The sequence below is a fragment of the Panthera tigris genome, chromosome A2 (assembly GCF_018350195.1).
Source record: "Panthera tigris isolate Pti1 chromosome A2, P.tigris_Pti1_mat1.1, whole genome shotgun sequence".
NCBI classification, from domain to species: Eukaryota; Metazoa; Chordata; class Mammalia; order Carnivora; family Felidae; genus Panthera; species Panthera tigris.
The window spans coordinates 116,858,681-117,002,859 of NC_056661.1; the positions used below are offsets into that span (position 1 = coordinate 116,858,681).

The window sequence follows — 144,179 nt, forward strand, 5'->3', positions numbered from 1 at the left end:
TCTTCATTTGGGCCCTGGCTAAAGTCCCAAAGGATCTAGAATAGTTTGGACTGTTAATAGAGATTTTTCATTCTCCCACACCTGGTCCTGTTTTCAACGATCTAAAATAAGAGTTGGTATGGGGCACCTGGGTGGTTCAGTCGGTTGAGCATTCGACTTCGGTTCAGGTCATGACCTTGCGATTTGTGAGTTCAAGCCCTGCATTGGGCTCTGTGCTGACAGCTCAGAGTCTGGAGCCTGCTTCAGATTCTGTGTCTCCCTCTCTCTCTGCCCCTCCCCCACTCACACTCTATCTCTCTAAAAAATAAATAAACATTAAAAAAAATTTTTTTTATATAAGAGTTGGTAAACCAGGACCCACAGGCCAAATTCAGCCCACCCCCTATTCTGCACCTATGAGCGAAAAATGGTTTTTACATTTTTTTTTAATTTTTTTTTTTAACGTTTATTTATTTTTGAGACAGAGAGAGACAGAGCATGAACGGGGGAGGGTCAGAGAGAGAGGGAGACACAGAATCCGAAACAGGCTCCAGGCTCTGAGCAGTCAGCACAGAGCCCGACGCGGGGCTCGAACTCACATACCACGAGATCGTGACCTGAGCTGAAGTCCGACGCTTAACCGACTGAGCCACCCAGGCGCCCCAGGTTTTTACATTTTTTAATGGTGGGGGATAAAATCAAAAGAAGAATACTTCCTGACATATGTAAATTATATGAAACTCAGATTTCACTACTCATAAATAAAATTGTATTGAAACACGGCCACCACACTCATTTGTTTACATATTATCTATGACTGCTTTCCACTCTCAAAGCCTAAAATATTTATCATGTAGCTCTTCATAGAAAAGGTTTTTGAATCCCTGATCTAGATAGTGGTTAAGAGCATGTGCTCTGTGGCCAGTGGTCAGGGTAGATGTCCTGGCACTTCTTAACTTCTCAGGCAAGTCACTTAATTTCCTTATCTGTAAAATGGGGACAAATTCTTATAGATTGAGGGTACGAACTGAACTAAGGGCACAGCCCACAATCTGCTGCCTCATAAGCGTTCAATAAGTGTTAGCCATAATTGTATTTTAATGTGATGAGGTACCAGCACATTTTGTTATTCTTCCACATCTCCCTGTCCTCCATTCCAAGTTAGAATTCATCTTGTGCTAGAATAAGACGTACTTGACTTTGGAAGACTTTGGAAAGCAATTTGCTTCAGGGGCTCCTGGGTGGCTTGGTTGGTTGAGCGTCTGACTTCGGCTCAGGTCACGATCTCGTGGTTTGTGAGTTCGAGCCCCGCTTCGGGCCCTGTGCTGACAGCTCAGAGCCTGGAGCTGGCTTCGGATTCCGTGTCTCCCTCTCTCTCTGCCCCTTCCCTACTCATGCTCGCTCTCTCTCTCTCTCTCTCTCTCTCTCTCTCTCAAAAATAAATAAACATTAAAAAAAGTTAAAAAAAAAAAAAGTAATCTGCTTCAGTATAGCCACCACAACCCAAAGCTTTCAGGGGAAATAATTGCACAACAGGAGAGGACAATCGTTTTGCACCAACCTCTAATCCCTTGAAACCCAAACTTCTATTTATTTCCCATGACTTATGGTAAAGCAAATAAATCATCTTATAACCACTTTAACAAAAATAAGATTTAATTAAAGCAGAGAGGTGATTTGACTCACAAATACCTCTGACGGAAGCTACACGGAGTTGGGGCAACATGAGGTGAAATGAATCACTGCTTGAAGCACTCTCTCACCAGTTGGGGGGAAAAAAAGCAACCAGTTAGAAGTTAGGTACCTTGGGGTAGAATCTCTTTGCTTTAACTCAAGAATTTCCAGGTTGGTTGGTTTTTGTTTTGTTTTGTTTCGTTTTGGTTGTTGTTGTTGTTGTTGTTGTTGTTGTTGTTGTTATAATGCTCATTAGTCATCTGAGGCATCTATGAGGGATTAAGTTAGAGAGCAAACATTGGAAGAATAAATAAAGCCCCAAGTAGCTTGAGGGTAAAAAGAGAAGGGAAGAATTCTTGAGGGTGTGAAATGAAGCGAGTCAGCCTCTCAGGCAGGCACTGACCTTCTAGGAGCCAGCAACTGCTACAATAGAGGTAGGAAAGGCAGGCAGATGGCCGTTATTTCCATCCTTCTAGACTTTGAGTTAAAATAAGGGAGCAAGGGACAGATTCTAAGTCCCTGGGTCGGGTAACAAGAATAGCTACCATTTTGTGAAGTCTCACAACAGATGTGCCAAACAGTCTGCTGAGTGTTTTGTACGCATTATCACATTTAAGCCACTCAATCCAGTTAGATAGGCTTGCTTGGCTCCATTTTACAGATGAGGAAACTGAAGATTCGGAAAAGCAAACAACTTGCTGGAAAACCGTGCAGCTAGTAAGCAGCAGAACTGGAATTTTTTTGAATTTTTGGACTTGTTGACTTAGCAATATGTGCATATGTAACTCATGTATTCAAAAGGTGTGTAGTAAAAAACAAGCTAGTAAGTTTCCTTTCTTCTCTCCCTCCATAGAGGAAGGTGCTAATGCTGGTTTCTTTTGGACTCACTCTAAGAAATTCCATGCATTAGCGAACATGTGTGCACATGTTCCTTCACTCACAAGTGTAGCGAAGTAAACACACTGCCCTATGGCTTGTTTCCACCCCTCAACCCTTAGTAATACCTTTTAAGAACTTTCTGTATTGGAATATGTAACTCTGGAACTTGAACCAGACCACCCAGCCCCCAAATCTGTGCTGATGACCATTTTGCCACATTGCCTCTTGTGTACCGGTGAGGAGGGAAGCAGGAGGCGAGAGTGCTACCCTCAGAGTCTGGCTTGTGGGGAGAAATTCTCATTGAGCATTTGCTGTTTCTAGGACATGGCAGTAAATCCAAAGAACAGCAAGACCTAGTTTTTCCCTCTGTTCATTTGGAGTTAAATTGCATACGCCTACGACCAAGCATGTAAGCAGGGATTACCCAGCACAGACAGAAAATGCCAGTGGGTTTCAGTGGAAGGTGAGAAGCATTCAGGAAGGAAGAGAGAAAGCTCAGAGGGGAAAGGAAATGGCATGAGGAGGGGGAGGCTGGTGGCTGGGGGACAGGCGTGGAGGGCCCACAGGGAAGTCAAGCGGGTCAAGTGGAGCCTGCTTTTCACCGTGGTGTGATCACATGCTGTTGACTGTGATATGTACTGCAAGTACTTTGCTGTTAATAGTGGAAAGCTTCTCAGCTTCTCAGTGTTTACTTTGAAAATACGAAGGTGGCTCACAGCTACGGTGATTTTCAGCAGGTTTCTGCCCTGCCCAGGTAAGGAGGGTGGAAGTAATTTGAGAAGCTTTTCAACTACTCTTCCCAAGACTTGCCACCAGATATTCTAAAGGTGTGTTGAGAAGGAGCAGTATACTTTTTTTTTCAATGTTTATTTATTTCTGAGAGAGAGACGGAGAGCGAGACGCAGAATCCGAAGCAGGCTCCAGGCTCTGAGCGGTCAGCACAGAGCCCAACACGGGGCTCAAACTCATGAACTGTGAGATCATGACCTGAGCCAAAGTCTGGCACCCAACCTGAGCCCAACCTGAGCCACCCAGGTGCCCTGGAGCAGTAAACTTTAAAAGCAATTCCACGTCTAACCCCCAGAAGTCTATCCTGATGTCACCCTGCCTCTCTAGTGGTGTGGTGGGCTTTCTTGAGTGCAAGTGAGAACCTGCATCATCTGGATGGTGTAGGGAGATTGTAGACTCTGAAATCATTTGGAAATGATGAAGGGTAGAACTCCCACTTCTATCGGATTCTTGATGAAGACTCTAGACCTTCCTGGATTTTGTATCTAAAGACTATCTTTCCAATGAAATAGAATAGAAAATATTAAAAGGCATATAGATATATTTGTTCACTGGGCATATTTATATGTGTGTGTGTGTGTTTGTATGGACTCTGAGTCTCAGCATCAAATGGATTTCTTACACTAAGTCATGGTCCAAAACATTTGAAATCTGTAATCTGCTCTAGAATATTCTACCTCCCAGAATTCAGCAACATATTCCTGAGGAATCCAAGCAACTGGACCATGCCTAGGTGTGCAGATCTCATATCCGAAGGAAGTTCAACCTCATTAGGAGAGCCACACATTACAAAGGCCAAGAACAGAGGGTGAAGACACCATTGGTGACTAAAACCACTGAGAGTGTTTGGGAACACCATGCTTCAGGATTGAGTCACAAGAAGCTGGCATATAATAAGTCAGCATTGGTAATTCAGGCCATCCGACAAGCCAGAACTGAATGACAACTATTGCCCCTTCCGGTGACGCTGTGGTTCTGAACTAACAGTGAATGGGTCTTACCTAGCCCGTGTGCATCGATTGAAATGGACACAGGTGGGCCAGACTCAGCAGGCCTCCAATATTAGTGGGCAGGAGCATTACCAGGATGTCAAACATCCAGGTTCCCAACCCCTATCACCAGAAATTCTGACTCAGAGGGGGAGATCATGGAGTTCACAGCCAACCCACACTTGGAAACCACTGGAGAAGCAAAGCATTCCATTCCCATGATGGCAGTTAGGTCAATATCCACCTGTTGGCAAGCAGAATTAAGCAAGTGTACAGGACTAGGAGGCTGCTAGGCACTGATGGTTCTTAAAAGTATCTCTTAGGCTCTTGTATTAAGAAGTATATAAATGAAGAAGTATATAAATGAACTGTGTGTAGATGTGTGTGCATGTGCACATGTGTAATTTAATTAAGGAAGGGCAGGAAAATAGGGGACTAGGAAGAAGAAGACGACAAATGGAAAAGGTATGCCCTTCCCTTCTCTTCCTCTAACATTTGGGAAACAAGATCCAAGCTCCTGTATTTCCCTAAAATTTGAAAAGGGTAGTGATATGAATGAGGTCAGGGAGTTCCTTGGAGGCCCTTTCTAAATAGCAGGAGGTGGAATAATGACAGTCACAGAACGAGCCAGTGGAGTGTCAGATCAGGAGAGGGAGATCACACATCCAGGTCTGATGTGAACACGAGAAAAGAGAGGGCCAGTATCTGCCTGATGGGACATTTTGTTTGTTTGTTTTGTTTTCCTTGTTGCCTGATGTGTGATTTAAACTACAGTTGGTTCTTTTGACAGATTATGAAATAGAGAAACGTACTTTAGAGTTCATTATATGATAGAGGGACTAAAGATCGGATACAGCCAATTATTTGCTCAAGGCTGTATGTTCGGAACCAAGAATTTAACTCAGAGCTTCTTTGGTGAATATATTTCATCTGGTTGTTCTGGATGTGAATGGCTGGCTGGCCACACAGGTAAAAACAAAGCCAAGGACGGAACTGACAGTGTCATGTATACCTGGCAGGCACTCAACAAACATTTGTCAAATGAGTTAATGTCTTGTTTAAAAGATACACAATGTTGGGTCAGATGGCTGTGAAGAGCTGAAGCCTAGCACCTGACAGCTTCTCTATAAAACATGGCTGGGTGCTCCTGGGCGGCTCAGTCGGTTAAGCGTCCGACTTCAGCTCAGGTCATGATCTCACAGTCCATGAGTTTGAGCCCTGCGTCAGGCTCTGTGCTGACAGCTCAGAGCCTGGAGCCTGCTTCGGATTCTGTGTCTCCCTCTCTCTCTCTGGCCCTCCCTCACTCACTCTCTGTCTCTCTCTCAAAAATAGATAAACATTTAAAAAAATGAATTAATTAAAAAAAAATAAAACATGGCTGATAATCAAACAAGTTGTTATTGATCCCTTACTCATGTTCCCAGAACAATAATAATAGCTAACACTCACTGAATACTTTCTAGGTGCTAGGCACTTGCTTTCCGTCCCTTGGCTTATTTAATCTTTACAACTATCCTACCAAGAAGGAACTGCCATGATCACCATTTTACAGAGCAGGAAACTGAGGCACAGAAAGGTGAATTAACACAGGCCCTTACTGCACAGAACTTATAAGCAAAATTTGAGAACAAGAAAATTCTAACTAATGGCTGCTGGATGGGATTTATCCATGCAACAGGAGTGGAGAATCGTTAGGGCATTAGGAGTTAGTCCTATAGGAAAAACCATCATAGGCCGTAGGACTGGAGAAAAGTTTATGGCACAAGTGGGATTTTAGCTGCATCTTAAAATCCAGGCAAGACTGAGATGTGGGAGAGTGAGGCATCAGGAATAAAGGAAACAGTGTAAACCAGGGCGCGGGGACCAGAATAAAGAAGGTATGCACAGGGGGCCTTCCTGCCTGGGACAGAGACCTGTGTTGGGGATTGATGAGAAGTCCATTTGGATAATGTGGAGTCAGGTTATAAGGGACTTACACCCAGAAGAGGGAGTTTGGCTGCTTACTTAAGAAGCCTGTCTCTGTTCTTGACTAGGAAATAGCCCCAAAGAACTAAACATAAAGGGCATTAGCTTAGTAACATCCTGTGAGAAGAACAGGAGGAGGCATCAGCTTGAAGGCCCAGAGACCAATATGGCCGTGGCTGCGTTAATCCAGGCCTGGAGGCAATAGGCATGAGGGAAAAAAGACTTACCTGCCAGACCATGTAATTAAAAAATAAGTACCCATGCTGAGTCCTCCAATGGCCAGGCCCTGTGCTAGGACCCGGGGAACTCATCCTCTTGCATCATCACAGCAACCCTGGGAGGGTTGTGTGGTCCCCATTCTAAAGAAGAGACGACTGAGCTCCAGAGCTTAGGGTCTCAGTGACATGAACAGGCTCTGGCAATGAACGGGATGCCTCCATTTCTTCTCCAGAATGGATCCTTTGAATGGCTTCTAAGCCACTTGAGGGCACAGAGGCAGTTGGGGGCGATGAGTTCTGTTTGGAGTTCGTTGAGTCTGAGTTGACCATGTGTTTGTACAGGGAGATGAAGATACTAGATGAAGAACAGAGCTTATCTCTAAGTTTGGGGGCTCCTGTCCCGCTCAAAGACGGTGACTGTGGTTACCAGGAAGCCTTTCTCAACTGTGCTTGACCTTTGCATCCAAAAATCTTGTTTAATCCATATAACAGTCCTACAAGTGGGTATTGCCCCTGAAAGATAACACACTGAAGGTTAAGGAACTAGCCAGTGGACATTGGTTAGACCCCAAACACTTCCTATTCCAGAAGCAGCATACATCAAAATATCCATTGGCTGGATGAGGAATGAGTGACCCTTCTCACAAACCTACTCCTTTAGGGCTGTTCACTGAAGGCTTCGGACTAAAAGGGTCAGAACACAGAACACAACCTTTTCTGAAAGCATTCTGGCCTTCTGATCCAGGTGTAGTCAAGAGAAAGTCGTACCAAAGCAGCATAACTCAGTAAAGTGTATTTTTAAGGGTTTTTTTTAATTGAACATTCCTATTCCATGATTATACAACAGCTCTTTTAAAAAGGACAGCATAAATTGTAACAGATTTGTCCCTGTCTTGCAAATATTACCCGTTCAGGGGCCTTTGGAGCATCTGGAAAAGAAAGTCTGCCAATCCACCAGCAGATGTCTCTGTTTTTCCTAAATGAATAACGCGCTCCCTGTTCTCAGCCACTTTGTTTCAGATCCAATTAAAGAACGCCTTTCTCAACTTGTCCCCAGAGATCCCAAAACACATTTGTCTAAAATCAAAAAATTCCCTTCCTCCTTGATTTCTAAATGGAGAAATAGAATGAGATCATTTCTATATCTCCTAAAAAAAATCAGTGTTCAAGTTTCATGTACCCACTTCTAGTAAATCTTCTAAAACCAAGCTTATACTAAAGAATATACTACCCTCATCTTTAACCCTTACCATAAATCCTACTCATTGAAAAATTTTGCTACAACTGGCAGAAGTAGCTTGAGGAAAGGAGACTCATCTCAAGGATAAAATTTTAAATTCTTGGTGCTTAAAGTAAGTTTCTGAATGGACCATCTAAGGTTAATAATTCAGCAAGCCCATACTGAGCAGACAGGGAACACCCTGGTTTGGAAGTTTCTATGATAGAAAAGATGCTGAAAAAGAATTTAACCTTATGGTGAAAGTAACTCTTCATTTAAAACATTTGCAAAAAATCAGAAGCCAGCCAGCCATGCTGGCTCTGTTGGAAGAGCATGTGACTCTTGATCTCAGGGTTATGAGTTCAAGCCCCATGCTGGGTGTAGAGATAACTTAAAACTAAAATATTTTTCTTAGAAAAGTTCTATTATTTTCTTCCTGTTATGCCTTTTGCCCTCAAGACATTTGAATTTTAAAATTACATAAAAAATAATAACTAACATTTCCTTATTTTTTTCTCCTGAACAAATTAGAGTTCCGCCTTCAATATACCCATTGTCAGCCTTGAGAAGTGGCTTTCCCCATGTCCAAGGTGAGTCCTGTTGGAACACTTCTCAGTAAACATGACCCTGGGAAGGCAGGAAAACCTTCTCATCCAGAACCTCTCAAGGTCAAATGCTAGAAACTCAAAACCTGCCCCAGCAAACTGTTCAAGTCAAGATTCAGGTTTCTATGGTGACATCTTTTTATTTCCTGACCACTAAGCCAAGTTTGGATTCTTATTTCACCCCTTAACAACACACATCTACATAAAAAGGAACGTGTTAGGAATAGACTTGACCTTAATGGAAATAAAGCCTCAAGAACTTCCCAGTAATTATTCAGAAGATTTCAAATGAAAGGTACATCAGGAGTCTCAGCCCAGACATTCTGTGTTTTCCCAGCAGAATCTTGGCCTGAACCTTTCATTACCTACCTCTCCTGTGTGCGGAAGAGAAAGTCATCCGTGGACATGGCTTTGATCCAACGAGCCTATGCTAAGCATCTGTAGATCTCACTTTTGCACTAAGTATCATTGTCTTTTGTGTTCAAAGGAGATGCCACATACCCCCTGTTCTGGCTCACACTGTATTAACGTGTGACCTGAATTTACTGCCAGGTTGGATGATATGTCAGCTGTGCTTTAGATATTTCCTTGCACTAGAAATCACACTGAGAATGTGTCAATCTGCTGGCATTATGCCACCAATGGCAAATCACTATCACCTCCCTTTATTTTTAGCTGTTAAGGGACAGGTGAATACCATCCATCTATTTCGAGTGCTACTCCCCTTATTGAAGCTTTTGGGGGAATTAGAGCTGGTAAAAGGTGCAGGCAATAGAGAAGGCCACAGCTCCCATAGTGGAGCGGTCACAGCGTTAGGACAGGTCTCAAAGGACTAGTCACTGCAGACCCTCCCTGTCTATACTCTTAGGGAAGGGGAGGGAAATGGAAGGTCTTGTAGCTCTGTAGCTGTTGTATAAAAGGAACAAGTTTCTCCACAGAAAACTCTACTCATGGCCTAAGGGAAAAGGGCTTGGGCCTAAAGGCCTGGCAGGGAGGAGTCCAGGGGAAGGCTGTGAAGCTGTGGTCTGGATGGCCCGGCAGGCTTACTCACAGCCTGGCTCTGTCCCATGTAGCAATATGGTCTTCCACAAGTCACTGAAACCCTCAGACCTCAGTTTGCAAAATGGGAATCCCAAAATCCACCTTACAGGTATAATGGGATACTTTTCTGCAAAAAGTAAACATACTTTTTTAGCAAACATTTTAATGAAATATATGTATAGAAAAGTTGCACAGTGATAAACTCAATGAATGTTCACAAAGCAAACACACCCAGACCAAGAAACAACAGATAAGGGGAGCCTGGCTCAGTCAGTTGAGCGTCTGACTTCAGCTCAGGTCATGATCTCGCAGTTCATGAGTTCGAGCCTGGCATCAGGGCTTGCTGCTGTCAGTGTGGAGCCTGCTTGGGATCTCTCGTGCCCCTCTCTTTGCTCCTCCCCAACTTGTGCTCTCAAAAACAAATAAGCTTTTTTTTTTTAAAAAAAGTTACAAAGAAACAACAGCCAAAAGGTAGAAACAACCCAAACATCCATCAGTATATGATAGGGTAAACAAAACAGGATATATACATGTAACAGCAAATTTTTCAGCCATAGAAAGAATGAAGTACTGATATGTGTGAAAATGAGGATGAACCTAGAAAACATTTTGTTAAGTGGAAAAAAAGACGCAAAACATCACATGTCATATGGTTCATTTTATTTTAAATATTCAGAGTAGATAAGTCTATAGAGACAGAAAGCACAGGGGGCAGGGCAGGCGACAAAGAGTAGTGACTCCCCAATGAATATGGGGTTTCCTTCTGGGATGGAGAATATGTTTCAGAGTTTGATAGAGGTAGTGATTGCACAATATTGTAAGTCTACTAAATGCCACTGAATTGTACCTTTTTAAATGGCTAGCTTTATGTTATGTGAATTCCACCTCGATTTAAAAAAATGAGAAGAAAAAAAAAGAAACCACATAATCAGCACCTCACTCCCTCCCCAAAATGGCCACGACCTTGACATCTAACACCATAGACCAGCTCTGCCTGATTCTGAACTTTACATGAATGGGATCATCCAGGATGTACTCTTTATATCTGGCATTTTTCACTGAGTGTGATATTTCTCTGAGAAATAATGCATGTTGTTGTGAAAAGCAGATCCCTCCTCGCTGTTGTATAATATTCCATTGTATGAACATACCATAGTTTTTTAAACCCACTTAAATCTATTCCTTTGCAGCCTGCTTCCTCCAAGGCCAAGCCATGTGGCTTCTTTTTTAGTAACAGTTTTATGAAGATATAATTCCCATACCATATAATTAATCCCTTTAAAGTGTACAATTCAGTGGCTTTAGGCATATTCATTGAGTGGTGTAACAATCACCCCATCTTGAGACCATTTTCATCACCCCCAAAAGAAAGATGTGTCCTATAAGCAGTCTGCCCAGCCACCTGCCCCCTAACCATCAATGCACAGTCTATCTCTGTTTCTATAGGTCTGCCTTTTCTGGGCATTTCACCATGGATTTTTTACTGCAGAAAACATGGCAGGAACTACCTACAACACAAAGGCCAATAAGCAACTTTGAATTTAAAATCTCTTATTTTTATGTTTATAAAATAAGACAATGTTCATGAAAGCCAGATACAGTTGAGATATGGTTGATTTCTAAATTCCATTAGCCCCCATCTATATATCCCCTCTAATAAATCAAGATTAAAGGGAGGAAAGGGGTGACAGAGGAAGGAAGACAAGTAGTTCAGTTCTGTCCTGACTTCCCCCCCTCTCTGGGCTCAAGCTGCAAAGGGGAGAGGGAATTCTGTGAGAGGGGAATTGAAGAGAAGTCCCAGGTGCCATGATATCCTCCTGTCTCCATATTGATGGAAAGTCTCCTCAGGCTGCCTTCCCAGGGCATGTGCGCACATCAAAATAAGCTTACAATGCAGCATGACTAACCCGACACTTGCTTCCCCAGCCACCCTGTTACCCTGATTCTTAACACATCTTAAAACATCAGCAAGTAGGAAAAAAGTGATGATTAAGTTACTTTTGAGCGTTGATGACACCTGAAACCCAGAAAATTTTTTATTATCCACAGCTAAATGGAGCTTAATATACATATTTGCTTAAATAAATCATTGCATACATAACCTGGATTATCACACCTCCTCCCCTCTTCAGTTGTTGAGCATCATGAATTTTTAATCAAACTCCTTCTCTTTTGCCTGAACTTTGAAGGTCGCCACACTTCTATTCCCCACCCCACCTCACCGCCAACTTTGGCTGGGATGTGATATTATTCATTCTGGCAGATGCAAAATTTTATCTGTATTTATAACCCCCTTAAAGGCATTCACATTTCCTGTGCCTAGAGTTGCCATATGCTCAGGATTTTTCAGTATAACCCCAATGTTGAATCTTTCTTCCATCATTTCTGTAAACTCACTCATATTTTCACACTATGTACCCCAACTTTGTGTTCTGAAAAGATGGCCTATATTTCTATTCCCATTCCAAAAAAGAACTCATATGCTGCACCCAAAGAAAAGGGGACTGTTTAAGGATGGACTTCCAGAACCACATCACGGTCCCCCCACCACCCCCCTGGGTGGATGTTAAAAAGACCACTTTGGGAACCCAGCTGGTCATAAAATCAAACCAAGGAGCCAGAGTATTCCATTTACTGAGCTGTTACACAAGAGTAGCATGAGCTACCTGGGGTTTGTCTATTACCCACAGACGGAGCCAGACTCCCTGGTGGCTCCTCTGTAAGCAATGAGAGATTGCCCCACCTCACTTTACTTCTCCATCAAATGGGGCCAACAAGGGTGTTATGAGACATAATTGCTGTTTATAGAGAACGTCAGCATCTTAGATGAAAGGTGCCAGAGTTTGTCCAAGACGAGCTAATGCTTTGATCAGTGGAGTCTAAGGAAGAAAAATATATCCCATGTCATCTGAGAAGTATCCTGCCTGCTCAGAGAAGCAAGATTTCACTTTTCAGAAGACTTATGGGGGGACTTTTTGTTCTTGTTTGAATAGGGTTTAGAATCCTTGGACTTCACTTCAAGTCTGAGGTTAGAGGAAGTCCTCAAACACAAAGGGAAATAACAACTCATTAGAACCATAGATAGGGCATCCAAATCATTCCTTCCACGTAGCCACACACTGAGTACATGGTCCAATAAATTACTTTATTTGCTCAAATCTGTCCTAATGTCCACGAGACAGTCCCCAAGAACGATGTTAGCATAACAATTTCAAATCACAAAAAGATGAAAAATCTCAGAAAATTATATGACACAATTATTTTGAGTTACAGGAAATGTTTACACTCCATTAAGAATAATTCAGAAAGCCACACGTATGTTCCTTCAAGCTGAAGTTTGAGCATGCAAACAACAGCAAAGTGAGACATGGCTCAAATTATTATTTGAGTCTAGAGAGAAAGAGAGAAACTCCAGAGTAATGCGGCAGATTTTGACACGAATATTTAAAACTTACACATGTCTCTCTGAGTGCAAACCTGAAGAGGCTTACCGTCTTGTTCTAACAACGATGCCACTGCTCACGACATCTTAAATTCCTCTTTAGAAACTTTAGACAGGCCTGAGGCCCATTCTTTTTTAAATCTGTTACAGTGGCACGTCTTCATATTTGGAGGGTAAATTTGATCCTTTTAGACGGCTAAAAGGCACTAGGAACAGATGGGTGATTGAGTACTCTACATGATAAACCAAAAAGGGAATGTGATTATGATGTAGTGAGAATTAATTTTCTCACATAGCTGATAAACAGGTCCTAAAAGCAAATCCAAAGGAGCAGTTCCAGAAATGGTTCTCAAGGGCTGATGTGGTAAATCTACTCACTCCCAGACAGGGGACAAACCCAGCATGAAGAATGCTTCGCGGCTGTCATTATACGGAATGCTGGCGTGTTAGGATTTGCCATTTACAACGTGCTTCAGCATAATAGGCCCACCTTTGCCCTTCACAACCGCCCTGTCCCGAGTCTGAGTACAGACCCATGATGTATGTAGCCTCAAAAAACATCTGCAAAGGGGCGCCTGGGTGGCTCAGTTGGTTAAGCGTCTGACTCTTGATTTCAGCTTAGGTCATGATCGCACCGTTTGTGAGTTCGAGCCCCACATCAGTGTCTGTGCTGACAGTGCAGAGCCTGCCTGGGGTTCTCTCTCTCCCTATGTCTCCCCTCCTCTTCCCCCTCTCAAAATAAATAAATAGACTTTAAAAAATTATTTTTAAAAATCTACAAAATACAACATTGAGACTTTTTTCATAGTGTTCTACAATTAATAAGATATATTTTCAAATAATAATGCAAATTTACCCAATGGTCCTCAAGTCTCTCTAGTAGTCAAGTGAGTCTGCCCAGATCCACAAGGGTCTCAAAATAAAGTAGAGATTTAGAAGGAAAGGTGCCAACTCAGTATCAGGAACAGGAAAGTGATCTTTCAACTAGGTGATGGGTGAAACTTCCTCATCCTATACAAAGGCTAAACCAACATAACAAAGGGGGAAAACGGGAAGTTAAAAGACCACAAGAAATGTAAAAGCCTAATTCCAAACAAAGTATCTTTATTATTACCTTTATAGTCAACATTTCTTAATATTTCTTACCTCCAATCCTTTTCACCCAGATATAATCATTGCGTCAGAATATCCACAACCTTGAATACACTTGGAAGCAGCCAGAAGATTTTCCAGGCCACCAAATGCTCCCCTAGGCCAATTTTGGAAAATGTGGAGGTGAGGATTTGAGCTGTGTTTTCTGGCAGCATAGGGTGCAGTGGTGCACGTGGAAGAGTCTGTGTCACTGGGTTTGCGCTGTCTCGCAAAGATAAGTCATTCCTCCGTGGTTGTCAGAATGCATATCAAAGATCAAAATAATGGCTCTCTGTGCCTGTAGCTGTTTGCACATGGAGTTTAAATGGCACTTATTCAAGGCGCCCGGGTGGCTCAGTTGGTTAAGCGTCCGACTTCAGCTCAGGTCATGATCTCATGGCTCCTGAGTTCGGGCCCCGTGTCAGGCTCTGTGCTGACAGCTCAGAGCCTGGAGCCTGTTTCAGATTCTGTGTCTCCCTCTCTCTCTGCCTCTCCCCCATTCACACTCTGTCTCTCTCTCTCCCTCAAGAATAAATAAACATTAATTTTTTTTAAATGGCATTTATTCATTTCCCATGAGCAGTAGAATATAAATGTTTCCTAGGGTGACTAACTGTCCCAGTTTGCCCAAAACTGTCCTGGTTTTAGCACTGCAAGTCCCACATCCCAAGAAACCCCTCGGTTCCAGGCAAACTAGTACAAATCATTGATCACAGGAACAGGTGCCCAAGTGAGGCTCTCAGATATATTAGAGCTGCCCGAGGGGAGTAGAAGTCAGCTCTCCTGACATCATCCATCAGGTCATTTTGTCTGTTTGGCTGGTGCTCACCTCCAAGAACTGACTTTCCCAACCTTGTGACCTAGCAAGAGAAGAGTATGAAGGCGAGATCTGGGCCCCAACTTCAGAACGATACGTGGGCCATCCTGTATCAGTAAGGGGCTTACACGTCAGTATTTTCAAACTTCAGACAATAGTCTGACATTCATGGGTCATGAAATTAATTTACCGAATTACAAACAGCATTTGTAACTGATGAAATAAAATAGAACAATACAAGTAGAGAACACTGAGGACAACACTCATGGTAAGGAAGTATTGTTTGTAAAGCATACTTCAATTACATATTCATATCTGCATGTACTGGGTCTCAGTGTCAAACTCACTGCTTAGTGTGGGTTTCAGTCAAACATTGAAAGCCAACAGATTAGATAATCTGGCTCTGAAATTTTACAGTCCTACAGAAGTCATTTTTGTAAATGTTTTTCTCTTCTGTTGTAAAAGTTCCTGGAATAAAAGTTACTGTTGTCTTATTTGCGGCACCCAGCACAGGGCCTTACAGTTAGTTCACTCTCAATAAACGTTTCTTATATTCCAACGCCCCCACGAGAACATACTCCAGCATGATCACTGGCGCCATCTTTCAGCTCCAGCAAAAGCAGAAGTCCTAGGGCCGGGTGGTGGTCCCAGTCAGTGGGAAAATGGCCTCTTGACCATCGTTGTCTTTCAGCCTGAGAGAACTCAGAAGCCTGGTAAAAGCCACAACCAGGTGGGCAGCAGCCTCTGCAGATACAAACTTTGACACTGAGGTGAGATGCTGGGTCCGGGAACAATCTGGTTCACTTGCTGGAGAGATGAACCCTCTAGCAAGGGAAAAGCAGAAGGGAGAGAAAAGGGAACAGATACATCCCAGGATTGAAAAACAGATACCAGCTACACATCACCAATGACTTCTAGAAGCTTGAAACATGACAGGTACTGCTGGCAAATGGCTAAAGAAAAGAACAAGAAGTATAATTTTATGGATTGCCACTTTTCAATAGCAGGATAAAGAAAACACCATAAATAAAGGTTGGCAATTTTTACATCAGGACCCACAATTAGGGAAGCCATTTGTTCTCAAAGCGCCACCACCCCCCCGAAAGAAGTGGTGTAAGTCTTTCCAGAGAAACAGGTCTTCAAGCAAAAATATCAGCTTCCCGAAAGAAAAATGTCATTTCCTTTTGTTTTTTTCTTTATGTCACTTCCTTTTAAATCACATTCGGTCACTCCAATGTTAGTTAAAAAGATGGAAATGGAGAAGGCCCAGTCTTTTAAAAATTAGGAAGTGCTATTTCTTTTCCAAAATACAAAAACAGAGCAGAAATAAAAACTTAACATTTGGGGGCACCTGGGTGGCTCAGTCGGTTAAACGCCTCCCTTCGGCTCAGGTCACGACCTCACGGTTAGTGAGCTTGAGCCCCATATCAGGCTCTCTGCTGTCAGTACAGAGCCCCATTCAGACCCTCCGTCCCCACGGCCCCCCCTCTGCCCCTCCCCTGCTCGCGTTCACTCTCTCTTTCTCTTTTTCAAAAATAAGTAAGTTAATTAATTAATTTTTTTTTTTTAATCCTACATCAAAGCCTAAACATTAGGCCACATCAGAAGCGCGGCTGGTCATGGGATGGGCTCACCCCCAAAGGAGGGCGCCTGAGACCCTGGGCCCACATCACATGCTGCTGAGGGAAGTCCATCCCTGTTAGAGAAATAATGTTTCAGGGAGTGAGTTGACAGGGGTTACGGGCTGTCCAGGCAGGTGAGGAAGGACATGGAGTGTAGACACAGTAGAGCTGCACGGGTTCCCGGAAGCCGGCAGGCGGACTGCTCTAGTCAGGACTTGCGGCCCTGGCAAAACAAGGGTCACAGAAAGGACAACCATGCCTGGAAGGTCCGGAGGAGCAAGGCGGCCAGATCTCAGCAAGGGTGAACCGGGCACACTAACTGGCCACTTTCTCCTCTGCCGTCAGTTTACTAAGTTCCTTAAAAGCGGGTTACAAGTGAAACTTCAAAAGGAATCCAACAAAGCTACTAAATGGGCACCTAAGTGCTTCACGGCCTTTCCGGTCTCCTCACTTGACTCCAGATCCCCAAATTCCCAGGAGAGGGGCCAGCTCGTCACTCCCAGCAACGGCCGCCTGCAGGCCTGCGTCCATCTAGGGGGGCTGGATGGTCGCCTCTGGGCCACTCATGCGGTCAGCTGTGGCTGGGGAGCAGAAGGGAGCCCCGCGAGAGCAGCCTGGCTCCCCGGACAGCAGGGCTCAGGGCAGGCAGTTTCCCCAAACCCAAGCGACCCCTGCGGCTGCAGGAAGTCCAATCCTGGATGAACGAAGAGACAAACACCCACGCGGATGCTGGTCCAGGAGAACAATACAGGTACCCAGAGAGGAAAACTAGGGCACAACAGGGGACCCTCATTACAGGGAAAAGAGAGTGGTGGCTGACCATGGGGCGCACGGTGAGGAAAGGACGGGAGACCCGTTGGAACAATTGCTTCTCTTGTGGGGACCCAGCCATGGAGTCGTGCACGTGGTAGGGAATCAACAAAGATCATCTCGCTGTTTAAGCAAGAAACTCAGCACCTTACTTAGCAAACCAGGGCGACTTTGCCTTTGAGGAAAACCCGGATGAGCAAGTTAAGTCGGGGCTGCGGCCTCTGCTGCTTCAGAATCCCGTGGGGAGCCTGCTCCAAATGCAGATACCAGGTTCCAAAAGAGCCACAAAAACTCCTGAGCTGGAGGGGTGGGGCCCAGGAATCTGTACCTCACTGTGGGCTACACCGCCGTAGATGTGGGCCATCTTGCTCTCTTGGGGAAACTGTGGTTGTATTTGATTGCTTGCCCTGCACTTCAGGTTAAAATGAATCTTTCTCCAGTTGAACAAAATGGAGGCACTGGCAGTATTCACACCAACATAGCTGGTGTGACCAGTCCCCACTGTGCGGTGAGATGTGGTTCCTGGGTGGAGGTTTTCTCGCACCCTCCTGCACACTGTTCCGGTTTTCCCACACTGTTTTATTCACAGGCACCAGCTCCAGGGCCAGGCAGTTCCAGTTTCTGTGGCAATCCCAGGGGCAGGATCTCAGCTCCACCCTCCACCCACTTGGCTGATAATGAGGTCATCCTTTCCCGACCTGACACCCTGGGACCAACCAACCCTGCTCCTAATTGTTCCCTAAAGGTACACGGAGCCAGAGCATGGAAGGTGAGCCCTATGGGCCCACAGATCTTCAAGTACCAGCATCTTCCCTGCCCTTACCCTATCTCCCCAGAACACAGAAATGCTATCGCCTTCATTTCCCTTACTTGCTTCTTGTCTCCCTCAGGCACAAATATCTATTGAGCACCCACTGTACCCCGGACCCTGAGTAAGCAAAGCGAGAGTTCTCCAACTCACAGGGTCTTCAGTTCTCCAAAAGAGTGTTGGGGGTTCTTGTCCTTTAATGTTACGTTTTCATTTTAATGATAATCCTTTTTAAAAATCTCACCGCCATACAATCTAGAGTTTGTATTTATATTCATGAATACATTCTCACAAAGTGAAGGCCATGTGATATCATGTTATGATGAACAGTCAAGGTCCAAAATAATCTGAGTGAACTAAGCATTTAGAATGCCAAGCATACTGGGATCCAAACGCAGAGGAACCTTGTAGTACCCAGAACCACATTTTCATTCTCTTCGAAAAGCCTATTTTGTACCTACCAGCTTGTAAAAGTTCACGTATGGTGAACGTTGCAATAAGTGAACAATAAAGAACCTTTCTGTGTGTCATTCTAGTCATCATGCAATTAGACAGTCACTTAATGCAGATTTCCAGGATGTGGTGATGCTAACCTTACTTTTGAATGAACAAGACAACTCCATAGAGTTATCAGCTGGCATTTCATTAAAACAGGCAATTCTGGAATGCTCCAGGGTGGAGTTTTAATTAACTATAAGGTCTGATTATTCGGAACTAGAAAATAGGGCCAGACTAACGGGCATTCTCTCCATTAACATTGAACCCAAAGGCCAAAGTAAATACAGAAGGAGACCTGAGACCACCATGTCAAACTCAACATGACCTGTTAGTTTCAGAACAAAAGCAGCATCTATCACATTAAATTAACGTGGCTTGCTTGAACAATACTGGTTTTGCAGATGTGTTTGGGTTTCATTCATGCACTGGCTTTGTTATGATGATGATATAATAGCTTAGTACTTATTGAGAGCTTCTTACGTGCCGGGAACTATGCTAAGCACTTTACATGGATTAGCTCATCAAATCCTCACACCTCTGTGAAATAGGTACTATTACCTGCACTTTGCCAGTAAGTGAATTGAAGCACAAAGAGATTAACTTGCCTAAGGTTCCATACCACGGGGATGGCAGTTCTAGTGTTTGAACCCAAACAGATTGGGTTCCAGAACACGGATTCTTGACCACAACACTGTACTGTTTTATACTTACATCATTTTATATACACACATATATACATCCTTATATCATTATATATATATATATATATATATATATATATATATATATACACACACACACACATATGTGCGTACGTGTGTGTGTGTGTAGGGACTGGCATGGCATGGAATATATATATATATTCCATATATAAAAATGAAATATGGAATTACATAAATACTATGTGCCAAAATTTATATAGCTTTGATTTATACATTCTTAAGTAGCTATAATAAATTTTATTTAATCCAGGGGCACCTGGGTGGCTCAGTCAGTTAAGTGTCTGACTCCGGCTCAGGACATGATCTCATGGTTCGTGAGTTTGAGCCCCGTATCATGCTCTGTGCTGACAGCTCGGAGCCTGGAGCCTGCTTCAGATTCTGTGTCTCCCTCTCTCTGCCTCTCCCTTACTCACACTCTGTCTCTCTTTCTCTCCCCAAAATAAATAAACATGAAAACAATTAGCACTATATGCTAATTTGGACTTAAATAAAAAAATAAAATTAAAAAAAATTTTTTTAATTTAAAAAAACATTTAATTCAATATTCAGCTATAAGAATTTCTTTTTTAATGAGGTATAACTGACAGGTAACATTATTTTGGTTTTTGGTATACAAAATAATGATTCTATATTTGTATATAGGTTGAAATAATCACCACAATAAGTCTAGTTAACATAGAATTTCTTTCCTGATTAAGCAAACAAATAGAAAGGTTTGTAGTCTATTCCAGTGAATGAAATGCAGGTGTAGTGGTTTCTGCTCAGGATAACTGGGGCCCAGGCTGAAGCCCTGGGTTCCCGTGAAAGGTTCTGCTGAACATTAACCTAAACTGCTGTTAGGTTAGATCCAGTATGCATGGAAGCCTGAATCACAACTGACTCTGAGTTACAGCACTCAACCCAATGTATTGCTCAGCCCTCCCCTCCCACATCTGCACACACTGCAGGGCAGGTAAGTTCCCCCCTGCCACCTCCCAGAGCTGGCACCTGACTGTGGGGTCTCTATCAAGATCAGCTTCCTCACCCTCCTCCCTGCCAGTCTCTTGTCACTGCATGCAGCCCAGATGCTTCCCCTTTGGCTCAGCTGAAGCCTCAGTAGCATATCTGACTGCACCGCTGAAGTCTGCAGCTCTCCAGGCCAGTATTACAAAAGTGAAATTACGCTATTAAAACTGCATTTCAAGGGAGCCAGGAAAATGCAAGCAATAAGGCTTCTGTTCTGCTGGAGGGCCCATGAATTACCATCCTCCCCCTTTGCAATCACGGAAGATGTGAAGCATAATTACAAGTTAATGAAACATTTTTGCATGTGACGTGGGGATTAGAAATTAGAGCGCTGAGAGCATACTTGGAGTTAGATGGTTCAGTTACAAGTCACATTGCTTGTTTACTAATGCAAGCACTTTGCCTAGCAGCAGTGATTTCTGCCTTAACAGTTGAACCTCGGTGATCTCGCCGCCCTTGGGTTGCATCTTGTCCACTGTTCCGTCCCAGCTCCATGAGTGATGAAAGGTGGTCGCAGAAGCAGCCAAGTGCCTTCCTGGTCCCTGGGTCATAGCTGTGGCCTTGTGTTCTTGAAGTCAGTTGTCTCTGTGATGGTCTCCTAGTGGTCTACCTTCCTGCTGGCCGCAAAAGAGGCAACTCCCCTGGCAGACAAGTTTGGAAGCGTGTTCCAGAAGGCATTCTGGCAGCCTGGAGCCTGCTTTTCTAGCCTTTCATTGGTTGTCATGTTCCTAATTCCATGCATCAAATTCCTTTTCTTCTTTCTTTCTTTCTTTCTTTCTTTCTTTCTTTCTTTCTTTCTTTCTTTCTTTATATTTTTAGAGAGAGAATGTAAGCAAGGAAGAGGTGTGGAGAGAGAGAGAGAGAGAGAGACAGAGAGAGAGAGAATCTTAAGCAGGCTCCATGCTCAGCACAGAGTCCAACATTGGGCTCGATCCCACGACCCTGGGATCATGACCTGAGCCAAAATGAAGTGTCAGACACTCAACCGAGTTACCCTGGCACCCCTCCTTTTCTGCTTTAACTACTCACAGTGGTTCCTTTTTCTTGACCAGAGCTCAGCCTGATACACTTGTATTGATTCATGTAATGCCAACAACAACCCTACAAGGGAAATTTTATTATCCCCTATTTACAATCTGAGGAAACTGAGGCATAAGGAGGTTAATTAGCGTGTCCAACGTCCTATTAGGGAGTGGCAGAGCTGGGTTTCTAACTCAAGCAATCGGGCCCCACAGCCCATACTCCGAAGGCTACACTGCACCCTCAGTATGCTACGTTAAGTACGAGGAATTCATGGCGCCCCACTGGACTTGAATTATTTTTGCGACTGGATGTTATTCCACTGGGGATTCAAATTCCCAGAAGAGTCTGACTGGCCCAATTCAGGTCTCAGGTCCCCCCATCTGTCCCACACTGAGAGTGCCATCAACAACTGCGTGCAGTGAAATACAGTATTTCCACCAAAAGAGAGTCTGGCTGCCATTTCCCAAGGACAGGAAAAGGGATGCTGGCCGGACCAAAACAACAGATGTCCACCACAAGTACCAAAACGGATCTGACTCTGGTCATTGCTCAAAAGTGGCGTGGAAAAAATAGACCAAAAAATGCCCAGATGTTAGGTGGGAACTTGGCCTTTGTTCAGTTGTTAAATAGTCCCATATGGACCTTGCAAACCACTCATAAAATGTAAAGACTTTTGTGAATCACGTAGGCATGGCCTCAAAGCTGCCATGGAACGAAGACAGATATTCTGGAAAGAAAGATTGAAGAGAGATGACTGTGGGAGTGTGATGACTGGGGGCCACGCTCAGCCCGCCTCGCGCCCACCCCCACCCCCACCTCAGACAGGACTTCTGGGACGCTCTGGCCAAAGCTCTGCAGAGCTCAGTGGTGGCCCTTCGCACACTATCAGGGAGACCAGCTGGACGATATCCTTGTGCTATGACTGAAAAGGCCTTAGAGGTGCCCTGAAACAGTCTGTTTGCCGAATGAGAACCTGATGCCCCAGTTCCCAATTCAGAATGTTTTTCTGGGCAATTGGTGGCTCCCTCCATTTCCTGGAGATTTGTAATTTGATTTCAGAGATATACGTCATGGTACACTTGAGTGTCTCCGGCACCTCTGATTCAGTATTTTTGAGTCATTGTTCAGAGATTTTTTTTTCCGGAACTTCCAAAATAAAAAGCCCCTTTTTCTTTTTCTCTCTCTTTCCCTGCCTCCTTCCCTCTCTCCTCTCTGTCTCTTGTATAGATATATACTACTATCTCAGGTAAATCCCTAACTGGTAGATTTTATAATCCCTTGCTCCCAAGATAAAAAGGAAAACCCCGGGCAGGCATCCTTTGCTGCTTTTCCCTTGTCCATCATTCCCTGGGATTTCTCCACTGATTGCTTCCCATCGTTAGCTACTCCCTGCTTTTTGCTGAAGGTTGATTATGTAGCTGAGAGATGGTTACAAAAACATATCCCTGAATATAACCTTTTCCCAAAGCTCTACCCTTCTCCTAGCCCAAACTTCGTGTTTTTACTTTTCCCTACAATATAAGCCATCTCCCAGTTATAAATTCCTAAACCTCAGTGGTGGAGACTTCCCTCCCCATCTGGTCATTCCCTGAACTGACCATAGTAAGAAGGTCTCAGGCATCATTTTATGAAGACCACCTTTCCCAATGATCCAGACCACAGGTCTAGAAAGAGGAAGTGGATTTGCTCTCATTGAGGCCAGCCTCCTGCAGCCTTCAGCAGAGCCACACTTTGTCACCAGCCAAAAGGATGCTGAGCTGACGTTTTCGCTTACCTGTGTGGATAAAGTCATACCCAGGGAAGAAGCAGAAACATATGAACCCCTGGGCATTCTTTCTTCTTTTAGAATAGACAGAATTTCAGGAAGGTTGGGTCTCGCCTGATATGCCTGGTATTCAATGGGCAGAAATCAGCACTGTTCACCATATCAGCTGAGACAGAAAATGTGTAGGGGAACGAAAGGAAGCAAAAACCATCTCCGACAAGTGTGAACAATCAGGTCACCAAGAGTCAAAGCTCTCTGAACATTCAAGGAGGATTTTCTCAAGCTTTCCGTGAACTGCTGAACAGTCATCTCCGTGGAGCAAATAATTTACATCAACCGAGAGGACAGTAGGGACCTGCATCAAGACGTGGTGAGACAGATGACTTACAAATGACAGATGAGCAGCAGAAACGGTCACACTGATGTAAACCATAACCATGGTGGCGGTCATGGCTAGCGCAGCTCTCAAGTCGAACACCTTCTTAATGGGATTTCATCCTCAGAGTCATACCCAGCTCCACCACGGCAGAAGCTCAGATCTTTTGCTTGAAAGTGCCAAAAAGAAGTCTTACCTGAACGCAGGTGCCGGGTGAATTTCGTAACTGTGGGTGACCTTGAGCCTGGTCACTTTCCTTCTCCATATCAGATATTCAAAGGAAACGGGAAGATATTACTTCCTCTTTTCATATCAGGAGCCACAAAACAATTTATCCTACCACCTCTTTTTTATTTTTTAATGAATGACACTGATGTAATGCTAATTTAAGAAGATATTGGGGACGGGGCGCCTGGGTGGCTCAGTCAGTTAAGCATCTGACTTTGGCTTATGTCATGATCTCACGGTTTACAAGTTCGAGCCCCATGTAGCGTTCTGTGCTGACAGGTCAGAGCCTGGAGCCTGCTTCAGATTCTGTGTCTCCCTCTCTCTCTGCTCCTCCCCCACTTTCTGTCTCTCTCTCTCTCTCTCTCTCAAAAATAAATAAAAACATTTTTAAAAATTTTTATTTATTTTTTTTTAATTTTTTTTTTCAACGTTTTTTATTTATTTTTGGGACAGAGAGAGACAGAGCATGAATGGGGGAGGGGCAGAGAGAGAGGGAGACACAGAATCGGAAACAGGCTCCAGGCTCCGAGCCATCAGCCCAGAGCCTGATGCGGGGCTCGAACTCACAGACCGCGAGATCGTGACCTGGCTGAAGTCGGACGCTTAACCGACTGCGCCACCCAGGCGCCCCATTTAAAAAAATTTTTAAAGAAGATATTGGGGGAAAACTCATCACATTACCAAATCACTCTACTAAAGCTACCTTATCAATTTATATCCCCTCCTTTTATTTCTGCAAAGTTAAAACCATTGTGTATATGTGATCTGTTCATCTACTTTTTTCATTTATTATTATGGCAAGCATTTCCCGCTATTTCAAGTTGCAGAAGCATTATTTTTAACAAAAGGATAGGCCATCATATTGTTGACTTTAATTTACTAACTCATTCCCCTATTGTTCATCCAGGTGGAAAGAGTCCCTACCAGGACAAAACCAAAGAAGTTTCCATTCACCATTAAGAATGGAGTTGTAAACTCTATTTGGAGAATAGTTACTGTACGAGCTGTATATGACTCCCCAGATGTAAGAGTGGGCCAACTCAGCTGGATTAAACTCCCACTGCAGAGGAGAATAGGGACTTGTGGAAAATTCCAGAACCTGAAGCTTTATCGTAAAACTGAGATTAGGGTGTGAGGAGTAAGGTATCCAGCTCAGGTGCAAAACCAAAGCAAAACAACAGCACCAAAAACCCAAAAAACAAAAACCTCTATGACAAATGTGACCCATAATTAGTTGTGGTTAATGCTGCCGGTCTTTCGCCCTTTCACATTTAAACCTTTAACATGAACACAAGTTCTTCTTTTAAAATAACTTTAATCATTACTTTTTTGTTATTCTTTTTTTTTCACTGAAAAAGGAATATATGTATGTATTTTTTTTAATCCAAAACAGAGTAGAGTATCTCATATCACCAGACAGCTATCCTTCATCAAGAAGCAAGCACTCCTGGGGCGCCTGGGTGGCTCAGTTGGTTAAGCGTCTGACTTCAGTTCAGGTCATGATCTCACAATTTGTGCCTCCCTATCCCTCTGCCCCTCCCCCGCTTGTGTTCTGTCTCTCTCTCTCTATCTCTCTCTCAAAAATAAACATGAAAATTAAAAAAAAAAAGAAGCAAACATTACCAATAGTCTCTCCTGTGTCCTTCCAGAATTTTTCTTTGTATTTACTTGTGCATGTCCCTGTTTATTATTTACACAAATGAGGACACATACTATATTGCTCTTGCTAGTTTTACTTGACCTTGGATCTCAGACTGATGTATCTGGGCATATATAATCTACTTCATTACTTTTTAAAGAGCTGAATAGCTTCCCATTATATGAAAGTGCTATAATTTATTTAACCATTTCCCTGTTGAAAAACATTTTCATAGTTTCTAGATTTTTGTTTCTGCTTTCTATTACAAATAACGTTGTAACCATAATGCTTTTTGATAGTTTTGGGGCACCCAGAAGTCTTTGATATCCTGAGCAATCTTAATTGAATATAATAAATTATTTTCATATAAAGATTTTCATATAAATTAAAATAATTTGTATAGATTCCAGAAAAGTATTTGATAAAATGTAACATTTTATTTCTGATTTTTTTTTAATTCTCAGAAAAGAAAAACAAAGTATTTTCCTATTTAATAAGGAGATAATAGAAGCATTCCCACTAGAGTCAGGAAAAAGACAAAGATCCCCACTCTCCCCACTGTTCTTTAGCATTACTTTAGAATTACTAGTCAATGTAAAAGAAATATAGAAGTACTAAAATTGGAAAGAAGGAAGTAAAATTATCTTTATCTGCAATGATGTATTATAAAACTAGAAAAGCACACAGAAAATCAACAGAAGAACTATTAGAAATAATAAGAGTATTCAGTAAGATGACTCTCATACACTCTTGGTGACTGGTAAATGGTTCAACCCCTGGTGGGGGAATGGGGGGGAGGGGAGCGGGGATCTGGACCTTCTATAAAAACTAAGTGTGCACCTAATCACGGAGTCTGCTAATTTCACTTCCAGAAATGCACCCTTCAAATACACTACCCCCAAGGACTGAGAGACTGATGGCACAGGTATGTATAAAATTGGATATTTTATTAGTGTATTTTTCACAATAGCAAAAAGGCCAGAAACAACTTGCTTTTCAAGAAGCTGCCTATACATGTAGGAGGTGGTATATGATATAAGCATAAAATACTCTTCAAAGAATAGCCAAGAAATTGGTCTCAGTGAATATCTCTAAGGAGCAAAACCTAGAAAGGATAAGACAGCTTTATTTTTCATCACATGCCTTTTGTATGGTTGGAATTTGCCATGTGCCCCCCAAATGTACACCTTTAAATGATTTACTTTTTGTACTATGTGTAAGGCTTTTCTAGTAGATACGTTTATTTTCATGAAATCCTTGATCAAAACCCAGAGACTGATTTCTAGTTCAAATGGATGGCTTTTGTTCAATTAAGAACATGTACTCGTGGGGCGCCTGGGTGGCTCAGTCGGTTAAGCATCTGACTTCAGCTCAGGTCACGAACTGGCGGTCTGTGAGTTCGAGCCCCGTGTCGGGCTCTGGGCTGATGGCTCAGAGCCTGGAGCCTGCTTCCGATTCTGTGTCTCCCTCTCTCTCTGCCCCTCCCCCATTCATGCTCTGTCTCTCTCTGTCTCAAAAATAAATAAACGTTAAAAAAAAAAAATTAAAAAAAAGAAAGAACATGTACTTGTTGACATGAGGGGAAGGGAAACACACTTTAGTTTTTTAGTGTTTTGTTGTTTTGTTGTCATTGTTGGGGTTGCACTTGTCATGTTTAAATTTTTTTGTGGATATATAATTGAGGGTTTTTTTTAATTTTTTTTTAACATTTATTTATTTTTGAGAGAGACAGAGTGCGAGCAGGGGAGGAGCAGAGAGAGAGGGAGACACAGAATCCGAAGCAGGCTCCAGGCTCTGAGCTGTCAGCACAGAGCCTGATGCGGGGCTCGAACTCACAAACCGGGAGATCACGACCTGAGCTGAAGTCGGATGCTCAACCAATTGAACCATCCAGGAGCCCCCATAATTGAGGGTTTTAGTGTTGATAGCTTTCAAATGGTAGGATTGTGTCCCTACTCGAGGGACCTTACAGGTCAGTATTCCTCAAGCCCCGTGTCCAGGTACCAATTCACATCACTGAACATGCTGATTCTGCTGGCACATGACCCAGGACCGACCCAGTTTTCCTGAAGGTCTTCAGGGACCCAGCCAAATGGAGTGACGTGACCCAAAGAACTTAGTCCAGACCAGGCCAGCGGGGGTAGGCGGGGGGAGCTCATCAGGTGGCTGTTCGCTTGCTCTAGCTGGCTCCTTAATTCACAGTGATGACATGGTTCCACTGGGACCTCCATCACTTCATTTGTCCTTCTCCTCTGAAGTTCACTTCTAATGTAGGGAGAGGAGGCAAAGATTTAAGGACATGTGGTGTTTGCAACAGAAAATTGTACCTTCAATGGCAATAACATTTTAACCTTAAAATTACCCAAGACTAAACTATATTGATCAGTTCTCAAACCCCAGTCCGCGGCGAGAAGATGGGTCACACCTTTCAATGGGAAAATTCCCAGGCCACACCCTCAGGAATTCTGCTTCACCGGGTCTGGGGTGAGACCTGGGAATCTGTATTTTTAAGATACTCCCCATGTCATTCTGATGGGCAGCCAGGCTTGGCAAACACAGATATAAATTATTCAGTTACACCCAGATTACTGTGAATCGTATAACAGTCTAATAAATTTTGATGTGACCCTTTCGGGGAAAAAAGTCCCAAGACAAATTGTTTTCGTAAAAGAATTAAAGTAATCCTCAGGAGTAAGTAAATTAACCCCAGTAAACACATTGTAGTTACTGCATTCAGTAAAAATTTTGTCTGCCTAATCAATAATGAAATAAGCAGAGAGAGGACATTTTAAAGCCTGCAGGAGATATAATTCAAACACTAGCCTAGATCTGATAAATATTTTATAGACAATCAATTTTATTTCATTCTACTTGAGAAATGAGTAAGGGCCTATGATGCTGTTTGGCAACATCAGGTTTTTAAAATTGAATTGGAAGCATACAGGGTTAGTTAAACTAATGTGAATTTCTCCCTCAAGCTGAGTATTAGCAACCTCATAACTGAAAAACACCTGGTCACTTTCTGTCACTTCACGCGGTCTTTTCGGCTCTGGGTCTGAACTGCTGATCTGTGAGCCATCTTTTGCTGGGTAGTGGTGGGGAGAAACCTCCCTGCTCTCCAGCGGTTTTCTGGTGCCTGCAAGACCGGGTCCTGGTCCTCCTTGACTTCCTCCTGCTGAGAACCTTGCAAAACCTCAGGTTCTTTTCATTCATCAACGGACTGAACCACAACAAACGTGCCTGCTAACAGTGAGTGAGCTTGTGGGTTCGCATGCACGGAGGGTGAAAGTTGGTCTGGGTTTTGTTTTTGTTTTTGTTTTTTTCTCACCCTACATTTCCCCTCCTAATGAGTAAGGTGTTTTGTAAAGGATAAAATCAAGCCAGCCTAGAAGGCCTTCAGGGTTTGACAAACATATGGAGAGATTCTCTCGATTACAAACAAGGAATGGAGTCTGTGAAACTTAGGTGTTTCCGGGTCTCAGAGAGTTGCAGGACAGGGCAGTCCAACTCCACGTGAAAATGTACTAGGGAAACTGGTCATCAGAGTTAAAGCTGAGATTTGTCTTCTAAGGGAAAGCATAACTTGAACGTTTCCCCCATTGCCTGGCCCCACGTCACTGCGGGCTGCTCGCATTGGCTGATGGGTTTGGTGTCCAGACTAACGAGAACCTCCGCGGGATTTAACTGGGATGCCACAGCCGGCCTCTAGAGGTCGCATTTCCTAAAAGAACTTGGGCTTTCCCCGGAGGCAAGGGGAAGAGAGTTGGTGATCGAAGCTCCAGACCCCCAGGTTAAGCCCCCTGAAAACCACCCTTTTGGAGAGAGTGTCCCCAAAAGAGAGGAAACTAAGGTACAAAAGATTGGAGAGCCGTGTGCTTTATTTCAAGACAAAACTGGAAGGTGAAGGCAACTGCGCAGGGGTGTGTCCCGCCACGGCCACGGCCCCCAGCCCACCCTCACTCTGCCACCCCCAACCCCCACCCAGGGCAGACTGTCCCCTGCTGGCTAGAGCGCTGTGGCTTAAAGAGCGTGTCTTTCGTTTGGGGGGTGAAAAGAGAAGGGTCTCTAAGCACTCTAAGAACAGGGTGAGGAAGCTGGGTCTCTGAGTGGAGCCAGAGGAGGGCCGTGACGTGAAAAGTCAAGCGGCCTTCAGACCCACCCGCCACCAACCAGGAACGGGTTGGGACAGAGGGCTACGACGCCCTGCTCAGCACATTTGCACCTAAAAGAAAGGAAACCAGCCAGGGGTGGGAACTGCTGAATCAGCGCCTCGGTACCAGTGTCTTTATTATGATGATCTTGGTCCTCAATTGTCTCTCCTTTGTCCCCTCCTCAGGGGGTATCGAGGAGAAGGGGTAGATATAGGTTGCTAATGCATTTCTCATATTTCTGTATTTATAACACACAGGAATACATGGCTGAATAAATTGGATACAAAGAATGCATGATTCTTTGAGAATTATATGAGAATTCTTGCGTGCAAATTATGTGAAAACCATATGAAAATTTACAGCCTTGGTTGGCTCTTTATTCAGCAAAAAACATTACTTCAAGTTGGTCAATGCAACGTATACCTCCCTTTCACATAGACAGGTTTTCAGTGCAGTTATTGGAAGTAAAATATTTACACTGACCTCCAAGCGTTTTATTTTAGACGAGACGATAAAACACACCCATCTAATAATTTAAGATCAATATGAGGCAGAACAGAATTAGAACCTAACTAGCGCAGAGGTGGATGAAAATCAGGACAGTGATCTAGAGAAGGAAAGCGTCAGTGGGAGCGGGGGTTTCTGCTCCAGTAAAAGGTTTCGTAAAGAAGCAGGACTCCAGCTGAACTCTGAAAATAATTTGGTTAAGTGTATATGGGAGTGGAGATGAAGGAAGGTTGTTGGAGAAGCAACCACAAAAGTACAGAGCGCACAGTATGGAGGTTCCTTAAAAATTTTTAAATAAAACCACCCTATGATCCAGCAATTCCATTCCTGAGTATTTATCTGGAGAAAACAAAGGCACTAATTCTAAAACACATATGCACCCTCACGTTCATAGGAGCATTCTTTACAATTGCCAAGATAGGGAAATAACCTACGTGTCCGTCAGTGGATGAATGGATAAAGAAAATGTGGTATACATATATATAAAGCAATGTTACTCAACCATTAAAAAAAAAAAGTGAAATCTTGCCATTTGCAACATCACAGACCTCAAGGGCATTGTGCTAAGTGAAAGCAGTCAAACAGAGGAAGACAAATCTTGAATGATCTCATTTATATGTGGAATCTTTTTTTTTTTCATGTTTATTTATTTATTTTGAGAGAGGAAAGCAGAGCATGAGCAGGGGAGGCACAGAAAGAGAAGGAGACAGAGAATCCCAAGCAGGCCCTGAGCTATTAGCACAAAGCCCAAGGCAGGGCTCTATCTCGTAAACCATGAAATCATGACGTCAGCCGAAATCAAGAGTCAGCCACTTAACCACCGACTGAGCCACCCACACAACCCTTATATGTGGAATCTTAAAAAAAAAAAAACAAAACGAGCACACAGATTTGTGGTTGTCAGAATGGGCGGTTGTGGGTGAGCCAAATGGGTGAAGGGAATCAAAATGCACAAACTTTAATTTATAAAATAAATGTACAACATGGTGACTATAGTTGATAATACTGCATTGCATAATTGAAAATTGCTAAAAGAATAGATTTAAAAGTTCTCATCACAAGAAAAAAAGTTCTGTAACTATGTATGATGACAGATGTTGACTCGACTTCTTATGGCAATTGTGTTGCAATATATACAAATATAAAATCATTATGTTGCACATCTGAAATTACCATAATATCGTGTGTCAGAAATTACCGTAATATCATATGTCAATTATACCTCAATTTAAAGAGAAAGTACAGAAGCAGGATGAGAGGGGCTGTGCATGGGACAATGAGATAGATGTCTGTTGCTCTCCATAATCTGTGACAATGACAAGAATATCCCCCAAGTTACCTGCTCCCTCTACTTCATCATTTAAATTAATCTCCCTTGCTTAATCTTAATCCCCCAAATTGCCAGCCCCTTAATCGCTTAACTTAATCCCCCAAATTGCCTCAACATATCCATGTATTACCCTTTTACACCCCCAAAAAAGCCCCACGAACCAAAAATAGAATGGCTCAAAGGGTATCCATAACTTGTCCAAAGTCATAGGACCCCAATTGACATTGGCTGAGTCCAGAGCCTGTACCACTAACTTCTACGCAATTGTATACACCAGGGGTCGGGTGATGGGCAGCACCGAGTCTCATAAAGCTCTCAGGTATGTGTTCTTGACCTGCACAGGGTTTAGAAAAGCAAAGTGACCAGACAGCCTAGCTGCCCAACCAGCCTAATTTCTATTCTCCTCCTCTCCTTGCTTCACACATTTATGAGACCTCGCCAGGCAACTGTGCTTGGGATCTTGGGCTGACACTGAGGCAGGGGAAGGGGCAATGGAAAAAAAGCCTGTTCTTGAGACTCTTCTAAAAGAAGACTTCGCAAACAAAAGACAAAGAAAGGAAAGAGATAGGACAAGTCAACAAGGTTTTTCGAAGACTGTCCTCTACCATCAGAATCCCCTGGGGAACTTGTTAGAAATACAGAGCCTTGGGCCCGGGGAACACGTACTGAGTCTTGGAGATGGCCAAGGAGTCTAAATTTTTAACAAGCTCCCAGGGGTTTCTGATATGCCTTTGTAATTTGAGAACCATTGAATTATACTTGTTCCAGAAAAATTTCTCACAATCATCTACTTTTCCCTTTTTGCAAATATAACTATTTGCCATATCTACTGGAAAATAGCATTCACCATCAGTTTCACATATGTCCTAGAAAACCCTTTAATCACCTAACTTTCCTTTCTCTGAGCACTTCTTTTTATCTTTGAGCTTTGGCGTGCCAAACTGAAGTCAGTCCCAAATACGTTCTGGACCAGCCCTCACATCAAAGGGCTTCGTTGTAATACAGCTCATCTGAGCCATTTTCACCACTTATTTTCGGTCTGTCATTACCAAGGAGCTGGTCAGTGGCACTGAGAATAAATTTTTCACACTGACCGAAGCCCAGGGTTCATGAGCCACAAGACATATTTGAGGGCCACAGGCAGTCACTTAACCTCCTCCTGCTCATCCTCTGGGAAAGGTGGGCAAGAGAAATCCCTCCAAAGCCTCAGGGCAGTGAGGGGGTGCCCATTCCCTTGCTTCTGACTTTGGAAAAAACTTTACATCTCCATACATTTCCTTTGAAGTTCAGTATGCCTCGAGAGTCCTTCCCTGCCTGCCACACCCATACACATCCTATTCATCCCAGCTCAGAAGTAGTGACCATCAAAATAGTAATCATAAATTGGTTTTGCCCCTCTTATTCTGTCCTACCTTGCTGTAATTTCCCTTTACAGCACTCATCAAAATCTGCAGTGATGTATTTCGTGTTTATTTCGTGCACATCTATGCATCCTACTTGACTGAAGGCTGCATGAAGGCAGAGATCATTTGCTTTGCCCATCCTTGTATTTATAACCTGTTACAATGTCTGGCACATAGTAGGTACTCAATTTTAATATTATTGAATGAATGAATGAATGAATGAATGAATGAATGAATTTATTGACTATTTTCAATGTTGTCAGGCTCTGGGCTAAGTGCTACTGATACCGGGTCTGTTTTAATCTTCTCGACAACCTTCTGAGGTAGGTATTATTATTACCCCTTTTGAACAGATAAGGAAGCTGAGGTTCAGTGAGGCTCAAGAATTTGTCAGTCACACAGCTAATAAGCGGGGACCCTTGGATTCAAATATGACTTTGTCTACATCTACAACGCAGCTCTCAGACACAATACCACACACTTTGAATAATTGCAAATGGTGATGGGGATAATTAAGATGATGATAAGATAATCATTTAAACACCTTCAAATCAGAAAAAAAAATCAGAAGACTGATAATAGTGTTGGTGGAGATGTGGATCACTAGGAATTCCTAATACACGGCTGGTAGGCATATATATTAGCAAATCATTTTAGGAAAAAGGTTGGCAATATCTAATCCATTACATTATACTTATACTATAGCACAGTGCACGTAGTGAAATATGGATAAGCTGGTGCGGCCACTGTGGAAAGCAGTATAACAATTCCTCAAAACATGGAATTACCATATGATGCAGCAATTCCATTTGGGGGCATATATTTGAAGAGATATTGGCACACCCATGTTCACAGCAGCATTTTTCCCGAGAGCCAAAAGGTGGAAGCAACTCAAGGATCCATCAGTGGATGGATGAATGGATAAGTATGCTGCACAGAATGTGGTGTGTGCCTATGGATCAGCGGATATGATTTAGCTTTAAAAAGGAAGAAATTCTGGGGTGCCTGAGTGGCTCAGTCAGTTGGGCGTCCGACTTCTGCTCAGGTCACGATCTTTCGGTTCATGGGTTTGAGCCCCGTGTTGGGCTCTGTGCTGACAGCTCAGAGCCTGGAGCCTGCTTCAGACTCTGTGTCTCCCTCTCTCTCTGCCCCTCCCCCACTCACACTCTGTTCCTCTCTCTCTCTCTCTCTGCCCCTCCCCCACTCACACTCTGTTCCTCTCTCTCTCTCTCTCTCTCTCTCTGCCCCTCCCCCACTCACACTCTGTTCCTCTCTCTCTCTCTCTCTGCCCCTCCCCCACTCACACTCTGTTCCTCTCTCTCTCTCTGCCCCTCCCCCACTCACACTCTGTTCCTCTCTCTCTCTCTCTCTCTCTCAAAAATGAATCAACATTAAAAAAAAATTTTAGAAGTATACTGCCCAGAAAAGGGGGCTCTGACCAGACTACCCGTGCCATATTTTACGCCTTTGCTGGGTATCCCTTTTAAGACCATTGGCTGATTGATGCTGGCTGGTTGGTGGTGGACTGTCACCAGGCTGGCAAGAGGTCTGGAAACTTTGACAACGAGGAAAGGTTGAATGAGAGGGGTGCTGGTCTGGAAAGCGCCCATGGGCTTGTTGGAGAGTGTAATTGAGAAGTCCAGCTCTTTGCTTGGCTAAACCACTGTTCTGTTCTCTCTGGGAAATTCATCCTCTTTGATTAAGCGAGTAACCTCAGAAGGAGCCGGATCCACAGAATCAGCCTGGAAAAAGGAAAGGGCAAGTTAGGGGACACAAGAAACCTACCACCAACTACCAGAAAACCTGTCTTATAGACATGGATTCATTCTGGGAAGTTCCAGAGTAGGTTAGAGGCCACAGGGGAACTGTATAAACAGAGCTGGGTAAGCACCTGCGAGATGGGCTCCCTGTGAGGTCTTGGGCATGTCCAACCATCTAGATTGGGAGAGATTCCAGAACTAAAGGCTGGGGAGGCCAAAGAAGATGACAGTGTGTCCTCTCCTGCTTTATGCTAATGATTCAAATGCATCCAAATGCTAGGCACCCTGCCCGCCAGTAACAGCATTTGGTTTTAGATCCACTCAGTCAATATTGGAGTTGGATTTTCTGTCTAATTCTTCCATAAACCATTCTGATTGTACCATGTGCTAGATTAGCCCTTTTTTTTTTAAATTTTTTTTTTTAACGTTTATTTATTTTTGAGACAGAGAGAGACAGAGCATGAACAGGGGAGGAGCAGAGAGAGAGGGAGACACAGAATCCGAAACAGGCTCCAGGCTCTGAGCTGTCAGCACAGAGCCCGACGCGGGGCTCGAACTCACGGACCGTGAGATCATGACCTGAGCCGAAGTCAGACGCTCAACCGACCGAGCCACCCAGGCGCCCCTAGATTAGCCCTTTTAACAAAAGTTGCGGTCCCTGGAGAATTAAAACTTCTGCCCAGGCTTAGGTTTTACTATTGATAAAGCAAGCCATGCATTCCACTAATAAAAAGCAGTTTAAAGCAGATGCATTCTATTTTGCAGACCGGTTATAGGTGCTACCTCCCCTATAAACAGTCCACCATCTTTTCAAGTTTTTTTCCCACATGCTTTTTATTTTTATTTTTTTCACAGAAAAGCCAATTTATTATTACTAATGTTAGCTTTTGTGGAGGATTTTAGGTCACTTATTAGCAGTCTCATCAATAATGTGACCATTACCTATAATCAAAACTTTTCAGAAATAAAATTATATACATATATATAATGTATAATATAATACAAATATTTTTTCTATCCGTTAATTTCCAAAGCATGCTCATTCATATCTGACTGACCAATAGTACATAAATATCCTTTTATGATAGGCCAGGACATCCTTTTTCTCCCAATTATACAAAAACAAATGCAAAATAGTGTTACGTGACTCCCTTGCCTGAAATGATAAGACTGTGTGTACATACATACATTTAAATCCCTTTATTCCCATTCCATGTTTTTGGCTGAACTTTATTCATATAATATCTGCCCTTCTTATGAAAGGCATCTCTATCTCTTCTCTTGTGAAAGGCATCACTATCCAGTTACCCAAGCCAAATCTCCTTCTTCTCCATCCCCCCACCTCTAGTCACTGAGTGCTAACAAGACATCTTCTTAAATCTTTCTGGAATGGATCTCCTCTCCATTAGAATTCCCTTTTGCAAGCCCACTTCTTCATCAGTCTGAACAAAAGATTTTAATTGCTCTGCTGCAGCTTTCTCTTCTTTAGTCAGTGGTGACAGCTCCACATCTGTTTGCTTTTGTAGTTCTTATATCATGGTCATCGTCTTATTGACAGCACAAATGCCGTTCTTACTCTCTTTCTGTTCTATACCAATTGGTTTAAAGCGGGCATACAAAGTTTGATATCGAGACTTTATTGCTGACAATTCCTTTAAGAGGGTAACTGGATTTCTCTTGCCTGCTGTATCAGGATGATTAGTCTTGATTTCATATTCCAGCCTGTATTGAATGTAATCCAGATCAGAGCTTTCTGGAACATCAGTTCCAGCTTATCGACCTCCGCCTCCATGTTGAATCCCCCACATGCTTTTTAAAGCATTTCCATATTCTGCAATAAGTGTTTCAATCACCTTTTATGGAAACCCACAAGACACTGAACTTAAGGATTTGTATAAACAGCCACAGGCGGTTGTCTTTCGATACCATACAACGCACGGTCATGAAGAAGGGACCACAAATAAGTCAGCTGATTGCATGTCACTTTAAAACCACTGAATGTAGACTAAAGGCCGCTGAAAGGTTCTAATCAATACTGACTCCAACTTGAACCCCATGAGAAATGCGAGGTATGATGCCGATGTCTTTTCCTAAATCTGGCGACTTCTTTTCTAAGCAGTAATTAAATCAGTGAAAATGATATAGATTTATGTGAGTTGCTCAAATCTTTTTAGCGGCCATCACGAAACCAAAACCCTACCGATACACTTTACACGTCTGCGATTGGCAAATTTTGAAATGTCAGATCCACGCTAATTTATTTTGCAAGCCACTCCAGGAAAGCCAGGTCTCAGCCCAAGCCTCCCCCTGCCGGTAGGAGAACAGTTCCAGAAAGTCCTCCAGAGCTGACGTCAGGGCCCAGTGGGCTCTCTTTGTCCCTTCGCTGGCACCGTGTGGTGTCCCTGTGAAATTTTCTGCTTCTGCTGCCGGCACTGGCATCGTGTCAAACCTGGTTCAACACTTCAGTGTGTGCTGAGTCAGAACAGGTGCAGGGATGAAGTAACCACTTTGTATCCACATTTGAATATTTCAGCTCATGAGCAAGCTGGCTCAGGTGTGCTTCCTCCTTTCATCTGCCACCCGTTTGCTCAGCCCAGGACCGGTTGTCTGCCCAGCATGACCTGAACAGGTTGCTTCATCCTTGTCATCTGACTGAATTACTGACAGCATGTTTGAAGCTGCCTTTTCGTTCGTAAGAGGCAACTTCTTTCTGCTGGGGAATCATTTCTCCCTTCAGAGCAAAGGGCCCTGGGCCCTGCCGAGACATGGCCCTGAGCTTATGACCGGAGACTGTGGTAGAAGGGAGGCAGTCATGTGTTTGGCCATAGGAGTGTCTCTCCACCTTTCTTTCTTCCAGAGTGGAAGGAAGCACAGAGAAGGAAGAAGCCCCGGCCTCCCTTAGGGACCCAGGAAGGGAAATGAGAAGCTGACTCAGATTCACAAAGAACTTAGCAACGAAAAGGGAGGTCTTCAGCATTTCGTGCTTTCCAAGTGGGCAGTTCCACATGCATACCTACTTTTTAAGGTTAATAGGGATTACGAATGAGGGGCTGGCTTGCAGACTGACATGGGCTGAGGTTGCTGCCGATGAGGAAAGTCAAAGCAGTCTATTAGAGACGTCAAGGTCTCCTAGATGCCAGTGACGTTCGCCTTTAACACACAAACAGCTTCTCTGACCTCACAACAGAGATGTCTGAGCCTAGGGCTGGGATCTACCAGAAGGGTCCGGAGGTGGTGCTGAGAGAAGGCAGAGTTACATAATCAGAGGTGAGAGGCAGAAAGAACTAGATGCCCAATATCCAGAACACTCTCATACACAAGCACAGGACTGAGGACGTGCCCTAGAGAGGATATGGCCAAGGTGAGAAGGATGAGCACTGGCAGAGTTAGAGAGGAAGGCAGTTGCACTGACAGTCTCAAAATAATTTTTTCAACAAAAAACAAAAGTGTATTTCTGCAGCCCAAAGTGGAAAGTACTTTTGTTTCTTCCGAAACAAACAAACAAAATGGGGATCGGTAGATGAAGGAGGCAAAGGAGTCTTGGTCTGGTATTAACCAATTCTATAAGGAGATTAAATAGATCCCCAAGCGATCATGAGGGTACAGAGCTGGAGCACTGGGGTGGGCAGGCTGGGGAGGGTGGGAGCTGAAGGGCCGGTTTTCTCTCCCGGGGAAGCTGGGACCAGGGAAAAGCCCCTGGCCACAGAAAGCCAGGCAAGCCAGTTGGCCTGGACGCCTCTGGACTCGTGATGTGTGGACACTCAGCTCCCTATGCCTGGCAATTTCCGGCACTCTCCCCACCCCACCTTCACCAACCTATTATCAAGAGAAAGGAAAGATATGTTTAATGATCCGAGAGAAGCTTTTCTCTAGAATGAGCCAAATTTTCTCTTCTCATGTAGAAAAGAAAAAGAAAAAACAAGCCGATGGGGCGCTTGGGTGGCTCAGTCGGTTAAGCGTCTGACTGGCTTAGGACATGATCTTGTGGTTTGTGAGTTGGAGCCCCGCATTGAGCTCTGTGCTGACAGCTCAGAGCCTGGAGCCTGCTTCGGATTCTGCGTGTTCCTCTCTCTCTGCCCCTCCCCCACTCATACTCTGTCTCTCTCTCTCTCTCAAAAATAAACATTAAAAAAAAATGTTTTTAAAATAAAATACGAGAACCAGAAAAAAAAATTTTTTTAAAGAAAGGAAAAACAAGCTGAGTCATCAGAAAAAAGTTATAATTTTATACTTAGTTGAAACCATAGTGATTATTCTAAAGAAAACAGGTGAGAGACACCTGAGACCCACTAGAGATGGAGAGCAGGAGGGGCAATCAGGTAACCCAGGTACACGGTTGATGTGAACTTGGCCACTATCCCCCTTAGACCCAAGACGGCAGCAAACCACGACTGGGCCAATTGCCATGGAAGGGGGAGCTGTAACCCTCCCTATTGCAAACTGCTGGGGTGTCTGGTGAAGGCAGGCATCATCTTCTGCGTGTGACCTCGAAAGTGCAGAGCACATGGTCAGTACCCTGTGTGGCTCGTTGATCGGTAAGAATCTTTTAAAAGCAAATGGATGGGTGAGATGTATTAAAGGGGACAGTTCTTCCTAAAGGCCACATGAAGGAAATACTGTCAAACCTCTGACCCTCAGAAAGTCATTCAAGGAACCTTCTAGATCTTCCCTCCATATGTCTTCCATGTTTACCATCATCTAACCATTCTGACCGTGTCAACGGTGAGACAGCACCCATGGCAGTGCGACCCGGGAAAATACAATAGGGGACCACCCTGCATGGGGTCTGGGGCCATGTGGAGTGAAGCCATGAGGGGCAGAGAGAGGGACTGGGGTGGCTCTGGAATCCTCGGGCCACATCAGTGCAGCATTGTCCTAAGGTTTATCCTGACGGGAGGCATCCCAAGGCATCCGGCAAACACTCTAGGGCTGAGGTGATAGTGACATCGATATTTTCTTGCTTGATTTTAGCTTTCATTCCCAGGAACATAATCTCAATTTAGAGTTTCCATGGGAAGTTCTGCTAGAAATCTTAACAGTTCTGCCATCCAGGGCTTTCACAAGTATGCCATCAGCTTATGGCCACTGAGGGAGACTGTCAGGCTGCTTCCAGACAGCTAAGGAACACATTACTCCAAGTAACCTAGACACTAAGACAGTATTCTCTGAAACATGTATTCAGTACGAAGAATCATACGAGAAAAAAAATGTTTGTAGTCTCATCAACTTGGGAAATACAGAGCTAAACAAAAGTAAACAGGCTTCTTTGCCGCAGAATTTCCAGGGGGGGGTGGGGGGGGGTTCGCCATGTGAGCGGGTGCTGGAATCTGCAGCAAGGGGGTCTGTTGTGTGTAGCCTTTCCCACCCTTCTTGGCCATCAATCCCTCCCTCCCCCACCTTCTTCCCCTCAGAGAACCACATGACCTCAGTTGCCCAGAACAGCGTTGCTTTAATATTAACTGAAAATAAAGGATTAGACCACCTTGAAAGCATGCTGTTGGAACCCTAATGGAATAGGCCGTGATCATCAGTGGTGCCTAAATTCCATAAAGGTGAAAGCCCACAGGGAATGTCACCGTGTATGGATCAGGCTGATGCCAACTGAACCCACTGATGCACCCTCATATCACAAAAAGAGAGGCACTCCTAGGTGTGTACACCAAAGAAATAACACAGGTGTTCAAACAAAAATTGGTACACAAATGTTCATTGCATCACTATTCACAAAAGTCAAAAGGTGACAACAACCCAAACGTCCATCTGATGAATGGACTGATGAATGGACTGATGGATGGACAGATGAATAAATGCAATATGGCGTATCTGCGCAATGGAACGTGATTCAGCCATGACGAGAAACGAAAAGAAGGACCTAAGTCTTGGACGGGGGGGTAATTTTATTTTGTCTTTTCTTTTCTTTTTTTTTTTTTTAACATTTATTTATTTTTGAGAGACAGAGCATGAGCAGGGGAGGAGCAGAGAGAGAGGGAGACAGAATCTGAAGCAGGCTCCAGGCTCCAAGCTATCAGCACAGAGCCCGATGCGGGCCTGAACCCACAAACCGCAAGATCATGACCTGAGCCGAAGTCGGACACTTAACCGACTGAGCCACCCAGGTGCCCCCAGGGGTAATTTTCTAATGATCACATCTCTGGTAGATGTGGGATGTTCAGATTAGACCCAGAAATTGTAAGCCTGGGATTTTTATATTTGCTTTCCATCCTTCCTGCCATTTTGAGAAAGAAGATAACCATTCTTGTAAGGCAGGGTCGTGTCAAGGAGAGCAAAAATAAAAGCATTTTTTGAATGTTTGCTGCATGCATGTATTAATTTCTTTTTTTTTTTTTTTAAGTTTTTTAGGGGCACCTGGGTGGCTCAGTCGGTTAAGAGGCCAAGTCTTTTTTTATTTTTATTTTTGTTTTTGTTTTTGTTTAATTATTTTTGATAGAACACAACGGGGGAGGAGAAGAGAGAGGGAGACACAGAATCCGAAGCAGGCTCCAGGTTCTGAGCTGTCAGCATAGAGCCCGACGCTGGGCACAAACCCAGAGACGGTGAGATCATGACCTGAGCTGAAGTCGGTTGCCCAACCAACTGAGCCACCCAGGTGCGCCTTAAGCAGCCAACTCTTGATTCATGATCTCACTGTGGTGAGTTCGAGCCCTGCGTTGGGTTCTGTGCTGACAGTGCTGAGCCTGCTTAGGATTCTCTCTCTCTCCCTCTCTCCCTCTCTATGTAAACAAACAAACAAACAAACAAACAAATAGAAATGTATTATTTTGAGATAGAGAGCATGAGTGGGGCAGGGGCAGAGAGAGAGAGTTCCAAGCAGGCTCAGTGCTGTCAGCACAGAACCCGATGCGGGGCTCGAACTCACCAACAGTGAGATCATGACCTGAGCCGAGATCAAGAGTTGGCAGCCTAACCAACTGAGTCACCCGGGCACCCCTGCATGTATTAATTTCTTATTCACTATCCTCTAATAGCTTCCCATCCCACTAAGATTAAATATAAATTCTTTACCATGGTCCATGATGTCCAGTATGATTTCGCACCGAATACCATTCTCCCTTCCTGTTGCATAGGCCTCCTGCTAGGCCTCCTGCTATTTTTTGAAAACAGTTGGTATTCTCCTGCCTCAGGGCCTTTGCACTCACTATTCTCACCACCTGGAGTACCCTTTCCCCCAGCTAACTGCGTGGTTCTCTCCTTTATCTCCTTCAAGTCAGACTTTCCCTAGGCACTTCCTTAGGTAACACAGGCGTGTGCTCCCGTACACATACCATCACTTGCCTCTCCTTTATCTCTTTCCCCCTGCTTTATTTATGTCTTTTAGCATTTATCACCCTCCCCCCACCCCCCGACAAATTACTTGTTGATTATCTGTCTGCCCCCAGTGGACGGCAAACTCCAATAGACCTGGGCTTTGTTTTATTCACAAAACAATGCCTGACACACAGTAGGTGCTCATTAAATATTTATGGAATTAATTAATTTAGTGCGCACCCAAAACTGTGTAGGTAAACATGCCCATGTATTCAGGAGGGGGGCGGGGGATGGCTGTGGCTGAAATGTGTTTCATACTGGCCAAGTCCCTCCTGGATTAGCTGGATCTAGTTAAACTGGGCCGAGATGTCTGCAGGGTATGCAAATGCTTTGCAGTGGAAGGAGACTCAGTCCATTCCAGCATACATCAGGGATCTGGAGGAAGTGTTCTAGAACTCTGCTGAGGCTGGGGTGACTCTTCTTTTCTTGACAAGAGTAAAATTAGATGAAGGCCCAGCTAAGGAGCGGCAGCGTCTGCTGGGGAAAAAAAACTTGGGAGAAATGACACAAGCGGACGGAGTGTTTAGGGGTCACAAGAATGCAATGGACTCAGAGTCTACAGATGGTTCCAGGTGCTTCGGTGAATTTGTTTCCGGGGAGAGCACACCAATTCACAGATGAATAAACGATTCCGAGTGGTAAATATTGGACAAGCAACAATGTGTGGGAGGAGAATTGGGCCCTGATAGCTGTTGAATGTATTTGGAAGAATTTCACTCCTGCCCGAGATGACCTCTTGAGCTGCTCTTCAGGTTGCTGTCCAAAGGAATCTGGGTTTTTTTCTAAAGGAATCCAGGTAGCTAATACCCCCCTTTAGCACCCAGGTCAGACAACTCACACTTCAGAAGCTGGGCTTTGTGGGTTATGTATGCCTGCACCCTAAAACTGCAAAGAAACTGAATTTCCATATGTCGTAGAGAGTCGTGAGCCTATCTCCTTGAGAAACAGCCCGGTCGAAGCCACAGAGTGGGGAGAGGGACCCGTGTCTTCTCAGCTGCTCACTTCCTAGAAAGCTGTATGGCAAAATAGCGTGTTAACGATCTGAATATTTAAATCAACAAGGTGGTCCTGCTGAGTACAGGATTCCTATAGGAAACATTTTGGTAGAATAAATAATCCTTAATGTACAGTTTCAAAAATGAAACACATTTCTGTACTTCCAGTTCCTACATGGCAAAGCATCTCTTGACATCAGCCAGTTTCTGATCTGTAAGCCACCTCGCTGAATTTCAGTGTCAGCTACGCCAAATAACATCTCTTGGCTGTGAAAAGATTTTCTGGCAGGCTCTCAGAGACAAGGACAGATGGCATTCCGTTGGGGGTACTCCCAGCTCTTTGTTTTAGCAAATATTGACACTTTTGTAGGAAACAGATCCAGATCCTCTTTCTTCCTAACTCATCTTGGCAATCCTGAAGGTTTGGAGAGAGATAGTTCCATAGAATCGGGACAGTGCACTTGCCACAATTACAAAAGGCATATAGCAAGGAGGGTAATGGTCATGGTTGATTGATGCTCGCAAAAGTCACAAACTAGTAAGCAATATTCTGTGATCACCAATCACTTTCGAATAGCAATGAGAGAGGACAGGCGGGGAGAGGGGACCACGTGAAGGAAAAGCCTCTCCAAAAAAATTCCCATTACTGTAGGAAGTGGTTTTAAGATCCCCAAAATATGTATAAAAAAGAGTGTATCGTGGAGTTATAAAAGTGAAAATATAACAACAACCTAAACCTTCATCAGCAGCAAACTGTTTGACTAAATCAAGATACATCCATATTATAGGATATATTGCAGCCTATGAAGATGACAGTATGGACCTGTATTTGTTTAATATGTTATATACATTATAAAAATTATTTTTATAAAAAGTGTGTGTGTGTGTGTGTGTGTGTGTGTCAGAGAGAGAGAGAGAGAGAGAGAGAGAGACATTGCCTGAGGCTTTTGTTGGGGGCCTTGCTGCAAGACTGAGGGAAAGAACAAAACAAGAGTCAGGGCAGAGGGAGCCTTGCAGGTAAGACATGGGGACAGGGTAAAAAAAGGTTCAAATGGCTTCCGAACCAAGCCTCCCACCCATCTGTCCTTACCGGAAAAGGCCTCCCGAGAGCCAACATCAAAACTCTCTGTTTCAGCATCACCCCTTCCATACCCCGGTTCTGAGGGTGCCATGAACTCAGTGGTACCCAGAGTATCCTGATCTTTACTTCAGGAAAAATTACTTCCTATATAATAACAAGAACAATGCCAAGATGAAGGGAAATAGTAAACTTGACTGCATTAGTTTTCTAGAACTGCCATGGCAAATTACCACACAAAAAGCTTGGTGACTTGAAACAGAAATGTATCTGTCACATGTGGTTTGGAGGTGACATGTGCAAAACCAAGGTCCTGGGAGGGCTGTGCTCCCCCGGAAGGTTCTAGGGGAGAATCCTTGTTGCCTCTTCTGGCTTCCAGTGGCTCCTGGCGCTCCATGGCTTGTGGTGGCATTGCTCTGATCTCTGCCTCTGTCTTCACACCGCCTTCTTCTCTGTGTGTCTGTGTCCTTTTCTGTCTCTTATAAGGACACTCTCAGTGGATTCAGGGCCCACCCTAATCTGGTATGATCTCATCTCAATCCTCACTTTATTATATCTGCAGAGACCCTATTTCCAATTTAGGTCACAGCCTGAGGTTTGGGGTGGATGTGAATTTTGGGGGGACTATTCGGCCTACTCTAATATCATAGACACAACATTTGTTCAGCAAGCAACAACTCTGACTAGAATTTACCTTTTTAAGGAGCGCCTGCGTCACTCAGTCGGTTAAGCGTCCAACTTCAGCTCAGGTCATGATCTCACGGTTTGTGAGTTCGAGCCTCACGTCAGGCTCGGGGCTGACAGCTCAGAGCCTGGAGGCTGCTTGGGATTCTGGGTCTCCCTCTCTTTCTCTGCCCCTCCCCTGCTCGCACTCTGTCTCTCTCAAAAATAAATAAACATTAAAGAAATTAAGAATTTACCTTTTTACAAAAGGAGGCGGAAGGCAGGTAGGGATCGGCAGGAGGCTCAGAATCAGTTCTCCATGGCCCAGAAAGCCCTGCCTCTGTCGTGTAGTTTGACAGAGCGCTGCCTTGGAATTAAGATCTGATAGAGATTCTGGAGTACAGGACAACAAAACTAGGAATTAGAGGAAACTAGCAAGGACAAAGAAACAGTTAAGCAGGAATGGTTAATGATGTGCATTACCAAAGAGAACATTATAGCTGCTATCAAAAATATAAATATGCTTGAAGGAGATGATCAAGTAAGTAAGAGACTTCAGGTGCTAAACTAACCATCAGTTCAAAGAATAAAATACCCGTCAACTTTACTAAATAATGGTCAGGGTTGTTGGCCTTGAAACTAGTTTCTTAGTGTAAAGGGGCACTAAGTGGGGCCTCTAGAAACTGGACTCACATTGATCCCCACTCAAGGATTCTTAGGTTTTCTTCGCTCTGGATGATCAATGACTTTCCCCACAACCCAAGTTATGTGCAGCTTCCCTATCGTCAAATAGTGTGACATTGCAGAATAGAGATCAACGTGTTAGCCTTTCCAGATGTCATCACCCAGGTAGATGTACTAACAAAAAAAGTAAGGAAGACACATCAGAAAGTCAGGGGGAGACCCGTACATGTTCCCCTTCCAGTTGGAGATTTAACCAAGAGGAGAGTGTGTTTTCTTCTCCAGAGCTATGTGGTGGTGCTTTTTTAGGACCAAAGGCCTCACAGTCAACTGAGAACACGAGTTTGGTAGCAATCAAACATGGTTCCTCATTCATTGCCAAGACTTTCAGAGACATTGACAGCAAGAAGGGAACTTAGAAACCTGTCAGGTTCAAGTTCTCTCTGTGCAGGTAAGAGGCCCAAGGTCCAGATATGTAGGGTCCCCCTTCCAAAAGTTTCACTTGTTTAGGTGAAACTAGGATTAGAGTCAGGAGTCCCAAGCTTTCTTCATGATATGCTTTGAACATTCTCACCAAGCAGCATTTCTTTTTTTAATTTTTTTTAACACTTAATCATTTTTGAGAGAGAGACAGAGCATGAGCGGGGGAGGGGCAGAGAGAGAGGGAGACACAGAATCCAAAGCAGGCTCCGGGCTCTGAGCTGTCAGCACACAGCCCAACGCGGGGCTCGAACCCACCAACCGCAAGATCATGACCTGAGCTGAAGTCGGACACTTAACTGACTGAGCCACCCAGGCACTCCAGCATTTCTTAAACACCTGGAGTGTAAATGGGTAAAGTGTTGACCTACTTTGAACATGCCACTCTAGGTTTGCATTAGTATATTAAGTCACTGTGAGTGCTAAAATAATATCCTCAGTCGAAAAGAGTAGGTGCTGAATGAGTGGTTTCTAAATGAATGGAATGCAGAATAAGACCAAAGGACAGTGGCTCCCCAGATGTGCCAAAGACAGATATTCAGGCTCTCCTCTTGTCTTGGAAACACCACGAGTCCCCACCTTCCAGCTTCCTTTGCTGCTAAGTGTGGCCATGTGGCTGAGTTCTGGCCAATGGAATGTGAGTAGAAGTCATGGGTGCCACTTTCAGGCCCGGCCCATCAAACCCTCCTCCCATGTTTGGTCTCTCTTTCTTCATCACCAGCCAACGGAGAAGATGCTGAGGACGGGGAAGAAGACAGAGCCACAATAAGGAAACGGCCTGTGTCCTCAAATGACCCAAAAAAGTGCAGACTCCCCTTATCCCAAACACTTTTTTGAACAGTGAAATAAGAAGTCAACTTTCACTGGGTTAAGCCACTGAGATTTGGGGGTCATTTACTGTAGTGGTTAGCCACTCTGATTCAGTTTGTGTGGGTGGTTAACCAGAACGAGCCCCACAATATTTTAGGTGGTAGGCACTTCAGTTGTGATGGACAGGACCAAGGTTGGCAATGCTAATTTCTTTTGTTCCCAAACGTGGATGGTGCAGACTCGTAGATTTCTCATTCCCTGATGATCAGCCTCACTCTGTCTCCCATGCCTCTCTTCATAATTCCCTTTCTGTTGTCTGTGTGTCTTAAACACACACACATACACACACACACACAACGATCAAACTCTGGAACTTTAACCTGAATATAAGAATTCTTATTCATACTACAGAGACCAGGTGGGAGGAAGCAAAACCCTTTAGATTGTGAGTTCCTTGGCATTGGCCTAGCCTTAAACAAACCTATTTCTCACATAAGGAGTCTGAGGCTCCCCAATCAGTGGTGTGTGTTTCATCCTAACAAGACTGTAAGGTAGAAATCAAAACTGTGCCCGAAATACAGGATTGGTTATTTTTGTGTAATAGATCAAAAAGGAAGAGCACTATACAATTAGGTAACAGTTGATTCATCATCACCAAGACTGGTACCAGATAGCAAATGAGGCCATTCTTAAATCTATTTTGCAGAAGCCTTTGGTAAAATGTCTTAACAACTGCAGAGTCATTTAAATTCTAGTGACTAATATCTGTTTGGAAACTAGCGATGCTTAATTCTTCCTCCAAGATAAAATGACTTCTGCCTTAATTCATGTCTTGGACTTTTAATAGGCTATTTTGCTCAATCCTGGAATTTCTACTACAAATTTAAATTTTTCTGTGGCTAATATTAGTGAAACTTTCAAAAGAAGGATTGCAAAGTTCTAACGTGTTTTCTTTTTTGCTGATTTTGGATAGATACTTACAAGGAGTTGCCACAGAAGAAAGCACGGGAGCTCAATTCACAGCAGCTCTTGATGGCTATGTTTTCATAGTAACTATCCTTCACGCCAAGTTACAATCTTACATTTATGATTGGGGTAAACTAGATTATTGTATCTAAGGACCAGGATGTGCTGCTGCAATGCTACTTGGTAGTTATAAATTATTCATTGACTATATCAATAACCACACAGCACAATTACAGTTGCATTTTCAGTGTTTCTTTCCACTTGTCTGATGTCCTCTTCTGACACAGGGTGTGTTAGTCATCTAGGCTGTGTAACAAATTACCCCAAGATTTAGTGGTTGGAAAGAACATTTGTTATCTTAGAGTTTTTTTCTGGGTCACAATGTGCCACTTAGATACATCCTCTGGCTTGAGGGTCTTCTGCAAGGTGTGATCGAGGAACTAGAGTGGGCTACAGTCATCTCAGACCTCAACTGGGATAAAATGTGCTTCAAAGCTCACTCAAGAGACCATTGGCAGGCCTCAGGGTCTCACTGGCTATTGGCTGAAGACATGAGTGCCTTGCCACATGAGCTTGTTCATAGGGTATTTGCAACACAGTGGCCCTCTCCAAGAAGGCGAGAGTAAGAGATGGAGAGAGAAGGTGAGCGCTATGGTCTGAATTCTTGTGTGCCCCCAAAATTCATGTACTGAAACCTATCCCCCAAGATGATGTTATTAGGAGGCATGACCTTTGGGAGGTAGGTAGGTCATGAGGATGGAACTATCGTGAATGAGATTAGTGCCCTTATAAAAGCCGCTGAGAAAGCTCCCTTGCCCCTTCCACCAGGTAAGGATACAACCGGATGTCGGCATTCTGCAGCCCGGAAGAGGGTTCCCACCAAAACCCACCCAGAGTGGCACATTGATCTTGGATTCCCAGGCTCCAGAACAATAGACTTATGAGCCACCCAGTCCTATGTTATTTTTTTATAGCAGCCAGAACAAATTCAGCAAGCAAAAAAGAAGCCACTGAGTCTTTTTGTAACCTAACCTCGAGGATGACATCCCATCACTTTTGCCATAGTCTATATGTTAGAAGTAAATCACTAGGCTCCGCCCACACACAGGGCAAGGGGAGCCCAGGAAGTCATCTTAGAACCCGCGTACCTCACAGGAATGACATTTTTTTTTTTTAATTTTTTTTTAACGTTTATTTATTTTTGAGACAGAGAGAGACAGAGCATGAACAGGGGAGGGGCAGAGAGAGAGAGAGACACAGAATCTGAAACAGGCTCCAGGCTCTGAGCTGTCAGCACAGAGCCCGACATGGGGCTCGAACTCACGAACCGCGAGATCATGACCTGAGCCGAAGTCAGACGCTTAACTGACCAAGCCACCCAGGTGCCCCACAGGAATGCCATTTAAAGCCGTGCTTTGCAAAGTAATTCTGATGAAGGAGCCCTTTTCTCCCCCCCCCCCCATCTGTTGAACGTCCATACTTTTTTAAAATAAATATTCATTTCTAAAAAAAAAAAAGGCATATAAAAGCAAACCCACTGGATGTCGCATAATGTCAAACTGCTATAAAAACTTCTAAACACTTTTGATTCTATTATTTACCTCATGCGGACCAGAAACAAATAGTTTTGTGGATTGGCACCAGTCTCGGACCATCCTTTGAGTAGCAACAATTTAAGGATTTTAATAAATGCAGGTTACTTTTCAAGGCTGTTACAAGACAATCGTTTGTACTTTTCACTTGGCTACTTCTGGATGGTGGGATTCCAGAAATTTTAAAAAACCGGAGTAGAAGTCATTCCTTCTGTTTGCACTCCACTCTCTCTGCAAACCTAAAACTGGGGTCTTTTGTTTTGATTAAAGTCAAGAGTGTGTGGGACTGGTCCTGAGTCTCCTGTTTAAGATTTTGCTGCAAGGTCCTTTATAGGCCCTCCTCGTCACCAATCTGTGAGCTAGAATTAAGGCACTTTGGAATGAAGCAGTCTGACAAATAATATGATTATCCACGTGCTTATTTATTTATTCTTTCTTTCTTTATATTTAAAGATTTTTTTTAATTAAATAATCTCTACACCCAACGTGGGCCTCAGACTCAGAACCCCAAGATCAAGAGTTGCACGCTCCACCGACTGAGCCAGCCAAGTGCCCCTCCATGCACATTTTTGAAGATGAGGGACCAACCCCTTTCCCAACTAATGTTAGGAAGTTTGAGGGCCCTTCCTGATGCTAGTCTGTTACTCAGATCCCTGAAAACGCTTCTCAAGTGTAAATTCCTCAATTCAACTGAAAACAATCTTTCTGGAGCACCAACTCTGTGCAAGGTTCTGGAAGATAAGACCTTGAAGAGAGCCCCATCCCTGTTCTCACCTGGTTTACAGCACTTCCTTAATGGTCACATACATCTCAATATTTTCCCACGTGAATACATCCTTTCTCTTGTTTCTAAGTGTGTCACATATCTATATCTAATCTCCCTAATGAAATCATAAACTCACCAAGCAAAAGTACCCATTTCATGTCCTTCGGTCTTCGGCAACAGCATCAGGCAATTTAGTAGGTCCTTGTAAAAACCGGAATTCGGCGGACATTCACTGAGCCCAGAGCCTGAATCCCCAGCCCAGGCACTAAGTGCTGTGAACAAGGCTTCTGTCCCAAACCTCACTAGGCTGGCGATCATCCCTCTTCTTGCCTCTTTGTCACCCCTTAACCCATCCTTCAAGGCTTAAAGCAGAGGCAACTTTAAGAAGTCTGCTTCTGCCCCCCTGGTTCTCAGTGGGGAAAATGAAATCTAGTGTGAACTTTTCACACTGGGCCCAGAGGAGAGAACTATGTTGAGAAAGGGGCTTTTAAAAACAAGTCTTTCTTGCTCAGCTCCTCACACAATTGCCAAACCTCAGTTGGTCATCCCCTTCTATTCTCTCCCTGCTCCAAGGAAGGGAGTGAGGGTTAGTAAAAGCTACTTTTGCAAGGCCCCGTACTGAGTACCATGGGGGCACAGAAGTGAGCCGAACAGGGTTTCTTTGTTTTTGTTTTTTTGTTTTTTTTATCCTCAATAATTTACAATGGGCAAATGAGACGCATCCTCCACTATAATACAAAGTGGAATGGGCCAAGTGTTGCACTGTGGGAGAATATGGTGGGGGGGGGGGGGATGGAGAGATTAATTCCAAATGGTGAAAATTCAGAGGATGTATTTTTGGGGTAAGCCTCGGAGAACGGGTGACATAAATAATGAGTAACACAGAACACTTTCTATGCCAAGTGCTGTGGTTAGTGGTCTGCATGCATCTCATTTAGGGTTCACAACTCTGCTGGGGAAGTGCTATTATTAAAACCACTTTACAGGGAGGAAACTGAGCCACAGACAGAGGGAGAAATTTGTCCAAGCCAGGCTAGTAAGCGGTGGAGGGGAGGATTTGAACTCATACAGGGTAATTCTAGGGCTGGTGCTCTTAACCCTCACTTAAGGAACAAAGGGGACCACGTGGGAAGGTCTAGCAGTGTGCAGGACTTGCTCAGGAAACAGTGAGGAGTTGTAGAGGCTGGAGCACAGGGCCTGGAGGGGTGAGGTGGGGGGTGGGGAAGAACAAGGGTTTGGGTGGGGTGCTGCTTGATCTCAATGGCAGCTGTGGAATCTATATGTCAAACTCCGGGCTTTACAAAGAGTATTTCATCTGACTTCACCACATCCCTATTGGACAGGTACTATTATCCCCATTTTACAGGTAAGAGAACTGAGGTACAGACAAGTTAAGCAATTTAGTCAAGGTCACACGACTGGCTGATGGTGGGGCCAGGATACGAAGTCAAAGGTCATACTCCCAAACCCACTGCGCCAGCCCAGTGTTCTCAGGTGGGCGGAAGCCCTTTGCATGCTGCCCAGGGTGTCTGCTTTCCCCTAGTTTACATATCCTGTCCCTTCGCACCCACCTCTAACCCTCACCCCCTACCCCCACCCCGCGCCTTCAGCTACAGCAGCCAGGCCCCCGGGCACTGGGCTGGGGCCACCTGGTGCCCAGAACAACCTCTGCTCCCAGAAAGCTTTGCGTTCCCCCCGAATAAAGAACCTTTGAGCTGGGGAGCCCCGCCCCATGCGGGCCCCTCCCACGGGCGCGAGCCTGGGGGCGGTCGTGGGCGTGTCCCCGGCGGCAGCGCCCGCGGCCCGGGGCGGAGCCTAGCTGGAGGGGCGGGGCCTGCTCTCAGCGCTGGGCTGCGGGGAAGGCGGGCGGGTTGGCTCTCCGGGCAGGTGGCTCCTCTTCCGCCTCTCCTGAGCCCCTGGCACAGCGCCGGCTGCCGAGGGAGCGTCTTTGTGACCGGTCCCGGAGCCCGCGACGGCCCCTGCGCGCCCGGGTCCATTGTTTCGCTTCTCGGTCTCTTCCGGGCAGGTGCCCGCAGAGCGCCGGGCCCGCACGTGCCAAAGCGGCGGCCGCAGCAGCGCAGGGACCCGCGGGCGCCAGCAGGGGCGTCCCGGGGCGCGCGGCGGGAGATGAAGTACCTGAAGCCGTGGTGGTCGGACGGCGGCGGCCTCCTGCACCTCACCATCCTGCTGAGCTTGGCGGGGCTCCACCTGGACCTTGACCTGGACCTCTACCTGCTGCTCCCGCCGCCCACCCGGCTCTGGGATGAGCTGCTGCTAGCCAGCGGCCCGACGAGCTCTGCCTATGCACTCAGCCCCTTCCCGGCCTCGGGAGTGTGGGGGCGCGCGGACCAGTTTCACCCCAAAGGCCGCGAGCCGGACCCCGCGGCGGAGTCCGCAGGCCGGCTGCTCCGGGAGGTGCGCGCGCTGGGGGTCCCCTTCATCCCCCGCACCCGAGTGGATGCGTGGCTGGTGCACAGCGTGGCGGCAGGGGACGCCGACGGAGCCCACGGACTGCTCGGCGCCGCCGCCGCCGCCGCCTCCTCCGCCGGGGGAGTCGGCGCCAGCGTGGACGACAGTAGCCAGGCTGCGCCGGGGGATGGCGGGGACCCCCGAGCGGCTGCGAGTAGCCCCTTGGACGCTGGGGAAGAGGAGAAGGCACCTGCAGAACCGACGGCTCAAGTGCTGGACGCCGCAGCGAGCCAGGTAACCGGAGAGCTGGGACTCGAGCACGGTGCTGGGGGAGCTGGCCAGGAGCCCTGGAGTGTTGTGACGGACCCGGGAGGGAGCACACCCGCCCTTCTTCCACCCTCAGTCCCTGGGTGGTTGCAGTTTCGGGATCACTCTCGCCTCCCTTTTTTTGTGAATCCAAACAAAAGCTGTTAGTGCTGTCGCTGTGGCTTTTGGGTGTTTGAGAAAGAAGTGGGTGAAATCATCCGTTTGTCCGTAGGGGGTACCTTTTTCCTGTGTTTGATGGCTGTCAAGGCTAGTTCGGGGCAGTGGAGGGAAGGGTAACTGGTGATTTTCTCGCCTACGGTTTTTGTTCAGTACGTCGTGCACACTGAGATGTGTTTTTTCCGGAACATGTGTCCGAACCGGGGAATCCAAAAGTGGCCTTGGCCACCAGGAGGACACGTTTCTCTTTAAGAACTCACTCTCCCGCCTAACGTGATGGCCCCTTCCCGGATTTTAACCCAGTTGCAGTTCGTTTTGCTGCTTGCCTGGATTAAAGAGCCATGGTCAGTGTTGAGTCTGAGGCCAGTTGGTGGACGGTCCGCTGACCTAACCATCCCTGGCTCCTAGAAACCCTCCTCCCTCCTGGAACCTGTGTAACTTTTAATTAGCATAAAGCAAGCATGTGCCCTGACGGTCACCTAGTGACTTAAGTGCCCTTTGGCTTACGGGTTCAAATCCCTTGGGTTAACTTCCTTTTGAAACAGAGCTCGCCGAGATGGACTGATGGAAGTATCTATGTGGTGCTCCTACTAGCTGCTGGAGTCTAAGGACACTTAATTCCAATTTTCACAAAACCATCTTGCCCAAAGTTCCTTCACAGTGACCTTTTTAATTGTCTCTTGGCCCAAGTCTGAGTGTTAACGTTTGGTATCGATCAACAGGTGTTCCTTGGACGTTGTTTTTGTGGAGCGCAATCTCATGCACAATGGGAACTGGGGTAGACAGGTTTGTTTGCTGCTCTTCAGAATTGCCCCGTTTGTGTAGGCAGTTGCCAGACGAGCTTCTCCACCCTCTCCTGGAGGGGTCATTGTGCTGAAGTGCTTGTGATTCACTGTTATGCAGATCCGATCCCTTCCTCTTCCTGAGGCCGGAACTAATGGGATGGGGGTTAGTGCGAGTCTGGGTGGGCTCCTGTCGAAAACAAAAAGTGGAAGGCTCTTCCCACTCACTCATCCAGTCTCGGCCTTCACCTGAATCTTCTGCCTCCTAAGGGGTGGTGCCTGGGGCACTGCAACCTTTCCCGGATTCTGCAGCAGGGGAGTGGGGTGGGGAGAGAAACCCAATGCTCCATGCTGTAGCAGATGGCACCCTCCCCCCCCTCCCCCCCCAACTTAATGTCACCTGCCTTGCAAAGCAAACCCGGACCTGGGGAGAGGTGAAGCTGTTCCCTCCCCTTCCCAGCATTACCTTATTTAGTCTCTGCAAACCTGCATTCGGGGAAGCTCTGGGGGCCAAGGCTTGGCCGCACCTCCATGGAGGCCTCGAGCCCAGCTTTCCTAGCGGGGAGAATGAAGTTCCTACGGGGCCGTTCTCCTGGTGTTGCCTTCCTCAGCTAGCACGGCTGGACCGCGGCAGCTGCTGGGGTGCCCCGGTGATATGCATCCTGGTGATGATCAGGTGCTGAACACCCTACATTTTCACAGCCAATTCGCCTTGATTCGCAAAAACAAAGAAAATATAAGGAAGTTTGGTTGTAAGTTTGTATGTGTTTGGCAATACCTTTTTTTTTTTTTTTTAAAGCAATCTTGTGAGGTAGGCAGGCCGGGCATCCTTCTAAACAATTTGTACTAAAAGAAAATAGAGGACCAGCGATGTTAGGGGACTTCGGTAAAGCCACGCAGTTAATTGGTGCTAGAGGTGCAACTAGAACCTGAGCTTCCTGACTCCCAGGCTAGCACTTTATTTTTTTTTAAACATTTTTTTTTAACGTTTATTTTGGGGACAGAGAGAGGGGGAGAGCTTGAACGGGGGAGGGTCAGAGAGAGAGGGAGACACAGAATCTGAAACAGGCTCCGGGCTCTGAGCTGTCAGCACAGAGCCTGAGGCGGGGCTCAAACTCACGGACCGCAAGATCATGACCTCAGCCGAAGTCGGATGCTTAACCGACTGAGCCACTCGGGCACCCCCCAAGCTAGCACTTTAATTAAGCATTTGTGTCTGTACCCAGGTTCTCTGAACCAGCATGCAGCTGGGATGGGGGTGATGACTCCCACTCCTGACCTCAGCACCACCACTCTCCAGTGCTGGATTGACTTTTTTTTTTTTTTCCCCAATGTTTATTTATTTTGAGAGAGAGCGCAAGCCCGGGAGGGCAGAAAGAGAGAGGGAGAGAGAGAATCCCAAGCAGGCTCCTCACTGTCCGCGCAGAGCCCAGTGCAGGGCTCTATCCCATGCACCTCGAGATCGTGACCTGAACTGCAATCAAGAGTCAATGCTTAACTAGCTGAGCCACCCGGGCAGCCCCGGGTTGGCTTTTTTTTTTTTTTTTTTTAACGTTTATTTATTTTTGAGACAGAGACAGAGCATGAACGGGGGAGGGTCAGAGAGAGGGAGACACAGAATCTGAAACAGGCTCCAGGCCCTGAGCTGTCAGCACAGAGCCCGACGCGGGGCTCGAACTCACAGACCGTGAGATTATGACCTGAGCCGAAGTCGGACGCCCAACCGACTGAGCCACCCAGGCGCCTCCCGGGTTGGCTTTTAAAAGCAATAATCCGTAATACTGAGGTTACAATTTGAAACCATGACTCTGCAGAAAATGGGCTGGGAAAACAGCGCAGGTTTTTGCAATCTGCAAACCTGGGTTTAGGGATATCACTTACTAATGTGCCCTCATACAGGTTCCTTTAATCATTCCAAGCCTCAGTGTTTCACCTCTCAAGTGGGAGAGTAACACTGACTTCAAGGTTTGTGCGAATTAAATGGGAACAGCATGTGTGAAGTGCCAGCCCCGTGCTTGGAATATAATTGCTGTTCTCTTCTTTCTGCCTCGGTTCTCAACCCACGCTACTTAACCAGTCCCCACTCACTTTGTTTCCTTTTGTCCTGTTTGTAAGTCTGAGCTGGTTGTTTGCTTGTTAGGGGGTTGGGTGTGGTGTCTTGCAGCCAAACTGCCTGGTTTTGAATCCCAGCCCTCTACCACTTACAGCTCTGTGACCTTGGGCCAGTTTCCTTGCCTGCCTGTGCTTCATTTTCCTCACCTGCGCAATGGGAGTAATAAAGGTGCCCACCACACAGGATTGTGAGAATCAGTTCATTCCGTGTAGTTGGCTTAGAAGTGTGGGGGTGCCTGGTTGGCTCAGTTGGTTGAGCGTCCAACTTTGGCTCGGGTCATGATTTCTGGTCCATGAGATCGAGCCCCACATTGGGCTCACTGCTGTCAGCGTGGAACCCGCTTTAGATCCTCTGTCCTCTCTCTGCCCCTCCCCTGCTCTTGCAAGGTGGCTACTGTTAACTTCGACAAGAGAGAGTGTTTTGTCCTACAGGAACAGCGTAGGTTTGTTTTGTTTGTTTTTATTGTTTTTTAAAGTTTATTTATTTTTGAGAGAGACAGGGAAAAAGAATACCAAGCAGGCTTCCCTCGGTCAGTGCATAGAGCCCGATGTGGGGCTTGAACTCACGAACCGTTAGATCGTGACTTGAGCCAAAATCAAGAGTTGGATGCTTAACCAACTGAGCTACCCAGGTGCCCAGTTTCGTTTGTCTTTAAATAGATAATTTCAGTGGCTTATTTGAGCTGTAGGAGATTCTGGTCTTAACGGTATAATTTTCCATAATTTTTGTACATATGCAAAACTGTTTCGGAGTAGGGGGATTTTCCAAGTATCAGAAGAAATACTGCTTTGGTTTCACTTCTTAGCGGGGCCAATCATCATCTGAAAACAGAACCCGGAATTCCCCAGGGTAGACCTGCTTCCCTTCATAACCACAGCCATTCACTCATGACCGATGATGCACGTGTTTTCAAAGTAACGCACAGGTTAAACAAAGAATTGAACAGTTTTTGCAGAATTGAATGTGTGAGCATATGTTGGCCTATAGCCAGCCGTCAGCATTTCAGAGAGCTGTCTCCCCTTTGAAGCTGAGAGGCTTGTGGTCATCTCGATAATGGTTTCAAGCCCCCAGGAGAGGGACCCTGTGCTGGGTGAGGGGTCCAGCAGGACCTCGTGGGTTAGACTGGGTTTCTTTGGGTCACAGGAAGAATCTAAGCGTAAAGGAAGAGAAAGAAGCTCCTTAATTGTTACAGTAAAATTGGTTTTTCATTTCAAAAGCAAAGTTAATCAGTCACTGGTGCCTGGGCAGTTGGAGATAGATGAAATCTCAAACACTTGCTTGTTTTTAACTCACGCCCATGATACAAAAATAGTCTTATACCTTCATACATCGCAGTGTAACCAAGTTTCAGAGGAGGCTCTTTGCTTAAGGACGCAGTGAACATTCACCTATGGTCTTACACAGGAGAAGATGGCATAGGGTCACTGTATCAGTGTCCCAGGGCGGCTCTAACAAAGTGCCACCAACTGGGTGGCCTGCACAGCGGAAATTTGTCTCCCAGTTCTGGAGGTGAAAAGTTGGAGGTCAAGGCCTGGTTCATTATGAGGCTGAGAGGGAGAGTCTGTTCCAGGCCTCTCTGCTAACTTCTGGTGGTTTGCTGACCATATTTGGTGACTCTTGGTTTCTACTGTGTCGCCCCAATCTCTGCCTTCATCTTCACAAGACACTCTCCCTGTGTGCACACCTGTAGCCAAACTTCCCCTTTTGTAAGGACACTGGTCGTACAGGATCGGGGCCCACCCGACTCAACTGATTGCATCTGCATTGACCCCATTTCCAAACAAAGGCACACTCTTAGATACTGAGGGTTATGACTTCAGCACGGGAATTTTGAGGGACACGGTTCAATCCATTACGCAGTCACCATCTCCCTTTTCCTGGCAACTCTTGGGGCGTTCAGCTTGTTGAGCAAGTAGGCCGCAACAGTTTCTGGAAGCAGCTGGTCTATGTGTACGATCATTTGCTGCAGGACTTGGTGTAAGCCCATGAGCAAACCTGGGGTGTTTTTTGCTGGCTTCATGTGCAGCCAACCCCAAGGAACCTTACTTCAGACTTCTTCCAGTCAGTTTTTCACCTCAATATGCGGTTTATAGAAATATCACCCTCTGCAGTGTCCCTTGTATCGTTTCCCTGCTTCTCAGCTCAGAAATCAGAGCGCAGGGCCCGGGCTGGGACTCCCGAGGCAGGCTGGGCCAGTGGTCAAGTTTACTTGACGCTGGAGTCAGACCCGAGGCAGGGGTAGCTGTAGATCTCGGCTCACTGTTGACAGGTTGTGTGATCTGGGGCACACTTTTTAACCTCTCTGTTCCTTGGTTCCCTTATCCATAAAGTGGGATGGTAGGAGTGCTTTAGGGAGTTGTGAGGGTTAAATGAGATCATACAAATTAGGGTTGGTACACGGTAAGCCCTCAGTCACATCTGCTACTGCTGTTAATTCAGCTGGGGCTGTGACGCCCCTGCCCCGATTTATTCCTTATTCCTTCTCTTGCCCGGCACAGGTTTCCAAAGCTCACGGTCATCTCTTCACTTTCATCTGGGGAGCGTCCACCAGCTCATGACCTACCTACCAATTCAATCTTTTGTCATTTGAGGCACCCCATTAGGCTAGTGTGACCCAACTCCCCAGCTGCCCAAGCTGAGCTCATCTCCCACTTAGGTTCTACCTGTGGCCTACTTTCCACCTAAAACTTTCTCCCTTCCTTTTCCCCAGACCGCCCCGTGCTCTCCTGCACCTCACTCTGTCACCTTGGCCCAGAATGTGTCCTTTCATCCCTTCCAAGTCTTTTACTGCTAAATTCTCAGACTCCTCTCAACTATCATCACCTCTGCGATAAGCATTTCCTGTTCTTTCCTTTGAGCCCGGCTGCACTGTGTAATGTTTCATAGGTGGGCCTTGGCATCCTCTCCTTGGGACTGCAGTGTCTTGAGCTTGGAAACTGAGTCTTCACTTGAACCTGCAAGTAGCACCAAGGCCAGGGTCAAGGGCAGAGGCCGGTGCAGCCCACCTCTGCTGAGCACTCCTCACCCATCCGTCACGTTGCCTTGCCAGAACTTCCAGAATGCCATGAGCTTGAACGGGTCTTGGGTCATTCAAGGCTAGATAGCACCCTGACTGGAAAGTAGGTCAGATCTGAAATCCTGATAGGCCATCTGACCGTTTAATGCCAGTTTGAGTGGATGGGGGCCATGGAAAGCCGACTTTCAGGTTGGCATGATCATTAATCAGGTGGTGAAATTTAGGATTGCCTAAAGTGATATAGCAAGTTAGTGACCTTGCCCGGAATAGAACAAATCACCACTGTTAAGCACCGAGTAAACCATACCTTCCACACACTACAAAACTTGGGGGAAACATGCTTCCCCCATCTGCGGCAGTTTTTTGATATGAGTAGCTTATTCTCAAAATCTAGTTGTTAAGGATCTGTGTTAATATTCCAGTACACCTCTGGGCAGCAGAAGCTGGCTGAGGCTCAGACACACACCTGGGTTGGTTTGGGTTGAGTGGCAGATAGTGGTTGGCAGAGTATGGACAGTGACGTAGAGGCAAGGCATGGCCTTTTGAGGTTGGATAGAACTGGCTTCCCATTGGCATCAGGGTTCTTTGGAGAACAGAACCAGTATGATAAATACATGTATACATGTGTATGCATGTGTATACATCTAGTTTATTTTTTTTTTTTATGTTCATTGATTTATTTTGAGGAGGGGAGGGGCAGAGAGAAAGAGACAATCCCAAGCAGGCTCCGCACTGTCAGCACAGAGCCCCATGCGGGACTCGAACCCATGAGCCATGAGATCACGACCTGAGCTGAAATCAAGAGTCAGACGCTTAACCGACTGAGCTGCCCAGGTGCCCCTATATATCTGTTTTAGAGATTTGTTTCAATTGGCTGATGCAGTTATGGAGGCTGGCAAGTCCCAACTCTGGGGGAGCTGGACACTCGGGGCAGGCACTGATGCTGCAGGCTCGAGGCAGAATGTCTTCTGCCTCAGTGAAACCTCAGGTTTGCTCTCAAGGTCCTTCAGCTGGTTGGATGAGTCTCACTCATTAGCAAGGTAATCTTTTACTTAAAGTCACTTGGTTGACTGTAGCTGTAACCACAAGTACAAAATATCCTGACAGCACCACCTCGGTTAGTGTATAATTGCATAACTGAGTACAAGAGCGTAGCCACTTTGACACCTGAAACTAACCATCACACCGTTCCAGCTCTGGCTCTTCCTGGGCAACCTCTGTGAGCCTTAGTTCCCAGATTGTAGAAGGGGAATATTAACGTCTTTTGGGGAGAGTTCTTATGATGGTTAAAGAACACTGTATGTTAAAAGGCTAGTATAGTTCCTGGTGTGCTAATAGATGTCTAGCAGAAGATTTGCTCTTATCGCCCCTGAGCTGGGGGTCCGATCTCCAGGAAACCCCTGTCCTCTGGAGGAAAGTATCAGACTGCTAGGACATGCTGGGACCTGCTTTGCTGGAAATGGCTGAATGGATTGGGGATGTGCCATGCTGAGAAGATCAGACTGAGGGAGGAACATGATAGGCAACTCAGATATTTGAAGAGCTGTTATGTAAGGGAGGCCTGGAAATTGTGGAGGAGCCAGACCCTGAACGTGAAGGCTCATCCAAAGGAAGAACTTTTGAGTGTGTCTGGGTGGCTCAGTTGGTTAAGCGTCTGACTCTTGGTTTCGGCTCAGGTCAGGATCTCATGGTTCGTGAGATCAAGCCCTGCACTGGGCTCTGTGCTGACAGCGTGAAGCCTGCTTGGGATTCTCTCTCCCCTTTTCTCTCTGCCCCTCACTCTCTCTCTCTCTCTCTCTCTCTCTCTCTCAAAAATAAATATATAAACATTTTAAAATAAATAAATAAAGGAATAACTTTTGTTTGTTTTCAGGTAGGCTCCACGCTCCATGTGAGGCTTGGACTCACAACCCTGAGATTAAGAGTCACATGCTCTACCAACTAAGCCAACCCGGCACACTTTTCTTAGCCTTTCTTTATTTTTTAAATTTTTTTATTTTTTTTTAACATTTATTTATTTTTGAGACAGGGAGAGACAGTATGAACGGGGGAGGGTCAGAGAGAGGGAGACACAGAATCTGAAACAGGCTCCAGGCTCTGAGCTGTCAGCACAGAGCCTGACGCGGGGCTCGAACTCACAGACCGCCAAGATCATGACCTGAGCCGAAGTCGGATGCTTAACCGACTGAGCCACCCAGGCTCCCCTCTTAGCCTTTCTTTAGAGTGGAGTTTCTCCCAGGGTCATCCAGTGACTGCATCATTTACTAAGTTGCTTGTTAAAATGTAGATTTGGGGGCCCACCCCTGATGGGCTGAATTAGAGCTTCTCAAGTGGGGCCTGGGAATCTCCAGTTTATGGGACCTCCCGATGATTCTTAGGTTTCTTTCCCATGGCCTCCCAATATCCCCCCTCCGCCCCCCCCACCCCCAAATGGAAGACGTGCCTGGTGTTTTAAAGCTGAAGCCAGATCTCTCTAGTTCCTTGCTGAAGGGTGGGGGACTAGCTTGGCAAAAAACTAATAATGAATGCAGAACTACAGTTGACCCTTGAGCAATCAGGTTCAGGGTTCTGATGCCACACACAGGCGAAATGCCATGTGTAACTTTTGACTCCCCCCAAACTGAACTGCTGATAACATGAAGAGTTGACGACATATTCTGTAAGTTATGTTCATGACATTCTGTATTCTTACAGTAAAAGAAGCTGGAGCAAAATGTTAAGAAAATCATGGGGAAGAGAAAAAAAAACTGTTTACGGTACAATGCTGTTAAAAACTCCACGTATCAGTGGACGTGCGCAGTTGAAGGCTGTGTTGTTCAAGGGTCAAATATAGCTCATGCATGAATGCCGTTGAAAGCTTGTGCTTAAGTTCTAAAGCAGACAAAGCCAAGGTAGAAATACCAGAACAGGAGAGAACTTTCTGGGCAGGTGAAAACGTTCTGTGTTGCAGTTAAGATGTGAGCTAAGTGGGTGCCTCCATTTATCGAAATTGTACAGCTAAGGTTTATGCATTCCTGCCTATGTAAATCCTACCTAAATACTGTGCTAGAATAGTTTTGCATGGAGGGATGGAGATACTGATGAGAGAAGAATGACAGAGTGCTGATAGTGGCTGAAATGGATGAAGGGTACATTACTATGTTCTGTTTTCTGCTTATTTTATGTGTTTGAAATTTTCAACAGTAAAGAAATACAAACACATTATGCATTTTGAGGCCCACTTGGCCTGTCTTGCCTGCTGGGGTAATCATTTATTTATTCATTAAATAAATGAATCGTAAATGAATTTTTTTTCTAATGTTTGTTTATTTATTGAGGGGGTGGGGGAGGCAGAGAGAGAGAGAGAGAGAGAGAGAAAGAAAGAAAAAGAAAGAAAGAAAGAAAGAAAGAAAGAAAGAAAGAAAAGAAAAGAAAAGAAAAGAAAAGAAAAGAAAAGAAAAGAAAAAAAAGAAAAGAAAGAATCCCAAGCAGGCTCCACTCTGCCAGCACAGAGCCCGATGCGGGGCTCAAACCCACAAACCACGTGAGATCATGACCTGAGCCAAAATCAGGAGTCAGACGCTCAGCCGACTGAGTACCCAGGCGCCTCTAAATGAATTCCTACTGCCTACCTCACCACTCCCCCCAGCCCCTCAGCCTGCACAGAGGGGCTGCTTGTATGGGAAACAGCTCCTTTTAAAATCAGAGCCTGTGTGCTGGAGCTCATACCCTGTGTCATAAGTGTGGAGGCTCCTATTTAGAAACACTGTTATTTTTACACCTGACTTCTAGTGGGCAGTCACATCAAATAACTTCGTTTCAGCCTTGGGGAGCATTCCTGCCAGCTGCTTAGCTGCCTCCCTGCCATGTCCAGGGGCTTCAGAAATGAGTTTAGCTTCTATCTTGTGTTATTATGGGAAAATTTCAAGCATATATTACACGTGGAGAGAGAATGGCTACCAGGACCCAGGGTAATGGGACTTCCTGTCTCTGTTATCTGGCTTTAACAGTTACAGTTCATGGCCGGTCTTGTTTTGTCTATTACAGCCCCCACCCTACCCCCAGACTTCATTTCTTATGATTCCCCGGCCAGTTCCCTGCAGAGACTTCTCAAGAGAAGAGAAACAGCCCATCTTTGTTCCTGTCTGACTCTTTCCCACTACCTTCACTGACTCAGAAAACCTTCTGTAAATATTTCCGCATATATCCCTAAAATATAAGGACCCTTCTAAACATCACCGGTGCATCACCATTAGCACACCTAAAAAAACCAACTGTAATTCTTCAATAATCACCAAATTTCCAGTCGGTATTCAGGCTCCCCCAAACGTCTCACGAGTAGTTTTTCCACAGTTGGTTTGTTGGACTCACGAACCAGACGAGATCCACACCTCCCACACCTCGCATTGTAGCCAGCCGGCCGTATTTGCACGGGAAGGTGATAGACAGACAGAACATCGCTTCCTGGTCTGGAGTCAGCCCTCCCCACGGCTGCTGCTCTCATCTGCGTGGCGCGGAGCGAAGCAAGTGGACGCCAGTGTGGGCAGTGGTGTTGCGGCCGGGGCTCTGGCAGGAAGCACAATCTACCCTAGGTGGCTCAGAGGAAGGGACTTAATGAATGATTTCTTATGGGAACAGATGGGGATGTTAGAGGACCCAGAGACTTCCAAAGGGGAAGGGTTGAAAGTTTCCGAAGCTGAATGAGGAGGGGGCCGTCATCGACGATCAAAGCGGAGAAGTGCTCTGGCCTTTCCTTTGTTCGCTGTCCAGACTTCCTGCTTCTGCCATCCCACTGTTGAACCCAGCTGGAAGCCAGCCTGCCCAGAGTTAGCAGGGGACAGCTTCTGTGGGCACACACAGATCTGGAGGGACAAACAAGAACTCGTGCAGTGGCTAAGATCCGGCCATGAAGGACAAATGCCTGCAGCCAAATCCTGGTTCTGTCACTTAAAAGCTGTGTGACTTCAGGCAAGTTGCTTAACCTCTCTGGGCCTCAGCTTCCTCCTCTGTAACAGGAGATAACAAGAGTACCTACCTCTGAGCAACTTAAATGAGATCACATATGTGGTGCCTGGCCCACAGCGAGTGCTCAATAAATGTGAACTATAATTATTATAAACTGCTATTAAAAACCACCCAGGCCAAATAGAACACAGCCTCTCTTTATCTGGCTCCTCGTTTCTCTCTAGACCTGATGACTCCAGCTTGCCTCCAGCATAGAGACAGGCCTCAGAATTCTTTGGCCTTCACCCCTCTCCCTCTGATGTCATCCTTCTCGTAGGCAGCACACTGTTCTTTGTCTTTGAAGGTCCATCCAGCCCTAAAGGTCAAAGCAGGTCTCAGTCGTTCCTCCCCCAGAAGCATAAATGAAAGGCCCAGCTAAGCCAGCTGGGACTGTTCACAAAGACTTTTTTCAGGGTCAAGCTCTGCATCACAGTATTGAGGTCCCAATACATTATAATAAGTACAGGCTTGGAAATCATGGTGCCAGTTATCAGGAACTTCAGGGATTTAGCAAGAAGAGAAAAGCCCAGCTTTGCTCCTCTCTTCCCCTTCCCATTACCTCCACTGCCTCAGAAAATTTGCAAGACTCTGCACCTTAACATTGTTGGCGGGGCGGGGTGGCGCGTCTGTGTTGCTCAGTCGGTTAAGCGTCCGACTTTGGCCATGGTCATGATCTCGCAGTTAGTGGGTTTGAGCCCCACATCCGGCTCTGTGCAGACAGCTCAGAGCCTGGAGCCTGCTTTAGATTCTGTGTCTCCCTCTCTCTCTGCCCCTCCCCCGTTCGCACACAGTGTCTCTCTCTCTCTCAAAAATAAACATTAAAAAAAAAAAGAAACATTGGTGGCACAGGTGAATTACAGCTGGAGGACAGGTGTTGTAAGTTTACAGCCCATCAGGAAAGAAAAGACCCAAAGAATTATAATTTTTAGATAGAATAAGATAAGTGTCATAAGAGAAAGCCCAGAAGCCATGGCGTTTTAGAGACAGAAAGACTTGAGTTTTAGCTTAGGGGCCCAAAGTCATAAGGTTGTGGATCCATAGGGAGGAAGAGACAAGTCCCCTCCTAGCAGAGGACTGTGGTGGAGAGAACGTTTCTAGCAGGTGCCGGTTCAGTCCAAGTCATTGGACTTGTAGAAGTGTTGAAGTGCTCCAGCTCACAAGATTACGGTGGCTTCCTATGGCAAGTGTGGAGACTTTTTTTTTTTTCCTTAATTGAGTCCCAGCCCCACAAGAGTAAAAATCACCTACACACAAATAAAAAGTAACTTAATGATGGGTTTGACTTACCCACTCTTTAAATTAGGAGCATGGACCATAAATCTCCAGTGTATACAACAGTACTCGTAAAACACATATGCTCTGTGTCTCAGCCCCATGTCACTGAGTTGAGAAAAACAGGAAGAGAAGAGAGCCAAGATGATAATTACTGGTACCAGGGTCAGGTATGGCTTTCTCTTGACATTCTGATGGAGTTGCCAGCAGTTAGTAATTGCAACTCTTGAGAATGAAAAAGCGGTAGAAAGGAGTCGTAATTAGTATAACATCTTAATGTACAAAGTGCTTTTTCTCAACGAATCCCTTAAAATGTGTGTTAGAAAATATCCTTCCACTTCACAGACAAGGAAACTGAGGGTCATAGTGGCCCAAGGTCACACAGCTGATAGGAGTAGGATGAGCCTTTTTACTCGGCCATTTTTGGATCTGAGCCCTCCTTTGGGCTTTTGAGGTGCCTTGCAGGCTGTGCAAATTATGTTTCAAGTGCCATAGGCGTTTTTTACTTTCTAAATAGAAATGTCATATCACATCCTCTACCCCTCCCTGTCTAGAGATCTGGCCTCCCCTTTCTTCCTGCCAAGAGAAAATTGCTAACTGTGCTGTCACAAATTGGGTTCTCTGGGGAGGGGACTCTGAGACCCAAGTTTAGTGTGCAGGGTGATTACAAGGGAGTGACTGTGGGTGCTACAACTAGGGAAGGGGGACAAGAAAGCGACAGGGCAGAAGTCAAGCTTGGTGCAGCCTCAGGAAACTAGCAGCTTCCGGGCTGACATGGCTCGTCACAGTTGGCCAGGCCTTTATACTCTCCCTGGTCAGCCTGGGTTACACAACTGGGTTACACACTGACCCGGGGAAGATTCTTCTCATTCGTCACTTCTCATAGCACGTTTCTGTTCACTTTCTAATAGCTCGCAGCAGCTGGCACTTGAATGTGTAAGTGAAGGAGCAGCTAAAAAAATACTGAGTGCCCAAGGCTGTGCGGGTTCAAGTGTGTCTCTTCCCTGGGTCTTTGGAATCCTATTTGCCATCAAGATTCTTGATAGTTAGCAGTCTCCTCTGTCGTCCTCTGTCATCCTCACAGAGAGGGTGACCATTTGGGACAGTCTTTGTGCCTGTTGTCCAGCTTGTTAATAGCACCCTCCTACCCTTTCCAAAATGGACTGGTTTGGGTGCTAAATTGTCTGGCCACTTACGGATAGACCTTCGGAGAGGCAGAACTGGAAAGGGCCCTCTCCGGAGACTAGGTGGTACTCAGCACTGAAGTGAAGCAAGCCCTCCACGTCTCACCGCCTGCCTCTCCCGCCTCCCTCGATGTGGCCAGAGAGGAGGAGAGACAGTACCTTCGGGCAGCACAGCTCAAATTCCTGCTCCGACCTTGACTTTCCTCCCTTGGCTCCCCTGGCTAGCTCCAAACGCCTCCATCCTTAGGAGTATTTGCAAATCCTCTCACACATAGATTCCGCCCCCAATTTGAATCTAGAGCCCCGCCTCCACTGTCTTTGCGTCACCACCTGCTTCGTGGGTACATTGAGAGCCCCAAGATCATTGCTGCTAAGGAGCTGCGTTTTTGACCTTTTAATTAGCAAAATATGTTTCTAACGTTTATTTATTTTGGGAGAGAGAGAAAGCAAGAACGCGAGCAGGGGAGGAGGAGAGAGAGAGAGAAAGAGAGAGAGGAAGAGAGAATCCCAGGCAGGCTCTGTGCCGTGAGTTCAGAGCCTGACGTGGGGCTCCCTCTCATGAACCACGAGATCATGACCTGAGCTGAAATCAAGAATCTGACGCTTAACCGACTCAGCCACCTTTAAATGAGCAAAGCGTTAAGAAAGTGGATATGTTCAAATACCACCGATGATGATGTAAATCAGCCCTTTTGGGAGGGTTGTTTGGCATACCCCATGAAAGAAGTTGAAAACATCATTGGCACGATTTATTTAAAAAGTTAAAAAATACAGGGGTGCACCCCTACTTGGGATTCTCTTTCTTCCTCTCTCTCTCCCTCTCAAAATAAATAAAGTTTAAAAAAAGTTAAAAAATATTAACTGGTGTGGGTAGATTTCAAGAATTCTTTCAAACTTTCCAATAGGGAATTCTATTACATAAAGCTTCCCAAATCTCTTTTTTCAGAACCAGCACAAACAACAGTGATACCAAGACCTAAAAAAATACTTCAAAGAAATCTAAGAATTACTCTTACGCATGTTCATGCAGAGTATTAAGTAAAATATTAGCAAGAGATACAAGAAATGTGGATGCAAAAAGCATTTTTTAAATGTTTATGTTACTTATCCATTGTTGCATTAACAAATTGTCCCAAGTTTAATGGCTTAACACAACAAATATTTATTATCCCATGGTGTCTATGGGTTAGAAATTCTGGGGCCCCTTGGCTGGCTGGTTCGCATTCAGGGTCTCATGAAGCCTTAATCGAGGTGTTAGTTGGGTTGTATTTATGTGAAGGCTTGACTGAAGCTGTAGAATACCCTTCCGAGATGGATCAGTCATGGCTGTGGCGAGAAGCCTCAGTTCCTCGCCATAGAGAGCTTGATCTTCCAGCTCGCGTGATGGCTTTCACCAGAGCAAGTGATAGAGAGCAAGGAAGAAGCCAGTGCCATAATCATCCCTTCCACCTTGCTTGTTCGAAGCAATTCACTAGGTCCAGCCCCCACACAAGCTGAGGGGAATTAAGCTTTACCTCTTGGAGGAAAGAGTGTCCAATAATTTCTGGGCATAATTTTTAAATCCTTTTATTTCATTTTATTTTATTTTTTAATTAATTATTTATTTTATTTATTTATTTATTTTTTTTTTTAATTTTTTTTTTCAACTTTTTTTTTTTTAATTTATTTTTGGGACAGAGAGAGACAGAGCATGAATGGGGGAGGGGCAGAGAGAGAGGGAGACACAGAATCGGAAACAGGCTCCAGGCTCCGAGCCATCAGCCCAGAGCCTGACGCGGGGCTCGAACTCACAGACCGTGAGATCGTGACCTGGCTGAAGTCGGACGCTTAACCGACTGCGCCACCCAGGCGCCCCTAATTATTTATTTTTTAACTTACATCCAAGTTAGCATCTAGTGCAACAATGGTTTCAGGAGTAGATTCCTCAGTGCCCCTTACCCATTTAGCCCATCCCCCCTCCCACACCCCCTCCAGTAACCCTCAGTTTGTTCTCCATATTTAAGAGTCTCTTCTGTTTTGTCCCCCTCCCTGTTTTTATATTATTTTTGTTTCCCTTCCCTTCTGTTCATCTGTTTTGTCGCTTAAAGTCCTCATGAGTGAAGTCATATGATATTGGTCTTTCTCCGACTAATTTCACTTAGCATAATACCCTCCAGTTCCATCCACATAGTTGCAAATGGCAAGATATCATTCTTTTTGATTGCTGAGTAATACTCCATTGTGTGTGTGTGTGTGTGTGTGTGTGTGTGTGTGTGTGTGTACACACACACACACACACACACACACACCACATCTTCTTTATCCATTCATCCATCAATGGGCATTTGGGCTCTTTCTATACTTTGGCTATTGTTGATAGTGCTGCTATAAACATGGGGGTGCATGTGCCCCTTTGAAACAGCATCCCTGTATCCCTTGGATAAATACCTAGTAGTGCAATTGCTGGGTCATAAGGTAGTTCTATTTTTAATGTTTTGAGCAGCCTCCATACTGTTTCCCAGAGTGGCTGTGCCAGCTTGCATTCCCACCAGCAGTGCAAAAGAGATCCTCTTTCTCCACGTCCTCACTAACATCTGTCGTTGCCTGAATTGTTAATGTTAGCCATTCTGACAGGTGTGAGGTGGTATCTCATTGTGGTTTTGATTTGTATTTCCCTGATGGTGAGTGACGTTGAGCATTTTTTCATTTGTCGGTTGGCCGTCTGGATGTCTTCTTTGGAGAGGTGTCTGTTCATGTCTTTTGCCCATTTCTTCACTGGATTATTTGTTTTTTGGGTGTTGAGTTTGATGAGTTCTTTATAGATTTTGGATACTAACCCTTTATCTGATAGGTCATTTGCAAATATCTTCTCCCATTCTGTCGGTTGCCTTTTAGTTTTGCTGATTGTTTCCTTCACTGTGCAGAAACTTTTTATTTTGATGAGGTCCCAGTAGTTCATTTTTGCTTTGGTTTCCCTTGCCTCCGGAGACGTGTTGAGTAAGAAGTTGCTGTGGCCAAGACCAAAGAGGTTTTTGCCTGCTTTCTCCTCGAGGATTTTGATGGCTTCCTGTCTTACATTGAGAACTTTCATCCATTTTGAGTTTATTTTTGTGTATGGTGTAAGAAAGGGGTCCAGGTTCATTCTTCTGCATGTCGCTGTCCAGTTTTCCCAGCACCACTTGCTGAAGAGACTGTCTTTTTCCATTGGATATTCTTTCCTGCTTTGTCAAAAATCGGTTGACCTTTAAATCCCTTTAATCCTCAATATCCATTTCTACTTTTTAAAAAATACCTTCAGAAATAAGGATAGACCTTCCCACCACTAAATCCTCAAATACGTTCTTCCATCTACTTCCTCCTGATCTTGAAATAAAAGCTCTAATTTCACCTCTTTCTGAATCAGCCGCACCACTTGTACTTTGCAATTTGTCCTCTGTTGCCTTCTGTGGGACCTTGCTTTACCGTTACTCTGTCTCCTGAACCATTCCCTTACAAAGGTACTGTGGTTTCTGTCGTCTCTAAAACCGAACAAAACACTGCTCTGTCCATTTCTTCACTCACTTCATAGCCAACATTCCTGAAGAATTGTCTGGATGCTGTTTCTAATTTGTCAGTTCCCATTTATTCTTCTATACGGTATCACTGGCTTTGACCCTAAATTGATTTTTTTTTTTTAAAGTTTATTTATTGAGAGAGAGAGAGGGAGGGAGAGAGAGAGAATCTCAAGCAGGCTCTGTGCTGTCAACACAGAGCCCGACTCAGGGCTTGAACTCACGAACCGTGAGATCATGACCTGAGCCAAAATTAAGAGTCCGATGCTTAACCGACTGAGCCACCCAGGCACCCCCTAAGTTGATTGTTTTCAGGCCGCCGCCAACTTTCTTATTGCTAAAATTACTACTACTTTTCTGTCTTTACCATGTGCAACCCCTAAGGAGCACTCAACACCATCAACCACTCCATTCTTCTTGAAACGCTCTCGGATTCTGAGGCATTGATCTCCTTTGGCTGCCCTGCATCTCGCTTTCTGTCCTCCTTAGCGTCTTTGCCGGCTCCTCTGCCTGACCACGGGATGTTGCAGTTCCTCAGGACCCAGTGCCGAGCCCCTTCCCCTTGCTTTGTCCTCTCTTGCTGGAATCTTGCTGGTTCCCGTAGGGTTTTGTCGCTGCTGCCATTGTTGAGGTGTTCCCAGTTTATACCTCCAGTTCACACCTTTGCTGTAAATTCCGGATTCTCATCTCACCAGTGTAATAAGGCATTTCTGCCTGACTTTTCACGTCTCAAATTTAACATGTCCAAATTAAACAACTCACTCACTGTCTTTCCGCTGTTCTCTCCATAACTGCCCACCAAGTTATTCAAGCCAGAAATCTAGGAGTCATTTTTTTTTTTTTAATGTTTTTATTTCTGAGAGTGAGAGAGTGCACATGAGCAGGGGAGGCACAGAGAGAAAGGGATCTGAAGCGGTTTCACAGCGAGCCCCGCAGTGAGCCTGATGCGATGCTCCAACTTACAAACCTTGAGATCATGACCTGAGCGGAAGTCAGATGCTTAACCGGCTGACTGAGCCGCCCAAGCGCCCCTAGGGGTCATTCTTAATTCTTCTCTTTTCTTGATCTCCCATTTCCAGTCCATCAACAAGCCCTGCATATTCTCTTTCTACAATATAGCATGGATTTTCTCTTTCTTACCACCACCTTCTTCCATATTGTCATCTACTGTCCCTTAAATTATTGTAGTAGCCTCCCCACTGGTCTGTGTCCCCACTTCTGCTCTTGCACTTCTGCAGAGACTGGATGGGAGGCGGGGGAGTAAAAACAACCCTATGCCATTAATGATCAATAGGAAAAAGACCAACACCCTGATGGCAAAATGGGCAAAGGCCATAAACAGTTCGCAGAAAAGGAAACACAAAGGCTCTCAACCTCACTCGGTAAGACCAAGTAAAATTACAATGAGATACCAGTTTTCATCTATCAAGTTGGCACTTTTATCCATTGTTGGCAGGGATTTGAATTACCACAAACATTTCTGAAGGGCAGTTGGGTAGAATCCGTCAAATAAAAAATGTGCATCTCCATTGACCTAGCAGAGGTTCCAGGAATTTGTGCCGCTTGCACACGTCTGCAAAGAAGTATGGATGAGGACGTTTTAATATTGTTTGTTAGGAGGAAATGTTGGAAACAAGTGAATATCCATCATTTAGAAGCTAATGAAACACGTTATGGTAACAGGCACGTGAGCGCGCTCTTGGGATGTTACCCGCTGCCGTTGCCTTTGATGTATTCCTCTTTCTGTCTCTTTAGATCTCGGCTCAAATACCACCTCCCCTGAGAGCCCTTCCCTGGCCAAACACTAAAGGGGGTCTCCTCTTTCCTCTTTCACTTGCCGTCGTTTGCAGTTATTTTGTTAGTTCACTTGTATTTTCGGCTCCCTGCCTTTGAATGTGAACTCTGAAGGGGCAGTCTGAATTTTTCACTCTTGCATCCCCCAGCATCTAGTATGTATTGATTGAACGAATGACTAAAAACTGATCGCCGAATCTCGAATAAAAGTCCATGTGTTATCCTTGCTGGTGGTGAATCATTAAAAGTATTCCCATTAGAGGTGCCTGGGTGGCTCAGTCGGTTAAGTGTCTGACTCGTGATCTCAGCTCACGTCTTGATCTCAGGGTTGTGAGTTCAAGCCCCGCGTCAGGATCCATGCTGGCCATGAAGCCTACTTTAAAAAAAAAAGCATTCCTATTAAAGTCATGAGCAGGATGAGAACGTCAGGTATGATGGTCTGGTTCAAATGTGTATTTGATCCTCATCTCCCTTTCTAGCCCAGGGCTCCCCAAACTCTTGGTTTCCTAAAAGTTAAGAGCAGTGGGAGCATCTTTTGCTATAATATTTGGTCTTTGGCCCTCAGTTCTTAAAATAGTTCTAGAGTAAAAGAGTTCTAGAGCTGTAAAGGTAAAAGGAAAGTCTTGTTATTTACAACAAGCCCCTTGCAACCACTCTCGATTTATGTCAATGAGGTGGCCTTTGTAAAGTCCCCAGGGGTGGGGTGCCAAGGCCACCACCCCCCTTACCTCTCAGACCTCTGGGGAAGCTGCCATCTGGCAGCTCAGTTGTGACCAGCGGTCAATGATTTAATCAGTCGTGCCTGCCAAGTGAAGCCGCCATTAAGAGAAGCCCCGAGGTGTGGCGTTCAGAGACCTTCCAAGTTGGTGAGGATGTGGAAGAGTGGCACGCCCTGGGGGTGGAACCTCCTTGCCCCTTCCCGCATACCTCGCCCCTGGTACCCCTGGTGGTTCCTGAGTTGTATTCTTTTATAATGAAATGGGAACCTCGTAAGTACAATTTTTTTTTCCTGAGATCTGTGAGCCACTCCAGCGAATTAGTCAGTCCCCAGGAGGGGGTCGTGGGTGGTTCCGAAGCACACACAGGTGACAACCTGGACTGGCACTGGACATCCAAAGGAAGGGGCATGGGCAGGCTTGTGAGAGCAAGCGCTCAACCTGTGGCATCTGGCGCTCTCCTCGGTTAGGTAGCATCAGAATTGAGTTAAAATGGGAGGACGCCCCGCTGTGTTGCAGAATCGCTTCGTGTGTGGAAACCTACATCTGGCGGCAAATGAAATAGTGCCGTAGTTAGTAAAGAGTATCCAGAGGAGACGCACTGAGTGCTTTCCTGGAATCAAGGGTCACCGTTATTATTAAGCATACCGGAAGCATACCCAAAGCAATTAGGCAAGAAGATGAAAATATGAGTCTAAACAGTGGAAAGGATGAGGGGAAAATAATAAAGCAATTGATACGGCTATTGTACACTTCAGGAAGAAAATAACAGACTAGCAGAAAATTTAATGGAAGAATACTTCTGGGTCAACCCTTTGCTGTTGCATTGACCAAAGTGACTCTGCCATGTATGGATTTTTAGGGTCACTCTTTAGTGAGGTAGAATCTCAAACTTTAAAAAAAGTCACAAGAATAGCATATATCCTTTACTCGGGTTTACCTGTTGTTTGCATTTTGCCCCATGACTTCCCTGTTTTATAATTATTGCTAGCTATCTCTACAGAATTCTTTTGGTCGTGAGACATTTAAGAGTGAGTTGAAGCTGTTTTGTCCCTCAGTACCCAAATACTTAAAGTGTATATTTATCAAAATTATCAAAATTACGAAATGAACCTAAATCTAAGACCGTTGTCTAATCTGTCCATATTCACATTTTATCTATGATCACAGAAATGTCCTATATAATACTTTTTCCTCCTGGATCAGCATCTAACCCAGGGTCACACATTGTATTCAGTTGCCAAGTCTCTTAGGCACCTTCCATCTGGAAAAGTTCCTGTCTTGGATTTCTTAAACTCTAGATTTTGGAAGCGCATCAGACAGTTATTTTGTAAAATGGCCCCAATTTTTATTTGATATTTCCTCGTGACTATGTTGAGATTATGAGTTTTTGGCAGGAATATCACAGAAGTGGTCATTTATACTTCTCCATATCGTATCAGAAGGCACATGATGTCAGTTTATTTCCATTTTGTGATGCTGGAATCTACCATTAGACTTAGGTGGTGTTGGCCATGTGTCTCCTGTTGTGTTATTTTTCTCTTTGTAATTAAGTTATCTGTGAAGTGATACTTGAGACTATTTACCTTGTTTCTTGTCAAACTTTTACTCCCTAGTTTTAGCATCCCTTGATTTTAATTGCATTCTACTGTAAGAGATTTCCTTTTTCCCTCATTTACTTGTTTATATTCAAATGGACTCTGATTCTTCTGTTTAACTCATTTAATGAGTTATTCATTATTAAAGGATTTTTTTCTGCTTCTTGTAACGTGAACAGTGGTCATACAGAACTTCTCTACCTTCAGTTTTTCTCTTCCGGAGTTTTTAGGCAGGCCATTACGGCTCTTAAGTACTCCCCCCCCCCCCCCCAAAAGCCTTTCCAGACTAAAGTCTGGTTGGTTTCTTTATCGGCTTCACCCAGGCCTGTATTAGCTACCTGTTCCCTCTGTTTTGTTTGTATAACTTTAGACTTAACATATTCCTCTGTTTCCAAGTCCACATGTATCTATACATGTTGTATTAACTCACATACTACAGATTAATGAAAAGGACCTCGCTTCATGGCTCTAAAACAGGTCATGCAATTTAGAATTTAGAAGCTCCTAAGCCCAAACAGCAAATTTGTAAACAAAGTAAGCTGCCTCAGGAACCCAGAATTTTGAATTTGTTTATCTTCAGGCTTAACTCTCCCTCAAAATAAATAAACAAACCTTAAGAAAAGAAAGGAAAGGAAAGGAAAAGAAACCTTGCTTTGGCAGGAGAGCCATTAAAAGAATGATGACCCATCACCTTTTTCTTCCTTCCCCAAATTTAGGTAGGAATCAGCACATAATTGCAGGAAAGAGCAAGACAATAGCAGCTCACCAGTTGGAAGCGGGTCCCTACCAGAGTCTTCGGATGTTGTGTCTAGGAATTCATCTATTCCACAAGTATCTACTAAGGGTCTACTATGTGGCTGGTGCTAAATGCTATGAAAAAAAAAATTATGAAGCAAGGGAAATAGATATTGATGGGAGAGGAGAGGTGCCTTTTTATTTATTTGTTTTAAATAATAGTAACATGGTGATTTTGACTAGAGACCTGAACTTCAGAGCCACGGGGTGGGGAGTGGAGGAGTGAGCAGAGGGAGAGCCCTACAAGCAGAAGGAACAGCAAACACGAGCTGGGAGATGGGATGGTGTCTGGTGCCTGAGACTGAGCCTTGGGGTACTGCCTTGTTTAGAGGTGGTGAACATGAAGCTTCAGCCAGAGAGAGGTAGCTGGTGAGGCAAGATGATAGAGAAGGTACTCGGATGCCAGGTGAAGAACCTGTTTCCAGAAGGAGGGAGTATCTAAGGGAAATGTTGACGGGGTCCGGTAAGGTGAGTGCGGAGAACTGTCCGACTTGGGGAGACCCTGGTGAGGTGTTTCAAAATTCCCACAGGAGTAGGTCCAAGAGAAAATGCATGGAGACCAGAGGACTCTTCGGAGGATTGTGCTCTAAAAGGGACCAGAAGAATGGGATGGGATCTAGCGAGTAACATGGGACACCAAGGGAGGGATTTTTAAAGATGAGAGGTGGTGTAGATTCGTAGGCTGGTGGGAATAATCCAAAAGACAGGAAATAATTGACGCAGAAGAGGACAGAGTAGCAGAAGCAGTGTCCTTGAGCACAAGAGTGGAGTCGTGCAGAGAGAGACCGACTGAGACAGGAACAAGACCGACCCCGGGTCAGGAGGGAAGCTGAGAAGGTCAGAGTTCAGTCCAGCGAACAGAGAAGCCAGTAAACCAAGTGGGCCACTAGCACGCGTGCTTCTTCTTTCTGCTCGTCTTGATTTCTTTCCTTGCTTCTGGCATCTGTAGATTTTACATTCCTTTGACCTTCGTGTGTTTTTATTTGCTTGTTTTTTAAAATGAGCATTTCTCTGCATTAAGAGTATGGGTGTGGTGCTGATGTCCCGGAGTTAGCCCAGTGCACTATCCCTGCTGAAAGAGAAAAATTACAAATAGATCCTTTGATGGGGCAGCTGGGTGGCTCAGTTGGTTAAGCGTCCTGTTCTTGATCTTGGCTCAGGAGCCCTGCGAATTGTCAGGCTGCTGAGAGCCAGAAGCCTGCTTGGGATCCTCTCCTCTCTGTCCCTCCCCTTCTCGCATGCGAGCATGCTCTCGCTCTCCCTCTCCCTCAAAATAAATACACTTTAAAAACGGGGGCACCTGGGTGGCTTCAGTTGGTTAAGGGTTCCACTCTTGATTTCGCCTCGGGTCATGATCTCAGTTTCGTGCGTTCGAGCCCCACATCAGGCTCTGCGATGATAGCACAGAACCTGCTTGAGATTCTCCCTCTCTCTCTGCTGCGCCCTTAGTCACACTCTTTCTCAAACAGAAGTAAAAATAAATTAAAAAAAAAATAGATCCTTTGAAAGCGTTTGAGAAGCTTTGATCTTATGTTGGGGGGAGAATTGTAAGCCTTTAATACAATTAAAAGTATCAGTATATACAGTGTATGTTAATGGTCGACTCTTATGTCTCCCAATTAAATTGAAAAGTAGTAGGACTCATATAAGCAAGCATATTTGAAAATCTCTTTGGAGGGGCACTTGGGTGGCTTGGTTGGTTTCAGCTCAGGTCATGATCTAAAAAAATTTTTTTTAAATTTAATCTCTGCAAGTTCTATAGAAAGGTGTAAGTAGTGCCTGCTGTATTAGGGCAGGAGAGATGTAATGAACGATGCCGATGTCTCATTGAATTAACATAAAAATATCTATGGAGATGTTAGTCTGAGCTTTGTTAACATCTGTTAACGTTTTTTCTGGTTTTAAAAGAAAGAACATTTGTTGTGGGGCACCTAGGTGGCCCAGTCAGTTAAGAGTCCCACTCCTGATTTCAGCTCAGGTCATGATCTCACGGTTGGTGGATTCAAGCCGTGTATCAGGCTGTCTGCTGAGCGTGGAGTCAGCTTGGGCGTCCCCGTCGCTGCCCCTCCTCCCCCTCTCAAAATAAATAAACTTAAAAAAAGTTATTTCTTTGATACTGAAATAATGTAACGCCAGTCTTACCTTTTGACCTGTTTTTTTTAATGATCACTGAGCAGTGTTACGCAGTTTTAAAGGTTCGACTTATTTGATGAAATACACATTTCTGCTTAGCACATTTTTGGCTATTTTTATAGGAGAATGAGGTACTAGGAGAGAGACATCAAGAAGTGGGTCACAGCTCCCAGAACGAGGAAAATGAGCAAAGAGTATCAGCCCAAGAGAAAAAACTACAGCATAAGAATGAGGATGCACGCAAAGCAGCAGATAAACCTGACTGGGAGGCAGAAAAGACCACTGAATCTAGAAATGAGGTAAGCGTATCAGAATATCCAAGCCTGTTTTGGCTAGAAGGTATATTTTATGGCTTTGACAGTGTGTGTGTGCATGTAAGGGTGCCCTACTATAAGCAAATCAGATATATGAAAAGATATTTTAATTGTGGAAGTGGTTATGATTCACAAAGGAATCAGCCCATAGAATTAGTAATCTCCGGTTAAACTCCAGATTGGGGGGGCGGGGATGGGTATATATGTATTCACACACACACACACACACACACACACACACACACACACACCCCATCCAGGAGGTTGCTAGCAGGTTTTGTGTTTGCCATGGCAAGGAATAGAGGACTAGCATGCTAAACCCAGGAATCCTCAACCAGCCATCTGCAGAGGCACCCAAACTGGCTAGCCAGAACTTGAAGGCAAATCACCCCTCAATACCAACTAGGTCTTGAGCTCAAATCCTCAGTGTCCCTGTAGGCCGTGCTGAATTCAGGAGCCTGTCTACTTTGTACCTCTAGCCTGGCCCAGTGGGACAGCCTCTTTAAGAGAGAGAGAGACAGAGACAGAATCCGTCAGCAAAAAGCCTGACGTGGGGCTCAAACTCCTAAACCATGAGATCATGACCTGAGCCAAGGTCGGACGCTTAACTGACTGAGCCACCCAGGTGGCCCCCCCCCCCTTTTGCTATTTTTAACCATACCCTTTTGCTGTGAGAGAGGCCAGGCTGAGAGCTGGATTCTTTCTGCAGCCTGTGCTTCCCCTCCTCCTTTCAATTGGACCATACTCTGGTTTCTACTCAGCCCTGCCAGGGTTCTGCTCCACAAGCCTGGCAAACAAATACTCCAAACACAGGCCTGGAGGTTCCACAGACCCCAGACAACTCGGCACTTCCACTTAGAAAGTGCATCCTTGTAGGTCTTGCCCTGATGGTGCTCTCAGCCATGACTTGCCCCAGACAAGGAACCATGTGTTTGTATTTAACATGAAGGTTTAGGAAGAATGATTAGGCTGACCATTTCGCACCTCAGGTATGGAATGTGTCTTGTAAGAATGGCTCAGTTGTCTGTTTTCGTGCGAGATCTATACCCAGCTGAACAAAAAAAAATAAATAAAGCAATTAAGTAATGGATCAACCAAATCCTTTGAGACCAGAGGTCTCAAAATTGCTCTTTATAATTTCTTAAGTGTTGTAGACAGAACTCTGTTGCAGGGACTGCAAACAGATTTAAGGTGCTCACAGGAAGCATGTATTAGCCCATCTGATAAGATTCTGAAGAGAAGTGAGGGTTTCTTGTTTTTAAGAGGTGAGAGCAGGTTTAAGGGAAACACCGAAGAATAGGGAAACTCCCAAGGATGAATAGCAACATGAAGCCACATGAAACCATTATCCCCATCAGAGCAGAAGGGAACCTGGGGAGAAAGAGAGCTCAGTTGTCTCTAAGGCACATTTGTCTCTCCTTCCATCTCAGACCTTTCTCCCCTGTGGATCCAGTACGGGTTAGCTCCTGTGTTCCATCTCTGGGGGCACTGAAGACGAGGGAACAAGCAAAGGTGTACAGAAACCTATCTGACTAGCCTGAAGGATCAGTCCAGAATTCATTTGAAGCAGAATGGGCTTTATACCCTTCCCTCACTGTTGTAAATATTAAGTCTTTCTTTTCTGCAAATAGCATTATTTACTCACCATTAAGGATTTTCACAGGATTCCAGATTTGTGCTGATACTCATTCTCACACACTCGTGACCATCTGCAAATTTTGGTTAGTGGCTGGGCAGGACTAATGGCCCAAGTTTGGGGTCATTAACAGAATAGGACACTACTAAAATTTCTTAACTTAAAATGATTCTTCATTTCTTAACAGTCATGTTAGCAAATACGTCTTCTCCCCACTAAGAAGTGGTCATATAGCATCCATAGAAAGACACAGAAAGCCTTCTATTTGTTATATGTTATGGGCCTCAAAAACAAGGAATTTGGTAGAAGAGGAAATGAAGTCAAGTATTTGTATAGACTTAGAATACTTCACACTGGTCTGAACCCTCAAAAAGGGAAACCTGAAAGTAAAAAGTGAAGGGAGGGGAGTCAGGAATGTGAACTTGCTAACACTTAAAACCCCTAGGATAGAACAAAAATGGAAATCCAGATTTTAAGTGCATAGCAGAACTCAAAAGCAGGAAAAGGAACTCAAGATAGTATGCAGCAAAGAGGGGACTCAAATCGAGAGTTAGACTGACCCCAAAGCTGAAGAAGCCCCAAGGAGGTATTGGATACAAATTTCATGACTGGGGTTGAATAGATGAGAAGTGAGGTCTCAAGTCCATACATGGGGTTGGGGGGGGGTACCTAAGTTCCCCACCTAAAGCTTAGAATTTATAAAGTCTCTTTGTTCAGGAGGTAGGGACTAGGGCAACCCTAGCCACCACCAAGAAGACAGCAAAGAAGTCCATTCGTCCTTAGAAATCAGAAGTCCAAATGGGCCCCAAGGTTCGATTTGGAGTCTCAATTTGCACTACCATTGTTACCAGGAATCCTGAGCCAAGAAGGCAAAGTCTACAAAGATGATATAAAAAATGGTCCTTGCAGAGAAAAATAAAATTTAATAGTAAGTTGGTAACCCTTGCTGTGTGATTCCCATGGAAACCGTTCCCAACAAAGATGAACTCACCTTTAAATATAAAAGGGGCACCTGGGAGGCTCAGTCAGTTAAGCATTGGACTCTTGATTCCAGCTCAGGTCACGATCTCACAGTTCATGGGTTTGAGCCCTACCTCAGGCTCTGCCTCGGTAGTATGGACTACTTGGGATTCGCTCTCCCTCTCCCCCCCCCCCCCCCACACTGTCTCTCCATTTCTCTCAAAGTCTCTCAAACATTTAAAAAACTTTTTAATAAAAAAAAGGCTCTCAGTAAAGACTAGAAGTATGAAGGTGAAGCACGGTTCAGAGTGTTTATGGCAAAATATTTTGAAAATTAAAATGATCTTAGGACACTCAGATTAAATACCAAGTAGAGTAGGGGCGCCTGGGTGGCTCAGTCGGTTAAGCGTCCGACTTCAGCTCAGGTCACGATCTCGCGGTCCGTGAGTTCGAGCCCCGCGTTGGGCTCTGGGCTGATGGCTTGGAGCCTGGAGCCCGCTTCAGATTCTGTGTCTCCCTCTCTCTCTGCCCCTCCCCGTTCATGCTCTGTCTCAAAAATAAACGTTAAAAAAAAATTTTTTTTAATGAATTAAGTCCCCAAATACATCCAGCTGAAATAGGACAGCAATTTTAAAGGGGAAAAAAAATCTGTAAATTACTGGAGGAAAAAAGATTGGCATAACAACAGACCGGTAGCAAACATCAATAGTGATGCATGCCTTAATGCAAAGCACTAAGGGAAAACATTAAACCTGATCATCTTAACAGATAAATCATTGTTTAAGCATGAAAGCAAAGTAACTCCAGGTTCCAAAAATGAATCTGCCACCGGTGGAGCCACTCTAAAAAGAACTATCAAAGGAGTTATTTCAATTAACCTGGAGGCTGAGGATGAAGCAGTGAGTGAAACTGGCAAAACATTTTGGAGAAGTCTAAATATGTATTTGGCTTGCAAAAATTACAGAATTTGGTAACCAATTTAGAAGGTAAAAACAAGGCAGAACAATACTAGGCAAAAATTATATGGAATGTGGTTAGGGCAAGAATGGGGGAGATGTTTGGAGTTCAAGATTCTTATTTTAAGGAGGGATATTAAAATTTTGAGTACTGAAAGAGATCTAAAAATTCCAAAATAGGGATGAAAATCCAGTGGAGAGAGCCCCCAAGCAACCTTCCTAAATGAATGGTGCACCTTACGTTTTTTTCTAGAGATCTCTAAATGGGACAGACACTGCTTTCTCTCTGGAAGACTTGTTTCAGTTGCTTTCATCACAGCCTGAAAATTCACTGGAGGTAATTGGAAACTTGACTTTTATCCTTGTAGGAAAATCTGCACTGATCTGTGAATGCATTTAACTTCTTTAAGCTGAATGACATGGTTTAGCTTGTACAATAGGATCTACTGGTGGTGTATTAAATGCAGGTTTAGGATTATTACTTTTTATAGAAATACTTGAATTTTGGAGAATTTGCTAAATTATATATACTGTTCCTCCTTCTAAATGATCACAAGCATATTGAATCAGAATGGCAGTAAACATCAGACGTATCAAGGCATACTTCATACTAGCATAATTTACCTTAAAAAAAAAACATAACTGTTGATGTTGACTGTTGCATCTATAAAGCAGCAAATTACAGTAATTGTTTTAACATCAAGACCAGCTTTTAATACTAATCGAATCAAACTTTCCCCAAAAATAACATTGTTCACATTTGAGCTCACATTGCACGTTGTATTTGCCTGTATTCAAAGTGATTCATAGCTAATAGCATGTTTGTAATAGAGAAAAGTGCTAAATTAGGTACTAGAACTGCTATTGAAATAGGGTTATGTGTATTTAAAAGGTTTTTTCTTTCCCTTTTCAGGGCCTCTTACTTGGAGATACTCCTCCAGTAAGTATCAACGATGGCATGAATTCAACATATAATGTAAATTTTAGCCAGGCTATAAGTCATGATGTGAATCTACATGAGGCCATGTTGCTGTGTCCTGACAATACGTTTAGAAGAGATCCAGTAGCAAGGACTTCACAACCACCACAAGAACCATTTCTGCACTTAAATTCTCATACCAATTCTGAGCAGACCCTTCCTGGGACTAATTGGACAGGATTTCTTCCCCTTGTTGGCAATCAGATTCATCTAACAAGTGAGGATCTTCTACATGACCTTGATATAAATATATTTGATGAGATAAGTTTAATGTCTTTGGCCACAGAAGAAGGTTTTGATCCAATGGAAGTTCCTCAGCTTTTTCAAGAACCAGATTCCGATTCTGGGCTTTCCTTAAATTCAAGCCACAATAGTACCTCTGTCACCAAATCTAATTCTTCCCATTCTATGTGTGAAGGAGGTGCTACAGGTTCTAGTAGTGACCTTGAATCTCTCTCCCACCATGACTTGGAAGGGGCTGTGGGAGGCTACTACCCAGAACCCAATAAGCTTTGTCACGTGGATCATAGGAGTGATTCTGGTTTTCATGGGGATCTTGCATTTCAACACCTATTTCATAACCACACTTACCACTTACAGCCAAGTGGTTTAGAATCCACTTCTAATTCTTTCTCACGGTATGGGAAGTCACAGAAAATACGGGGTAGATGCCTCAATGACACAGACAGAAACTTAAGCCGTGATGAGCGGCGTGCTAAGGCTTTGCATATCCCTTTTTCTGTAGATGAAATTGTCCGTATGCCTGTTGAGTCTTTCAACAACATGCTCAGCAGGCACTATTTGACAGATTTACAAATGTCACTCATCCGTGATATTAGAAGAAGAGGGAAAAATAAAGTTGCTGCTCAGAACTGTCGTAAGCGCAAACTGGACATAATTTTGAATCTTGAAGATGACATATGTAACTTGCAAGCAAAGAAGGAAATCCTTAAGAGAGAACGAGCCCAGTATAACAAAGCTATTAACATACTGAAACAGAAACTGCAGAACCTGTATCGTGATATTTTTAGTAGGCTAAGAGATGATGAAGGTAGGCCAGTCAATCCGAACCACTACACTCTTCAGTGCAGCCAAGATGGAAGTGTTTTGATTGTACCCAAGGAACTGATGACCCCGGGCCACAGAAAAGAAAACCAAAAGGGAAAAACAAAGTGAAGAAATTGAAGGCGGATCCATTAATATACCTTATGCATGAGGTATCAGAAACTGATACATGGTCACAAACCATTGAAACTGCTTCAAAGTTTAGCACAAGTGTTCTAAATATCTTAAGTACTGCTACTTGACAGGGCTACATTTTGAAGCTTTTATGGAGAAGTTTGTGAGAAATTTGGGAGAAGCCACAACTTTTTTCACGAAGTCCTACTGCATTGTATGCATGATTCTTAAGTTATGAACAGGGTGACATGAAAAACTGGATTAAGACAGTCCAGTCTTTGAGCTAACACTGGATGTGGATGTAATTTTAAATGTATTTTGGTTTTTATAAAGGACTTGAAATGCAAAGTAGCCTTAATGTTTTTATTTAGGTAGCACTGACCTACAGTTCTACAAAAGCTATTTTAACTGGACTTTTATGAATGCAACCTATGGTGGAAATAAATCTTACAGTTGAATTTATAAAATAACTCTCCCCTTTTATACAGAAGTTCTAAGCAAATTATCCACATTTAGGAATACAGGTGACAGATCTAGTAAACAGAGTATTTGTATTTTTAAAATTTGCACAAACTGATCAGAATCTAGCCAAATTGTAGTATACCAGCTAAACTCATTCAGGGAAGTCACTCCAACCTAACAGCCACAATCTCTAAACCAACATGGCAAGAACAAAAATAGAGCTTCAAAATATTAAAGTTATGTTAGGGTTCAATACCTAAGGACAAAGACCTTTATAGTTACAGAAGGGTTTATGCTTCCTTTAAGTAGAACATAAGTACCTGCATATCGGGAAAGAGAACCACCTGGACAAGTTAGGCCAGCCCATAGAATAGGCTGCACATCTAGAATATGGATGCCCCCCTGCAAAAGGCTCACATAACATGAAAACATTAAGTCACGCAAGGATACAAACCAATTGTAGAAGAAAGGTAAATCAGTAGACAAGTATGGACTTTATAACCAAAAGAACTGGAAATACTAGAATCACAAAACTTAAAATTAAGAGCACATATGGGGGAGGGGGAGAGACTACCAAGCAGCCTACATTAAGTGCAGAGCCCAAGGGGCCATATAGCTCACAAACAGGGAGATCACGACCAGGGCCTGAGCTGAAATCAAATTTCTAGGATGGGGGTGCCTGAAATTAAGTGGCATTTGAGATGAAGCTCAATGAACTTTTTTCAGCAGTAAGATGGTTAAAAAAAAAAAAAGGTTATCAATTTCTGCCCTAGTTGTCTACCACAGAGTAAGTATCACAAGTCAGAGTACTACTTTGGTTTGTAGAAATGCTTCCAGATCTGGTCAGTTTTGTACAGTAACTTAAAATGTTTAGACTGGTTTTGCAAGGGAGCACACCTCCAATTGTAACTTGATCCTTGATTTTAGCACATTCCCCCAGAAGTTCCGTCAAATCTTCAATTTGAGCTTCTGTATTACCAATTTACTTGTGGGTCTTCAAACTACAAGTACCATCATACACTGTATTAACAGACTAGGCATGGTCCTCTAATCCTTGAAAGCACAAGCACCATGACCAACTACACTCAAAGCATCAAATGCAGGTAAATAAGGCACCTAAAGGTAACATGGACTCAAAAGACAGTCACAGTAACTAAAAACTTAGAACTATCTGGAAGGTATTTGGTCCATTGTGACCCGAAAAGGAAATCCATCAAGCTTCCGGAGTTTTATCATCTAACCTTTTCACGAGTTTCCAATGGCCTCAAAAATCACAATGGCTTCAAAGCACATAAATGGGAGCTTACTTTCCCACAATATGCCAGTTTCGGCAATGGAAATCCCACACCAAAATTTCAGCCTAAACACTCTTGCAGATTGACCCGGATACCCAGATTGACTAAAATGTTCTTGCTAGCTAGGAAGTAGTCTTAAAATGGTGTTAGCCTGGAGTTCAGAGAATTGGTGAATGTTGGAGAAAAGGAGCAATCTGACCTAATTACTTTAAATATCAAAACCTAATTGAAACTATGTATTTTACTGGGTATAACTTGATTCAAGTTAAGTTATACCCAATTACCTGACCCATTTCCTGTTTATCACTCCAGTCAATCCAAACAAACCATGGCTCAGGAGACAGCACCTTTTTGGAGACTACATCAAAGTAAGATTTTTAAGGGGAGAGTTACGTGAACTTCCTATCTCTAATGTGTTCCCAAGTATTTGGTACAGGGTTTACAAATGCAAACTGTAAGGGGATCGCTAAGATCTACACAGTTGAGATGAGTAATATCTACTCAAACATCTTGTAGTTTATATAGTTTACCTTTGGCTGCTATGAAATACACGTTTTGGTGAACACCTTTGTGCTTAAGGGCCAACTCCCATCCCAGTTTGAGTTGGACCCAACATGAAATTAGTCTTACCTTCTTCACCTATGGGGGAAAAAAAACTTACTCCTGTAAGCCATTCCTTCAATTATAAAGTCACAAGAAATCTTAACAGATTCTCATCTTTGTTTTCCAGATAAAGCCATCCCATTTCAAAAGTAGCCTCAAGAGGCTGCAATGTTGAACAAAGTCTTAGAGAAGGTGAAATTAGATTCTCCACTGTACAAAATCTCCATGTAACATGTGGTAAACAAGAATGTCTGGATTATTTGGGTCCCCCGTCAAGGCTGGTTCCAGTTCAACAGCGACCAGTGGAACTCAGGACACAATTTGCACACACCCAAGGCCCAGAATGGAGAATGCAAGTGCTTTTATCCTTCTTGATCCGTCTTCCTCCTGAATTTGCCCCTTTCTTGGGTAGTGAGCCTACTCACCTCACTAATTTGACCTGTCACCAAAAGACCCGTTTCAGCTAACAAGTTATTGTTGCAGTCACAGTGGTATGGCATTGAAGCTGGTTGGGGAGTATCAACCATCTAGGCATTCATTCCAAAGATCACACACATACATAACATGTTGCCAAGAATGTGCATGTGCTTTTTGGTATAGATTCATGTTTTCTACTTGGCAAGGAACCCATACTTGTGAGCTGGTTAACCGTCATTACTAAGGTACCAAGATTAAGATTCTTTTAACGTTTCCTTGAATTAACCCCGTAGTCTAACTTAGTACAAATAATTTCTAATCACTTTTAGGTCTTAGCTTGCCTTCATACACCAGACTAATGAAAACTTTAAAACACAATAGAAAGATCAAGTTTCAAAAACTTTTTCAGTGAGTAACACTCTAGTGTGGGAGGCAGCCCTCAATTTGGCTCCCAATGATGCTAGCTTCTCAGTAATCTTGTAAGTAAAACCCTTCAATCTGCAGAACATGACCAATACACAAGGTAGCATCACTTCCAAACATTGATCCTATTTGGAGGCTTTGGGTTGCTCTTGGGATAGCTCACTACTGGAGAGGGAACGGCCAGCATCAACTTGCCAGTCCTGTCAGTATGCCCTAATCAAATTTTTCCTAACTGCAACCTTGAGCTTCCGCAGAGTCACAGCTGCAGTTTGCAGTTTAAGTTGTTGACCTGCAAAGTGATGAGTTCATTGTTGCTCTGAACTAAGTATTAAGGTTAAGGGTTAATTAATTAAAGCCGGTTTTAGAAATACTACACATGTATCAAAGGTTGTGATTTCCTTCTGGTAGAAAACTTCCACAAAAAACACACTTATCTCAAGTTCTTAAACAGCTCAATATACAACATACACATGGGGAAAATGCCTGTGGAGTATTCAACATTACCTACTCAGTTGCAGTAAGCCAGTGAGCTTGATGGGCATTTTCCCCCCTATTTGTGCAGATTAAGGGTTAGGTACTTAACGTTATGTTAGCATACCAACTTGATTTACCTTTCAAGTTCAACTTCTTGGTAGAGTCGGGCATTTCTAAAACCTTCAAAAAATTTACCTAACTTTGAAGCATTCTCACAAGTTCACAGTTGATGGACGCAGCTACTGTTTGAAACAAAACAGTTCATCTTTTGGCCATTAGTTTAACTTACCTGTGAGATACCTCATCAAAACAAAAACAAAAAGTTAAATCAACCTTCCTATGGATCTTTCATTATTTCAGGTAAACATCCAAGGCACTGCTTATTAAAACTCCGTCCACCATGTTTAACCCTTAAAAAAGACAACCACTGAAACTAAGTTTGAGATGCATATAAAGCTACTTGACATCTGAGAAACTGGTATGAGATGGTGTCTCAGTGCTTTGCCCTTAACTGGGACCACTCTAGTTGTTTAAAATATTTGCAAAAACGCCACCAGCAATGTTAAACATAACAAGGTAAAGCGAGAAAACTAGAGCAGTATTCAAACACTGAATGTACAGTATAAAAAGAATGGCATTTTATTAGGGACAGCCAATAATGTCCACAATGCTTTTCTTGACTATTAATATTAAAATAAAAATGGCAATATGCATAGCTTTGTGAAACTGCTTTAAAACTCTAGGGGATGGCAATCTTTTAGACAACTGTAAGTTGATAGAACAAGATTCACACATTTTATGTGTAAACATTACACCAAGTATTTGAATACAAAAGTGTTTATTTTATAAACTTTATATTTAAAATAGAATTTTAATCTGTCTACTCACAAAACCTAATTTAAAACATGATACATTTCTCTCTCTAGCTTACTTGATGTTACTCTTTTACAAACAGTACTCAATTTGTAATGGTTTTATATTAAGAACCTGTACTAAATGATGTATTTTATCAGAAAACATTTCCCTTTAATCTTAAAGTGCTTTTTTTTAAATGAAGGCACCAACAAGAACTACTTTCAGATGGTACAGTATTTCTTATTTCTTGAAGACTCTGTGGTTGACCACTTCTTCATTAGTTACCTGCAGCAAGACACCTTCCTGCCAAAGGAAAAAAAAAGTATCTGAAGAAGTTTATCATGTTTGTCCAAAGAACCTAAATAACTTCAGTGGTGGTCTTAGGATCAAAGAAGACTCACTGGTGCATACAGTAGAATAAGCCCTGATAATCACATTCCTGAAAAGGCAATAAAGCCAGGCAAATCAAACTGTTGACACTTAAATGAATTTCAGCAGCCAACCTACATCTCTCCTATAAGGTAGGGGATTGGAAAGAATTACCACATTTAAACCTAAGTATTTAGTACATACAGGATTTATAACGTAGACACTTTATTCATAAATATAAACTATCATCTGCAAAGTTTCAACCATTTTACCCTACCTTCTCCTGAGCCTGACCCTGATAAGCATGTACAACTAGGAACAACCATATAACAGAAGAACAAAATTCTTTATTTTTAATAAAAACCACTAGTTCACTCAAAATGCTTGATCCAAGAAATGTGAATACACAAGGGTGTAATGATGGGTAATTTCATGATTTATTGAACTTGCAGCCTAACTTTTACCTACCATTTTACTACCAACACCACTGAAGGAACCAAGAAAAGCTTTATTAATGATCACTTGGCTTGCGCCTCAGCTGTTGAAATGAAGCACTTTACAGTCTTTGTGGCAGCAGAATATACTTGTCCATGGTTCATATCAATGCTAAATTCCAGCAGGGAAAAAAATGATATGTTAAGCACCTGAATCTTCATAGAGGGAGGAGGGGGTGGGAAAGAAGGGAAAAAAGGGGGGAAAAAAACAACCAAAATAATTTAAGTAAATGACAGATTGGAAAACAGGGTTTATAAGATTCTCTTGAGTTTATAAATTGTTAAACTCAAATTTATAGCTATGTTAAACTACATAAGAACCACTATACTGAAAGACCATTGAAGAGTAGTATTAGTTTATCTTTTGGGGAGGAAAATTAAGAAAGGAAAAGTAAATAAGATCTTACCTAAAGAAGTTTAACTGAAGCTTAGAACTATTTTGCTCTACACCCTCAGCTTTCGTTGTCATCCTTATAAACTACTGTAGTTAAAGCTTTGTAGAAACAGCACAGTTTTTTAAGACTGGCTGAACTTAGTAGCCGTCAAGAGTTCTCTTGTACTAGACCTGTATCCCTGAAGAGTACCTCGCTGGGGTTATTTCCTTTCCTTGCATTGAAGAAGCAGCATCTAAAAGATCTAAAAAGGTGTTTCTCTTTGCAGAGATATCCCTTAAGTTATCTAGATAATTTAATCCTGATGAATTGCAGACAACACACTTATATCTGACCAGCATTTATCTTACACAAATATAACAACAACTTTGCAAAGGACCTTAATTATACTACCCACTCCTTAACTTATTTAAAATAAAAAGTCTATAATTACACAATTTCCTTTAGAATTATTTTATTAAATCATAAATGTACAACAGCTTCTTAACTCTACACACGCACTTAAATTTTTTTAAAGGAAAAACGTTATGTCTTATTACACCATGATCCTGGCTAATAGCTTTTCAAAACTTTGAGAAAAATCTTAAAAAAGGTTTCACATGTCACCTGAAACTTACAAATTTAACATTATCAAAGAAGGAATGCTTCTACACTCTTACAAAGACCACTAGAAAGAAACAACAATTAAAAAGCTAAGAAACTGTCTCAAAGGCATTTTTTTTTTTTTACAATCCTTCCTCCACAGTAAGGTAATGTTATTAAATAATCCAATCCATTCACAAAATGGCTCTCTGCATCTGCTCTGGTGTCTTCTGCCATATCACTGCATATTTATGCATGACTGAGATAAGAGTTTCCTTAACATTGTTATTTCGATAACCTGAAGCTGTTCTGTTACCTCTGGGCTCTCATCCTCTCCTATTTATACAGTGAAGCCTGTTTCAACAGAAGTAAAGAGTAAAAAAAAAATAGGTTATGAAATTATCCATCTAACCAGATTTTAAGGAAAGATAACATGATCCTAAAAAGCTTTTACTCCTGGCAGCTAGATCTCCCAAGACAATAATAAGGTAAAACTCAAAAGCTACTTACCCATGGCAAATAGGAAGAAGCTCAATATCGGCTTCTCCCTCCATAACCCCCACTTCCTCCACTGCCTCCAGGACCATAGTTTCCTAGAATTGTTAAAAAAACAGCAAGAGAAAACAAATTTACTCCCATTTTCTGCAATTAGCCTAACGGTATCTATAATCGATTTCTATTTTATAGACATACACTCCTTGAAACAAGCAGCTCATAACCTGTTACCTGCTTCTAGTCAACCTATTACCCGGGAAATGATTTATCCAGACTCACAAAAAGGTTAATTTGCCCTTTACAATTGAGAACATTATAATGCCGCTATTCTACCACAATCATTTGGAGTAAGATAAAAAAAAAAAAAAAAAAAAAAAAAAAAGGACAAAAAATCGGTTTGGTTCTACTGAAAACTTTAAGAGCTTAATACTGTGAAATAAAGGTTTGGGATTTAACTTTCAAAGAGAAACACAGAATTTAATATAGCTTGCAATGTGCTCAATTTTATTTGGCTTTTTAAAAAGTAATCAGCCAAAGAAAAAGAGCCCCACCTGAAGTGTCTAACCTACTTTTGTAAGTCCTAAATATTCTATACCACTGAATATCCAATCCCATCGTTTTAGTTAACATCATAATGGAAATGTTACTCAAACTAGCAATTAAAGTGTCTTAAGACTAATCCTTTAATCACACAAAATAATTTAAAGAATCTTATAAATTACCTCCACCATATGGTCCCCCCATGTTCCTGCTACCACCAAAGTTTCCACTCTTCATTGGACCATAGTTAGAAGGTTGCTGGTTATAATTTCCAAAATCATTGTAATTTCCACTTCCGTAATTTCCTGTGAAAAAATCGGAAGAATAGGTTTTGCATCATGACTTTCAAAATAACATATTCCAACATTCAACTAGCGACATATGCTAAATATTTAGGACAAAATCTCCCATAAAAACAATCAGAATAAATACAAAACACCTATCTACAACTCTACAGTTTAAGGCAACTATTGACAACATTGAAATAAAAATCTCACTTGTTAAATCATTTTAATTCCAATCCAAATTCCCACATAAAGGTTGCAGGTGAAGTTATTACCTCCTCCATAGTTGTCATAACCACCTCCGTAGCCCCCACCCTGGTTGCCATATCCAGGTCCTCCACCACCATATCCTCCTCTTCCTCCTCCATAACCAGGGCTACCTCCAAAATTGCCACCTATTATAAAATAAGCCTTTAAGTAATTACTTAATATTTTCAATACCATTTGAACTGTCTTATCACACCGATTTCCAACTTTCCAAAACACATTCTTATAAGCAAAATATTTGTTCTACAAAACCTCTTCCGTAACAGCCTCAAGGGCAGAATAGAGTACGTATGCTTGATAAGCATTTAGAGGCAGGGAACACCTCCTCACAACCAACGGGATAAAAACCTTTACAGAGACCAATACTTGCAATGCCATAGCTGTTCTCCCCTAACACTAAAGATACTAAAGATTCGTACGGGTACTTTCAAAGGTTTGTATTTTGTGTAAGGATTGGGGGGTGGGGGCAGACAAGAAGCATAGGCAAGCGGGATAAAAAAGCCACACACCTCTACTGGTCCAAAATATTAAGTTCCAAACATGCTTCCTGATAAATAACCGTGTCTCTTAAATAATATACCCACGACACCCTTCTGAGTAGAAATGGGGGGAGGACCAGAAATTAGCAAACTTGCATCTAATTCAAAAACTTACAATGGAAGTCTCAAATTATTGAGGTACAAGAACTCCTCTTTCTCTTAATACCAATTAATATCTGGACTTCAAAGCAGAATTGAAACAGTTGAGATGTTGGAGTAACTTAGTTACGCTTAAGGAGTGGCAAAACCAGCAATCACGTCTACTACTAGCTCAGTTTATAATATCCCTTTCTTAATAGGATATTTGTCAGCAAATATTAACTTTCCTGTACTCCAACAGAACATATATCTAATACATTTATTACGTAACAGGAATTCACAACTTAGCTAAACCCAGGAAGAATGTTGTGTATTTTAGAAATTCTTTTGGTGACTTTTTACAAGTTATCTTATGGGACTTAACCTTGGTAAGAGACTAAAAAAACACGACTGCTTACATATACTTCCTTTGACATGTTAACCATGATCACGTCTATTGGTTTGTAGTTTTTCAGGAAAAGAGCACATGAAATACATATCTAATTATTTTGCTTGAGAAACAATGGGATATAGTATGACAGCATCTATAAATTCTAATTTAAAATCCACCGAAATAATTTGCAACCTGTAAACACCTACAAGCAAAAATATCCTTTCCATAAAAAATGCAAATTATGAAGGAATAGCCAAATAATTGAAACACTATCACCTAAGCCCTTTACAAAACATAAAATGCAAAACACTTAAAATTTTATGTACACACTTAACTGGACAAACACAAATAGGGTTTAAATCTTTAAGTCACAAAAACCGTATGTGAAAGAAACTGACCTCCAGGTCCTCCTCCATACCCATTATAGCCATCCCCAAATCCGCGACCACTTCCATATCCATCTGTTAGAAACAGGAAAAACGTTATTAAATCCTGTCCACCCTATTTAATTTCTCTTCCTGCTTTCCTCCACCCTCTTTATTAGTACCTCTCAATGAAAATTATCAGGAACCAACCTCCTTGTGCCAGAACACTGGTGTTTACTGGTTTATTCTTAAAACACAAATTGCATAATTAGATCTCATGAGAATAACTGCCTAAACAAGAGGCTCAGACTTGGCAAGTCTCAATTTAAGAGATTCCATTTATCTATAAAGAATGAAGTTGGGTGAGAGAAACAACTGGTTTTCTGTTGGCACCTCATCACATTAGTAAGCCAAGCCAAACAAATCTGAAACCTAAAGCCAAAAACAACAACAAATACACAAAGCCTCCACAATATTTTCAATCCTGATTCAGGGGGTCCCTCATTTTTTAAAGTAACTAGTAGCACCTAATTTTTTTAAAAAGTTGACTACCTTAAAAAGATCTCTGCAATGGATTGCTCTGGATTAGAATTTAGAAAATTATGCTTTTAGCTATAACCTCTTACCTGACCAATTCAGAACATCCCAGCGTAATACAACCTACTTAACCCTTCAAGGTAACTTTAAAAACACTGGATTTCTTGAATCTAATTAAAATTAAGTTTTTAAACAAGCATATTCACCTTTCTATTCACGCAGAAGGTAAACTTACCAGATCCTCCTCTAAAGTTACTTCCCGGGCCTGGTCCAAAATTTCCACCACCACCACGAGAATCTCCAAAACCGAAGTTGCCTGCAATAAACAACCAGGTTAGTAATAGGTATTTTATTAAACAAATCTTAAAAAAATAAAATAAAATACAGTAAAATAAACGAGTTAGACGTTACCTCCTCTTCCACTTCTAGAACTCTGGACTTCCTGCATTTCTTGTCTAGACAAAGCCTTTCTTACTTCTGCATTATGACCATTGATGGTATGATATTTCTGCACTGGAATGAAAAGTTCGTAGTCTATTACCTCAATGTTCTTTACCAACAACTTGTACAATTTACCTTTTAATAAACAAACCCAAAAATTAATGAAAAGAGCCATGCACCTAGAGTTTATAGACACTTACACACAATCTTATCCACGGGATCATGATCATCAAAGGTAACAAATCCAAAGCCTCTTTTCTTTCCAGACTGCCTATCAGTAATTATCTCAATGGTATCAATCTTTCCATACTCTTCGAAGTAATCTCTAAGATGATGTTCCTCAGTATCTTCTTTAATTCCACCAACAAACAGCTTCTTCACAGTTACGTGAGCCCCTGGCTTTCCAGATTCCTGAAAAAGGAAAAAAACTACCTTAACAAAACAAACCAAAACATGATTTAAAGCATAGTATCTAGGTACCAAAAGTAGTTTCTATTCTATGATAAAATACCACCTAAAGCAATAGCTTATAACCTAAAAACTAGTTTCAGAAAAGTAGGCAAATCTAGGAAAATCAAGAGACACAAGACTGACAGAGCTTTAAAGTGGCAAGATTTAAGTTACGTATAAAACTTACTTTCATATTTACTGACAAAGTTCTATTTTGCTCACCTCTCTTGCAACAGCACGTTTTGGCTCAACCACTCTCCCATCAATTGAATGAGGTCTTGCAGCCATGGCAGCATCAACCTCAGCCATGGACGAAAAAGTTACAAAACCAAATCCTCTTGATCTTTTGCTTGCAGGATCTCTCATGACCTTAAAAAAAAAAAGGGGGGGGGGGGAACTTTAGCATTTCTTATTACTTGTGTTATGAAAAAGCAGTTTGAATGACGAGCAATTTTCATGAACATGGCTTTAAAAATAACTTACTCAACACATTAAACTTAGGAGTCCAAAAGTTGAAAGACTAGCATCTATAGACATTTTTACATTTAACGTACCACACAGTCTGTAAGTTTCCCCCATTGCTCGTAGTAGTTCCTCAAACTTTCTTCTGTGGTTTCAAAGCTCAAGCCACCAATAAAAAGTTTACGGAACTGTTCCTTTTCTCTCTGCAAAGGAAAACATCATTTCAATTTTTATTTACATTTCCTCTTTGTATGCAGGAAATTAAATTCTTAAATATGAGGTGACCTGCTGGCAGAGTACCTTTTTCCTCTCCAAAGGAACAGTTTCTAAAGTTTTCTGGGGGGGAAAAAAAAAACTTACATCAAATTTAAACCATATGTTAAACTGCATATTAGTTGCGTTACACCAAAAAAATTGCCTCAGCTGAACTACTACACAAGTTTCAAAGTCATTAATGCTTGATCCAAATTTACTTGACATTAAATTATTTTAACATGCCTTAATCTTAAAAAAAAATTTCTGTAGAGAGAGAAGCAAACCTAGTCCTTGGTCATTGAAAGTTTAAAGGATTGTTACTAACTTTAGATTCAATCCTATTGTCCACAACAAATAAAGTGCCTTTTAAATACTCATTGTAAACACTTTTTCTTTTAAAACATAAAGAACTGTTGGTTCTTATAACTCACAATTTACCATTTCAGGATTCAGTATCTAAAACTGACATTTATTTTCCCTTCACTGCTCCCTCTGGTGGTGATTCTTATGTATTTCAGTCCAAAAAAAAAAAAAAAAAACCCCACACACCACCAAACCTTGTAAAAATCATTCTTCCCCCATACACCAACTCTCCATGAGAAAAAAAACCCTTAAACATTCAATGTATTTACCAAAACATCCCTATAAAATCTGCCTCTCTCTTCTGACCAAGGGAGAAATACCTTTTATGACTAACAGTGTTCAGAGCTTTAGAAGTTTTTAACATAACTGATTGTGGGCATGCTTGTATTTGGTATTTACAAAACACAAAAAAATCTAGTATATTACTGAACCGTATATAAATGCAGTACAATGTTGCTGTAATCTCACTTTTCAAGAACCATAAAAGCTTAAATGACCACTGTTAACTTAGTTTTTGTATTACCACAATTTACACTTCATTGATGCAGTAAAAAAACCCAAAACTCGAGTTATCGACCTTAACGGCCATCTGGCAGACTACAAAGCACAAGTGTCTCCAATTTTACATGGGGGGGGGGGGGGACGGGAAACCTGGGCAGAAAAAACGTTAACCCCTTTAAACCACCAAGCAAATATATGTTGCATTAACAGCCGGTATCTTCGGCTCTCAATTAAGATGGGTTGTTATGCTTCGTTTTCAGATAACTAGGATAAAAATTTAAAACAGGTATTCAGAAGCCAGAATAGGTCATAGTGCCCAGAAACATCTGCTGTGAGTCTATAATACAAACCAAAGGTCAAATAAAATTTTCCATACAACAAGAGACTTTATTACCAGCTAGTACTACATACAGCTCAGGCCAGTGGAGGTTACTACTTCTATGCACGAAAATTCCCCAACAGCTCAAAAAAATAGTGGTAAGTATACAATTAGATTTTTTCCTCTGTTCTCAGAATTATATTTTTAAAAGCTCAACAAGTTCTCAAACTACCTCCTAAAGCCCTCAAAAGACCTGTTAAATGATTATCTGACATATACCTGACATATTGATATTTAAGTTAACCTAATTTTACTTAACTTAGTCTAACTACTATAAATCAGTTTTTACAACCCAAATAAATTACGCAAATATAAAAGCACATTTACAACAACTTTTACACATCACTAACAAAAGGCAAAAACTCATTACTTACCTCAGTTTTTCCAAACTTACCCGATGTCCACTATCGATTACAAACAAAGTTATTTTATAAGCGTGCTTAAGAAAGAAAATACCCAACCAGGCCCCCTTCGCTGGAGACCTTTTGCTTATCAATGTAATGATCAACCATCATAGCAAACATAAATGAGAAAAGCAAATGACAAAGTTCAAATACATAGTGGCCAAGCCTGAAAACAAGTTTTGTACGTAACCGTTAAAAGCAATGAAAGACTGAGCCACGTTTTAACTGAAGACCAAAAGTTTTTATTTTACTTCCCTCTTAATTTCTAGCTTATCACAAGACCCTCTAGTCTTACCCAGGAAAGATGATTACATTTCCCAGCAAAAATGTTATTTACCACGAATATCTTACAATTCAAGGAATCCTTACGGGATCGTGAAACCAACCCCCCCACCCCCGTCCCCACTGCCACCCCCAATCGGTACTAACTTAATGGCTCCCCTTTTTATGTCTAAAGTTTCCTGCAATTCAACTAGCTTTTAAGTCACCGCAGACTCCGATAAAACCGTTACCCAAAAAGCGAGGGCTGGAAAACAAAATGTTCTCTTTGTAATATGGCTTCCCTTAAAACTCGGCCCGACACCCTAGGTCGTTTTACCTCCTCTTACACCGGTGCGAACCAGCCCCGGGGAACCGACTCCCCCACCCGCCCGCTCTTCGGTGTGGCTTCTGAACGCAATGGCGCCATTTCATCGAGGGGAAAGCAGAGAGCCTCTAACGAGCTGCGCAGGACTTTAAAGATCCAAGCTCCCCCAAACCCTCGGAATCCACCCCGAAACGGCATGAGAATAACCCGAAAACAAAGAAAAATAGTTAACCACTTCTCTTCTTCCGTAAAGGAACGAAACTAGCAGAATCCAAAGACTGAAAAGAAAAACGCTGCGAGGAAGGAAAGGAATGAAAATGGCGGCCGCCAAATCCGGTTCCCGGGAGGGGGGGGGAGGGGAAGCTCCGCAGCCTCGCTCCGGAGGATCCGAAGCCCGCCGAAAAGCTCAAACGCGGGGACGCCAGAGCCCCCAAATCAGCGTGCTTTGAAAAGGGAGTAAGAATTTCCGCCTCCGCGCCCCACTTTTCGCCAAACCAGGACTGCGTCCGCCATGTGGAAGTTCCCCATCCCCCACCCCCAGCAAAGGGAAATGGCGCCGGCAGGCTGAGGGTGGGGAAGATACTGTTCACAATCCGGCCTCCGCTAACGACCTCTCCTCAAAAATATCCTGAGACGAGCCGCTTTTGAAGTGGCCCAATTTCACCGCCGCTCTCCCACGGAGGCGGATGGCCGACTTCCACCGAGGCGCCAACGGCCTCGCTATGCCCTTTTCAATAACTCATTGATTTCAAACCCGTTACCTCCATCGCGGACTCAGTCGCCTCAGCCCGATTTCCCGCAGCCGAGCGAGATGAGAGAGATCTCCGCGGACGAACACGAACCGGACTCGTCCTGGCGCTGTAGTGAGAGCTGCTGCTGCTCGAGAAACAACACCGCTAAGAGCACCTCCACACGGGAGCCGGCGCTGCTGCTACTGCCGCTAGAGCCGCTGCCGCCGCTTTTCTAGAACCTTCCCCCGACCAACGCGTCTTCCCCTACGTCAGGCCGTTGCGTAAACGCCCTAACCGCCGCCAATGGCGGGAACGCTCTACGCCCTCCTTACGCCAGATACGTACTCCTCCCCCCCTAGCAGCCAGTAGCAGTGCTTGACGTCACTTGCGTAAATGGACTCAGTGAATTGCGGAAGGCTCGAGTCCTGCGTAGTTCTCTCTAATGGAATTGGGTCCAGCCCCCGCCTTAGCGCAGGGCAGGTGAGAAACGGTCGCGCAGTTTGAAATTAACGCTGTCGGGAGGAGCTTAATCCGCAGCCCTAAAGCCCAGCCCCCTCAAACCGGGAGGTGGTCCCTGCAGCAAAACTTCTGTTAATTCGCTCCCCCGCCCTTCATCTCCCGCCAGAATAATCTGTAGCCTCCCCCTAGCGATTTCCCTCCCCCAATTTTCCCCTCCTGCTCTGAGGACTGACTCGGCCCCTTCCGGAAACACCCGAAGCGACTTCTAGTCAACACGTTACACTTCACACGCCACCAACCCTGTCCAACGTCTTTGGGAGTCGACCCCTTGGGTTCAAGAGAGGTCTTCGGAGAGAGTGGTTTGAGAGGGGCACTCCTGCTTAGTTCCGATTCTCCCCGCCCAAGTTTTTCTTCACTCCCTCACCCCTAGCGTTTGGAGGCACCCACATCCAGGGGCGAGGAAGTGGGCGGAGCCCGGTTTTGGCGCCAGGCGCTGCAGCTGCGAAACAGAAACGCCTCCGTCTAGAAGCTCGGTCACTGTCCTCACCCCTACTTCCCTCTCCCTCCCCTCCGGGGGCCACCAGGCGTCACGCCGCGAACGGTAAGTGCCCCGTCGCTGGCGCCCTCCACCTGCCCCGGGCACCGGCTCCCAGCGGGCGCGGCGCGCGGCCCCTCCCCCGCCGGGAGCGCGCACCCGGCCGCCCCGCCCCTCGCGGCCGCCCGGCGTGGGCGGTGCCATTTCCCCTACCCCCCCCCCCCCCCCAGCGGCTGCCCGGCGCGCAGCTCCCCAGCCCCCTCCCCCTCGGATGTGGCTGGAGCTTGAGGCGCGCAGGGCCGGAGACGCCGCAGACCCGGGACGCGGAGCAGCTCGGAGGCGGTGAAGTCGGTGTCTTTCTTTCTCTTTCTCTACGCGGTGGTGGTGCTTGAGATACCACCTGCGCCCTAGGGATTCTCGCCCCGCACCCCAGTTCCTTGCTTCCCGCCCTTCCCCGCCCGACCCCGAGTCAGGAGCTGGCGGGAAGCAGCGGAGAGTCGAGCGGAGACCCAGCGGCTGGCCTGGCGCTGGGCCGCTGCCTGGAGTTAGTTGTGGGGGAGGGGGAGAACGAGACAGACCTCGAGAGGGTCGAGAGCCGTGGCGACAGCCGCCTTATTTCTAGACAAAGCGCATTTCCTTTCCCCCCTCCCCCACCCGCGATCAAGAAGAGGGGCCCTCCTCCCCTTCGCGGCCTCGGTCGGCGACTTGGGCCTCCCGTGAGGGCGGTGCGTTCTCCCGCATCAGCACGGCTCGCTGTCCTGAGGCTGCGGCGGGCGTTCCGTTACGTGGCTGCCGCCGGGTGGGGACGAACGCGGGCCCAGTGGTGCAGTGCCCTTGAGCCCCCGGGCCGCGGCCTTTGTTTCTCCCCGCGGATGCGCTGACCACGAGGCCCGCGCTCCCGGGTGGGGGGCGGGGGCCGGGTGTTTGGGCCTGGTTAAGCAGGGTGGGGCTTATGGGGGGCGGATAGACAGAAGAGGTGGTTTGTCTTAAAAGTGGCACGAAATGGGACTCACGCATCTCAGTATGTTTTTTTTCTGTCTTCAGCTTTTAAAACTAGTGATTAGAATGCGGGGGTTCTAAAAAGAAACCAAGTTGGGGTTATGTAGGTGCCTCTTTGGACTGTTACAAGGTCTAGTGGAAAATTGAAGGTAGTTTAATAATTGTGATTGTTTGGGTTATCACATCGAATTTTGAAACAAGTTATTTGACTTTTTTAAAAATTCTGGATAGGATTGATATCAGCGGGATTTAGATTGGGGAAAAAATATTTGTCTACTATTTTTTCCTTTGTAAAACTGTCTCAGATACCAGGGTACCCAATAAGGATTTCTCAATCCACTTGGTTACAACACTGATATACTCAGCAAGCATAGGTCACTAATAACTTAGGCAGGAGCTCAAATCTGCATCTCTGGATTTGAGTACAAATTTTAAATATACGATACATAAGTGGGGGTTGGAATCCAAACAAAACTTGTGTTTACCTACCTTTTTTGTGTCATGCAAACTTCTTTTTAACTGTCATGCATTTTTCTAGTAATAGCTCTTCAAGTCTGCAATAAAAAATGGCCTCCAATAAAACTACATTGGTAAGTTAATGAAAACCTAAAATACGTAAGGATCTAACTCAAATTTTTTTCCCCCCAAAATTATAACTTTGCATCTCTGTGGTTGAGATATTTACATCCACATGTATTTCCCAGTCCCCTCTCCCTGCAGTGTTGTTATGGGGAGAATTAGGGGCAAAAACGAAATCATTACATTAAGATACTTACAGGCTTGGCTTAATAGTGTCTTAATCCATTTAAAGAAACCTAATCTTGGGAGGATAGCAACATGAATTTTACAGAGTATTTTTATCTTGAAATAAAAATAAACTTTTGCAACATGGAAGAATATTGACAGGCAGTGCTGTAAAGCTCTTGGGTGTTGGCATAAGGGTCCCTAAATCTCCCTATATTGAATTCTAGAGAGAGCAGGTATTTTCAGTGTTGGTTAAAGAAGTTGTTCCTCATACACCTAGGTTGGGACAAAAGTCATTTGATCTTGGGAATTACTTTAGTCATACTGTCCTATTTCAAGCTTATTCTAAAATACATTAAGGCCTTAAAATCACATCATTGCCATGTTTTTTAAATACAAAATGAACAAAACCATACATATGTCCCGGGAAGAGAGAAGACTAGATCTGCAGCAATTAAATTTGGAGCAATTAAATTTTTTCACTTTCTTAAATCCAGAGTTTGCATTCATTCCTATACTTCGTTAAAAGTTCTATGAATGTGTAAAGACGTAGTATGCTCAGCTATATTGTTACAGGTTTTTAAAACATTGAAATGTTCATATACAAATCGCAAAATTCAACGTTATGATTCTCACAGTAATTCTAACACATTGCATTAATAATTGCAGTCATATTAAAGGTGAGTGCTAACACGAAAATAAGGTAAAACATTTGGTTTTGGTTTGTATATTGCTCTCTTGGGTTTCACACTAAAAAGGCAAGTTGCTGATTTTTAATTTTTACCATCATTAGGTTGCACGTTTAACTCAAATCCTGGCAAATGTTGAAATATAAAGTGTGGCACAAAAGATTCACATCAAAGCCCTCAGTGGAAAAAAGCACAAAGCATCTTCCATGCCCCCTCAGGATTGAACTGCCCTTCAACTTCCATAACCAGTAAACCAAAGTGTATAGATAATTGAATTGGCTGTATGTGACCTTCAAGTATTGGAAGGAGAAGGAACTAGCTATCCCTGAGGCTTGGAGGATGAAAGCACACATAGATGCCTCTATTGCTTTGGCACAGTTTTGATAGTCTTCAATGTCCGTAACTTAATGATACTGAAGCATTTTATCCTTTGACAAGGGATCATAAATTGACAACCTTGAAAATTCTTTTCAAGAGATGAGGTGTGCTTTTAATTGGGTGAATTTTGTTTGAAAAGAAAAAAATGAACATTTGTAAGTAGCTTATGGGTGCCATAAAAGTAAATACTTCATTTTTTGTGCCAAGTTTTATTAGTGTTTATTCTTCTCACTTTTTGTGCTTATTTTTGCTTTCCTCTTTATTCTGTTAACCTCATCTTCATGAAGATGGCTATTTTATCATTTAGGATCACTGATAGACTTTTGTCTACACCAGTTCTTCATTTCTCTCACTACCATTCCTTGTACTGTACAGAAACAAAAAGCTATCTGACTGGTTGTGATACCCAGTGTCTGAATTAATGAAAATTATAAGGCCTGACTTAGAGAAGATATCCAACAAAATCAGGTGTTTGCTGGGTTATTGTAAATTCCAGAGGAGTTTTATTACTTCTATGTGTGTACATTTGTGAATAATTCCATAATTTTAATGTTTTTTTGCCATCTTGAAGTATTGCTGGTTAACTTTTTTGCCTGTATGCTGTATTAGGGGTGACTTCAGTGTTAGCAATTAAGATTTTTTTTTTTAATAGCACCACTGAAATGAATTTAGAATTAACATTTGAGGTTTCCCTCCCTTAGTCTCTTCTAATTAACCATTTAAGTTTTTTGTTTTATCTGTTATCAATCCTCATAACATCTGACTTATTGGAAAATAATGTGGGGTTTAGCATGGTCTTTTGGCTTCTCTTGTAGCATTATGTAAAGAAAAAAACTAACCTAAAAACTTCTCTACATAAATTTTGTTGGCTACCAGTTTGGACTCTTGAGAAACCAAGAAGATTTTTTCACATTGGAGGATTAAAATGATCCAGCGTTTTGGCATCTTCGTGTGACAACATTATAGCTTTGTTCCACGTGATCTGTAATACTATCTACAGAAATTACGGAACAATACTAGCGTCCTTTTTAGCCTCTTCATGGTCTCCTTAGTTGACTCTGCAATTGATATCAGGATTCTGAACCATGTTTTCATTCTGCATTTACCTCTTTTCTGTATAATCAAGGCTTAACGTTGGTGTTTGCATTGATACAGGGGGTTTTAGTGTTTGGGGGCTATAGTTTAATGGGACTGTGGCTCAGTAAGACCTGTTACTAGTACTCTCTTCTTTGTGTCATCTTCTGGTACTTTTCTAGTTGTTTGTTGCTTTTTGCAGTTAAAATGAGTGCAAACTCTAGTACTTGGTCCTGTAGACTAGATGAGAGATTGGATTCAGAGAAGATAACAGTATTTTCCAGTGTTTTTAATTGTATTATTTCAGTGAAAGGGGGCGGGTGATAGGTTTGAGCTAAATGATAGGTTTGAGCTAAAATGGAATTAAGTATTCCTTTTGTTGACTTTAATCTTTTCAGAAGGGTCTCCCCTGGGATATAGAAGTAAAAACACAGGTGTCGAATGCAGTCTTTAGTCTTTAAGATGTACTCAAAATTTTTAAAAAATGTCTCTTAAATCTCTTTTTTGTTTTATTTTAGCAAAAAATGGGAAAGAAACAGAATGGAAAGAGTAAAAAAGTAGAAGAGGCAGAGCCTGAAGAATTTGTGGTGGAAAAAGTACTGGACCGACGTGTAGTGAATGGGAAGGTGGAGTATTTCCTGAAGTGGAAGGGATTTACAGAGTAAGAAACCTGGTGCTTTTATTAGATGTTTAACTGCAGTTAAGTGACATTTAAAGTTTGCTTTTAGTCTGAAGTTTTTAAAATCAGTTTCTCCATAGATTTCTTTAAATGTAAAGATACCTTTAATCTAGGGTACCTTGATTGAGAGCTGTTTAAAAAGAGCCAAGTCTTTAGCCTACAGTTGTAACCAAACATATTTGAAACTAGTCGATTGCCTTGAAGAGTCACATTTACAGAGTGCAGTTCACCGTATAATGCATTTTAAGGTAGTTAAGTATTGCACCAATTAGAATATCTAATTGACGTTTCCTTATATAGGGAGGGTGTGCTATATAAGGTATGAAGCTATATAAGGTAGACTGGTGGGTGTTGAACAGAAGTGCTTATCATAATCCAGGACCTGTGCCATATACTAGGTTTACTGTATCCTAATCTCTAAGAAGCAGTCAGGGCATTTTTCAAGCTCCTTAGTTCTTTATATTCCTCGTTGCTAATTGTTGTCCTAATTTTTATAATGTATTGCGAATAACTCATGCAGAAATTCTACTCTTACATTTATCTTGTGCTAAATCTCCTTGGAATCTTTTGCCTAATACCACAAAAACAGCAAGGTTCCATGGCCAGTGACTTATAAAAAATGGATAGTGAAGATAGTCAACAGTTTTCTGAACGGGGTGGACATGGGGAAGTGTGCTAGTTAAATAATTAGGCTTCAGATATCTGATACCTACTACATGCCCCACCGTTTACCTTTAAAGCTGCCTCCGTAAGCAATTTGGGAATTACGAGTTAAATGGAAGATTGAAGGTTTCTTATTTTATCTTTTCAGTATTCTTAGTTGAGCGAAAGTGTACATCATAAATTCGTAATTTGCCACTAGAAAAATTTCCAACAGGTAGGAGAACAAAGCAAAATAAGTCTGAACTTTTATCATATTTTATTTTACTTTATTTTCATTTTTGAGAGAATGTGTGCAGGGTGGGGATGAGGTGAAGAGAGAGGGAGCTGTCAGCTACAGGGCTCGCTCTCACAAAGCGTGAGTTCGTGACCTGAACTGAACTCCAGAGTCGAAGGCTTAACTGACTGAGCCACTCAGGTGCCCCAAGTCCGAACTATTTTAAAGTTAGATTTAACCAATGTGTCAAAGAATTGATTACCTTCGTATGGTAGGTTTTTTGTTGTTTTGGAATCTCAAAACATTAAATGCTGTTTGTTTCTACCCAGCCCATCAAAATGTTAAGAAACTTAACTCCTTTTCTCCCTCTTTCTCCGAAACTTAAGGCCATTATTATGATTGAGACCTGCTAGATAACTAACTGTGCAGTGTATTAGGTAATATACAAGTCTATATTATCCACATATAGAAAGGGTTAGGGTTACGTAGATCTATGTTATATTAGACGGAGGCTCTGCTTCAACTCTTTTGTGCTCCTCTGTTCTCAGATTCAGGTTTTCCAATTTTAGAGTCTCAGCATATCAAAAGACGCAGGTTACAATCAGAGGTTAACATTACCTTTGTTTTCCAACATCTCTAAAATTAATTTCTTTCTGTCTTGTTCTGTAAAGTCTTTTTGGATCAGAGCACACAAAGTTAACAAGACTAGGGGGTGCCTGGCTGGTTCCGTTTGTAAAGCATACTACTCATGATCTCGCAGTTTTGAGTTCTGGCTCCACATTGGGCATAGCGTTTACCAAAAAAAAAAAAAAAAAGGTTGCAAGCCTATCACTAGGATTATTTTTCATATTGGTAATTGCTATTCATTTTTCTTCTAGTCCTTCTGAAAAACATGAAAATGCTCATCTCAGCCTTGTATCAGGGGTTGCCAAACTTTTTCCTTAAAGAATCATATGGTAAATACTTTAGGCATTGTGGACCATAGGTCTCTCATGATTACTCATCTCTGCAAATATAATACAAAAGGAGCAGCAGACACTACATTAAACAAATGAGCATGGCTGTGTTCTAATGACACTGTATGGCCCTAAAGTTCGAATTTCACGTAAATGTCATTTTGAAATTTTTTCCCAACAAATTAAAAATGTGAAAACCATTCTTAGTTTGCCCAACATACAAAAAGCTGGATTTGACTTTTGGGTTGCCAACCCCTGTTCTTCATTACCCAATTTGAGGACCCAGCAGAAATTGACAATTCTGTCTCACATTTAAGAATGCCTTAGAATTGTGTTTTCAAACACCGTATTGGGGATCCCAAATTGAGGCATAGTCTGATTGATCTGGTGAAGTAACTTGGGGTGGGAATAAGGAATCCACATTTTTAAAGCCTTTTCAGAGAAATTCTGAAGTGGGTTATTGGTGTAACTTAGAAAAATATTAGCTCTAATTCTGCTAGAGTCAGGTATAGTTAACTTGGAGGTAATACAGCAGATTATAACAGGGGGCTGAGAAAGACAGGAAATATAAGCAGATTTTCTCGAGAATGTGGAGATAGGGAAGAAGCATCTGCAGTACAGCAGACTTTTTTCAGATAAATATTAAATGGATGTGGATGATGGTGATGAATTGTATTTAATTGAATTTTTTTCTTTTCTTTTTTTTTTTTTTTTTTTTTTTTTAACTGAACCTAGTGCTGACAATACTTGGGAACCTGAAGAAAATTTAGATTGTCCAGAGTTAATTGAAGCGTTTCTTAATTCTCAAAAAGCTGGTAAAGAAAAAGATGGCACAAAAAGAAAATCTTTATCTGACAGTGAATCTGATGATAGCAAATCCAAGAAGAAAAGAGATGCTGTAAGTGTAAAATATTGCCCACTGGACTAACTTTGTAAAAGGTTGATGGCTTGATTTTTAAAGTACATTTAAAATACTTAAAATTGAAATGCTTTAAAAATCATTGAAAAGCTTTTTTAAAATGCTTAATATTTAGGACAAAAAAGGATAAACATGATTTAGCCTGCCTCATATAAATGTGCAGTAAGTGCTTATACTACTTAAATTGTTATGCTAGTGTTATTATGAGTAGATTTGTGGATTTGAGCCTTAGTAAAACCATTTCCTGTGATCCGGGACTGGCAGTCTTAAATACAACGAACACAAAGATTAGATCATTGCTGTCCTTTACAATGTAGTAAACACAATCCACATGGCACATCCTGATTAGGGACTGTTAGTGGCATTGACCACCAGAAAGTACTTCTGCATGAGATCCTTGTTTGTCAAGGATATTGGCAAATAACACTTTGATTTTGAAGTATATAATCATTGGTGATGGAAGTTATTTTTATGGTTTTTTGGGGTTTGGTTGGGGGGAGGGTGTGAAATGAGATAGTTGGTTCATTCATTACATGGATATTTTGATCCAGTCTTTGCTTCTCTAATGTTTCTGTGGCTTCGGGCAAAACACGGAACTACTTGCTTATACCCTCAACTCCAAAACATACTGACCGTGCCTACTGACCTAACATCAATTTGAGAAAAGGTCTTGATTCTGAATTAGTATTTAGGTTTGGGAACTAAACATAAAATATAGATGCATTGATAAGGTCTTTGGATTTAAAATTTTATCATTTGAACTAGATGCCAAGTGCTTCACAGATAATCTGTTAAATCTTCATGGCAAGTTTATTAAGATTATAGGTATTATCCCCATTTCCCAGATGAGAAACAGAGAGGTTGACGACATATTTGGTTCTGAATGCTTCAGCAGCCAAAGCAAAAAGGTAACATGTTAAGAATTTATAGGCATAGATAGAAAGTCAACCATATACTGATAAACACTGTTTAATAACAATACTTAACCCTACTTTGAGCTCTTACAATGTGCCCAGCAGTGTTCTATGTAACTTAATTTGCACTTTGCATACTACAAAACTTCTGAGACAGATAGTATTATTCCTGTTTTATAGAAAACCTGAACCACAGAGGTTAACTTGCCCAAAGCCACACACACAGTAAAGGTTAGAGTCTTCATTCTAACTAACCCAGGTAATGTGACTCCAGAGCCTAGGATATAGATAAAGTCTGGTAGGGAGAAGGGATTTGTTGACGTAGGCAGTTCTCAAACGTTTTTGGCCTCAGAACCCCTTTAATACTTGAGAAAATTACTGAGAATCCCCAAAAACTTTTGTTCATGTGTGTTATGACTATCAATACTAACTATATGAGAAATAAAACAAATTCCTAAAATCCTTGTATTCAGTTAACAGTGATAGAACCTATTGCATGTTCATAACTTTTCATGAAAAATAAACGAGAAGAGTGTCATTTTACATCTTTGCAAATCTTTTCGATGTCTGGCTTAAGATAGTTCTACTTCTGCATCTGATTTGCTCTCAATGTTTGGAGATAATACGAAGATAGTCTGAAGTCAGAGATACATGAAAAGAGGGGACCTTGCAGATAAACAGACACATACCAATGGTCTCTAGAATATCCAGGGGTCCTCAAACCACACTTTTAGAAGCAGTGGTTTATGCTAAGTATTTTATAAGGTTTCCTGTAATTCACATTGATTACATTACTGATGAGTGTGAGTTTTGAAGTTTTTACTATTTTCTATTTGTGTTTTGTGTGTGCTTTTAAAATATGTGGGTAATTTAGACTAATACCTACAAGTGAAATCTTCCAAGAATTTACGATTATTAATGGATGAGTTAGCAAAATAAAGGGATTAATTTTTTTGTGTGCCCATACAGTTCTGTCTTTTGACATATTAGGATACGGAAAGGTATTTGTTACCTTGACTTGCGATTTAGAATACTTTTAGATACCCACATTTGTTGTAGCTTCTTGAAAGGTTAACGGAAATTATGTTTTAGTACTAAATAAGGGTTTTTTCTCTTGCTATTTCTTTTTCACTATGGGATGATTTTTATTTGAAAGCTATATTTCATGTAAACACATTGGAAGTTAATATTAGTTTGCTATATGAAAAGTCAATATCTTTTTAATAGTCAATATCTTTTTAATCAGGCTGATAAACCAAGAGGCTTTGCCAGAGGTCTTGATCCTGAACGAATAATTGGTGCCACAGACAGCAGTGGAGAATTAATGTTTCTCATGAAATGGTAAGTGTGCAGATGATTGCTGTTTTATTTTAAAGTAGGAATAGATTTTTTTAAATTTGTGAAGCCTTAACTAGAAAAGGTTTTATAGTTTTCATCATTATGAGGTAGTAATTATCTGCTGAAAGGATGATTCTAGTTTCTTTTGCTATGATGTTTTAAAACAAAATTTGGCAAACTGTGGCTTGTTTTGGAAGATGAGGTTGTATTGGAACATAGTCACATGTACCACATAATCCTTCAGAAGCACTTAAACACCTTTTGATTGAATTACGACTTGAGTGAAAGACTTGCAGTTGACAAAAACCATTGAGACTTTTGACTGAACATTTTTTTTCCTCACAACAGGAAAGATTCAGATGAGGCAGACTTGGTGCTGGCAAAAGAGGCAAATATGAAGTGTCCTCAGATTGTAATTGCTTTTTATGAAGAGAGACTAACTTGGCATTCTTGTCCGGAAGATGAAGCTCAATAATTGTTTGTGTTGCTTTTTATATATATTTATATATATATATAAAATCTGGGTCTTGGTTTTTTGGTTTATTAGTGTGAAAAAATAACATTCTAATGAAAATCAAGTTTGATATGTTTGTTTTGAAGTAGTATTGGGGGAGTTGTTGGGGTTTTTTGCATCTATAGCACTGGTTACTTTGAACAAATAAAAGCTTTCTGTAGTTGCTTCCTTTATCAAAGAAGAATATTTGAGACCATGGTATATTATTCCCCTGCTTTAGAGAACACCTTTTCTAAATGTTGGGGGAAATCTTCATAGTTGTTCTTCAATCAGAATTTGTGTTTAACTCCTATATGCCTAAGGACCATTCTGGGTTTTTTGTTTATTTGGGGTTTTTTTTGTGTATATACTTAAAATACATACGTAAATCATTTTCTTTTTTTTTTTTTTTTTTTAACATTCCCCAAAATAAAAACAGCATTTTATAACCATGGATAAGCCCACGTTTCTGGGATGCCATCATTTTTAGCAACCTAAGAAATCACTTAAATTGAAAGTTTTCCTGAAGCCTTAACCTTTCAAATTTTGTAATTAATTGGGCTTACATATAACGTAAGCAATTTAAATTGGACAATTTGAAAGCAGCAGTAACAGAATCCATGTCTGCAGTCACACAAATGCAAGTTTGTTTGCAAGATTCCTGAAAGGAAAATTTTATCACTACCAATAACCTCCCCACCCAAATGAAAAAAACCAGACAAGTCCTGGTATGTTTTAATTAGGTAAGCAAAACTTAGTGGACATTTAAAGGTTCCTTCTGGTGAACCATTCCCTTTGAAGAAGTTGAAATCCCTGTGCTGCACTGACTAAAAGGTCATGATTGATGGAATGTTTAAAACTTGTTCATGGAAACCTGACCATAATCAGATGGTTAGAGATGTTGGCAATTTAGCACCTGCTGGAATAAATGGGGGGACAGACCTCTGTAATCTAAATTCTTGACCTGCATGTTTTTTCTTTACCCCAACTCATTCCTTACATGTAGGCTCAATCTTCTCAGTATTTGAGTTACTGGTTCAGCAGAAACCAGGAAAAACAATAACTTTGTAGTCAGAATGTTATCCAACTGTATATTATTTACTTTATTGTAAATACTGGTAAACAGTGGTCAATAAATAGTTTTATATTCCTTTATGTGGTTAGACTTTTTTTTTTATTGTCTTTTCTAGTAGAGCATTCACATACCTTTGAATCACTTTTATGTGTATTTATAATATAACATTAAAGCATTAGAGTACATGTCTTAGATCTTTTGAGCTTAGGAGTTAGAGACATACTAGAATATGTATTTCCACAAAAATGAATATTCGTTTCTTGTGATGCTTAAGAGGAATCTGCACCATTAATGTGAAATTTTGATAACTCAGAATGTAGTTCGTTGAAACTGCTATCTGAAAAAGTTACTCTGATAGGACTGATCCTGTTGTGATGGACACATTTTCTACTAATTTCCAAAATCCATACAGAGAAAAGGTAATCGTTTTGCAATATATACAAATATTTAATCCTGTCATATACCCGGAACTGCTAGTTCAATGTCAAATTATACCTCAATAAAAAAGTCATATCTATACTAAGCTGTTATTTATTCATGTTTATTACATATCTCTTTATGGATCTAGCACTGTTCTCAGCCATAGGTTCATAGATGATACAGAACTTACTGTTCATACCAGAAAGTGATGGCCCCTACATTAAACTTTAGTAAAGGCATTTCTGGAAATAATGTTGTCCACATAGTACTTTTATTATCCCTTATTGTATTAGTTTCTTATCGGTGTTGTAAAAAAATTGCATCGATCTTAATGGCTTAAAGCAACACGAACTTACCAGTTTGGGAGGTCAGAAGTCTGAAATTTGTCTCACTGAGCTGAAAGGTGTCAGCAGGGCTGTTTCCTTCTCAAGGCTCTGATGTCAAAATCTGTTTTCCTTATCTTTTTCTGTTTCTAGAAGCCATCTACACTTCTTGGTTTCTGGCCCCCTCCATCTATAAAACCAGCAGTATGACATAGTCTCAACGAGTTACTTCTCTCTGTGTCTCAGTTACTACGTCTATAATACAGAGATAAATCATGGGCTTCTGTAAAGAAGAAATACATGCTTGTGAGTCACAATAGTGCCTTGTACTTATTAATCAAAATGGCTTTTACGTATTTTTAATAGGAGCATAGTAGGCTGTTGTATGAAGGTTCCCCAACTTAACCAACTGCCCCAGGTAGGTTATTTGTAGTTTTTGCTATTGTAGTGAACATTCTTAGACAAAATGATGGTGGCACTTAAGTAGATAAAGACGGATTCCCATTTATTGGTGAAGTCAAGCTTACAGTGATTTACTCTTCCCATCAGTCACTTTTATCTTATATTCTCACTTGTACTGCAAATTAATAATAGTGTTTTTAGCCAGTCCAATGGCTTCATGTTTTAATTTGGCATATCTATGATTTTTTTTTGAGTATTCTTTTCATGCTTAATGATAATTCCATTTCCTCATCTGAAATCAATTGCCAATTTTACAAAAATTTTTGATTGGTAGGAATAGTAAGAATATTAACACTTAAGTTTTTTGGATTGCAAATATTTTTCACCATTGTCTGTATTTTGACATGATTTATGGTATATTTTGATTGTACCATTTTTTTTTTTTAATGTGGTCCACTCTTAACCAGTTTTTATGTCTTCTGGATTTCCTGTCTTGTTTAAAACTACTCCCATCCTGAAGTTGACATTATGTGGATATTCTTTTAAATTTTCCTCATTTACATTGTCATTTTTATAGTAAGGTTTTTAATCGAGATTTTGTTGGATATTGTGATGCAGGTTTTAGGTTTTTCTGCTCCCCAAGATGGACATCAATACCTTTGAAGAACTGAGATGTGTGGGTAACAAAGTTTGCCTAATCCTATGGATCAAAGAAGACCTTATGCCACTACAAAAATGTTAGTTAACAGTTACAACTGAAGTTTTTCTTTCTCATAAAAAGGCCTGGAATCTATTCAAATGCCTGAACAAGTATTGGTGTGGCAAGATTCCCAAGTTTCATATCATTCAGAACAGAAGGGAAAACTTTGACCTGGAGTTTATTACCAATAGGCTACTTCTAAAACCTCTGAAATTTAAAAAATACTGTGATTACTCACTACCGTTCCCCTACCCAGTGCTTTCCTTTTGTGTTTGAAGACAAATTATATATCCCTCATTTATAAACCAGAAATCTGGTTCCTGGTAATTCTAACAGGACCTGATACTGCTCAGGTGTTAATGTAGTAAACAACATGGACAGTAATGGAAAGGTATGAAAATCAGTAAGGGGAAGTAGTCCTTTAGGGTAACTTAAAGACATTTAAAAATACTATCTTCTGTTTCAAGTTTGAATCTTAACTAGGCAATGAAGATATATGTTGGAGAGAAAAATGTAAGGAAATCATAAGTTTGAGCTTGATCATTATGTTTTCCTTTTCTATCTCTTACACAAAGATCAACTCATGTTTGTTTTGTTTGTTTTAAACACCCCACCCATAGGCTCCAAGTTGGGTTCATATGTTGGCTAATTAGAAAGCTAATAAAGACAAGTGCTTAATTTTACTTAAAATTTCTGTGTGTGTGTGTGTGTGTGTGTGTGTGTGTGTGTGTGTGTGTGTGTATGTTAATGGATAAGGCTGAATGGCTGTGTCAAATATTTGATCCTTACAGTATGCTTTTTCATGCTTTATTAATCCAATATGAAAATTGGGTATCAAGCCAAAGAATCTAAAATGAAGTAGAATATGAATAATATGTGTATTGTATATAACCTGTATGATACATAGGCCCTTCTGTGTTCGGGTGAATGCGTGAATTTATATTTTATTTTTTGAATGTTCACTAAACAAGGGGAACAACTTAAAGCTCTAATAGTTGACTTAACATAATCAAGGAAGTTGATTCTGAATGTGTATATCTGATGAATGTGCTGTACTCATCAGATACATGGCAATCCCTAACATAGCTGCTAATAGAGCATAGTTAAGGAGTGGGGATTGAATGTTGTTGGGTTTTGGGGAGTGGGGTTTTGTGTGGGTGTTCTAAGAATTTATATTATGTTGGAAAATGCAGGAAATCATACAGGTCACTTGAAGTGCAAAAATATGAAATCATATTCATTTGATGAATTTATTATAGTTCATGTTTTTGCTATAAAAGCAAACAATGAATTCTCCATGAGCACATATTAAAACTTTTTTAGTTCTTAAAAGAAATACCTTAACAGTTGTCAAATACTGTGCTAAGTGGTTCTCACACTTTATCTTATTTAATCCTCGAATGCCTCAGGGGATAGGTACGATTGACCCCCTCTTACTGGTGAAGATCCTAGGGCACTAAAAGGTTAAAGAAGGTTAAGACCATTTGTATGAATTAGGGCATCAAATGTGGGAATGAAAAGAAGGGGGGCATGCCTGGGTGACTTAATCAGTTTAGCGTCCGACTCGATCTCAACTCAGGTCCTGATCTCAGGGTTGTGAGTTCAAGCTCTACACTGGGTGTGTAGCCTACTTTAAAAAGTGAAAGTAAAAATTAAAAAAATAAAAGGGGACTGGCTTGAGGATCAGGTTGTGTCCATTACAACTGCCCAATTTTTGTTTGTAGAATAAAGAGGCTTGGGATATAAAATGAGGTGATGTGGAAGCTGAGAAGGGATCCAGAATGATTCCCAAGATTTAATTTCATCTTGTATGGATGAAAATGTCATTTAGAGAGAAAGGGAAGAGAAACAAGTTTGAGAAAGGTAACAACATGGCTTTGGACATACTCAGATTGAGGTATTCCTTTGATTGCTTTCATTAGTGTATTACTTAGCATACCTACAATACATAGTACATAATTTGGCTGAAAGTGCAAGATACCCAACTGAAACTTGCTTTGATGGGGGAAATTGCTTATTAGCTTAGAGATGGAGTAAAAATGGAGTTCAGAGCACTGGCTCTAGAGTTTGACCCCATGGGTTGGAATCCCAGCTCAGCTTTGTAGTTACTTAACCTCCTTATGCCTCAGAATGTTCCATAAAGCTGAGAGGACGTGATGATATTTATCTCAAGGGATTTTCAGGTTAAAAGAGAAACATGAAAAATACCTAGAGCTGAATGTCTGGTACTTCATAAGAACCAGTTAAATCATTGCCAGCCGTAATGTAATGTGATGTAAGCCTCAGGATGACTGGGACCCTGGACTGGCACAATCCCAAGACTCACCATCTCTGGTTGTTGGCTCTCCCCTCTGGAACCAAAACCAGAAGGCTGGGGCTGGTTTCGGCTCAGATCATGATCTCATGGTTTGTGAGTTCGAGCCCCACATCAGTCTCCAAGCTGACAGTGAGGAGCCTGCTTGGGATTCTTTCTCTCTGTGTCCCTGCTCCTCCCCTGCTCTTTCTCTCTCAAAATAAATTAGCTTTAAAAATAAAATTAAAAACAAAAAAACCAGAAGGGCTGGCAGCACCCTAATCCCCAAGCCTGCCTCTAAAGCGACATTGAGGTTTTCTTCTCTCTGCTGAATGAGAGTCCTTTACAGGATCTGCCTGAGTTGGCTTGGGTCAGCTGCCCTCCCTGGAACTGTCAACTGTAACCAGATGTGTGGAGAAATATGGATCAATCACCAGAAGGGAACTTTCCAGAAAAAGTGGATACTATTTAAACAAAATGTGTAACTAATGCAAAGAATTTCAGCCAATCTGAAAGCACTTTTAAAAACAAAAAAATTTAATGTTTATTTTATTTTTGAGAGAGAGACAGAGTGCAAGTGGGGAGGGGCAGAGAGAGAAGGAGACACAGGATCCAAGGCAGGCTCCAGGCTCTGAGCTGTCAGCACAGAGCCTGACATGGAGCTCAACCCCACAGACCAGGAGATCATGACCTGAACCAAAGTCAGCACTTAACCGACTGAGCCACCCAGGTGCCCCTCAAAGTGCCGCCTTAAAATACCCTTTGTCCTTGCTTTTAAGAACACTTCTAATGTGAATTATATCGGTGTCCTGAAACATCGTAGACCTTTCTACCAACTTTAATTTTTTTCAAATGAAGATTGAAATCTGCCCTTTTCCTTAAATGAGTGTTGGAGAAAATAATGACTTGGGAGAGCAGAACAAGGACATTGATATTTAAAGCTGCTCTTGTACCACCATGAATGCATAGGAGAACTTTCACTTTTTAAAAATGGAGCCTATCCTTAGTCAGAAGTTCTGCATATTAGCTTCCTAAAAGAAAAATGACACGGAAACTAGTACTTAGTGATGTTTCATAGTAACCTTTTTCCTTGTCATATTTCAATGTCCACTATAAGGATCAAGCTCAATGGTATCCACTGTCTCCTACCTATTCCCCCTGATGCATTTATTGGATCCCGACAACGCCCTAATTGATATCCTGAATTGGTTTTTCTGGTATAGTAACCTGATATTTTTAGAGCTCCAAAGCCAATTTTGGTGTCTCAAAGCTCTAAGCCATTTTGATGGAGAACGGTAGAGCAGTGGGAAGAGAAATGAGGGGCCGATATCCAGGGGGAAAATCTAAATGCGAATGGGCATTGGGGAATTCAAGAGTGAGATTAGTAAACCAAAGAAGATACATATTACATTCAGGATCCATGCCATCACTTCACAAGGCCCGTTGGTAGTTCAGGAACTGAACACCTTTGGATAGATTCCAAGATGGACTCCCTTTAAAGTGAATTCATTTCTAGCATAGTGTCACAATATACTTTCTCACTCCTTGGGTTGCTTTGTTTCCTGTTCACAGATATCTGATTCCTCTGCACTAGGAAATTGTTCTGAATACAGAAATAGAAACGTATCTGATGTGCTTTTTGAAAAGGGATAAACATTTGGACATTTTGCTGTGGGGATGCTTAACTTTCTTGCAGTTTTAGAGTGGCGACACAAAGGAAAACTCAGTTTTACCCTGAGATCCCACTTGTTCTCCGCTGAAAGTCAGGCTTAGCAAGTTTCTAGCACCAGACATTACATCTAATCGGAGAGGATTCTTAAATTACACTGCACTCTTATTTTATCATAAATAAATAGGATACTCATCTCTCTGCAGGTGCTTGTGATGCAGATAAGGGCAGAAAAGGACTCTTAACCTTTGTTTTCTCCCTCTTCTAAAATGTAAGGGTCATTGGAACAAGTATTTGTCTTTTTCAGTAGTGTATCCCTGGCACCTTACAAGAGGGCCTGGTATCAATTTGAGGACAAGAGCAATGGAGGAAGGAAAGAGCCCTGGATTTAAATTTGGGCTTGGGGGTGCCTGGATGGATCAGTCGGTTGAGCGTCTGACTCGATTTTGGCTCAGGTCATGATACTAGGATCATGGGGGATCAATTTTTTTTGTTTTGTTTTTTTTTTGAGAGAGAGCGTGCAACCAGGGGAGAGGGGCAGAAGTAGAATCTTAAGCAGGCTCCATGACCAGCACAGAGCCTAATGCAGGGCTTGGTCTGATGACCCTGAGATCATAGATCATGACCTGAGCTGAAATCAAGAGTTGGATGCTTAACCAACTGAGCCACCCAGGCACCCCCAACTTACTGCATATAATTTGCAATAGCCCCCTGTGCCTATCCTTGTTTGCTAAACTGTTGATAATTTCTCCTTCCATTCTCATTTGTCTTACTAAACATGTATTTGTCTTTAGTAGCAAATATGTGTTCCCCATTTGACATATATATATAATGGAATATGTATTATAATTATATATATATACATATATATACATATATATATATATGTATATATATGTATATATATTCATTCCAAGAAAAGTAGAGTAGTAGAATTATCCTGTTTTGCTATTTTGACCTGAAAGGAGTGGAAGGGAGGAGAAGTGAGAAGAACCTAGAGATTGGGAACACATGTTCATTTTCAGCGATGAACTGTAAATCCATGATGGAAATTACCACCATTCCTTGTAACAAACAGGCTCAAATTGAAAATGGTGAAATTATTATGCAATAAGGGTTGACTGTGTGACCCTTTGTTCAGGCAGCCCAAAGAAAGAATATGCCACATTTAAGAGGCATGTCTCTGGTTACACAAACCTATGAATATATTCAAAGCCATTGAATTGTACACTTTGAATGGATTGAATTGTATGGTATGTAAATTATATCTCAATAAAACTTTTTTTTATTTTTTGAGAGAGACAGAGTGTGAGCAGGGGAGGGGCCGAGAGAGAGGGAGACACAGAATCCAAAGCAGACTCCAGTCTCCAAGCTGTCAGCACAGAGCCTGATGGGCTCGAGCCCACAAACCCGTGAGATCATGACCAGAGCCGAAGTCAGATGCTTGGCCCAATGAACCACCCAGGTGCCCTTTAATCAAATTTTTTTTTTAAAAAGAAAAAGCTGAGGCATCAAAAGGCTCTTAGCTGAAAAAAAAAAATCATTTAAAAAGAAAATCATGCCTCTTATTTTTCTTCTTCAGAAATTCTCCAATTTGATCATGCCATAATTTTCTGTCACCTCTTTGAAATGTTCACTTCTACTACTCTTGCCTCCAGGTCGTCCCATCCTCACACTTGTATGATGTCAAAATGATAAAACGGACATATTCTCCATCTTGCAGAGTTAACAAAATGATTATGAAAGTGTTTGGCAACAGTGACCTGAACAGAGTAAACACGTGAATCTTGGAATACCCTCGGCTCCACAAAGCTGACCTGGGGATGAGGGAAATTCTTACAGGCAGGTTTCCTAGTCAACTCTTGGGGAGATGAAGGGTCTGCTGTCTGGCAGCCTAGACCACAGAGAACCCAGATGCTGTTACATATGCTGCTAGCAAGAGGACTCCATTTTGTTTCCCATTCACAACCACATCCTTGGCTACTGACTCTGGTATTCAGTACCACGACTTCCAGGTTACATCTTTTGGGGCTCCCTTTAGATTGTTCTGACCATCCTGGGGCTCCAGTGATTTCCTACAGGCTGGAAACCTGAGTGCCAGTCAAGAGACATAAAATCAAGATGAACTGCACCTTCCAAACAATTCCTAGACTTCGGCAAACTTGCCAGGTTTCCCACAGAAAATTTAAAAATAACTCATTTTTCACTATTTGTTTATGGGTTGATTTTTGTGGTTTTCTCCTTCCCTGCCAAAAAACAAATCCCAAAACCAAAATGCAAAGCAATATCTAAGGTACCCCAAAGAAAAATCCTGACATAAATTACTAAAACAAGCTGGGGAATTTTAAGAAGAGTCACTACCAGCTTGTTCCTCTGCAGCAACAAATAAAGGCTCCAGTTAGCAGACTGGAAGCCATAAAAGTCCTTAAACTTTGATAGAAATTTTCCTGAAAGCTCCCCGTTTCATGCTCACTGAAAGGACCCTTGTACTAAAGTGGTCAACTAAATTTAGAAGAAAAAAAGTTACTGTGATTGTCACAGTACTCTGACTTGTAGCATAGAAGGTGCTAGAGATGCTAAAAGAACTACAGCCCCACTGAAGTCTGACAGAATGGCTGCACACGCCCCGCCATTCTGTGACCTCTTTTACTTAACCTCTCCATTTCTTACTTACTTCTTTCTGCCTTCAGTTGTCCTCTATCTACTAATTTACATCCCCCCCCAAATATACATTTATGAGTTAAGCTTCCTGCCATGAGCTTCCTACCTCTACCCCATCACACCCCCTACCTCTTAGAATACTTTATTTGCTAGTTCGTTTTCCTGTCTTCCTATGACAAGCCCCAGGGGGGCAAGAACTGTGTCTTGTTCACCGTTTGAGCCTCTATTCCTGTCATACACCCACCTGGTTCTGATGAACCATTTGCCAAAAATCTGAATAAAATCTCAGTCAGTTACCCATTCAAGCACCATACACATCTGTGTGCTCCCAGAGCCTAAAGACCATTTCCACCTAAGTTTATAGGTTCATGCTTTGCAAAGTCTTTGCCAGCCATTAGGCAGAAATTTGACTTACTTCACAAAACACACTTTCAGGCCTAGACTGATGTATGTGTATGACATCTTGTTCATGTATGTATATGACATCTTGTAAAATCCCAAATAATATCTCTAATATAACAATACATGTATATCATACAGTGTTACTGTATCATAGCAACAAAGGAAGCACTACTCTATTTATTGACCCCATATCAATAATTCGTAGCTCATTTGTTCCCACATACAGAATCCATTGTTCAGGAAGAGTCATCTATGAACATGAGATGGATGCCCAAAAAGCTATAAACAAAGCCACTCATCCAAAAACAGGAGAAAGGACATACTGTTTGAATTTATTATATTTTTAGCTGGAGGGCTAAAAGGTCTTTGACTTATCTCCCGACGGCAGTTCTGAAGCATCTCAACAGTATTTTTAAAATTCTAGTAAATAGTAAGGTTTGGGGATTACATTATCTATCTCTGTCTCATTCCCAGCCCTCTTTCTTTATTTTTTCCTGTCTGTAAGTTCTGTGTGTGCTGAGGTTGATCGCTGCATTGATTCTGAAGGGAGATATGAAATAGAAACCCCATGTAGCCTGTGAATGGGATGGCTCTCTGGAATGTTGGGGAGGAAGTACCCATGAAGACAGTAGCCCTGTCAGTGGCCGCAGTCTCCAACAGGCAGGGACTTTCCACTCTGTCTACTTACCTGACTGTTGTGGCCTTACCTCACCAGAATGTGAGCTCCATTTGAGCTTAACTGTTTTGTTCCCCCACGAAACCTTGACTGTCTGGAATAGGCCCAGGTAGAGCAGATTCTTAGTAAATATTTGATTAATGAATGATAACTGGAGACAGTGTCTCCAGTACATAACCCAGTTTTATCTTTTTCCTTCCTGTCCTCCGTGGCTTGGATTGAGTTGGCCTCAGAATACACAAAATCATGTGTCCTCAGGGATCACGGCTAAGGGTTTCTTAATGGATTATACCCACAACTCAGCAACTCCATAGAGCAGGTTGGTCAAACATTTCATAGTAAGAAATAAATTTTACATTAGGATACAGTACTGTATACGCCCACCTGCACACGTCTGAAACTGAAGTGTCACAAAACAATATATATGTCTTCTGATCTGTTTTGTCTTTTATTATTATGGTAATTATTATTATTTTGCTGGTACCGGGCCACCACTGATTTCATGCACAACCCACTAATAGATGGGACCTATTAGTTTGAACAACGCTGGCCTGAGCCCTCTCAGTCCTGCCCCATCGGTTCCTGATTGGCAGGCAGTGGAGACCTGCTCCCTGCAGGAGGGAGTAGAAAAAGCCCATAGCTTTTCTAAGCTGAGAGTGCAAACTCTCATTCCACCACTGGGCGCAACTAGGGCAAATAACTCTTCTCAGCCTCAGTTCCCCGAAAGGAGAGCTGAGGACAAGGAAAAGTCTCCTTATATGGAAAAGGAGGATAATATCCTTCTGGGGCTTCTGTAAGGACTAAATTAGACAGAGTCCATAAGGGTTTCTCAACCTTGGCACTATTGACATTCGGACCTCACAGTTCTTCGTGGTGGGGCCTGTTCCATGCATTGTAGATACCAGTAGCATCCCTCCGGTTCTGGCAACCAAAAGTATCTCCAGAAATTGCCAGTTCTCCTCTTGGGGGCAAATGACCCCTGGCTGAGCATCACTGGTCTATACAAAGTGCCTGTCACAGTCCTTGCCGCTATTATTCCCTTAACGCTTTCTACTTTAAAGAGACTGTGGTTTAGTCTATGGGAGAGGACAGGGAACAGCACCAAGCTGTGTATCTGTCATCATAAGCGAGGACATGAGCACTATGGTGGACAGAAGACAGGCATAAACCTGTGTCATCCTTGCTATCATGAGGGGCCAGACTGAGTTTGGAGTTGGAGGAATATTCCATAGTGAGAACACTGCATTGCAGGTGGTTGCATTTAATGGAGGCTGTAGGCGGAGGGAATGAGGATCTGAGTTGGACTCAGCTGGGCTGATGACTGGATGTGGAGGACAAAGACTGAAGCAATAGGCCAGCAGGTGTCCCCCATCTGGAAGACGTGGTGAGGCAGAGGATAGCTGAAGTTGTTAATGGGAAAAGTAGGAAACGAGAGAGTAGAAGAAAGGTCAAATGGCAGTGATGAGTGCGGATGTTTCAGATTTCAGAGGAGTTTCAGATTTCAGAATATCAGACTAGATATTCCCATGCAGAGAGCAGCACACTCTTGGCTCTATAAGCCAGAACTCCAGGGCACCTGGGTGGCTCAGTTAAGCATCCAACTCTTGACTTTGGCTCAGGTCATGAGCCTCATCTCATGAACCATGAGATTAAGCCTTGCATCAGGCTCCACACTGACCAGCTGACCATGAAGCCTGCTCAAGATTCCCTCCCTCTCTCTCCCTCTGCCCCTCCCCTGCTTGTGTGCATGCTTTCTCTCTAAAGGAGGGGAGGGGAAGAAAAACAACTCCAGAATGAGGACAGCTGATTGGGGGAAAAAATGTAGTAGTCATTTCTCCATTTGCGTAAAGGCCCAGAAAGGAGTCCCTTGAGTCCTGCAACAGTGGGTGTGTTTCCTTGGACGGTATGCAGTAATCCTTGAATTGTACTAAATTCTAGTAAACAAAAGAAACTATTGAACAAATGTCAGTGTGTATTTTCAGTTCCTTTTTAACTGTAAAGAGCAATTACCCAAGATTGCATTATTACCATCAGAGTTAATATCCTTTATTTAAGGGCATCTGTATCCTTTATGAGAAACAAAATCTTAGGACCACAGAATATAAGGTGAAAACAAAAGTGATCCATGATCTTTCATTCCTGTTTATAGAATATTAGTTGTAAATATTTTTCATCCACAGATTTTTAAGTTACATTGTAGGTTACATTATAGATGCATTTATTTAGACACAAATTTAAGAGTAAATTCTACAGCTACATGTTTATAGTTATGCAAATGCCCACAATGGTATGTGTATTTCTTTTCTAAAACAAGTTGGAGCATGTGAATTTGAGCCCACAGTAAAACAAAGACTCTATGAAAAGATGGCATATTTATTAATAATGTTAGTGCCTATTAACATTACCTTCAAGAAAAAGAAAAATGACGTAATGTAAAAAACAAAAACAAAAACAAAAACCTGGGAATTCAAGCGGGTGCAGCCACTCTGGAAAACAGTATGGAGGTTCCTCATAGAACTACCCTATGACCCAGCAATTGCACTACTAGGTATTTATCCAAGGGATACAGGTGTGCTGTTTTGAAGGGATACATGCATCCCAATGTTTATAGCAGCACTATCGACAATAGCCAAAGTATGGGAAGAGCCCAAATGTGCATCGATGAACGAATGGATAAAGAAGAGGTAGCATACACACACACACACACACACACACAGGAGTATTACTCAGCAATCAAAAAGAATGAAATCTTGCCATTTGCAACTATGTGGATGGAACTGGAGGGTATTATGCTAAGCGAAATTAGTCAAAGAAAGACAAATATCATATGACTTCACTCATATGAAGACTTTAAGAGACAAAACAGATGAACATAAGGGAAGCAAAAATAATGTAAAAACAGGGAGGGGGACAAACCATAAGAGACTCATATATGGAGAACAAACAGAGGGTTACTGGAGGGGGTGTGGGAGGGGGGATGGGCTAAATGGGTAAGGGGCATCTTAGTAAGGATGTAAGGAATCTACTCCTAAGATCATTGTTGCACTATAAGCTAACTAATTTGGATGTAAATTAAAAAAAAATTAAAAATAAATAAAATAAAATAAAATAACCCAAACAAAAACTTACACCAGTAATCTTACAAGTAGAGAGCTAGTATATAATGTTAGTTACTGCAATAGGGAAATAGAGACCTATAATGAAGTAACTAATAGACCAACCGTACGTTGTATACAATGTCCCAATGTCAAATAAGCCCAACAGAAAATGTGGCAAAATGCAAATTAAATATCACCAAAACAGCAAGGAAACTTCCACTCTTTGCAATGTGTGCCTCCGTAACCACGTAGGGCTTGGCAAACCATGGATAAGTTTACAATTCCCAGAGTGACCGAGTAGGAAGCTTATTGTTTAAAAAGGAAATTGTGTTCCCCTGTTTCTATTGATGTTCAGAAGGCATGAGGCAGGAAGCATTGGTTAGATGCTATCCTAGCCAGCGTCCAAGATGGCCTCTGATGACTCCACCTCCTGGCATTCACGCCCTTGGGAAGTTCGCTTTGTACTAGCCTTGGTCTGGGTGATCAAAAGCATACAGCAGAAAAGATGGTATGTCACCTCCAAGATTAGGTTGTAAAAGGTGGCAACCTCTATCTGAGTGCTCTCCACCACCTCACCCCAACTTCAGATCACTTGCCCTGGGGGAGGGAAGCAAGCTGCCACTGCCACGTGGTGAGCTGTCCTAAGAGAGACCCACCTGGTGGGAATGAAGCCAGCGAGGAACTGAGGGCTGCCAACACCTCATGAGTGGGCTTGGAAGCGGGTTCCCTGGCCACGGTGGAGCCCAAAGATGATTGCAGCTCCAGCCAGCAGTTTGACTGCAACCTCACGAGGGATTCTCAGTACCACTGTGGTAAGTCCTTCCTGGATCTTTGACTCTTAGTAATTGTATGAAATAATGAATGTTTGTTTTAAGCTGCTAAATTTTGGAGTAATTTATTATGCAGTGATAGATAACTAATAACAAATGTCTTCCTTGTCTTTCACAGAGACACCTCTTAGAATACTGGATGAAACTAGTTTTGCTAATCTGATAGATCACCAACATGGGGGGAAAAAAAAACCCAGGAGAGAAAATCAAGCAAGTGACTAATCCTTTAAGGAGGAGTGGTAACTCATACAGAGCTCCTACAGTGTTTATCCCTTTATTAAAGAAGTATTAACATCCATATCGTCTTCAAAAGGTTTTTGTTATATCCATGACACGATGCTAGGTTGAGGACGTCTGTTGAGAAAGATGAGAGAGAAAACACTTGCACACCTCCTCTCATCTGTCTTTAAGAGGTTGGTGACTCACTCAGTAATTGTCTATTGAATGCCTACTCCCATAAAACTATTAAATGATGGATAAAAATGGCACGTGCCTAGCAAAATGTCAAAAACCAGGGAAATGGTAAATTAAGGCACAAATACACTGTGGACTCTTAATGCAGCCATCTGAAAGAATTCTGATGAAGCACATTGAAATTGGGAAATGTTATGAATCATTAATATAGAATTACACTTACATAGTAGTACACGCTTTGTGTATAATAGATGTAATGCAATACTAGGTAAAATGCAACAAAAGAGAAAGGGCGTGCATAAAATTTGTGATGGTCACTAGGCTGGGAGATAATAGAAGTTTCGTTGGGGCAGATAGAGTAAGAGGCGGCTCCTCATAGGATAGCATCATCAGTAGGTTTGGGAGGTAAGCATTCTAACGTGTCGCTTAATAACAATATAACTTTGGCAAGTTAATTAAACATTACCTCTCTATGCTAGAGCTTCCTTATTTATGAAATGAGGCTAACATTAATAATGTTAGTGCCTACTTCATAAGATTAATGTAAAGATTCAATGAGAGAAATGAATGAACAGATTTACACTGGGGCCTGTCATGTAGCAAACAAGCAACAAGCTAATCACTATATTGCTTTGTTGTGCCTTCTGTATTGCACGTATCACTTCTATAGTAATAAGAAACAAAATAAAAATTAAGGCATGTTTCTCTGCCCAGTAAACCATCACAATGGCAAAACAAAGACAACTGACAGAATGGTGTCTGTGACAAACCAAACCTACAATACCACAGTCCCCTTCATCTGTGGTTTGCTCCCTGAGGTTTCAGTTACCTTGGGTCAACTGTGGTCAGAAAGTAGATGATCCTCCTTCTGACGTATATAGCAGCCTGACTCTACATCACGATGCCTGTTATTCATCTCACTTAATCTCATCACGTAGGCATTTTATCATCTCACATCATCACAAGAAGAGTAAAGTCTAATATTCTAAGAGAAAGACCATATTTACATAACTTTTATTATAGCATATTATACTTGTTCTATTTTACTATTGTTCTTAATCTCTTCTTGTGCCTAATTTATAAATTAAACTTTATCATAGATGTGTATACCTAGGAAAAAACATATCTAGGGGTCAGTACTATCCGTGGTTTCAGGCATCCACTGGGAATCTTAGAATGTATCCTCCACAGATAAGTGGGGAGGAACTACTGTAAAAATAAAGTATCAGCAAATACATAACACCTACTACACTCCTACCCATGACTGCATTTTTAAAAATTTCAAATGATTTGTATTTCTTTGCAAAGTAGGGGGGATAGAGAAAACATGTGAGTTCATGGCTATTTTTCTTTTTAAATGTTTTTATTTATTTTTGAAAGTGAGCATGGGAGGGACAGAGAGGGAGGGGACAGAGGATCTGAGGGGCTCCACACTGACAGCAGAGAGCCCAATGCAGGGCTCAAACACAACAAACTGTGAGATCACGACCTGAGCAGAAGTTGGACACTCAACCAACTGAGCCACCTAGGTGTGCAACTGCCTCCCACCCCCTGCCCAAGTTCATGACTATTTTTGAGTTTGGGATTGGATCTGTAATAAGAATAGGGGTAGGATACCATAGTATGGTGCCCCCTAGGGTGGTGCAGAGCAGAATCCTTACAACCAACCATGTCAGTGAAAAGACTGCCAGGTAGGGATGGGGTCGGTGGTATTGGTATTTTGGAAAGTGAGATCATTTCTTTGGGTTAATTTAGTAAAATGTATTATGATCTAAAAATAATGTTATTGAACTCAGTAATATCACTTTGAAGAAATTACACATAAGGAAATCATTCTCAAAAAGAAAAAGCTAGGGGCACCTGGGTGGCTCAGTCAATTAAGTGCCCAACTTCAGCTCAGGTTATTATCTCTCAGTTCATGGGTTCGAGCCCCGCATCGGGCTCCGTGCTGACAGCTTGGAGCCTGGAGCCTGCTTCAGATGCTGTCTCTCCCTCTCTCCCTGCCCCTCCCCTGCTCACACTCTGTCTCTGTCTCCCAAAAATGAATAAATGTTAAAAAAAATTTTTTTTAAGAAAAAGCTAAATGCACCAGATATTTATTGTACCCTTAAAATTAAAGAATTGAAAACAATCTGAATGCCCAACAACAAGGAATTGTTAAATAGTGTTTAAAGTTGATAAACTAGTATATAGTCATGGAAAATGAAAATTATAAAAAGTAGGGGCTAAAAAGTTAAAAAAAATTTTTTTTTTACTTGTATTCATTGTTGAGAGACAGAGAGACAGAACACAAGTGGGGGATGGGCAGAAAGAGAGGAAGACACAGAATCTGAAGCAGGCTCCAGGCTCCGAGCTATCAGCACAGAGCCCAATGTGGGGCTCGAACTACGTGAGATCATGACCTGAACCAACTAAGCCACCCAGGTGCCCCTAGGGGCTAATAAGTTCTAATAAAGATTTTTATCATAGGAAAGCCTGGCTGGCTGAGTCAGAATATGTGACTCTTAATCTCAGGGTGGTAAGTTAGAGCCCCACATTGAGCATAGAAATTACTTTTTAAAAAGTTATAATAAAAAAGACAAAGCAGTAAGCATTCTGTAACTATATAAATCATATGTGCTTACGGGCAAGATTTAAAAAGAAAAAAATCAGAAAAGTTTGCTAGGGTGGTAGAATGAAAAAATGACTTTACTTCATGAATTGTTTTTATTATTGATATTAGATGCTTAGTGTAACTTTAAAATGTTAAAAAAATTTTTAACTGGAAATTTGACTCAGCAATTCTATTTCTAGAAATGTATTCCAAGAAAATAACCAAACAGGAAAAAATTTACATTTAAGATTACTCAAAGCAAGCCTTCTTTGTAATAGAGAAAAATTGGACACAACCTATGCTGTTAAAAATAGAGTGCCAGTTAATATCATGGTATCTATGTAGTCATTGAAAGGGTGATGCAGATTTATGTTTATAAATATGAATAAATGTTGCTGATATGCTGCTAAGCTAAAGAAAATAGTTTTGCATATATAACAACACAGAGAAAAGTTTGAAAGGATGCATGCCAAAATATTATCAGTGGTTATATCTAAGCATTGATATTTTGGTGATTATTTGAATTTTGGGCTAATCTGTATTCCTGATTCTTCCACAATTAAAATGTATAGCTTATGTAATTTTGTTTGTTTATTTCTTTATTTATTTTTAGAGAGGGCACACCAGCGGGGGAAAGGGGCAGAGGGAGAGAGAGAGAGACAGAATCTCAAGCAGCCTCCACACTCAGTGTGGAGCCCAATAGGATCATGACCATGAACCAAAATCAAGAGTTCGGACATTCAACCTACTGAGCCACCCAAATGCTCCTAGCTTATGTAATTTTAAAAAGGTGATCAGAACCTTAGACATGCAACTGACCTGCACATTCTTTTCTTATCTTCTCTCCTTAAAGAATCAGAGGCTAGTTTGATGTCCGAGTGGCATGTGGACAGCTGAGTGGAGCCCCCAAGACACACACCCCTGTCACATGCACAGATGGAAGGTAGTGACAGGAACCTGGGGCCCAGAGGAATGAGAACCAAATTCAAAGCTCATCTTAGTTCTATCCCTACTTCTTCATGGCTTTGGACAAATCCCTTAACTACCACCTCCAATATTTTTTGGAAAGAGTTTGAAAATAAATCATAAGTTACATAAAACTAGGTCATTTGAGTCTTATTCCCATTTACCAAATGAGGAAAACAATGCCAGTCTTTCCTACCTTGCAGAAGGGCTTTAAGAATCAAAGTGGAAAAAAAAAAAAAAAAGATCCAAAGTGAAAGGAATAGGAAAGTATTTCTAAAAGTGTCAACATCATCATTTTACACTTGATCTTAGCCAAAAGGTTGGGAAGCGATCAACATCATCATTTTAAAATGATTAATATGCACATTATGAATCATTATGGAAAAGTGTTTTCGGAATAAGTGGAAAAGAACATATCACATAGTTGCACTGGGGTGGGACAATAAGTGATATTTTTTATAATGTTTATTGAGCTGTTCTTTACATATGATAAAATGCATAAATCTGAAGTGTACAGTTTAATGACTTTTTGCATATGTATATAACTGTAGGACCATCATCCAGATCAAGATAGGGAACGTTTCCTTTTTTTTTTTTTTTTGTTCATTTCTTTTGTTTTTTATTTTATTTTTTTCAATATATGAAGTTTATTGTCAAATTGGTTCCCATACCACACCCAGTGCTTAACCCAAAAGGTGCCCTCCTCAATACCCATCACCCACCCTCCCCTCCCTCCCACCCCCCATCAACCCTCAGCTTGTTCTCAGTTTTTAAGAGTCTCTTATGCTTTGGCTCTCTTCCACTCTAACCTCTTTTTTTTTTTTTCCCTTCCCCTCCCCCATGGGTTTCTGTTAAGTTTCTCAGGATCCACATAAGAGTGAAACCATATGGTATCTGTCTTTCTCTGTGTGGCTTATTTCACTTAGCATAACACTCTCCAGTTCCATCCACGTTGCTACAAAGGGCCATATTTCGTTCTTTCTCATTGCCACGTAGTATTCCATTGTGTATATAAACCACAATTTCTTTATCCATTCATCAGTTGATGGACATTTAGGCTCTTTCCATAATTTGGCTATTGTTGGGAGTGCTGCTATAAACATTGGGGTACAAGTGCCCCTATGCATCAGTACTCCTGTATCCCTTGGGTAAATTCCTAGCAGTGCTATTGCTGGGTCATAGGGTAGGTCTATTTTTAATTTTTTGAGGAACCTCCACACTGTTTTCCAGAGTGGCTGCACCAATTTGCATTCCCACCAACAGTGCAAGAGGGTTCCCATTTCTCCACATCCTCACCAGCATCTATAGTCTCCTCATTTGTTCATTTTGGCCACTCTGACTGGCGTGAGGTGATATCTGAGTGTGGTTTTGATTTGTATTTCCCTGATGAGGAGCGACGTTGAGCATCTTTTCATGTGCCTGTTGGCCATCCGGATGTCTTCTTTAGAGAAGTGTCTATTCATGTTTTCTGCCCATTTCTTCACTGGGTTATTTGTTTTTTGGGTGTGGAGTTTGGTGAGCTCTTTATAGATTTTGGATACTAGCCCTTTGTCCGATATGTCATTTGCAAATATCTTTTCCCGTTCCGTTGGTTGCCTTTTAGTTTTGTTGGTTGTTTCCTTTGCTGTGCAGAAGCTTTTTATCTTCATAAGGTCCCAGTAGTTCATTTTTGCTTTTAATTCCCTTGCCTTTGGAGATGTGTCAAGTAAGAAATTGCTACCGCTGAGGTCAGAGAGGTCTTTTCCTGCTTTCTCCTCTAGGGTTTTATGGTTTCCTGTGTCACATTCAGGTCCTTTATCCATTTTGAGTTTATTTTTGTGAATGGTGTGAGAAAGTGGTCTAGTTTCAATCTTCTGCATGTTGCTGTCCAGTTCTCCTAGCACCATTTGTTAAAGAGACTGTCTTTTTTCCATTGGATATTCTTTCCTGCTTTGTCAAAGATTAGTTGGCCATACGTTTGTGGGTATAGTTCTGGGGTTCTATTCTATTCCATTGGTCTATGTGTCTGTTTTTGTGCCAGGGAACGTTTCCTTCTTAAGGAGTTCGTTCACTGGGGTGCCTGGGTGCCTCAGTCGGCTGAGCGTCCAACTTCGGCTCTGGTCATGATCTCACAGTCAGTGAGTTTGAGCCCCATGTCAGGCCTGTGCTGACAGCTTGGATTCTGTGTCCCCCTCTCTCTCTGCCTCTCCCCCACTCATGCTGTCTCTCTCCCTCTCTCTCAAAAATAAAATAAAAACAGTTTTTAAAACTTTAAAAAGTTCATTCATGCCCATTTCCAGTCAATCCTCACTCCCACCCCAGAGGTAACCAGATTCTGACCTTCAGATGAAACCATTTTAACAATAATATTAATGTTCAAAGGTTTTTCAAAATCCATTCAAAAACATTTGACATAGAACCTGAGGTCCTGGGTTCACACCTGAAATCTTCCCTTTACCAACTACGGCCTATAAGGAAGTCACAAATACTTTTTGTGCCTCACGTTTATCATCTGTTTCATGGGAATAATAATTTGCTCTCAAGACTTCAAGGTTGTGGAGAAATTAAAAACCCCATAAAATGAGCACCTGTCGCAGTGCCTGCTCATGGGAGGCACTTCACAAATGATTGTTGCTTGTGTATTTTTCCTGTAGTGATTAGTGTTCCAGGGGTGCAAATTCTGGGTTTACAGATTTCTATTGTCTCCCAACCCACCTGAATGACCTTGGTCAACTCTTAATCTATCCGCTCAGTTTCATCATCTGTAAATTAAATACCTTATTGTTTTCAGAATACATAATCCTCTGAGAAATACATAAGAACCTGCATGCAAAAAGATTTTAAAAGCTGGATTTAGGGCATTATTCTGAACACTGGGAGGCTTTACCAGGTCATTGTTTTAAATCCTTTTGGAAACGGGGTCAGAGGGCCTTGGACACAGTGAATGAGTAACAGAAATCAGATTGGAATTTAGTCTAGGGCTCTGAGTCACCTCCAGGTTTGACCTTTACCCCACCAGACATTTCTACTCATAGCCAGGTGACTGAATAAAGAACAATGAAAGCATAACACATTCTATGGAAATCATTGTTAATTTTTTTCACTGACTTAATTTTTTAAAGAGGACTACTTTGTCTCAGAGACTACATAATTACATTATCTTGCCATCGCATGCCTCTAAACCAACTTAGTGTCATCTATATCCACGACAATGGGTTCTAGAGCCGACTTCTGCCTTCATCATGGGAACATGGAAAAACGCAAGCATAAATGATAGAAAGATCCCCAGAAAACTAGATTTAATACAAAGTAAAAAAGATCAGCTTGGCAAGGTCAATAGCTATGAGTATAGACACATTCATAGTGAGAGCAAAGTGGAACGGCATTTACAGTATGTTATTAAAAGCAAAGCAGGGGCACCTGGGTGGCTCAGTTGGTTAAGTGCTGGACTTCAGCTCAGGTCATGATCTCATGGTTTGTGGGTTCAAGCCCTGTGTGGGGCTCTGTGTTGACAGCTCAGAGCCTGCAGTCTGCTTCAAATTCTGTGTCTCCCTCTCTGTCCCTCCCCCACTCACTCGCGCTCTCTCTCTCTCTCTCAAAAATAAATTTAAAAAAAAAGCAAAGCAAGAAAAGTCATGCTCACAAGCATTCCTAACAGAACTTTTTTTTTTTTTCCAAGTCCAAAGGTAATTCTTACTGATTCTGGAAAAGAAATAAAAGAAATGGATAAATATTTTAAAATTCACTATGTGAATATTTTGATATATATTCTTCAATCTTTTTCATGCATTCTTCTTTAAATCTTAGAATCAATCATATTATACACCAACACAATTGTGCAAGAACTACAATTTTTTAAATTCTTCTATATAATTAAGCTTACTGTATTTTTCAAGCCCCTTCCATCTAGAAGTGAAATCTTGTCACTCTCCTTTCTCTGCCTGGGGCTAGGGAGAGGGAGGAGAAGGCTAGTGTCTACTCAGTTCATTTTCATCTATCTATACTGGCTGCTTCATTTTTCTGAATCTTAAGAATATTTTTCTTTTGTGTTGAAAAATGTATTTTTCTTCTCAGGTGGTTTGTACATTTTTAAGAACTTTGAAACAATGTCAAGTTATCCATGTAAAGATTATAGGAATTTAGGGGCGCCTGGCTGGCTTAGTTGGAAGAGCGTGTGACTCTTGATCATGAGTTCAAGCCCCACGATGGGTGCAGAGATTAATTTTTTAAAAAACTTAAAAAAAAGGTTATAGAAATTTATACTTCTATCTTCCAAGTGAATTCCTATTTGTTTGTAATTTCCACACACTATGGTTTTGTTCTTTCAACATTGGAAGAAATCATAAAATTAATATATATTAATTTAAAAAACTTAAACTGTGCCAAAGTCCCATCAATAGAAAGTGAAAACTCTGTTCTCAGGGTGCCAGGCTGGTTTAGTTGGTGGAGCATGCAACTCTTGATCTCAGGCTTGTGGGTGTGAGGCCCATGTTGGGTGTAGAGATTACTTAAAAATAAAATCTTAATCAAAACCACAATGAGATACCACCTCACACCTGTCAGAGTGCCTAACATGAACAACTCAGGCAACAACAGATGGTGAGGATGCAGAGAAAGAGGATCTCTTTTGCATTGTCGGTGGGAATGCAAGCTGGTGCAGCCACTCTGGAAAACAGTATGGAGGTTCCTCAAAAAACTAAAAATAGAACTACCCTATGACCCAGCAATTGCACTACTAGGTATTTATCCAAGGGATATAGGTGTGCTGTTTTGAAGGGGCACATGCACCCCCATGTTTCTAGCACCACTATCAACAATAGCCAAAGTATGGAAAGAGCCCAAATGTCCATCGATGGATGGATGGATGGATGGATGGATAAAGAAGAGGTGGTGTGTATATATATATATATATACACACACATATATGTATATATACGTATATATACATATACATATACATACATATATATGTATATATATACACAATGGAGTATTACTCGGCAATCAAAAAGAATGAAATATTGCCATTTGCAACTACGTGGATGGAACTAGAGGATATTATGCTAAGCGAAATTAGCCAGAGAAAGACAAATATCATACGACCTCACTCATAGGAGAACTTTAAGACACCAAACAGAAGAACATAAGGGAAGGGAAGCAAAAATAATATAAAAACAGGGAGGGGGACAAAACATAAGAGACTCTTAAATATGGAGAACAGACGGGGTTGTTGGGGGTGTGTGGGGGGGAGGGATGGGCTAAATGGGTAAGGGCATTAAGGAATCTACTTGTGAAATCATTGTTGCACTGTATGCTAACTAGGATGTAAATTAAAAAATAAATTTAAAAAACAATAAATAAATAAATAAATAAATAAATAAATAAATAAAATCTTAAGAGGTGCCGGGTGGCTCAGTTGGTAAGAGTCCAACTTCGGCTCAGGTCATGATCTTGCAGTTCATGAGCTAGAGCCCGGCACTGGGCTCTGTGCTAACAGTTCAAAGCCTGGAGCCTGCTTCAGATTCTACGTCTCCCTCTCTCTGTGCCCTCCCCTACTTGCACTCACTCTCTCTCTCTCAAAAATAAACATTAAAAAAAATTTTTTTTAAAGAATAAAATCTAAAAAAAAAAAACCACCAAAACCCTGTTCTCCCAACAATACTGTCTACTGTTTTACCAATATATTTCCAGGGTATTTTCATATAGTAAGGGAGAGACAGACAGATGAAAGATGGATAGGAAAGACAGAGAGATTATGTATATATTTAATACAACAGATACATATATTTTTGAAAAAACAAAAAAATAGGAGCATGTATACTGTTTTGTAACTTTTTTTTTTTTTTACCTATTATAGTCACTCATTTAGTTAAAATTTACTGAATATCTGCCATGTGCCAAACATTGTTTTATACACTAGATATTTTTCTACATCAGTAAATACAAATCTGTATAATCATTTTAATGGGTGCACAGTATTCTGTTGTATAATACATCATAAGTAAGTAACCAATCCTCTGTTATTACGATTTAAAGCTATATTCAGTCTTTGTACAACCACCTTTGTGTACTTATTTTTTTAAGTTAAATTCCCAGAAGGGGAGAGCTGAGACAAAAGACATGCACCTTAAAAATGTTGATACATCTTCCCAGCTTTATCCCCAGAAAAGATGGTTAATCTCAGTAACAGTGTAGAAGAATTCTTATTTCTCAATACCATTTCCAAAATGGGCACTCTTCTCCTTTTTAATTCTTAGCACAACATCAAACAAAAACCCCAATTTGTTATTTTATTTTGCTTTTAATTAGTACTTAATTCTATGTACATTTGAGAAAGTCAAGGAAGCTTCTAAGCAGGAAAGGACTTTACCCTATCAACGTGAGGGCTGGAGTTGAGTAAAGAGGCCTAGAGACAGGGAGACCAGGTGAGAAGTGCTTAGGTCTGAAGCAGGCTGTGAAGAAGGCAGATTGCAGTGTTCAGGGCAGTCAAAATCCAATTAAGATCATCCAAATGAAATCTCAGAACCGTGTGGTCTGATGTAGTTATAACCGCAAAAGGTCAAACTTAATCACTTATATTGTGCTTTAAGACGTTTAACAAAAAGGGGGTGACTTAACGGGTGTGATAAATTTGGGTGGTTCAACCAGTTCTAAGGAGGGAAAAGGGAACCCGGCTCTAATACTCACGAATGAATGAATATGTGCCCCAGTGTACCTATGGGTGGAGCTGGAGAGCTCATTTGACTCTATCATGACTGGATTTTTTTTTTTTTAATTCAGCATCATCATCATCATCATCATCAAATTACTAGTGTTTATACAGTGGAAAGCAAGTGTCCTTAAGACTGCCAAAGTTAGAGACTGTTTTCCTTCCCTTGCTGGGTTTAATACTACTACTACTAATAGTTCACTTTTTTTTTTAGTGGTTACTCTGTCTCAGAAACTAGATTCCCTACATATATTTACTCACTCAAATCCCCTACAACTCTCTGAATATGTTCGGCTTACAATCCTCATATTTCTAGACAACACTGTATCACCGAGAGGTTCAATCACTTGCCCAAGGTTGCATGATTTATGAGCAATGGAGCTGGAATTCAAACCCAGACACTCTGGCTTGCCAGCCTGTTTCATTAATCTAATCATACTGCTCTGAATTCTTTTCATGGTAGTAGGGTGGGATTTTCTAGACATAAAGAGAGAAGGGACAAACAACTTTGCGTTATTTCCCATCACAGGTGATGCTAAGCAGATTTCATCTATCTAACTCCTGAGCTGGTGCGACGCCGTCAGCACTAGAGGCCGACTCAAGTGGTTTATCCACAGCTGCCCACTACTACCATTTCTTCTATGTCCTTCCTGGGATGGACAAATATAGGGATAGTTTTTCTGTACAACTTTTAAACAAGTGGTTAAAAATTCGCCTTGGAAGTCATTCTTTTTGGCTCATAACTAACTCATTCGTATTCTTTTTTTATCAGCGGATATTCCATTTCTTTATTTAATAAATCCCCTGGTTATAGATTGTTTCTAAACAATACTACAATTAGTATCTTTGGATATAAGTCCTTTGCATAGGGGAAAGCCACACTATATTCCTAGTAGTGGAATTATTGTATCAAAGGGTATGTGCATTTGAAAGCTTACTAGATTGTGCTTAATTTACCTCCAAGGCATACCAATCTGCATTTACACCAAACACGTGCCTCCACTTCGTGGATTAAATACATGCATCTTCAGTCTGACACCCCCTCACCATCACAATCCATTCCCTAATTTCATTTTTCAAGGAAGACTTTGGTCAGCAATTCTGTCCTCTGGGAAGGAAAGGAATACAGTGCCCAGCGGACATGTCAACCCTCGCTGGGAAGTTCTGTCCTCTCCATTCTCTGTGAGAAGTGACCGATTCCAGGGCTGGGGTAGAGAAACTAGAAATGGGTCTGGAACATCCTGTTGTGCCCGAAAAGCAATGAAGTGCTCAAAGAACTATGGGGGGATGTCAATGAGGTCATAGAAACTGTCACGTATGGAATAATTCGTGCTATAAAAATAATTTTGATTTATATAAGCCATTGCATCAGATTAGAATCTACTGAATAAAATAAAAATCCATGAGTCTATTGTGATAAAAATAAATGAATATATAAACAAATAGGAGAGAAAGTAAAGCTCTTTTAGGAGTGTGCCAACAAATAAATGTAGAAGGAATGACAGAATTAGAAAATCACCAATTGATAACCACAATAATAGTAATAAACAATCCAGACAAGAATCATAAATAAATTCTAAAATAATGAGTGAAAGTTGAATGGAGAAAAAGATATTCATAGAGTCTAAAGTATCTCTTCACAAAAATAGTCATTAATTGCTTATTAATTGGTAGCACAAAATACTCATTAACTTACCAGTGGGAAAACATGGGGGACATTAACTCAATCATATGACAAAAGTTAACATCACCAGTAATGGAAGAAATCGACATTATGTGCTGTTATGTTACACTGAGAAAAAAACACAACATCTGCTTGTGGGAAGTTTTTTCCCCCCAACAACGCACAGCTTGAATCTAATCATAAATGATCATCAGACAAACCCAAATTTCACCACAATCTACAAAGTAACTGGACTGTCCTTTTCAGAAATGTCAAGGTCACGAAAGGCAGAGAAACTGTTCCAGATTGAAAAGAATAAAGAGATATTACAACTATGTACAATTCTGAGCTTGGCTTGGATCCCAGGCAAATAAAGGACATCATTGGGACTAACAGTGAAACGTGAAAGGGTCTGTGGATAGATGAAAATATAATACCTGTTAATTTGTTTTATTGGTTATATATTATTATGCAGGAGAGTATTTTTGTTTTTAGGAAATATACACCAAAGTAGTAAGAAGTAATGGAACTTTAAGTCTGCAACATATTCTCAAGTTCAGAAAAATATCATGTACTATAATAACAAGGCAAATATGATAAAATGTTAACAACTGGAAAATCTGGGTAAAGTATATATGGGAGTTCTTTGTAGTGTACTTACAACTTTTCTATATGCTGAAATTATCTAAAAACAAAAAGCGAAGACAATGTTTAAAGTATAAAACTCATCACCATACCTACAAGAAAATTTACTAAACTTTCAAGGAACTGATGATTCCAATTTAATACAAGACTTCCAAAGAATGCAAAAGGACAAAACACTCCTCAATTCGTTCTATGAGGCTAGTGCAAACTCAGTAACTAGACTAGATATGACAGATGATACAAGAAGGAAAAATTACAGTCTCATACATGAACATACATGCAAAACCCCAAACAAAATATTAGTAAAGTGAATCCAGCAATGTGTAGAAAAGATAATACACTGTAAGTTCAGCTTATCCCTAGAATACAAATTTCACCTCACATTAAGTTTTGTAAATGTAATTCTTTACATTAGTAGATTTAAAAAGGAAAATCATAGATTCTCAAGAAGCATATCAAAAGCATTTGTGAAAAAAACCTTGGCAAACTAGGAATGGAGAGAAATTTCTTTAACCAGATAAACAGTATCTACCAAAAAAAGGTGATCTCCCTTATCACCTCTAGTCTACACCGTACTAGTGGTTGTAGCCAGCCCAGAAAGACAAGGAAGGAAAGGAATTGGGAAGAAAAGGGAGAGGATAAGGAAGGAGAGAAGATACATAGGCATTAGGAGTGAAAAGGCAGAAACAAAATTGGTTTTATCCACAGAGGACACAAGTGTTTACTAGAAAACTCAAGATTCTCCAGACAAATTAATTAATAAGTTAAGATGGCCAGATACAAAGTCAATATACAAAACATCGATTATATGTAGATACTCTGGCCACAAAGAAAACTTAATTTCCAAAATGATACCATTAACCAGAGAAAAATAGAGATCCTAGTAATAAATTTACTAAAAGATGTACAAGGAATTAAGGACAACATGCTAAATGCATGTTCCTGGATAGAAAGATGTTCTCTTAAAAATGTAGCTTAGGGAAGCCTGGGTGGCTCAGTCGGTTGAGCGTCTGACTTCGCTCGGGTCACGATCTCGAGGTCTGTGGGTTCGAGCCCCGCGTTGGGCTCTAAGCTGACAGCTCAGAGCCTGGGTCCTGTTTCGGATTCTGTGTCTCCCTCTCTCTCTGACCCTCCCCCATTCATGCTCTGTCTCTCTCTGTCTCAAAAATAAATAAAACGTTACCAAAAAAATGTGGCTTAAAAGCATAAACTTCGGATCCAGAATGTCCTGGGCTCTACCACTTCGTAGCAGGCAAGTAGCTTAACCTCTCTCTATCTCCATTTCCTTCTCTGTAAAACAGAGGGGAAAAGAGCACTTCCCTCATAGGATTAAGAGGATTACACAAAATGATGCCTCGGAGAGCAGAGCGCCTACTGCGTAGGAAACCACGTGGTGATGTTGGCATAGGAAGCTGTGCTTTGTGGAGCAACAAATAAAAGTCTGGTCCCCTAACCAACAGGCAGCAACCACCTCTCCGTGTTTACGTGACAAAGCGAAATATACTTCTACCCTGTTGAAACCACTCTTGTTGGGACGCCTGTGTGGCTCTGTCGGTCCGACTTGGCTCAGGTCACGACCTCGCAGTTGGAGCCCCGCCTGGGGCTCTGTGCTGCAGTCCAGAGCCTGGAACCCCCTTCAGATTCTGCCTCCCTCTCTGTCGGCCCCTCCCCCGCTCGTGTTCTCTTTCTCTCTCTCGTTCTCAAAAATAAACAAATAAACATTAAAAAAAAAAAAAAAAAAACAACCCATAGGGCGCCTGGGTGGCTCCTTCGGTAAAGCCTCCGACTCCTGCTCAGGTCATGATCTCGCGGTTTGTGAGTTCCAGTCCCACCTCGGGCTCTGTGCTGACCGCTCAGAGCCTGGAGCCTGCTTTGGATTCTGTGTCTCCCCCTCTCTCTGCCCTTCCCATGCTCATGCTCTGTCGTTTCTGTCTCTCAATAATAAATACATGTTAAAAAAACAAAACAAAACAAAAACCACTCTTGTTTGCAGCTTTCCCCTCCTCCACGCGCGCTCTCTCAAAAATGAATAACCGTTTAAAAACTTAAAACAAAAAGAAGAAAACAAACACTCTTGTTTGCGGGTTTCCCGTCCCTCGTCCCTGAGCTTAATGCAAACAAATACACTGGTTAACCCAACAACAGCCAGAGGCCACACTGCCGAGTCCCTCACCCACCTTCCACCAGGTGCTGACTCCTCACGCCTCTCCAACGGGTGTGGGGGGGGGGAGGGGCACGTGACCCAGTTTCGGCCAATAGGCTGTAAGGGGCGTCTGCAGAGGGCTTCTGGGAAACTCCCCAGTCTCAGGCAGAGCAGATGAGGTTCAGGTGCTACTTGTCCTAGTTTGAGCTCCCCCAGGAGCCGGCTCTGAAACAAGCATTTGAGCATCAGTAGTTTGTTTGGGAGATGTTCCCAGGAAACACTGGTAGGGGAGTGGGGAAGTGAGACTGGAAAAGGCAAGACGCCAATGAAAGATGAGTTATCAAAGCAAGTTCCCTTGGGGGTAGCTGAGCCATAATCCCACTGGGAAGCGATGTGGAACAGCCCCCCTCCCCAAGGGCAAGGAGCAGGCCTTACTCAACGATTCCCATCAGCTATTGCTTGAGTGCTGTTCCCAGGGGTCCCAGTGGCCAGAGAACCCTCAGCTAGGAGCGTGTATGGGGTCGGTTGCTAGCAGTCTGAAGCTGGGCCAGCATCCATGAAAATGGTACATGCCAAGGGGGTATGGGCAGGGTACTGACAGCATTTGTTACATCCAACTTGCTCGCCCTGTTGAAACGTTTGCGAGAGAAGGTGACATGGGGGGCTACTGCACTCGTGATGGGAAGGCATAAAAAACTCAGAGTCCGGGCCCCAGAAGTTGGGCATCAAAGAGCCACTGAACCCAAAGAACAAAGCCCTACCTCAGGACTTCCTGCTGTGTGAGAAAAAAAAAGAAACTCCTCTTTATTAAGCCACTGATTGTTGGGACAAATGCATTCTCAAAACCCATATATCTTTCTCTTGATGCTTCGCTCAGGGACATTTAGCTAACTCCATGGGGTTAGAGTTTTGGCAGCCAAAGCCGGGAGACTTAGTGATAGTTCTGATTTTTGTTTGGGGGAAAGAGCAAGAGAAAAAAAAGGAAAACACTTGATAAAGAAGGGGTGGGAGAGGGAAAGGAAGAACACAAGATAATAGCTTGAAAATATTATGTTGCCACAGTGGTTCGTGATGGCTGTAGCTTTGAGTTGGGAGGCCAGCCCTGCATCTAAATTAATTCCCAGGCCGGGTCCTCACCCAGCTGTTCTCTCTCCACCGCCCCTACCCTCCCCCACCACGGAGAGACCTGAGAACGGACCAGAACATCCAGAATTCAAAACAAGTCTGAAAAAATCTGTTTGTTTCCCTAGCTATGTATGTTGGGTTCAAACTGCTGTAGAGCAAACTGACTAGATACTGGAGTGTAGGAAGAGACACTTCAGAGACACAAGGGACGAGTGGTACTTACTGGAAAGAAATTACACAGATGTGCTCTTTTATCTTCCTTACCCTACCTTGGCTTCTTGTGTTTCCCTGTCAGGATTCACCTTATGTTTGCCTGACTCGGGCCTTCACTGAACTTCCTCTCCTAACAACTGCTGCCTCACCAACTGGTGGAAATGAACCTCCGCCTTGACAGGATCCTGTTCACTCAGTTTTTGTGGTTCTCTCCCGCAATACTAGGCCCATGTGGCCATTGTGTTCAGCTGAGGTTGGCAGAGATATAACTTCCCTCTGCACCTTCTAGATACTATCTGCAGGACATTGTTCTGTCTTGAACCTTTTTTTCCCCTGAGTTTTGAAACTTATTACCTTTCCAGAATCTTAAGGGAAGGGAAGTGACAATGTGTCAGACTTTTAGCTGAATTTACTCACGTTACCCTCCCTTCATCCCTGAGAAGGTGTTCTCCTCATTGTGAAATCATTTATGGAGAAAACTACTGGAGTGTCCCAGAGGGGTTGAAAGAAGGAGGTGCCTTTGAGATGCCATGTGATGGACAGGAAAGTTTCCTCAGGTGAAATGTTTGTGAGTCCTCGAAGAAGGACCATCAAAACTTTGTTCTGACTAGTAGAAACAAATGAGGTTCACCTTCTAGGGTGCGCCACATAAAATCTTCACATGATGTTATATTTGGGTCGCAGACTCTCTTCCAGACTGTAGGTTAGGTAGTTTGTCCTGGCTCCACACCACTCTCTCTCTGAGCCCTATCTGAAAAGACTGGGTAGCTGCATTTCATTTTCTGACTGGCTCGGGTCCCTGGGAGGCCTTTGGGCTTGGAGGTAGCCTTAGAAGGCTGACTCTTGGAAAATTATCTCTGGACTTTACCAGAAATATCCTTTTACCTTGCAAGGTACAAAAGTGACAGATCCCAGACTCTGGAATAATGGATGGCTTGGTGGTAACTAGGCTATACAGTTATCTGATGATCCAGGTCTTCCCTTGTGTATTGGCACTATGTAATGCTCCAAGACTTTTGCCCAATCACAGCAGAGGTAACCCCAAGAATAACTACGATTGAATCTCCCACAAGTCAAATAAAATGGGGAACCAGAGCCAGTTGGTTTATTTGAAGAAAGTCAAGATATTTCTTACAGACTTCAGTTTATAGAGTGACATTAACATGGGTTACTGGCCAACAAATTCAAGCTCAGAGAGGTTACATAACTCGTCTAAGACCACACGGCTAATAAGCAGCAGAGTTAAAAATTGAATATACTTTTCCTTCCGCAACCCAGGCTTTCCCCATTTTAACTTGCTACCTCTCAGGCATGATGAGAATTATATTTTTCTTTTCTGAAATTACTGCCAAGCAATCCACATGTAGTTAACCAAGACTGCCAATTTTGCTTTCTAAATACTTCTCAAAACTTTCCGTGCTTTCCACACTTATTGCCAACCATCTAGGCCGTTATCTCTTAGCTAAACATTTGAAATTGTTTCTTAACTAGTCTCCTTGCATTCACTCTTCTGCTTCCCACTCCCATTCCTATTTCAAATATAATCCAGAGTGATCTTCTAAAATAGAAAGCTGATCACATTTTCGTCCTATCTAAAACCCCTCACTTGGCTTTGTGATGTTAGTATTTGACCCCAAATCCCTAACCTGGCTACCTATCTCTACATCTTTGCAGCTTCCTCTTCTGTAGCCATTCCCAGCCCTGTGCTTCAGCCACAGGGCCTTTGCACATGCTGTTCCAAACACTCAGAACAATTTGCATTCTTTCCCTATCACATCTCATAAAATCTCCCTATTTACATCTTGTAAAATTTGCATTCTTTCCCTATCCTTCCAGATTTTGCATCAAATTCCATTTTCTCAGTGAAAACTTCTGTGATTCCTCCAGGTTAGTTCTCTCGGTTTTTACTATTGTAACATTTAGCACTTTAACATCACAGCACTTAACACAAGTTATACTTAATTATTAATTTTTGTCATTATTAGATTAATAATGACCATTTCTCTTATTAGATTGTTAGCTCCATGACAAGAGGGACAATACCTAGTGAACAAACCTTGTGGACTGAGACATGGTAGGTGCTCAATAAATACCAGTTGAAGGAATGAACTAACTTTAAGAAGATAAGCAGAAACCAAAGCAGGGGCAAAGGAGATGGTTAGGATCATCTATGGTTCTGGGTTTACTCTGATGGCCTTTCTTACACAGAGGGAATTGTGGAAAACAGAAAAAGACATTTCAATATTGTTTTTAAAAATTAGTAGGTAGGGAAGTGATGTTTTATAACTAGAGTTTTGATATATAGCTGAAATATATTAATGTCTGTAGAGGAAAAATACTCTAGGACAGCTTGTGACTGGCTTCATCTGGTCCACACTCATTTCCAGGAAAACTGAATCACAAACAGTGAGACTGAAGAAAGAGAAATATTCCAAATGAGCTACTGGAACAGTACAAACTGTGATTAACTTTGTCTCATTGCTGCCTCACACAGCTAAATGCTCCTTGTATTGATTACAAAAGGAACAAACATGTCTATTGTTAATTTCATTTTCTCGCAAGTGGAAACTGAAACAGGCTTGCTGGATAGTAAAGTGTTTTTTTTTTTTAATTTCAGAAAATAAAATAAAATTCCAGAATCAAGCTATAATTTTCTTAGGGCTTGATCAAGCATATCTGAGGAAGAAAAGAAGAGATGCTCTCTTTGAATGACTGACTTTGAATGACTTTGAAGCCATCTTTGGCTGGATGCAAAAGATATGGTTCTGTTTGTTTTCATCTCATAAAATTTGTGGGTTTTTTTTTTTTTGCAAGCTTCTCTTTCCTTTATGGAATAGATAATAGAATAAAAATCTATATAACCTACCTGTCTTCTCCATACAATTCTGTTACGGAGCTGGAGATCTATTTCTTTGAAAAAAAGGTTGCTCTGGTATGTTCAAAATGTAGCCAGATTTGTTTTACTCAGGTGTGGTAAGACAGCAGACATGGATATAGCTGTCATAAAGGAAAAAGTTTATGCTCATGGATCCCTAGAAACAGGAGAGACACAGGGCTGCAGGGGGAAGGACCAAGGATGGTCAGGGGGCAGAACAGTGGGAGAGGGCAGAGTATGGCCCAGAACCTTTATTGGAGTTCTCTTGGGAAAGAACCGGCAAAGCAGGATTGATACAGTGAGTAGGCTTAGGATTGGATGGTTTGAATAATTTTGGCAGACTCTGGGCTATAAGGGTGGTCTCTATTTGTCCAGCACCTGGCCCTGGGGTGATTTAGGGCAAGAAGAATACAGCCTGGTGTGGGAGAGTTTGATAAAGAAGAGGGCTGAGGGTGTGAGCTCTGGATTGGTTGGTTTACATATCAAAGGCACACTTGTAGGGGAGTCATTTGCTATCTGTAGGAACTTACTACCCCTGGGAGGAACAGTCTCTCTAGCATCAAGAATACAGAAAATAAGAAAATAGAGTCAACACACCTTAGGAGCAGCCAACTGGGACTTCCTTGGGTTTCTTCAGTTTCCTTCCTCCTTTCTTTTCCTCCTTTGTCCCCTTGTCCTTTTATCCTAATGACTATTCATTGAGGACCTGCTGCCTGTGTATCAGGCACTGTGTCTGGAACTATAGAAGTCTACTCTGTATAAGCACAGCCCCTGCCCTCAGGAAGCTCTCACAGTCTGGTGGGGAAGGTAGACATCAGCCTTGTGGTGGCGTTGGAACTTTAGGGATCTTTTCAGACGTGCTCTTAAAATGTTTTTCTCTTGGGGCACCTGGGTGGCTCAGTTGGTTAAGCGTCTGACTTTGGCTCTGGTCATGATCTCATGGTCTGTGAGTTAGAGCCCAGTGTCGGACTCTGTGCTGACAGCTGGGAGCCTGGAGCCTGCTTTGGATCCTGTGTCTCCCTCTCTCTCTGCCCCTCCCCCACTCACACCTCTCTCTCTCTCTCTCTCTCTCTCTCTCTCTCAAAAGTAAATAAACATTTAAAAAATGTTTTTAAATAAAATAAAATGTTTTTCTCTCTCTTATCTGGTGTTGTCATACCTACCTTTGCCATTTCCTGCCCTTCTGTCTTCGGGGCTACTATTTTGTCAAGAATTGCTGTAACTACAAGGAAAAGGGGTCTGAGGTTTAAGGATCTCCTACCTGTGAGGTGTTGAGCTTTAGTAATGGGGTTTGTACTTCCTTTATAATAATCATGGAGCTTCATTGCAGACAATTGAGCTTGCCAGAATCCTCTAGGTGAGAGGGGTGTTATTCTTTCTTATCCCACCTCATCTGGAAAACATATAACACTTTTTTCTCCAAAGAAGTCAAGCAAAGGAGTTATTACAGAGGCAAAGTAACATAAAACAGGGACTACTTTTATTTCACATACTATTCAATATTCACATACTTTGACCGCTTGCGTGGCACAAGTGTTAAAGGATTAAGACGGTTTACAAGAATGTCTGGCACCCAGGACACTGAGTTATGGCAACTGTTTTCAGAATCAGTGCCCTTTCTTGGCAACACCTGATCTCATGGTGGATCAGAGCTGGAGTTGCCTTGCGAGCCCTGATATTTTTGTTTGGGGGTAGCAAACTCTTTTAGTCTTTGCGTGCCTTACGTTTTGAGCTCACTCTTAAATGGCATCTTAGCTAAATAAAAACTTTTAGGTTGTCAGTTTTCCCCGAGCATCTCTGGTGTCTGTTTGCTGCCGCTGAGAAGTCTACGGCCAATTATAGATCATTCCTGCCATCTGCTTCTTCTCTCTGGTAGCTTCATAGATCATCTTCTATCTCTGATGTTCTGCAATATCACTTTTATAAGTCTAAGTTAGGTTTATTTTTCTTTTTCCTTCTTGTATTTTAAAGCACAATTTATATCTGAAGAATCATGCCTTTCAATAATTTTGGATAATTTTCAAGTCATTGCCTTAAACACGGCTTCTGTACCATTCAATCCAGTGTCTTCTTCTGGAACACCACTTTATGTATTTTGGAGTTTCTTGATCTATTATCCACCTCTCTTAACTGTCTCTGTGATGCATTCTGAGCAAATGCTACCATGATGTTTTCCAGTTTAGCAATCCTCTCTTCACCTATGTCCAGCCTAGACTTTATCCTATATGTT

The 144,179-nt window shown here is 42.4% G+C and overlaps 3 protein-coding genes, 1 long non-coding RNA gene and 1 pseudogene across 13 annotated transcripts in view; 3 read left to right on the forward strand and 2 right to left on the reverse strand.

Annotated features, from left to right (window-relative positions):
- Nucleotides 1-35,742: 35,742 nt before the first annotated feature.
- On the reverse strand, nucleotides 35,743-36,187 carry LOC102954790 (annotated as a pseudogene).
- Nucleotides 36,188-51,621: 15,434 nt separating this feature from the next.
- NFE2L3 (nuclear factor, erythroid 2 like 3) lies at nucleotides 51,622-82,878 on the forward strand. Its single transcript, XM_007077133.3, has 4 exons — nucleotides 51,622-52,455; nucleotides 76,683-76,859; nucleotides 80,680-80,763; nucleotides 81,340-82,878. The coding sequence occupies exons 1-4, from the start codon at nucleotides 51,880-51,882 to the stop codon at nucleotides 82,579-82,581; spliced, it is 2,079 nt and encodes a 692-aa protein (XP_007077195.2). The 5' UTR covers nucleotides 51,622-51,879; the 3' UTR covers nucleotides 82,582-82,878.
- A 4,003-nt stretch (nucleotides 82,879-86,881) lies between these two features.
- On the reverse strand, nucleotides 86,882-97,547 carry HNRNPA2B1 (heterogeneous nuclear ribonucleoprotein A2/B1). 6 transcript variants are annotated; one of them, XR_006211733.1, is made up of 13 exons: nucleotides 97,052-97,331; nucleotides 94,103-94,138; nucleotides 93,895-94,005; nucleotides 93,563-93,709; nucleotides 93,091-93,301; nucleotides 92,861-92,962; nucleotides 92,685-92,765; nucleotides 91,946-92,008; nucleotides 90,545-90,664; nucleotides 90,168-90,290; nucleotides 89,461-89,543; nucleotides 87,951-88,088; nucleotides 86,882-87,416 (listed from the first exon to the last, which is right to left on the reverse strand). XR_006211733.1 is itself a non-coding variant. In XM_042968532.1 (12 exons), exons 1-11 carry the CDS (start codon nucleotides 97,055-97,057, stop codon nucleotides 89,482-89,484), a joined length of 1,062 nt encoding a protein of 353 aa, XP_042824466.1. In that variant the 5' UTR covers nucleotides 97,058-97,332; the 3' UTR covers nucleotides 86,882-87,416; nucleotides 89,461-89,481. The 6 variants fall into 6 exon arrangements, 5 of the variants coding, with proteins under 5 accessions (XP_042824466.1, XP_042824453.1, XP_007077186.1 ...); XM_042968532.1 differs by lacking the exon at nucleotides 87,951-88,088 and having other exon boundaries at nucleotides 97,052-97,332; XM_042968519.1 differs by lacking the exons at nucleotides 86,882-87,416; nucleotides 87,951-88,088 and adding an exon at nucleotides 88,806-89,304 and having other exon boundaries at nucleotides 97,052-97,302.
- CBX3 (chromobox 3) lies at nucleotides 97,484-109,230 on the forward strand. Of its 4 annotated transcripts, XM_015535282.2 has the most exons (7): nucleotides 97,484-97,501; nucleotides 97,911-98,081; nucleotides 99,553-99,604; nucleotides 102,418-102,560; nucleotides 105,147-105,309; nucleotides 107,491-107,585; nucleotides 107,931-109,230. In XM_015535282.2, exons 3-7 carry the CDS (start codon nucleotides 99,581-99,583, stop codon nucleotides 108,055-108,057), a joined length of 552 nt encoding a protein of 183 aa, XP_015390768.1. In that variant the 5' UTR covers nucleotides 97,484-97,501; nucleotides 97,911-98,081; nucleotides 99,553-99,580; the 3' UTR covers nucleotides 108,058-109,230. The 4 variants fall into 4 exon arrangements, with proteins under 4 accessions (XP_015390768.1, XP_015390769.1, XP_042824500.1 ...); XM_042968566.1 differs by lacking the exons at nucleotides 97,484-97,501; nucleotides 97,911-98,081 and adding an exon at nucleotides 98,248-98,362; XM_015535283.2 differs by lacking the exons at nucleotides 97,484-97,501; nucleotides 99,553-99,604 and having other exon boundaries at nucleotides 97,643-98,081.
- Nucleotides 109,231-142,144: 32,914 nt separating this feature from the next.
- Nucleotides 142,145-144,179, forward strand: part of LOC122236447 — an 8,241-nt gene continuing 6,206 nt past the window's right edge. For both annotated transcript variants that reach the window (XR_006214508.1, XR_006214509.1), the window contains exon 1: nucleotides 142,145-142,247. This is a non-coding gene — a long non-coding RNA (uncharacterized LOC122236447). The remainder of the gene's footprint in view (nucleotides 142,248-144,179) is intronic.

Excerpts from the sequence above, each read along its gene's own strand:
- CBX3 (XM_015535282.2), top strand. The coding sequence starts at position 99,581 with ATGGCCTCCAATAAAACTACATTG. Across the intron at positions 105,310-107,490 it reads CCAAGAAGAAAAGAGATGCT|GCTGATAAACCAAGAGGCTT; the intron begins GTAAGTGTAAAA and ends CTTTTTAATCAG. Across the intron at positions 107,586-107,930 it reads TTAATGTTTCTCATGAAATG|GAAAGATTCAGATGAGGCAG; the intron begins GTAAGTGTGCAG and ends TCCTCACAACAG.
- NFE2L3 (XM_007077133.3), top strand. The coding sequence starts at position 51,880 with ATGAAGTACCTGAAGCCGTGGTGGTCGGACGGCGGCGGCCTCCTGCAC. Across the intron at positions 76,860-80,679 it reads CCACTGAATCTAGAAATGAG|AGATCTCTAAATGGGACAGA; the intron begins GTAAGCGTATCA and ends GTTTTTTTCTAG. Across the intron at positions 80,764-81,339 it reads AGCCTGAAAATTCACTGGAG|GGCCTCTTACTTGGAGATAC; the intron begins GTAATTGGAAAC and ends TTCCCTTTTCAG.
- HNRNPA2B1 (XM_042968532.1), bottom strand. Across the intron at positions 93,302-93,562 it reads AACGTGCTGTTGCAAGAGAG|GAATCTGGAAAGCCAGGGGC; the intron begins GTGAGCAAAATA and ends TTCCTTTTTCAG. Across the intron at positions 90,291-90,544 it reads TTATGACAACTATGGAGGAG|GAAATTACGGAAGTGGAAAT; the intron begins GTAATAACTTCA and ends ATTTTTTCACAG.